The sequence below is a fragment of the Vulpes vulpes genome, chromosome 5 (genome assembly GCF_048418805.1).
Source record: "Vulpes vulpes isolate BD-2025 chromosome 5, VulVul3, whole genome shotgun sequence".
Taxonomy (NCBI): domain Eukaryota; kingdom Metazoa; phylum Chordata; class Mammalia; order Carnivora; family Canidae; genus Vulpes; species Vulpes vulpes.
The window spans coordinates 51,306,840-51,451,018 of record NC_132784.1 but is presented as its reverse complement, the minus strand read 5'-3'; the positions used below and the strand labels follow the sequence as shown (position 1 = coordinate 51,451,018).

At 39.1% G+C, this 144,179-nt stretch overlaps 1 pseudogene; it reads left to right on the top strand.

The window, feature by feature from the left end:
* The first annotated feature begins 54,332 nt into the window (after positions 1 to 54,332).
* LOC112919245 (growth factor receptor-bound protein 10-like) lies at positions 54,333 to 125,369 on the top strand (annotated as a pseudogene).
* Positions 125,370 to 144,179: the final 18,810 nt, after the last annotated feature.

Sequence of the window (144,179 nt, the reverse complement as noted above, 5' to 3'; positions counted from 1 at the left end):
GAGCCTGATTCACCTTCTGCCTGTGTCTCTGCCTCTCAAGAATGAAAAAATAAATCCTTAAAAAATAAATAAAAATACCATGTCTTACAATATTTCGACAAATTTTTTCAAGGTGAGAAAGTTTTATCCCCCAGCTCATAAAACAATTGTTTTTTTTTGTGTGTGTGTGTGTGTGTGGTTTTTTTTTGTTTTGTTTTTGTTTTTGTTTTTGGCTCTTACAGTGGTCTGTTTTTTGTTTTTAATTTGACAATAGGTCATGGAAGAGTCTGGCTTCAAATCAAAATCTTATGTGTGATCCTTCAGGACAACCCCAAAGAATTGTGAAGGCTTTCCCTGCCCTCCTCATGGCAGACATGGCACACAGAAATGCACTGCAGCCTCTGGAGAGAGTTTCAGTTAAGGATCCAGCCCTCAACCCTATCAGCCAGCCATGTTGGTAGGAATACCTACATTCCATGCCTAGGCCCTTGGCACCTCCGTTCACAGGTTGCCCTTGATCAAGATCTTTCTCAGGCATCTTTGCTTAGACCACTCCCCTTATGAGTAAAAGGTTAAAGATACCCTTATCCACAAAGGCACCATCCTCTGCCATTTTTCTTGTCTACTCCTTCCCCCACTCAACCTTTTCCTATTCTCTCAGGTCCATAAAATGGCAGAGTCCATGGCTCAGAGCAGTTGTGTTTGATGTTGAAGTGTCTTAATAGCATGTACATAAATTTTTCATTTTTACAGAACCTAAGCATCTTTCACAAAGGGTTTAAAAAAATGACATTTTTGACAGCTGAAAATTTCGATTATTACATTTACTCAATGTTGTTATCTTTTATGTTCCTTTCTCAGTTTATTTTTTCCAGTATTTAAGTATCAGAATTCTATTTTCCAATGTACCTAATTACATTAAAACTTTAATAGAAAAATAAAAGTTAAAATCATGTTGAGAAATTCAGTATTCATAATATTCAACTAATCAAAAAGAAATAAGCTCTTAGCACCACAGAAGTCTTATTAAAATCTAATTTTTATACCAGATTTTTTCTATTATGCTTTGACTGTTCTAAAAATCCTGTAGACTTCAAAAGCCACACAGTATCAACAATTACTTGGTGTGCCAGTTTCTTTTCCAAGTACTCTTTCTTACATCCCAGGATATCCTTGGTCTCATCCCTTTCAGGCTTGGTTGCATTCTTAGGACTTTTTTTGTTTGGGGGCAAAGTTGATAAATAAGAGGTAAAATGTCAGATTCAATGCATATTTCTATCCTCTCACACAATTTAAATGACAATTTGCCTGAGTACAGCAGGACAGATGGCCTATAAGCCTGATAAAAATTGGAGAACTGCACCATACAAAATGTAGGTGTATATGGATATGGGCAATAAGAACCCTCATGCATGCTCACTAGGAAGCAAACTAGGTAGCCATCCTGGAAAATGGTCTTAAACTAATCAAATTTTATGACTTATGACCTACTAATTCCATTTCTAGATTTGCATGACAAATATTTTGCTTTCATCCAAACTGAGGCATGCATGCATTCATAAGAACTCTACAGCATTACCTGTTGAAGTGAAAGGCAAATGAGGGGACACTGCTAGAGCAGATAGTTTAAATATAATAAATATGCACCATGTTAAAAATTAAATGTTTCCTGCTTGGTAAACTTGAAAAAAAGAGAAAGATCTAATACAAAGAAATTCATATAAGAATCCCTAGTAATATATAGGCTACCAAGACTAAGTCAGGAATAGGTGTTCTGTACAGTCCAATGATGAAAGATTCAATCAGTAATCAAAAACCTCCTAACAAGGAAAAGTCTAGGACCAGACAGCTTCACTAGTGAATTTTACCAAAAATTAAGGATTAATGACAATCCTTCTCAAACTATCAAAATTTATAAAGGGAACACACCAAACTCATTTTATGAGGCATTACCCAAACTCTCTAAGGCCAATTAAGTACGCTTCAAAAGTACAGACCAATATCCATGATGAATACAAATGCTCAAATTCAAGAAAATATTTGCAAACCAAATCCAGCTAGTCCATTAAAAGAATCCTACATCACAATCAAATGGGATCTGCAATGCAAAAGTGGTTCAAAATATACACACCAAGTCAATAAATTTGATACACTACATTAATAGAACATACAAGACTATTAATTACAGATACAGAAAATGCATCTGACAAAATTCAATGGCTGGTCAGGAGTAAAAACTCGCAAGTTGGATACAGAAGTAACATACCTCAACACAAAGGCTAAGACCAGACCACAGCTACCATCATATTCAATTGTACAAAGCTAAAAGCTTTTCCTCTAGGACCAGAAACAAAGGTGCCAACTCTTACTACTCCTAGTCAACATTAGTACTGGAAGTCCTAGCCAGAGCTATCAGGCAAGATAAATAAAAGGTCTCCAAAATGGAAATAAAATTGTCCTTATTTGCAGATACAATTATACATCTAAAAACCCTACAAAACTCCACCAAAACTGTTAGAACTAGTCAACAAATTCAGTAAAGTTGCAAGATATAAAACAATTTCTATACACAAATGACAAAATACCTTAAGGTAAACTACCTTTCACAAAGCATAAAAAGACTAAAATTCCTAGAATAAGTTTAATTAAGGCGATGAAAGATCTATACACTAAAAAGTACAAGACTTTAATGAAAGAAGCTGCAGAGGACACAAAAAGATTTTCCATTTTCAGGAATAAGAAGATTGTTAAAATGTCCACAGTACCCCCGAAGCCATCTACAAATTTAGTGTAATGCTTATCAAAACCAATGGCATATTTCACAAATACATAAATGATCCTGAAACTTAGGTAAAACCCCAAAAGACTCCAAATAAACAAAGCCATCTTAAAAGTTTACAAAGCTGGAGACAACACATTTCCTGATTTCAAGCTATATTAGGAAGCTTGAATAATCAACACAATATGATAGTGGCATAAAAATCAGACACACAGACCAACACAACAGAACTGAGCCCAGAAATCAACCCCTGATACATGGTCAAATAGTATTTGACAAGGGAACAAGAATACTCAATGTGAAAAGGATGACCTCTTCAGTAAAGGGTATGGGGAAAACTGGAGAACCACATGCAAAAAAATATGATTGAACTCCTATCTTATATTACTCACAAAAATTAACTCAGAATGGATCGAAGACTTAAACATAAGACCTGAAAACATAAAACTCCCAGAAAAAAACCTAGGAGAAAACTCCTTGACACTAGTCTTGGCAATAATTTTTGGATCTAACACCAAAAGCACAAGCCACAAAAGCAAAAATTAGCAAGTGAGACTACAAACTAGAAAGCTTCTGTACAAAAACAATCAAAAAGCCAGTCTATAGAATGGGAGAAAAATTTGCTAATCATTTAAGAGCTTAGTATCCAAAGTACAGGAAGAACCTGTTCTATTCAACTGCAAAAATGAGAATGAGCAAAGGAACTGAATAAACATTCCGAAGACTACAAAAATGGCTAACAGAAACAATGGTGGCCAACAGATACAACAAAAGAAGCTCAAGATCAGTAATTAGGGAAATACAATTCAAAAGCACAATGACATAGCAACTTCCACTTGTATAATGGCTATAGCCATCATCAGAAAGCCATGAAATAAGTATTGGCAAGGATGCTCAGAAAAGGGAAACTTGTTCTCTGTTGGTGGGAATGTCATTTATACAGCCACTGTGGAAAACAGTATGGAGGGTTCTCAAAAAGTTAAAAATAGATCTACCATACGATCCTGCAATTCCACTTCTGGGTATAAATACACAAAACCACTATGTTGAAGAGCAATATATGCACTATTGGTTTACTGCAGCATTATGCTTCATGACCAAGATACAGAAACAATCTAAGTGCCAGTCAATGGATGAATGGATAAAGATGTGGTGTATGAACACAGTGGAACATTATTCAGCAGTGAGAAAAATCCTGTCATTTGAGACAACGTATATTGACCTTGAGGGCATTATACTAAGGGAAGTCAGACAAACAAATACTGTATATTATTTATATAAGGAATCTAAAACCGAACTTATAAAAATATTAGAATTGTGGCTCCCAGAGGTCAGGGGAAGTGGGGAGATGTTAGACAAAGGGTACAAACTTCCAGTGAGTAGTTGAGGAGGTTCTGGGGATCTCACATACAGCATGACCATTACAGCAATGATACAGTACTGTATACTTGAAAGTTGCTAAGAGAATAGAACATAAATGGTCTTACCCCCCCCCACCCCATGATTATGTAATACCTGTGTTAACACTAGAATGGTAATCACTTCACAGTACATGTGTACTAAATCAAGTTGCACATCTTAAAGTTATGCCTTTTTATCTCAACTAGAAGAAGGAGATTTCAAAAAACAATTTCTTGGAGCACCTGGGTGGCTTCGATCAGTTAGCCTTCTGCCTTCAGCTCAGGTCAGGTCATGATCCCATGGTCGTCAGATCAGCCCCACATCAGGCAACCCGCTCCACGGGGAGCCTGCTTCTCCCTCTCCCTCTGCCTGCCACTCACTCTGCTTGTGCTCTGTCAAATAAATAAAATCTTAAAAAAAATTTCTTGGATATTTGTCAGTTCTACTTTTTAAAGGTTTTATTAATACACTGCATCTCATTAATTTGTTTCTCCTGCTTATAACCCCCTAAAGTCACTTATGATTCCAGAGCAATCCTCATAAGCTCACTTATAGAGGATTACACAAGTATAATCCTTCATTTTTAAATCTTTGTAAATTCTGGTGGGGTCCCTCCCCCCCATATTATGAGTTCTTAAAGCAGGCACAACACATTGGTGTTTCTTCATCCTTATTTTGTTTGTTTTTAATCCTATATTCCTGACATTTTGCCTAAATATTAGTAAATATCTTAAAGAAGCTACAGAGATGTAGAATAGAGATTATTTAGGCAAATACCTACAGAACTATAACATGCAAACAATGACAATAAACATTTATGCACTTGGTTATTTCCCTTTGAAGACCTCATTATAAACAGACATATGGAGAGAGTAAAGATAATTGTGACCAATTATTCGGGAATTAGTATGTGTGCTTAAAGAGAAAAAAATGCATAAATAATCCGGGAGATGAGCAGTTAGGGAAAATAGGACTACAATTCACCCCTATACTTTTAAAATAATGTTTATTCCTAGCTTTTTAATATAAATGGTATGCAGGTCTTCCTATCTGACAAGCATGGATGGATATAAGGCCAAACATGATTTCAAATATAACGTACCAGTTACAAATAATTTTAAGTCATTTAGAAAACATACAATATTAAGGGTGACAGAAATGTACTTTTCTGGGGTATGTGATCAAATAGCAAAAGAAAATCAGTCCCAACATCGGTTAGGAAATGATCGTGAAATATCTCAAAATGTTAAATCTAAGGAACAGTAAAGGCTAGAACTGGCTATATGGAACTCTCCAGTGCTCTATCACGATCTCTGCAGGATAACCATTCTCTATTAAGCCATTTTATCCAACATGGCAACCAAAAGTACCCTCCAGACTCTCCATTTTCACTACCATGTTTCATTTTTTCTCCACAAAACTTATCACAACTGACTATATATATATATATATATATATATATATATATATATAGCAATCCAACACAGTGATTGAGAACACCATGTAGAGCCTCGTGGATCATTTGGATGTGCTTTAGAACAGCTGGGTTTTCTGTGCAAGCAATACCCATTCCATTTATTTATTTACTTATTGATCATTTTTAGGTAAAGTAACTTTGATCATGATCCTTGGTACTCTCAAAAAGGGAGTTATTTTAGAAGGGGAGATCTGAACAGTAACCAAAATTCTCCAGGGTACAAGATCTTGCTAATGAGTTACCAAAATGTTTGAAATTCCCAAGGTACTACTTGTGTTAGACCAAAATCTATCAAACATAACAAAATGGTGTTTGAGCATGGAGAGAATGAGCAGCAGGTACACAGAGGAAGGGCAGAGGGAATATGTACTCAGAAGGAAAACTGGTGAGAAAAGTAAGAGGAGGATACAATTGCCTCTTGGAAACAAAGCAAAAGAAATCAAAGCTTCCCTCTGGGAAAATTGGAAAGGACAGACAATATTTGCTCACAGGTTTCAGAGAAAAACAGGAAAACCAAACACACAACTGCCTTGATTCTAATCCACACATGCAGCCTAAGACCCAGAAGCAGGCACTGGGCCTCGTGACAAGGATATAGGTGCTTTTTAAGGAGACTAGCCTTAATGCTCTACCCGTTGCCTTCAACCCAGGACTGCTGCTCGGTAAGTTTTTAAAGAGGCAAATGAAAACGTGACTAATTAGAAACACCAAGGAGGCCACAACCAGGAAGAGGGCCCACAGATAATCATGTGACTAAAAGGAGACAGAGAGAGAGAGAGAGAGAGAGAGAGAGAGAAATGGGGGGGGGGGGATCCTTCAGGCTCATCTTTGACAATTTTTAACAGGATAACACTAAGTAAAATGATTCTCATACCTTGCTCTTTGGTTTTAAAAATACGTTCCTCCAGGTTGATAAGAATATAGGAAGTTTGAAGGAGAAAGTGACACGGACTTTATCTCTGGGGAATGAACAATGTCACTTGAGGGTGGGATGCAAACATTACTGCTATGCCAAAGGCTTTCATCAGCCAAGGAGGACCACCAGGGTCTTGAAGTTAAAAAACACTACGAAAATGTGTGCTAGAAGAATGGGTAGAGTTGGTACAAATTTATAAATCAAATCTTGGCAAAAAAAAAAAAAAAGGTTCTATATAGGAAACACCTTTGGACTAGTTTTGACCACAATTGGCCATTCCTTTCTGTCTACTTTGTGACCAGCAAGCAGTACTGAGGATATGCCCACAACAAAAACAGATGAGAGCACACAGTTCCCTATGTCCCCTTGATTCCGTAGAGAGAAGGGTCAGAATTCCACACAGAACTCCACAGTCCTGTGTGGGAAAAACCAGAGGGGAAGCCAGAGCTGGGCTCCCTGCATCTCACACCATCAGCCACAGAAGAGGAGCCTCACCCTTCACGCCATCATCTCTAATACCAGGTAAGGAAGCTTTTGCTATGCTGTGTTTCCTATTTCCCCATTCATCTTTCTGGAACAAGGGTCTTACGGAGCATACCATGCCCATAATTACCACAGTTCATACAATACCCTTATGGTCAGCTCGTGTCTAGCAAGACCTTATGCTCTTTTATGGAGTAGAATTGCACAGAGAAGTAGAGTCTTAGGCAGAAACCAGATTTTGTCACTAGGTAGGACTACATGAATGGGCTGTGAAAGAAATGTGAATAGAAGTGGGATGAGCCACTTTCTGGTCTGGTCTTTAAAAAAAAAAAAAAAAAGGCTCCACGCAGTACTGCTCTCTGCTTCTCTTTTACTCTGTCTAGAACAGACACCTCCCAGGGGGACCGTGGAAGCCATTTGTTGAAGATGGCAGAGACCCCACACAGCAGTGCCAGGATGTCTGTGTGAAGAGGACAGTCCTGCTGAGCTGGTCAGCCCGCCCAATATTTTAAGTAAACTAGAAATTTCTACTGTGTTTCAGCCATCAATCATTTGGGGGTGAGTTTCCTATTGGAGTTAGACCCCCCCCAACTGATGGACACCTAGAACAGCAGGACATCCTAACACAGGCAGACTGCCTCTGTGCTTTGATGTAAGTGGGAAGACCACTGATCACATTATGGCTCCATTTCCACCTGCCCAGCTGCCAGCACAAGTAGAGAGGACAATGTGCTGAAGAAATTTAGAAATGCTCAGGGGGGTCATTTCAGAAAGATTAAAATAGCCTAACGGATGAGCAGGTATCCTGCTCCTCCACTACCATAAAGGACGGTTATTAAAGCCCACAATTATCATTAAGGACAGCTCTGACCCAGGAGAGCTGGTAAAAATCATCTGGGCTTCGCGTAACTATGGCTGCCTGCACCCCAGCGACTCTTCAGAATGACCAATTAGCTCTGTGGGAAATCTAACTGGAGATAAAGATAGAAGCATGACAGAAAAATTTGAGAGATACCTTTCATTTTCTTAAAGTTAAATGTCGCCTTTTGTTCTCAGAAATATGCCAGCCGTTCAGTCTCAAAGGGAGAGAGGTGATTTCATTGGCCCCTAAAAAATGCACTTAGCCACAGGCAGTGATGTATAATCACGCTGCCTGACAATGGCTTCTCTCTGTCATTTCCCAGCTCTTCCCTGTGTCCTTGTTCACCTCATTCAGTTTAATTTGCTTGTCCATACAAGCCCTCTAACCTCGTCCACAAATGAAAAAAATAAAGTAATCTCAGTGTGACAGCACATCACTGGACACCAGAGCTCTTGAACGGGTGTGTTTCAGCCTCCAACATCCCCGCTGCTACAGCTGCTGCTAATCACAAATTCTCTACTCCAGTCAAAGATGCTCTCCTTTCTGTGATCCCCATGCTTGGGTCATCAAAACACAGGATCCCCCTCTTTGAAATGTTCAGCATCTCCCCCAAAGAACTTTACTGTAGGCCGCCCTGTCACAAATCTCAGCTACTTCAAAGACTGACAACTTACTCAAGAGAGTTTTCTGCTTGATGAAATCCTGTCTGCCTCCGAGTGGGGGCTACGTGGGCGCTCCTTTCCTTGTTCTGTGCTGATAGAGCAGTGGCAGGATTGATTTTAGAATGGGAATTTTGGAACTTAAAGGATCTTATAAATCATATAGTACAACACTCTCTGGGGTCTAGAGGTTAAGTGACTTGCTTGAGGTCACCAGATTAAGTAGCGGGAAATCAGATACATTAACCCAAAGCTCCTGGCTTCCAGTTCTCCTTCCAGTGCTGTGCCAGGAGAATCAGTATTATGAAACCCCACACAGTCTAAAAGAGATCAGGTCAAAGATCAGTTCTTTGCCTGTGCTTCCCTATTCCCAAGATTAATTAGGGAGTTCCTCATGTAACTCTCATGTCACGGATGCTATAGCTCAGTTTATGCAGTTAGATGGGCAAATTTCTCTGAAAATCTGCTTCCAGCTAGAAATATAGACAAATATCAGCACTGGACATCCCAGTGTGCCAACAGCAATTTACTACCATACAGGCACATGATCAATAATGAATCAAGAGGAAAGGTTACCAGAAGATTTTTTTTAACATAGTGTATCTATTAAAACCGCTAAAAAGCCAAAAATAAAAAAATAAATGAAGCCACTAAAAATAAATATTATTTATTTATTATATGCTAAAAATGCAAAACACATACTATAAAATGCCAGAGAGAATGAAGAGCAACAGGATGCTCATTCATCGTTGGTGGGATTGCAAAATGGTACAGCCATTTTGAAAAACCATTTGGCAGGTTCTTAACAATGTTAAAAGTTACCATATGATCTTGCAGTCATACTCCTCTTGACCCAAATGAACAGAAAGCTTTTGTTCACACAAAAACCTGCACATGAATGTTTATAGTGTCTTTACTCAACCATCAAAAATGTAAGAAACCATGATGTTCAACCGGTTAACAGGTAAAATAGGGTATACTCAAATAGGTCATTCGATGATAAAGAAATGATCTGTCAAGCCAAAAGAAGATACGCAAGAACCAATATATTGCTAAGCGAAAGGAGCTAGTCTGAAAGGTTGCATACTCTACAATGCTAACTACATGAAATTCTGGAAAGAGTAAAATTATATAGAGAGTAAAAAGATTAGTGGTTGCCACAGGTTCAGGGGGAGAGGGGACAGGGCGGGAGTTGAGAAGCAATGGGTAGGTAAAACAAAGGTCATTCTTAGGGTGGTGACATTTGTATGCTAATGTAACCCTGGATACATGACAAATTTGTCAAAAGCCATAGAATGTCCAAAGAATGAACCTTAATGTAAACCATACCTTCAACATTAGGACATGTAAATAAATATTGGTTCAATTGTAATATACTACACTAATGCAAGATGCTAATGGGGAAACGAGGTGCTGAGAAGGGGGTAAATGAGAACTATTTCTGTTCAATTTTCCTATAAACACAAAAGGCTCTTAAAAATAAAGGCTCTTGTAAAAACACTTCATAGTCAACCAGAAGAGCACCACCATGTCGATATAGTTCTGGCTGACAATCTTTCAACTACAAATTCTCCTGTAGTTAATCCAAATTACATAGTTCAATCCCCAAGCTTCCTGAATCACTCATGATTCATTGGTTTAACAAATATTGAAACTCAGGTCCCTGTCCTTTGTGGATATCACATGGTAGTGATAACAGGATCATGTTTATATAGTGCTGACATACTTACCAGATACTGTTCAAAATCCTTCACAGTGTTCAGAGAGTTGACACAGCAAAACTACAAGGAGCAAGATTATTAGGACCATCCTGATACAGCTGTGAAAACTCAGGCTCAGCGAGACTGAGTAACTTGCCCACAGTTACAGACAGAAAGGTACCAAAATAACAACATCTGAGATCAGGCCACGGTTCCAAAGTTCTTGCTCCTAATGACTGCATCATAGCATATAAAACCAAAGTAAAATTTATTTTTTTAAAAGATTTATTTATTTATTCAGAGAGAGAGAGAGGCAGAGAGAGAAGCGGGCTCCATGCAGGGAGCCCGACGTGGGACTCGATCCCGGGTCTCCAGGATCACACCCTGGGCTGCAGGCGGCACTAAAACGCTGCGCCACCAGGGCTGCCCCAAAGTAAAATTTATTAATTTGATAAGGGATCACAATTCTTCCAAGAGAGCCAGAACTCAATGGCAGAAACCAAGGAAACAAAAAGCCAACAGAATAAAGTTGGGAGCCTCAAGGAACTCACCACCCACTAACAACAAACTGTGTTAAGGGCTGGGACCACTGGAGGAGACCTGAAAGGAGATCCTGAGAGGTCAGAGTCAGAGGACTTCAGCTAAAAGAGCCATAAAGGCAGAACCTGAAGCAGAGAGCACACATATTTGCTACCTGCAAAGAGTTTGATTAACCCACCGGAGTATGAGGAAGTGGCCCAAGATTAGGCTCACCTTGGTCACACCAGGGAGAACAGGCTCCGCTACTTGTTATCCACCTGCAGTCCCTGAATTAGCATCACCTGGGAACTTCTTAGATATGCAAAAGATCAGGTCCCACTTCAAATCTGCTGAATCAGGAACAGAGGATGGATCCAGCCATCTCCATGTTAAAAGCCGTCCATTCCCTGTATGGTCTATTGCAAAGATTTAGGACTTTTCAATTTATATGCCTAAAGAATTACAGGGAAATAGAAGCATTTATTTACTATAAAGTGATCCATGATAAAAATAAATCTATCACTTTATTTTATGTGATGTCTAGGGCCACTAGAACTGAATTTGCTTTCTCACTCATAAGTACCATGAACTTTCCACCTGTGCCTTCATGGCTGCATCTGTCCAGACATAACACATTCCAAGCACCTGAGAGTCATTTTTCAAGTCAGTTACTCAAAGTACAGTGAGCTTTAGAACAGATATTAATATTTGGTTCCCTTGCCTCTGACCTGCCTAGTAAAGAAACATCAATCCCACTTTCTCCTTTTCTACCTAGGGTTTTAAGAAAACTATATGCACACTTTACTGGTTTTCTATTTTAATAATTCATTTCCCATGTGAATAGCAAATAATCTACCATCAAAATAAATGAGGTGAATGATCTACAATAGAACTATTCTTAATCAACCATAAAATCAACTTGATATATTAATACAAAGCAAATATGATTTTCTCTAGAAAAAAAAATGGAACACTTCCCTGAAATCTTTCCTGAATAAAAATTCCATTAGGGGATCTCAAAAAAGCAATTCATAAATAACTTTAAACTACACTTATTGAGAGATAATTACATGGAAATAACTTTTTAGGACAAATTAACAATTCAAAACAGGTCTTCCCAAAATTATTTTTCCCTTTTCTCTGGTTATAGAAAATGCTAAACTAAAACCAATCTCATAATTTTTAATACCAATCTCTTGGAATAAACAATTTTAATAAAAATTAAATTAGTCCTTCAATTTTAGTCTTTCCACTTAGTTTTTAGTCCTTCAATTTTATGGCTTCAGACAAATTCAAGTGACTAGATTATTGAAATATAATTTTGCAGAACAGTGTTGTTTTTATCACTTATCCGATCAGTTATTTATGTTGCACAGACATGTGACTCCAACCTAGAATAACTTGTTATGTTTAAGTTGTAACATCATAGAACATAGTTTAAAAATTAAGTTTACCAACTTTAACATCTAATCAAAAACTCCATAGAATTTTCAAGCGACCAAAAATTCATAAGTGCTTATCGTACATTTTATATTTTGCTCTGCTTGGTTAGAAAGTTCTTCCTCATATTTGCCACAAATCATTTAAGTTTCAGGCTGTGTGGCTTCTAGTACTATCACCTGTGACTGATTGGCATGTTTCGTTTGTCAAAGGTTAGGTTTTCCCACAATGAGATACCACCTACCAGTCAGAATGGCTAAAATTAAGTCAAGAAATAACAAATATTGGCAAGGATGTGAAGAGGAACCCTTTTACACTGTTAGTGGGAATGCAAGCTGGTATAACCTTTCTAGAAAACAGTGTGGAGTTTCTTCAAGAGGTTAAAAATACAGCTACCCTGCAACCCAGCAATTGCACTACTAGATATTTACCCCAAAGATATAAATGTAGTGATCTGAAGAGGCACTTGTACCCCAATGTTTATAGCAGCAATGTCCACAATAGCAAACTGTGGAAAGAGCCAAGACGTCCATCAACAGATGAATGGGTAAAGAAAAAAATGGTCTATATATATACAATGGAATATTACTCAGCCATCAGAAAGAATGAAATCTTACCATTTACATGGATGAAACTGGAAGGTACTATCCTGAGTGAAATCAGAGAAACAATTATCATTTGGTTTCACTCATATGTGGAATATAAGAAATCGCACAGAGGATCATAGGGGAAAGGAGGGAAAACTGAATGGGAAGTCATCAGAGAGGAAGACAAACCATGAGAGACTCCTACTACAAAAACAGAGGGTTGCGGTAGGGGAGGGGGTAATGAGGGCAGGGTAATTGGGGGATGGGTTTGTACCGCAACTGATGAATTATTGAACTCTACACTCGAAACTAATGATATACCCTATGGGCTAATTGAATTTAAATTAAAAAGTTTGCAGAGAAAAGAAAACCTAGTTTTTTTTAATCGTTCTTAATGTATGAAGTTTTAAACGCTTTTGCATCCATGTCATTTACCTAAAAAGAAATCATTTTTAAAACAATACCATTGGGATCTGAAAGTACATGATTTTTTTACATAATAATAACTATTACAAACCATGCACTGAGCTTGATATACCAGGCATATTTTAACAAATTAAGGACTAAGACTACCAAAATTAATTCAATTCCTATTATTATTCGAAGACCAAGATCATATCTTTCTGCTAGCTTATAAGCACCATTCCTCACATTAGGTTTGAATTAAAGACTTTGTTTTTTAAATGTCAATAGTCGCTAAGCCTCCTCTCCTCCATTTTGTACTTTGGTAGCACAGGTCTGCTCAGTGAAAATGGCTTATAAATGTGAAATGAGAAGGCCACAAACAGGATGGGAGAGTGACAAGGATTGGAAAAAACTTGAAAATCAGTTTGTCAAAATGTAATATGAAGCATAAGTATTAATACCTCTTAATTTCAGGATTGAAATTTATATTTTGGGGAATTTGTCCTTAGGAAATATTGAAAGCAAATGCATAAAGATGTGTATAAAAGGAATATTTTAATATCATTCTTTTTGATGAAAATGAAACTTAAGTACTTTGTAAAAATGGGTAGTTACTAGTTACAACAGTCAAACACAGCCCAGACTTAAATTTCTCTTAACAGACGAAATCACTTTAGTCATACAAGAACTTAGTTTACCTTATTTTTCCAGGTAAGGGAGACTTGACCTGAGTCACTTATGCCTCTCTAAATCTTAAGCAAAATTTACCGCTATTCCCCAAAAGTGATACAAAGTAACCAGTAGCCAAGGGTATTCTAATATAACCAATCACTGAAGAATCAACAATCACTGCCTCCTCACTGTGTAAGAGGCTTGTGCCTGCAACCAACTTTTACTAATTACTATGTTGGTCATTCAGTGGTTTCACTTTTATTTCTGAACTTTCGACACAACAATGTAAAAACACATAAGCAAAATTCTGTGGATGGAAAAACAAGGACAACACTGATGCATTTAAAAAGTGTTTTTTAATTCCTCCAACATTTTGTAATGCTGTTACAACTTTGCCTCTGGAATCACAAGATTTTGGTAACCTGCAGCTCTTTTGTTCACCAAATGAGGCCAAGCAACTTACCTGTTTTAAACTTTATCTCTAAAATTGAGATAATGCATATTTCACAGTGTTCAGTAGGTAAATATTTCTCTAACGTCTAAAGTGCTGTATCAGCATTTCTTAAAACTATCAGCATGACTGAGATTGCCCTCTTGTTTTGCCCACCCCACCCCCCCATAAAGCTACTACATACAGTGACCCAAAGACCCAATGTCTATTTACCTTCTGTATCTCTTAAGGTCCTGCTGAAGAAGCAAAAAGCAAATATAAAGGGAAGCAGAAAATCATAAGGCTAGAAACATGAAACAGAATTAACGGTCCAGGAAAACAGAAAACAAACCGATAGAAAAATAGAAAACCTGGTGAAACACTCACCCAAGACAGCAGAGGAAACAGCACTCAACAAACTTGAGAAATAACAAATATAAGAGGCAGGTGTGAACCTCGGGACCAAGGGCAGGGTAATTACTGAGAACCCTTATTGACAACAGCTGGCCAGGCAGGGCAATTCCTCGGGACCACAGGCAGGGTAATTACTATAATTTTTACTCATAACATCTGGCCAGGTATATATTGGCTCTCCTCATTCCTGGGTTATGTATAGACAGAAACTAACTTTTTGAATTAAACTTGAGAACCACGCTCTAAAGAAAGTGGTTTGTCTGGATAGCAAACGAGAACAGGCTATAAAGCCCAAAATAGAAGAGCAAAGTTTGAATTCTGGACTTTCTATCAGAAGCTACAAAATAAATATATAACAAAGATGTAGAAGGCAGCTTTCCCCATGCATAAAATGCAAGTTAGAGTTCTCTCTGCAGATTGGAGAGACCTTTCCTTTGGTAGAATTGGGGACCCACACCCACTTTCAAAACACACCGAACTGGGTCCTTACATGCAAAGCAACAGAGTAGTAGGAGAACCTCAGCAAAGGAAAACCGCCCAAGCCAGCTCCACTCAACCTAAGTTTTCCCAGTAATAAATTTCAAGGGGCATTTGAAATAAGGTTTCTGAGGAAAATTAACAGTGTGTGTTCAAAACAAGACAACAGGCTCATTTCAGAGTGGCTTATGTAACTAAGCCCCACATCACCACACCAAGATTTGACTACACCTTGGGCTCTCCCAGAGATGGAATCCTGAGCCACTGGATCAAGAATCAGCTGACCCACACTAGTAAAATTACTTGCAACCCTAAGCCCCTGCCATCCCCTGAAGGAAAGAACTTTGCAATAACCAACCCACTTTTCTGCCCACAATAACTTCCTCATGCCCACTACCTTCTGTCTAAAAGGGTCCCCATCCTGGAATGCTCCTTGAAGCGCCTTTTATCTGCTGGGTGGCACCCTTGCCTCATTTGATTCAACTTTGCTCAATAAGTTGTTAAATTTTTAAATATTTCTCAGTTTATAACAGGTCTGGTATCAGGAGGAGGCCCCCGGTGGCCCCCAAGAGAAAGGAGCAACCCTCCACCCCAACCCCAGGTACCTGCCGAGCACCTGGAGCTCACTGCTCTTCCTGCTGCTGCTGGGCCTGGACAGGGTGGACAGCCCCTCTGGACCCCGGCTGTTTACCAGGAGCCACCACACATTGCACCTTTCCTGCCCCCATGGGCTCCCAAACTGGCCAGAGGCCACCAGCTTAGCCTGACAAACACCAGACTGGTCTGACCTGAAAACTGGACCCAATGCCACTTAAAAACCAGGCCTCCTGAGGTTGGATTGGTTCCAACTTAGAAACCGGGCTGGGTGCGGGGGGTGGGGGGTGGGGGTGAGGGAGGTGCGGGGGGGCAGGGGGTGGCCACCGCAGGACCTCAGATGACTAGAATTTTGTGATGAGGCTCAACAAACAGGTTTATTTACCAAAGATAATCCTGAATTACAGTGACGCAGCAGACAGCTTCTAACCACCTTAGATAAGTAAATCCACTCAGAAGATGCCCTAGAGAAAACAGGGCCCCAACAAAGCCCTCACTCACCACAGAGGATGGAGGGCAAGTTAGCCGTCCTCCTCTCCAGTGTCTGGTGACCAGGACAGGACCTGCTGGGACAGTGGACTGGCCCCAGAGCCTGCAGGCGGGGTGGAGAAAAGGGGCAGAAGCCTGAGAAGGGTAAGAACTTGTGTCAAAGTCAGCTCTCCTGGATCTCCATCCGTGGCACCTGGGGGGAGAGGAAGGTAATATTTCACACGTCCCTTCCTTTCCACATTGGCAGGAAAAAAAGAAAAAAAAAAAAAAAAACATTGTAAGAATTAAATCTTTGGATTGTGACTTGTGAATTTGTTTTCAGGTACCCATTGATGGTCTATCCTTTCTTTTCCAGGGATAGCTATCCTTCTTGTCTCATCCTTTGACCTGAGAATTTGGCTTGGTAACCATCAGCCTGGGGGGCCCCCAAAATGCCGCCACACAGAAATGTGGGCTGCACCCCATTTGTGGTTCTCATCCCATTGACTGTGCCAGCTCCTGGGGGAATTTTCTGAGTCTTTTTTTTTTTTTCTTTTAGTTATCTTTGGGAGTTATCTTTGGGATCCTTGTTTCCTCAAACAGGAATTACCAGGGGGCATTCATGATTCAAAATTAGTTTCCTTTGGCAGATCACTACTGAAGATGTTGTAGAACCTTCTTCTAAATCAATGACTGCCCAGCAAAAATCCCTACATCCTCTGGACAAAGTTGTTCTTGATAATAAGCTAGTTCTTGATTATCTTTTACCTGAGCAAGGAGTGTCTGTACTACGTCCAACACCACTTGTTGCACTCTGGATTCCTACTTCTAGAGGAGGTGAGACTAGCCTACATAAGATTACAGAACGAGCAGGTTGGCTTTAAAAAAAGTGGCTCCTTCAAGGGAGTCTTTCTTTGACTTAATTGATGCTGATTAGTTTGGGTCTTGGGGACCATGGCTCTGACGTGCACTCAAGACACTGGAAATCATCCTACTTATAATAATCATAGTAATCTCCCTGGTGCCCTGTGTTCTCACAAGAGCTTTAAATGCACGGTTGTAGCTAACTACCTAGAAATGATCTCCTTAAGTTTGGAACAACCAAGAAGGAAGAAGAGAAAAACCAGCTTGAAGAATATGAATTTCTTGTCACCACCTGTAAATACTACACAGTGATTCAGCAAAAAACTCTAGAGAGGTAGCTGGGAATAGCGCTAATGCCTTAAATTTTGATCACATTTTTCAGTCTTAGAGTCTGATCAAAAGGGAAAAACTCTTAAAAACGAGATAACATGTCCAACGTGGAGCTGCTTATGCTAAGCTCCATGTCACCAAACCAAGACTTAATCACATTTTCAGCTCTCCCAGAAATGGAATCTTAAACCAGTCAATCTGGAATCATCTGATCAACCCTAGTTAGACCCCAACCATCCCCTAAAAAAAAAAAAGAATTATTTTGTAACAATTAACCCACATTTTTGCCTAGTATAACTTCCTTTTTCCCACTCCCTTCTGCCTATAAAAGTCTTTCCTTTTTGCAAATTTTTTTAAAGATTTTATTTATTTATTCATAGAGACAGAGAGAGAGGCAGAGACACAGGCAGAGGGAGAAGCAGGCATCATACAGAGAGCCTGACGTGGGACTTGATCCAGGGTCTCCAGGATCACGCCCTGGGCTGCAGGCAGCGCTAAACCGCTGCACCACTGGGGCTGCCCCCTTTTATGCAAATCTTTTGAGCTCCCACCTATCTGTTAGATTGGATTTTTGCTCGAGTAAAACTCTTAATTTTTTTAAATATGCCTCAGTTTATCTTTTAACACATGAAGGATCAATATTCCATCCATTCTGAATCCAACAGCTATCTCTATAGCCATTTAGATTTTGAACACAGAGAAACTGAAATGTAGATTTCATTGTATACTTCTGTCCAACAAGATTCCTTGATCTATGCATTCAGTAACCTTGTCAAAAAAAGAAATTCAGTCTAATGTAAATTGTTCATAGTGAACTCCTGTCTGGATCTAATGTGCATTAATTTATACCTCCTATATATGGGAAATATTCCATTCCTTGAATAACATGCATAAAAATCTTGCCAAAGATCAATGTTAAACAAACTAATCTTTACTTTTCTAAATCTGGCATTGTCTTCCATAGGAAAATCAAAATAGTGTTGTCTTGATGTGTTTTCCACACATCTTCTCTCATTTTCCACATTTCAAAAATGACCCACCATATTCAGTGATTTCCGATTTCATTCACAAATGCCTTTGGTAAAGTAAGAAGTTTGTGCCAAAAAACTTGTGCCAAAAAACTCACTAGTTGTGGAACTGTAGGAAGTTTTTTTCATTGTAAAAAGATGAGAAGAGTCTTGCCATTAGGGTTTATGGTGAAATAAGGGTTTAACTGCTGTTTAACACATGATTGTGTGTATCTGTACAAGAGTTTTATTATTTCTTTATTGTCCATGACAAATCTTTGAATAAAATGTTTTTCTCCCCATTTTTAAGATCAGAAGAATAGAATAATGCTCAAAGGAGTAAGAAACTTCCTACAGTTCCACAACTAGTGAGTGACAGTGCTGAGTTCCAATCCATTTGGATTTGGGGAAGAACAACCTTCCTCTCCATAGTATTTTGGTTTTCATCTAAGTCCTTTCAACACCTTTCTTTGTGTGTGAAAATAACTTAGAAATAGAACAGCAGTTAAACCCTTATCATTTCACCATAAACCCTAATGGCAAGACTCTTCTCATCTTTTTACAATGAAAAAAAACTTACAGAAATAAACAAGTTAGTGAATGAGCTTGTGTTGTGGTTCACATTTTGGCCTCAGCTCATTTCAGGACACAACCTTCCTTATACCCTACAATTCTGTACCAGCATCTTCTCTTCAAACTTGAATACAAAATCCCATAAGCTCTTCTCAATCTTGTGCACATCCTTTCAGAAATCAGAGCTTGGAGAGCTCCTGCACAGACAAGCACATCAATATCTTTAGGTACCACCCCCTATTCATCATGTGGAATCTGAATAATTGCACACTGGAATGGCTGGCACGAAAAGCTCAACCATCTCAATCTGTTCTTCTCCAAAGACTCATGCTTTGAAATGGAGCTAACCTTTTACTTAAGCTTTTGGAATCTGCTGTCATATAGGAGAGCAAAACAGTCTGTTTATTCTCAATTTCTTCTTCCTTGCCTTCAGCTTCCAAAATTCCCTCACCAACTTCAGTTTGATTGCATTCAGAGGATCAAGTTCAGCCAATTGATACCTACGTTTTTGCTGTTCTCAAGCTTTATGCGTATGTAAGTAGCACCAAGTAGCACCTAGGATGCCTGGTTTTAAAAATCAGAAACGCCTCTATCACATGCACAGTTTATTAAATCTTTGGAATGCCCAAGGGCCTGAATTATAAAGTATATACTGTAAGATTTTGGTGTTGGTGTTGCATATTCATATTTTGAGAAACAATGGTCTACCTTATAGGAAATAAAATTTTCAAGATCTGTCAAGTTTCCCCCTGATTTTCTACATTTAGGCAAAGAAGTGATTCTAATGCCTAAAGAGTACAGTCTGAGAATTTTCCCTGCAGCCCTTGTGCACCTGTCATTAATGTTAGCAGTTTATTCATCTGACATGTAAGGTAAATAATTTTCCTAGAATAACATTTATTTTCATGTCTCTATTGAGTCTCCTGAAATATTAACTGAGATCTGTAATTTCCTGTTCAGTATAGACATTCTGGATATCTGAGATCACTCTGCCTTTTCCTTCACAGTTCTTTGCACAACGTATCCACGTCCATCTTGGTGGAGCCACAAAGCATAGGTCAGACCCTGTAAAGCAGTACTTCCTTGAGCTGAGTGACTGAATCACCGTTTGTAATTCTGAATTGCATCCCATGCAACTTCATTGATAGTAGTGAGAAAAATATCTGCTCTCCAGAATGAGAAACTCAAGGTCCTTTTTCAACTCACATTTTACATGTTGTAACTGGGTAACAAAGTACACATTATACAGAATGTTACTGAAATAAGGCTATAGCCAGAACTAGCAGAAACAGTAGTAAGTGTCTTTTTTCACAGTAAATATGTCCTGAAACTCTAGTAATTCTCTATTTTTCTTCCATGAACTCCATTCAGCTTGTGTCAGTAACTCACCCCAATTTTGGGTCAATAATCAACCTACAAAAGAAGGGGAATTTTGAGACTCTCACAGTCACTGGTTGTGCCCCAAGTTGTTTGAGAGTAGTATTTTAGCATCTGCTTTATAGAAATATAGAGCAAATTAAGGAATACTATTGAATACAATCAAAAGTGCAGGAGCTGTGTCCTTAGGTGAAAATCAACAAAAGCCCTATGTTTTTACACAGTGATTTCATTGAAACCTATCTTCCTGCCAGGAATGTTCTGCTTTCATCAATCATTTTATCCAAGAATCAAAATGACTGAAGTTCTAGTGACAATATGTTTGAATTTCTGAATCTTAATCTCATCCCATTTGACCTCCTCCATTATTCTGTGGGAATTCATAGAGTTGTGTGTGTAGAAAGGCTAGACAAATGTACATCCTTTTTGCTGGTAGGAAGCTTTTTTGCCTCACATCACTAGTTTGGTGACTCAATGTCAATAATCTCTATGAAGGCTAAAGGCTGAGGAGCAACATGGGCCTAGCAGCTTCCTTGGCCCCCTTCTCCTTGACCTTTACCCTCACCTCCAAGCATCTTCTATAGTATCAAAAATATCCTCCAAAGTGCCATGTTGGAACTTCCAGTTATCTTTTTTTTTTAATCTTTAACTTATGGGGAAAAATAAATTCTATTCATGATTGCTATATGGAATGAAAATGGAAGTCCCCACCGGCCCCTGCCACAGCTTTTCATGAATATATGACCATTTCTGCTGGCTCAAATTTGTAGAATCGTAGATTATATTTCCTAGTTTTAAATTAAGCCCCAAAAATGTGAAGTTCATTCTAAAAGATGTCTGCAAAGAAATCAAAATTGAAGATAGTATTAATAATGCAAGCACAATTTAAGATCCAAAAAGTACTAGATGTGATCATTCTGTTGTCCTAGTTCAAGCTCTTTGGTTTTTGTTTTGTTTTTAAAGACTTTATTTATTCATGAGAGACAGAGAGAGAGAGAGAGAGACAGAGACAGAGACAGAGACAGAGACAGAGACAGAGACACAGGTAGAGGGAGAAGCAGGCTCCACGTGGGGAGCCCTATGTGGGACTCAATCCCAGGTCCTCAGCATCTTGCCCCAGCCAATGACGGTGCTAAACCGCTAAGCCACCAGGCTGCCCACTCTTTGTTTTTTGAGTTTAAAAACACTGAAATAATTGGGTTTGATAAAAAAAACTGAACCAAAAAATTGTATCAAGAAAATCATTTATCATTTATAATATGCCTCTAAATGTATAGTGTGACTTATTTGCTAATAATCAGTAATTCATCTTAAGATTAAGTATTAAGGACATGAAAACACATTTTCCATTTTTTCAGTTAATGATAATACAGTATCTTATAAAACTTCACTGAGCTTTAGTGGTAAGTGATGAGAAGCCTTTTTGGGGTTCCTTACTTGAAAAGACAAAACCCTACAAATTTGGGAAACATTATTCTTTTAGATGCATTAAAAATGACTGAAATTATACACACAAGACAATAGCAAAATAAAAAGCACTCCTTTGTCAGCAAATATGCTAGAAGATTTGGAAAAACATTGAAAAATTATAAAAACAATGTCAGAAAAAAATGTAGTAAAACTCTTACACTGTTAGATGAAAATACAGATGTTGCTAATGCATCAAGCTTATGGCATTTTGGTATATTATAGATTCTATTTCAATAACAAAACACAATTGAAAAGCTACTTTTTTGTGAGCCAACAGAAAGAAAAACCAGGAAAGATATAGTCTCAATACTAAATTATTTCTTAGATAAAAAACAATGTTTATGGAAAAAAATATGTAAACAACCATTGATAGAACAGCTGCTCTGGCTGGAATAAAGAAAGAATTCCAGAATGAGTCTATGAGCTAGCACCACAAGTGAATTTTCTTCACTGCATTATTCATAGCAAGCAAATGGCAGAAAAAAGTATAATGTGTTGCAGGATGTCATGGATGTAGTTAATTTTATACAAATGGCACCTTTAAAGTGTATTAGAATCATTGCAACATGTGTAGTGAGATGGAAGAAAATTAGGAAACCCTTTTGTACCAGAAGTGCACTAGTTATCTTGGAATAAATTACTTAACTAGTTGTTAAACTTCAGTCTTCTGAATTTACTAATCCTGTTTGTGAAGACAAGTGGCTCTATGGCTACTCTTCCAGTCAATGTTTAAACGTACACATCCCATACTCCTCCCTTTCGATGCACAGTTGACATTTTAATGGGTGTGAAAATTAACCGTTTGCCTAAAGAAACTTATGCTATACAGGTGATATTTTGAAAACAGTTGTTTAAAAACCACCTGGGTTCCAGTCATGGCTTTGCCACTTGTTAGCTGCATGCAATTTGGCAAATTCTGGAATCTCCCTGTGTCTCAGGCTCTTATCTGTAAGGGAGATAATAGAACCTACTTCACAGGATTGTAGTGAAGAACTGATGAAATAATCATAAGAAAAGCTTAGCCCAGTGCCTAATAAATGGAAGGCATTCATTCAATAAATGTCAGCTGCTGTCAATATCACTCTCACCACCTCCTTCATCAGATTTTACAAGTGTTGTTACCCTGCAACATGCCAGCTTGCCTAGGTGTAACTACAATCCCCAGAATTCCCCTTTTTATATGTTCCTGGGCCACAGGAGAGTTTCTGAGAGCCACTGGAGGTTGGGAGGGAGGCAACGCCCTTTGTAGCATATGTGTATTGTTTTTGATCTACTGAATCACCCCCTTTGTTGAAAGCAGCGGCTGAGCCAAATGTGTGTCAGCTCCATGAAGAAGGGTGCTAGTTTTTGCAGGTTACTTTTGTCACCACCATCAGAGGCAGCAAGAACAAGCATGATTTTCAACCAATTCAGTCCCTGCTGCTTCAGCTTGTGCTCATGGGATTCTAGACTCTTCCATCCCTTCCCTCCTGACTTCTCTGAACTTCTCTCCAACCCCCGATATGGTGATAGACTACCAAGGGCTACATACCCAACCCCCATCATCATGTAAGCCAATTCTGCATACACAGATGTGTGAGTACATACACACGCACATACTAATAGACCCATCAAATGACTAGCAAAATAACTTTTAAAAATTGCTCTAATACTTTGAACTCAATTGGCCAAAACAACCCATCACAGATTTTCTGGGAACTGAGACACAGAGACCTCTCAGGTTGGAGGCAACCAAGCATATGCATACTACACCAGCAGAAAGATAGGTATGTAGTTAGTCAGATGTGAGGAGTTAGTAGTTAGACAGTCATCCCAAAAATCAAGCCGAGCAGAGAGACAAGACCTATTAAGCACAGTGAAAGCATGGATACTTGAACTCATCACACCAAATAACCTTTCATCTTTACACCACAACTGATGTTGCCGTAGATTTTATCCATTCTTCAATAAGGAAGGCAGGGGAAACTCCTGGCTTTCCCTATTGCCAAAAAATCAAAATCAACTTTTCTAGTTGGTGTTTTATTTTTAACTGCAAAGAGAATACACAAAAAAATTTAGCCTTTTTGTTGAATTCCATCGAATATAGCATTGCCCTTTCCTGATCATTGCTCAGCTATTGTAAGAGACCCACACGGCTCCTAGAACCAACCTCACATATATTCCATACCAATTTTCAGAATATGTTGCCACTGCTCAAAATCATGGGCTCCAGGGAAAGCTGCTGGCGGGATTGTTCACACTCTTGTTTGGTCTTGATGTCAGTGCTCAGATTTTTAATTCTCCTATCTTGCCCAACTATATCTTTATCATTCCTCCTATCCACATTTCTCTACATTAACCACTTCTTCCTTTTAAATTATTTCATCAAGATGCCCAGCATGCTTCATAGTTAGTACTAGACACATTCCTGTTAGCTCATAGGCAATACTTGATTGGTGATAGGCAGATAGACAGACACAGACAGACTTTTGAGGTGTACCTTTCTTGTGTGGAAGATTTCTGGTGACCATAAAGGAAATGATAAAAGGAGAGGGGAATAGATATTTTATCAAGGAAATATGCTACAAACTATTAAGCCAGATGGAGGAAATGAATGCTTTGTTCCATAGAGAGATCACAAAATTGTCATGAGGTAAAGATTTAGTAGTTTGTTGCTTTTAACTATAACAATTTTAAAAAGTAATAACTCTGCTTCATTATAGTTAAGAACATGAAAGATTTGGTCAGTACTGTTGCAGGCTTTCTCTTCTTGCTTCCCACCCTTAGGACTATCCTACTGCCTATAATTCACTTCTAAAACTTTGATAGCATCCTCATAATGGTCTGCTCAACACAATACCATTAGAGTTTATTCAAAAAGTCAGATTGGCAGAAACTCTGCAAGAATAAGAACATTCTCTCAAGCATCGTAAGCACCCCTGGAAAAGATCTGCAATGTCTAGCAAACAATTAAAGCCCCTAAAACAGACTGTGCAGCTATTTATTCTCGTTAAGAGATGGGAAAACACAGGTTGAATTACCTTATAGCAAATTAGATGGGAAAGTAGAGAGCATAATCATATAATAAAAGACCTCATTAACTCCTCCCATTTTTCAAAGCACACTACCAATTGTCATTCCGGCTTCCAGAACAGACTAATACTCCAGAGCCAAGGCAGAGATGATTGCAGAATGAAAAGCAGCATTTTCCTTTTAAATCAACCCTAGATGCTTCGATAAAAGTCCAGCTTCAAACATCCAGAATGAGGCATAAGGGATAACCACTCTTAGATTTTTTTTATACTTAATAAAATATTTCTCAATTTTATAAAGTGCATCAGGAGAGTTTCCTCTGTTTTCTTACCCTGGTTGAATTTCATATCCAGACATTCCATGTTCAGTATATGAATAGGAATTTAAGAGGAAATAATTTTCTGTTCAAAATGCTTGAAACACTTAACTGCAATACAGCAACCTCATTGCTGATTACTATATGTCACAATAAAGTACAATATAACTTATTCATCTTTTAAAGTTCAATAATTTATTTTGCATAATCCTTTGTGGAGTTTATTTGAATAGTCCAATTTTAAGGTCATGTCCACTCTTGAGAACTACATTTTAAAGACTTTTTGATTAAATTTTAAAGAATATATTGATATTTATATGTTAAACTAACCCTATGATAAAATGGGTATATGAGATGTGTACTTTGATAAAGACTTCCTGTAATTTACTATTTTAGAGGTTATTTCATTTTCTTTCTTAAGCTCTCATGGCTGTTGGTGGCTCTGAGCTGTGGAGCACACACTTCCCCCCTTGCTAGTGGTTCTATCAGTTAGATTTCAGCCATGCACACCATCACAGCAACATGTACTCCATTGCTCTGGTCTATAGTTCAGTGTGTTTGGGAATTATGTAGCAAACAATAAAATGCGAGCATGTATCAGAATGGTTTGCCCACTCTCCAGAAAGAGTGTGCTCAAATGCTCATGTTCATGCAACAGTTGAGGGTGACTGTCCTGTCTCTTCAAATTGCTCTCAGATGGATGTTTTGGCTCACCTCATTTCAAAATCTTTAAGCATAAGAAATGGGTCCATTTGAATCAATCAGTAATAAATGGGGTGCCTAGCTGGCTCAGTTGGTTAAGCATCTGACTCTTGGTTTTGGCTCTGGCCGTGATCTCAGGGTCATTAGATCAATCCCCATGTTGGACTCCATGCTCAGCATAGAGTGTGCTAGAGACTCTCTCCTCTGCTCCCTTTGCCTCTCCTCTGCTCATGCATGCTTATGTACTAATGCTCTCTCTCTCTCTCTCTCTCTCTCTCTCTCTCTCTCTCAAATAAATTAATCTTTAAAAAAGAATTAATCACTAACCAATCAAATGAAATCTGTTAAAGTCAAGTAATATTTATAATTCAAAAATTAAACAGAAATAATGAATTACAAATAAGGTCAGTTGATATATGAAGCGAGGAAAAAAAAAACTAAAAGGGACCTTCTGGGTTTTTTAAAATATTAAACATTTTACACCTTTTATGAAATGGTGCAGGAACTACACAAATGGTAAAGCTGGTGTCAGTTGATCTGGATGGGACAAATTATAAAATAAGAGTTTATTATTTCATTTTCATTTGAGGCCCAAAGACTTAAAACAACAAATGATAAAACTTTCTACCCACATTCCAAAATGAAGAGCTAAACTATGTAAGTAAGGCCTGCATGTATAGACATAGAAGCCAATTGTATAATCTTTAAAGGACCACGTACTCTCCCCCTATGAAGGAAGTTAGAGATTAAATAAAGAGTTTCATAAGAATCATCAGTGTATAGTTCATGCCATTCCACTCACCAACAAATCTTCAACAGTAGCCTGACATCCACTTTTCCCATGCTGGTCTGAGGTTGTCTAAGAGGACCAGCTGAAGGACAGGCAAAATCTCAGAGATCAAAGGAAAACTCAAAAGTGAGCCAAAGGAGAGGCATTTAAGCCACAACACATCATGAGAGCATCTAAACAACCTTCTCTGTCCCTTCCTCTCATCTCTGCCATCAAACTTCCTCTCTCCTTTGGATCCCAGAGGAGTCAGAGAGCCCAGATAGCCAGCTGGTAAGAAGAGAAAGAAGTAAAAGAGAACCCAAAAGAAATTGATCACACTCTCATTTCAGACTACGGATCTTCCTCAACTAGTGATGGTGCTTGGTCCCCACAAAATCATCTTGAGTTGAAAATGTCATAAATTGAAAGTGTATTTAACATGAAACCTACATATTACCCTAGCCCAAGCCAGCCTACCTTAAATGTGCTCAGAACACTTATATTAGCCTACAGTTGGGCAGAGCCATGTAGCACAAAGCCTCTTTGATAATAAAGTGTTGAATATCTCATGTTTAGTGAGAAATAAATGGTTGTCTGTGTGCAAAATGGGTGTCAGTGTATCGGCTTTTGACGCTCTCGATCATTTGGCTGAGAGCTGCAGCTGCTGCCCAGTGTCGCAAGAGAGGATCATACCACATATCCCTAACCCAGGAAGAGATCCAAATTCCAAATCCCAAGTACAGTTTCTACTGAATGTCTATCATTTTCACATCATCAGAAAGTGAACCATTGCAAGTTGGGAACCTTCTGTATTGGCTTCCCAGCTGGAGTTGGCCCACTCTGGAAGTGGCCTTGGGAAGACAGATAATATAATCTTCTTTTTAAATCCCATTGGAAAATGCAGTGCCTTCCCCGACCAAAGAAGAGATTCCATAAAGGGCCCAGGACTACCTAATGGCAGAGCCCGAAGCAGGCCTCTGGCTGCCTAGTTCATTCTTGCTCTCCTACTGTCCCTATGACACACATGTGAGCATCTGCCCAAGAGGACAGTAATCAAGAATGGAAGGATTTGGGGTACCTGGGTGGTTCAGTCAATTAAGTGTCTAACTCTTGATTTTGGCTTAGGATGTGATCTGGGGTCATGGGATTGAGTCCAATGTGGGGCTCTGTGCTGGATGGGAAGTCTGCTTTGGAATTCTTGCTCTCCTTCTGCCCCTCCCCCACATTCGCAGCCACTCTCTCTCTTTCTCTCTAAAATAAATAAATAAATCTCTCTTTAAAAAAAAAAAGAATGTGAGGATTTGTGATCTGAGAGTGAAATGAACTTAAATTGTTGAGGAGTGCAAGTAATATTTCATTTTAATAACATAAACATATTTTATGAAGAGCAAATTATACTAAAATGTCCAAAGAACATTCCCATAGAAGTAGTAGCTACCATTTATTCAGCTCCTGCTATGAAGATAAAATTAACTTCCCATGGATACATAGGTAATAGTGTGTATCAAATGATTTATTACCAAGCAATAGTATGTGCCAAATATGTGCCAAATGTGCCATACATTTACTCATTTGTCTCCCTTCAGCTACATGAGGAAAGTGTTATTAGCCCTGTTTTTTTCAGATGAGAAAAACGGTATTCAAAGAAAGTAAGTAATTTTTCCAAGGTTACTCAACAGGTATGGGGTCTCAGCAGGATTCAACTCAGGGGGAATCTCCAAGCCTGTCCTCTTTTCACTATGCTCCAGTGAAGACAACAAAGAAAGGAAGGAAAGAGAGGAGGAGGGAGGGAGGGAGAGGGAAAGGGAAACAGAGATAGCAAGGGAAGAAGAAGGAAGAAGAAAAGAAGGGATTGAGGAAAGCAGGAAGAGAGATGAGCAAAGAAGGAACAGCTGCCAGTAAGAAATGCTGAAAAAGAGGAACCCTCAGGCAGCTCTAAAACACTTTTCACTCCAGGGACGGCCATTATCATTATGTTCAAGAGCAGACAGTGCATAACTTGGAGGAAAAAAACCCAGGCCCTCCCCCTCCTACGTTAAAACAAGGAAAGGGAAATATATGAGCTAGGAGATTTTAGGGATAATCAAGGTAACTTTGTGTCACCCTGCATTCAAATGGAATTACCTAGAAAAGGGGGTCTTACTGTGTCTATGGAGAGAATATAACCAGGTATAACTAAGAAAATCACCAGACCCCTTCCTCTTTCATGAATGACACCTTCATTATCTTCAGACATCAGTGAACAGTAAACCCAAAAATGTTTAAATTGTAGTCATAAAAACAAAAGCAATTTTGCTTGGGGCCTACACCCTGGTCTGTTTTGTGCAAGCATAAACATTTCTTAATTTTCAAACATTGAAAGACAATAGCATTACATGATTTAGGGCCTGAAGTGGCATGCCATTAATAGATATGTTAAGTAGCATAACCAATTAATCTGTTTTACATAACATAAGAAGTTGAAAGTACCTCTGAAATTCCTTCCAGCACTAATGAGTCTTGGAGAGGCCAACTCAAAACCAAATTGAACAGAACTTCTGATTATTCACCCAATACTGCCATCTAGAGTCAAAAATCCCAAACAACAGGCAAAGCCACCTAGCGGTATAGAAATTAGTCTCAACTGCTGATGGGGAGGCACACACAAGCACTACCATGATTGCATATATGAAGGCAAACCACAAGAATTAAGTTTTGTTAAGTTGTAACCAAATCAGTAATTTCTGAAATCAAAAAGTTAGCCATTTGTAGACAACTGAATATTAATTATTTCCTGCATAGCACAGATTTTTTCTTTTGCAGGTTCAGCATCCACCTAATGCAGTGTTCTGCTATTTGAACCGGTGACAACCTCTGTGTGATAACTTGGAAGTGAGGTCCTGGCATGGGTTTGGTATCCAGAGAGCTATAAGCTCCCTACAACACACACCAACTCAAGCACATAGTGTCTTCACAAAGCAATGCTAACTAGGTCATTCTAGAGACACACATGAGATTTTTTTAAAGGAGGAGGCAGTGTTATTTGAAAATAAAGAGCAAGATTTAGTCATTCTTATTCTGTTTTTTTTCAAGCCAAATACCACCAAACCACATTATTCTGATAAATGGTGATAGCCGTCTTGATAGAGTCACTAACAAGATGCTCTTTGATTTCATTACAATAAAACAACTTGCCTCATCTTGATTCCTGAAGTAATTAATCCTTAAATTACCCTCTGATAAGCTGAAAAGATGTTTAGCCTAGCAGGAGAAATATGTTACTAACATAAGGTCAAGATTGCTATTGAAAAGTGCAGCCCATCTGTATTTCTGAAAGTTAAGATCTTCAGGTTTAATTACATAAGTGATTTCATTTTAATCTATGTAGAAAAGATGCCTTTTATTAAAAAGGTGATGATAGCTAATGAAAACTAACATAGGGGTTGCTTGATGCCAATACCAGAGGAAGTATGATTGTGCAAAAAAGCATTGAAAATTACCACTTTACATAAACAAGTTGGTTTGTGTTTTTAAAGATTTTACTTATTTATTTGAGAGACAATGTGTGTGTGAGACAGAGAGAGCATGAGGAGAGGGAGAGGGAAAGAGAGAGGCAGACTCCCTACTGAGCACAGAGCCTGTTCCCAAGATCATGATCTCAGCCCAAGTCAGAAGCTTAACCAACTGAGCCACTCAGAGGCCTTGACAAGTTGGTACCTTTTAATTTGTATTATTTACTTGGAGTTTTAATCCACAGATTTGCATTTCTCTTTATCAATGCTATTTTCTAATATACACAACATTTCAGCAAGTACTACCATCACTTGGAATCAAAACATAAGCAAAGTACTTGAACACATATGTAAAAGAAAGCATGAAAAAATGTGTAAAGTAAAAATATGTGGAATATTTGCAAATACATACATAGTTGTTAAGTTTGGTTTTTAAAGTAAAATGTATCCCTAAGTTGTCCTGTATTGTATTTTGTGATCAAAAAGCCTATTTAATAAAAATACAGAACTATTGCAACTATAGACCTCCCACCTAGAGTTAATCTATACCCACACAGGCACTATATATTGAGTCATACTGCACATAGTCTATTACAACCTAGTCTGTTCTTTTAAAATTCTCTCTTTTCATTTATGATTTTCTAAAATATAAGCATTAATCAGCAAAACAATTAGAACATAATAATGTGTCTTTCTTCAGGAATTTAAAGCAAGAGATGATGGAAATAAAACTAGAAAGTGCTGATTGCTTTATTCATCATTCCATTTGATCTCTTAGTTATGTTTATGAATCTCATTCCATTAGCCATGTAAAGGATAAATGGCAAGGATGGAAGTGGAGAAATTGGTTTAAATGATATCTAGGACTGATAAGGTACCATCAGAGGATGCAGGTAAAAGGTGTCTGCTCTTTTCTGTACAGAACTGAGTTTAAGTCTCTACTCAATATGTGTGCATCTTAAGTCTGGCTTCCCTTAGAATCACCCTGAGAGGACCCTGTACCTGGGTGGCTAAGTTGGCTAGGCGTCTGACTCTTGATTTTGACTCAGGTCATGATCTCAGGGGCATGAGATCAAGTCCATGGGGCTCAGCACTAAGCAGGGAGTCTGCTAGAGATTCTCCCTCTCCAAGCAATAGTGAGGATTGACATGCCATGATGAACATTAGCAAGGATTGATAACTATTGGTCTACATGATGTCTAAACCATGACATTAAACGAGATAATCAAGAGATCAGTTGTAAATGGGGACGAGAAGAGAGCTGAAGAATGAGCCCTGGGACATTTCAGCATTTAGAGAGGTGGAGAGATCACAGTAAAACAGGAGTTCCAAAGAAGTTCCAGGAAAACGAGGAAAGGATGGCTTTCTAATAGCCAAGTGGAAGAAGTGTTGGAAGGAGGGAGGGAATGGCTACCCATGGCAAGCAAGAAGTCAGAAAATAGAAGGATTGAGAGTTGACCATTAAATTCAGCAAAGAGAGGACACCAGTAACCTTGACAAGAGCAGTTTTGGAAAACTGATGGGAACAAAATTCATTAGAGTCTGTTTATGCAAAAATGGGAGAAAGGGGATGTTTAAAAATCTTTTAAGGATTCTTGTTATAAATAGAGCAGAGAAATGAGTTGGGAACTGAAGAGCTAGAGCGTCAAGGGAAAGACATTTTTAAGGTAGAAATGACAACAAGTCACTTGATCCAGTAAAGAGGAAAAAATGATGATGCAGAAGATTGCAGAGACGATGGTTGGGGTAACATCCTTGAGTATATATGGCTCTGGATGACTCAGTGAGAGCTCATCTGTAGGAGGAGGAATGGCAGAGGAATGGTGTAGATGCATGTAGGTCAGGAGACTGAGGTGGGTGCTTTGGGAAATGCTTCTCACTGCTTCTGTTTCTCTGGGCAGAAAGAAACAAGATCATCACCTTACAGGGAGGATGACAGTGGTGCTAATGGAGCTCTGTGTAGAGAGAATATGTAAAAGGCTAACATTCAATGACCCAGAGAAATGGACATCTTTTACCAGTACTCCCATAGTGTTTCGTACAAAGAACACGATAAATATTTAGGTTAAAAAGTGAATGTTTCTTCATGAAATATTGGTCCAGTATAAGCTAAACAAACAAACGAACACCTTGGAGAATCTAAGTTTTATCTTTCTATCCGCCAAAAATCATCAGAAAGATACCTATATAAACAGTATTACCTTGCTACGCCTGAATAGCAATGTATTATTATTTCCTTGGTTTTTATGGAGGGGCAATAAAAGAAACAGTCCCTTCCTCATTAGGGGTTTTGATGTTGTTTTTGTTTTTGAGGACATTATCCTAAGTTGCTTAGTGACCTCTCTATGAAACCCCAAGTGAAGTGTTTATTCTGGAGATGTCAGAAAAAGCTACTTATATCTCATACTCAAACAAGCACAGTGTACCTCATTAAACAATAAGATATATATAAATGAGTAACTTCCTTTTTTGTTATGTCTGCAAGAAACTCGGAGCCAAATTTATACCTCAGCTATAACCATTATTGGGCACATGTGGCCTGCACAATTGGGATCCAATTTTTCCCTGAAATCTACTTCCTATTTTAATTTACATTTTTCTGAAGTCTAATTTTATTCGAATTTACATTTTACCATTTTCTTCTAAACCACCATGAATTTATTTATGGCACAAAGCAGTGTGTAAATAGAGGTAAATTAGTACAAAAACATATAAAGTTGGAATTGCAAACCTGATTTGTCTACAAAATATTGGCGCAATACTACATTTACACAGTTCTTGATACATTTGTGTTTATGATCCCATTCAGATGTTCCTTTTAATCCTTTAAGTACCCTTAATCTTAAAGTACCTTAATTCCTTAAGTTCCTTTAAGAAAAATTAAGATTGCCTGAGTTTCCCAGCTAATGAACTAAGATTCATATCTGAATTAGCATCTTGCCTACCACACAGTCAGCGTGTGCTGAAATTTCCATGGAACCAAGATAACCATACCAAATTCTTCAAGCTATACTCAACATCCCCAGATCTCCACAAGCAAAAAAGCCTAGAAATTTGTTCTAAAATTAAAGTTGGATTGTAGTTTTTCAAAAAGTTTCCTTATTTCAATTTTTTCCTTTCCAATATAAAGCAATAAACAGCTATCTGTTGCCCAAATCTATCAGCGTAGATTTTCTTCTTTCTATTTCTTTCTTTTATACTAAGAGCTAGTTTTTCCCCCCACCTATATTTTAAATGCTTTTGTATTTCTGGCACTTTCTTTCTTTCTTTTTTTTTAAGATTATATTTATTTATTCATGAGAGACACAGAGAGAGAGAGGCAGAGACATAGAGAAACAGGCACCATGCAGGGAGCCCGATGAGGACCTCGATCCCAAGACTCTGGGATCATGAACTGAGCCAAAGGCAGACGCTCAACCTCTGAGCCACTCAGGCGTCACTGGCACTTGCTTTTATTTGTGGTATTTGCATCAATATCATACAATTAGATCTATAAACATGCTCCCCATCCTCCAACATCTTTGCTTATTTTTACAGAAAGATCTCGAAGAAGAATGGGAGGAGTAAAAAGATAAAATCTCCCCCAAGTGCAGGTAGACATCAAAATACCAATAGAAAGTGACAGTGACCTTTCATTCTGTTGACATTTCAAGGGCTGTATTTCTTTTGGTGACCCCCTAAAGGCTTCCAACCCTCAGTTTCATGGACCTCCATCAAAAGATGTTATCATGTTGTGTCAAACCAACAAAAATAGCATGATCGCATATAAAATCAAGCTGTACAAAACTCGCTCAGCCTCGAAGGCACAATAAATCTGGAGCATTTTTAATATTTAAAATTCTAAACAATATTTTCGTTCTAGGCTCTAAGCATATATTTTTATAGTTACTAGTTTAGCACTTCTTTTTACAGCTCGCACAAACAGTGCTGTCTTTGTAAATTCCCAAAGGGACAATTGAGACAGTGATATCAAACTGAACCATGGTTGTTAATTCTTAACGTCTGCAGGAAAAGTGTTGGCTTCAGGGTGGGTTCTTAGACTTGACCATGGAAAATGGTAAGGAAAGGATTAGGAAACAGGGGACACAGGAGACCAAAGAGAAAGCAAAGCAAACACAAACATTAGGACCAGAAATGTAAAGCTGGAAGGAGGGTAAATTCTTTTATTAGACAGTTGAATACACTGAGGTCTGCATGGTCCTCAAGACTGATGCAAAGTCTCAGGGCTAATCTGTGTTAAAGCCAGGCCTGGTCTGTAATTTTCAGGCCAACCATATCACATCATGTTGTCACAACAGAAAAGAGTTAACTCACCGATGGGATTCAAACTGAAAATTCAAGTGTTGCCATCATTATGATAATCGAAGTTTCAGGGTGTAATTAACATTTCATCCAAAACTCTGTTGTCGAGTGATAAGTCATTACAAGACTGCACTAAACAGACTAGGTTTTTAAATGAAGAGAAATTTTATTCGCAATGAGAAAGGTCTCAATAATGGAAAACTATTGAGAACTACAGCATAAATATCTCCAAGAGCGAGGACACGACATAAAACACTGAACATCAGCCAAGGAAATATCAAGATTATTAGAAATACCACAAAAGAAAAAAAAGGCAATTCCCAAGATAGGGAAAGTTATAATAAAAGTGCATTGTAATTAAAATGCTCTGCCAGGTGTAATATCTCGATTCCAGCATTCTGAATTTATTTAGTTCATTCTGATACACATTTCTCTCCATACTATGAATGCTGGTGTATGTGTCAAATTCTCATCATCTCTAGCAAAAAAAGAAAAAAAAATCATATAAGAGTGAAGGGAAAGCAGAAGTGCCTTTCTTGTTGTGACAAAATACTTTCCAAAATGAGAACTAAATCCCATGTGGCAATATGGTAATGAGATGACATGTAATATTTGTGTAAATTTTCATAAGGTTGAAGTATAAGAAATCTTTAGTCACAAGAGGCTTTCTTTAAGCTCATCCACTTTAGAACGTGTATGACAACAAAAGCTCAAAAATTGAAAATTAAGTAATAAATGAATAGTGTTGCATTGTGGGGAAAACATTATTATCCATGAAAATGAAAATTTGTAATGAAAATCCAATATTACATTGAGTTTAATAAAGCCAGCAATCACCACAACTTAACAATAAAGGAATCCCTTGAAACGATGAGCTGACATGATATGGTAGGGGTTTATAACTGCTTACATAAATATGCAACAAAAATATTCAGGAACTAAGATTTTTGTATTCTTTGATGTCCTTAATAATAATAAAAAACATTTAGCTTTTGCTTAGCATAGATCCTGCTTAAAAATTTCACATGTGCATAGTTGCATTCACATAGCAACATTGCATGCTTACTGGGCTCACAATAATGTAGACAGAAAGATAAGGGGGACTTGTTCCCGGCCATGAAGTTTGTGGTGCAGGGAAGGCACTGGAAAAATGATACATTATGAGAGTTTTCTCATCCTCTTTCCTGGAGTTAGCAGGCTTCCCTGTTCATTAGAATGATGAGAATAAATGAAATTATACCATCGGTGCGCATGACACCAATTAGCTCTTGTGGAAACTAGGAAATATCCCGACATTATTCTAATACGCTGATTCTCAAAGTAACTGTATGTTCTCTAAATAGAGAGACTACAGTAAGTTTACCTTCTTTAACTATAAAGTCCCGAAGAACCCAGCGTTAAACAGGCATTTGTATGCAATGCAAATCATAAATGACCTTGACAGTGCTCTTCCCTTTTTATTCTATTCCTTCTTCCTGAGCAAGCTCATCTCCTCCCATCATGTTGACTGCAAACAATATGCAGATGATGCCCACTTGGTTTCCCCCGACCTTGTCCCTGAGCTTCTCTAGGCTCTGGGGGCCCAGGTACCTCTGGAAATGTCTACCTCAACACCACATAGGCACCTCCAGCTTTGTATGTTCTTTTTTTTTTTTTTTTTAATTTTTATTTATTTATGATAGGAACACAGTGAGAGAGAGAGGCAGAGACACAGGAAGAGGGAGAAGCAGGCTCCATGCACCGGGAGCCCGACGTGGGATTCGATCCCGGATCTCCAGGATCGCGCCCTGGGCCAAAGGCAGGCGCCAAACCGCTGCGCCACCCAGGGATCCCACTTTGTATGTTTAAAACAGAGTTGTCATCACATGCGTCTGAACCTGTTCCTTCTCCTGCAGGCACCCCGTGCCAGAGCACACCCATCTAACCTGTCATTCAAGCCAGAGAAACCTTGTCCTGGCCTTTGACTCTGGTCTCTGCCTCGAGCTCTATACCCAACCAAAGAGCAAGTCCTAAAAGCTTTTCCTCCTAAATATTTCTCAAAAGCATTCCTTCTGCTGCACACCTAGCACCATTTTCCTGCTGCACACCCTCAGTATTTCTCATGTAAGTTCTTCAAATGGCTTCTTCACCAGGCTGCCTGCTTCCCCTCAAAATAGCACCCGGAAAGTCTCCATCTGTTCTATCTGCAATTCTGGGCATGTCTCTCTGCTGCAAAGGCCCTACAGTGTTCCCTCTCACTGCAGCGAGATCCCATAGAATGGCCCATGCTTTTCATGATCTGTTCCCCATCCCACAGGATTACCTTTGTTTCTTGTCACTTCCAGTGACACTATCCTTCACACAGTTATTATTATCATTATTATTAGCATTATTATTATTTCTTCATGCTCCTTTTATCTACCTGTGCCCTCCTGGACTAATCAACCTGTGCTCACACTATGGGATTTGGCTCTTCCAAAAGCCTTTTCTGAAACCACAGACTCACACAGATGCCTGAGAAAATACATAGGGTCATGTGGTCATTTCAGACTCAAAGGAACCAGGGATGTTATCCATTAACATGTTTCAGTCATAATTTCAAAGATACAGACAATCAAGTGGCTCAAATTAAATAAGGAGATGTCTGAGGCTGTGAGGTAGTTCCCATGTTCTTCCTTTCCAAAGTAGACAAGAGCCCATGGTAGGCAAAGTACTCAAAAGCTCTTTCCTCTCAGTGGGGATGTTTAGTTTATGAAACATATCCATTTTATGTCACCCAGCTTACGTGACATTATTTCAGCAAACCTATTGACTACAGGCAAGCCTTCAACAGAGCCATGTTGTAAAGAACATTCCACAGATACGGATATTCTAACAAATATCATTTACTTATTTACTAGGAGACCCAGTTATCATATTGATAAAGCTACCCAGGTCACCTGTTTTTGTTTTTGTTTTTCTTTCTGCCAGGGGTGTAGAAAAAGTGGAAATAAAAATAGTAGGGCAGCTGATTTAACTCTCCTCTCCACTCCCCCCTCCAATCTTGTATTTCAATAGGAATACCTGAAATTTTGCCAGAGCTATTTTGATGTGGCTATACTCACTGAGTCTTCACATTGGGAGAGCAGATGTTTTCACACCATCTATAAAAAAATTTTAAAAACAAAACAAAAAACTCTTAGTCTTTTTAAAAACTCATTACCTCATAAATGTGTATATCTGACACCTAAATCCCATCCCACATTTCAATGCAATATACTTCAATAATCATATTTCTGGATGGGATGAGGCTTGGGGAAAAGGAAAGAGTCAGAACTGATATGGTCAGAGATGTTCGTTGTGCTCAATGACAATTAAGAAAAAGTCATAAAGTAAATTTCAAAACAGTATAATTGAATTCTTTTTTATTCAAATACAGTATTTCCATGTCACTTTCTTTAACAATCTGTATTAAAATTTTCTAATAATATGTATATTCACAATTAACTTATAAGTTTCTGAATTTGAGATATTTCCAGACATTCTAAACTTCTTCAATGACATTTCCTCTCTTTCCCTTAATTAAAATAGAACTTTCTTCTATTGGCAGTTTGCTTGCTGCTCAAAAAAAGCCATTCATGTGTTTACACCTCAGAGCCCTCAAATTCCAGAGAGGGCATTACAGTCTTGCCTACTCCATGACGCTAGTCACCTTCATTCGTGCAAGAAACAACTCATTCTTTGGGTCCCAAGCTTCTCAACTGTAACATCTTATGCCCCTTCAACTGACTGTAATCTACTGACCTTCTAGACATTTCCTCTTTTCATTTACATTAGATTAGTTTACTTAAATACAGAATTATTTGAACTCTCATCATTTTTTTAAAGATTTTATTCATTTATTTATGAGGGACACAGAAAGACAGACAGACACAGGCAGCAGAAGAAGCAAGCTCCTCAAGGGGAGCCTGATGTGGGATTCAATCCCGGATCCCGGGATCATGCCCTGAGCCCAAGGCAGACATTCAACCACTGAGCCACTCAAGCCTCTGAAACTCTTATCAGTTTTGATAAAATTCATTCTTCTTGATGTTTCTATATTTCATCTCAATTAAAATGTTGTTATTATAGAACTGTTTGGAATTTCTTCTTACGTTATTTGCAATTTCTATAAGATTTATAGAAATAATCACTTTTTGGTTCCCAATTTTAGTCATTTGTACTTTCACCTTTTTTCTATTAGTCTTGTTATGGGCCAATTAATTTTGTTAGTCTGTTTAAAAAACAGCATTTTATCTGTTGGTATTAGCTTTTGCAATTTTGTTCTCTAGTTCATCAAATGTTTACCTTACTTTTATTATTTTCTTCTGTATACTTGCTTGGAACTTAATTTGTTGCTCTTTTCCTAACTTCTTGGGACAAATATGTAGGTCACTGATTTTCAACTTCTCCTTTATTCTAATATATTTAAGGAAATAAACTCCCTCCAAGTGCAGTTCTAGCTCTATATCATAAGTTTTGATGGGTCATAATTTTGATGATCCTTTAGTTCTAAATATTTTCTAATTGTCAATTCATTTTCATTGTGTGGTTTTTTGTTTTTTTGTTTTTTTTTAGGGATGAACTGTCTAATTTAAAAGACATCTGATATTCCTATTTGGCTTTTTTTTTTTTTTTAATGTCTAGCTTATTTCAGCTGTGGTCAAGGAACACTCTGCAGATATTATGTGTCTAAAATCTCTCTGTTTGCTTTATGGCCCTAAATATTATAAATAATCCATGGGGACCAGAAGGGAGCATCCATTCTAGTTGCTGTGTGCAGTGTTTTATATATGATAATCAAGTTACTAATCAAGACATTGAGTTTTGTTATATCCTTTCAATATTTTATCTGCTTATGTTATCACTCAAATGTGGGTTTCTATATGTTCCCTTTTATTTTGGCCAATTTGGGCTTCATATAAGTTTCTTTATATATTTCTATTCTTTGAGATATGTAATTGGGTTTATTTTAATAAGGAACTGTTAGATCATCTGATTGTTTTACCCTTTAATCATGATGAAATGACAACCTTTATGCTTTTGGCATAGCCACACCAGGTATCTCTTACATTTCTCTGAAGATGTTTTTCTATCCTTTCATTTTTAACTTTTCTGGTTTCTTCTATTTAAGATATCGCTGTAGTAAACAATATATAGTCAGATTTGCTTTTTTATTGAGATTAACATTTTTAATTGGTTTATAAAGTAATTCATCGATAAGTAGGTTTAAATTCACATTCTTACTATTTGTTTTATATTTGTATCAATTTCTCCTTCATTTAATAGCCATGCCATTTAGAATATAGGACCTCCTTGGTCAATGCTCCAGGGGAAGAATGGCATAGAGAATCATAAAGGACTCAAATTCTTTCACCTGGAAGTGTTGTGTCACTCCTGATTACCTGTCACTGGACAAAGAGACTCATGTGGCCATGGTGAAATGGAAGGTAGCTGGACCACGTACTTTTCTATTTTCCCAGGAAGAGAGATCAACTAGATCCATCAGGAACACTATAATATCTGACATATTCTACATAAATTTTTTAAACTTCCATATGTCAGAGAACATAAAATAAATAGTACTAAAATTCAGGTAACACCTGGGTAGAAACCACTTCAAACATGTATTATAAAAAAAGATTACTATCCAGAATATATAATGAGATCCCTCTTTTCACTTTTATAATTTCAATTACTTAGATATAGAATTAGACTTTCTTGTGTCAGCTTTGGTGAGTTACATTCCTCTTTAATTTTCTCCATTATATCTAAAATGGAAATGTATTGTCATAGATTTCAGACACTTGAGTACTCAAAATATTTATTTCCTGGGGTGCCTAAGTGGTCAAGTGGTTAGTCAAGTTGGTTAAGTTGGTTGAGTGTCCAGCTCTTGATTTCGGCTCAGGTCATGATCTCAGGGTGATGAGATGAAGCTCCTCATTGCGCTCCATGCTCAGTGTGGAGTCTGCCCCTTCCCCCACTCTCTCCCATTATCTTTCACTCTCTCTAATAAATAAAACTTAAAAAAAACACATTCATTTCCCTCCATATCTTTGCTCAGAAAGTCACTTAAGTACTCCCAGAAAATGAGAAATCATATCCCACAAAACAAAATATAGCAAAGAATTTAAAATTAAATAGTAATTATAGTCATAATACCCTGATGTAGTATTATAATACATTAATTTCTCCCTTTGTAGGTGAAGATCTGAGGAATCAGGCATTTTCAAATACTCTATGAGAGAATGCAAACCTAAAGTTTAGAATGCATGTCTCCCATTGCCCAGAAAGTCTGCTCCTAGATATGAGAAAATGAGAGCACAAAAAAGAATGCATTATGAAGCAAATCTATACACACTGACCTGAAAAATCTCTCTCAGACATATTGGTAGTTTTTTTAAAAAGTTACATATCAATATTTAGAGTGGTCTATTTATGTTAAAATTATGCACAAAAATAAAACAGAATTATAGGAGCTGCTCTTTGTGTGTACATGTGTGTGTGTGTGTGTGTGTGTGTGTAATATAAGTATATAGAAAATGTTCTTATAGGACCAACCACAGAAGATTATCATGTGAATAAGACTGGATGAGGGTTAAGAGGAACTTTTATTTTATCAAAATTGTTTGAATATTTCACATTAATAATTCAGTACTTATGTATGTGTAATCACATGCTAAAAAATACTAAAAATACACTAAATAAGATACATTCTAAAGAATAACCAGGTTGTTTCCATGTTTATAGAAACATTTACACTCTAAGTGTAATTTAAGTGTAGTTTCAAGTGATTTTTCATGTTTGATTTTAAAGTAATATATGCACTTAATGAATCAAATGGAAGGAAAAGTCCATAATAAAAAAAGCATGGTCCTTTTCCCGATTCTTCTCCAGATCTCACCATCCCAACACCATTCATTAGAGACAAACTCTTAACACTTTGTTTAAAACCTTATAGTTTGCACAAAACAGTAATAAATTTATACCTTCATTTCCAAATTTTAATAACATCTTACATCCCACTATAAACATTAAATATATTGCTCATTATACTGATTCATACTCTCTCTTGTCTATACAGTTGCATAGTTATAGTGATATAAACTTTTCTGTTAATTACCAGAGTAGCTTTGAATAATATATTTAAATATTTCTCATTCCACTGATTTTTGACATCATTCAAATTCCACTCTGTATGGTGAGAATATTAGCACCCTTACCATTATATCCACTTTCCATGCAATTCCCCCTCCCCCCTGCTTTCTGCACAACTGGACTTCTTATACTTTCAAAGCTGAAAACATGGATATTTTGTTCTGCCACCACAATCAAGCCTCTATGCTTAGTTTATAGGTTGATACTAAAAGTTGAAAGACCAATAAACAGAATTACATTATTATGATTATGTAAATATTCACTATTTGGGCTATTCATGATGTGAGGATTACACTTCCCTTTCCATATTCAAATGCCATGACACTGAGATGTATGAAAAACAAAGTACTAGTACTTTGTCAAATGAATTTTTCTTTTGTTATCCTCTATCAGTGACATAATTACGACACAATTTAGTTTGCACTGTACTTGGACCATAGCTTTGGGTTGGCCATTTGTTTTTTCCTGGAGTTTTTGTGTGCTTTAATTTCTCTGACCAAACTCTGGTACTGCTATGAACTACTATACTAGGAATTCCCAAGTAGGATGGACCCATTCTTTCCTAATCTCATGCCCACATTTTAATTTACTTTTCATTTTTAGTGGAATTAATTGACTTTCTAAGCAAAGACATGAAGTAATAAGTGTTTTAAGTACTCAGATGTCTAAAATTATGTTTTCTCTGGCCTCAGCCTTGATTGATACTTAGCTGTGTTTGAAACCTCGGTTCCTCAGAATTTTGAAGGTATTGTTCTATTACCTTCTTTCACTGAATTTTGGAGATAAAAAGTCTGTTGTGAGTCTCATTCTTCTCACTCTTTTATTGGTAACCAAATTTGTTTTTGGTTTATTTTTCTTCCTAACATTTTAGAAAATTCTCTATATCCTTATTATTTTAAAAACCTTGAGGACAAGTTTAATCTGGGTTTATCTTCACTTTCTTCATTCTTTATACTCTTTCAGTATGATTTGAGCCCTTCCATAGTAATACTAAGAAATTATTACTTTTTAATTCTTTAAATATGTGTTCTTATCCATATTCTCTTCCTTCTCTCATTATGGAATTGTTATAGTCAGATACTGTATCTCCAAATCACCAATGTCTCTGAGAAAAGACTATCTAGATGACTACAGAGGTCCATATCCTCTCTGCTTTGTTAGCTTGGTAGAAAACAGGCTAAGGATGTCACAGTGAGTTCAACAGAGACATAGGATGACAACAGCTGGTGCGCTACTGAGAACCCTCCTTCCTGGTAAGACTACTTACGTGATGAAGGAACTTCCACTCTTAGATTAATTTTCAAACAGATGTTCTCTTGCTGCACTTAAAAATATATGGGACATTAGGGGACAGCCCTTCTTCACCACAGCACTGACCATCATCAGGCAGACCACCTACATCTGGCCTAGATATGGGACAATGAGAGGCAGGGGGTTACATACACTCTATTACCTCTCTCATGGTAAAATTCCCCCTATCTCCAATAAAATCTGTTTTACATCTGCACTGCATAATGGTCTAATACTTTCATTTTTCATCTCACTGCTCTACAGTCTGGGAAGTTACTCAAATTTATTTTTTAATTTCTATGAACTCTTTCTTTTTGATTTGGTATGGAAAATGATTAATTTTATCCTTTGTGTCCTTTTTACAATGATTGTAATGTCTTCTTACATCTCTCTGGATATATTAATGAAAGAAATGTTTTAAGTTGATTTATTTTATTTTAGTTCTTTTTAGTTTCTGTATTACTTCTGTCTCTGCAGAACCAGCTTTGTTGTTTGTTTGTCTTCATTTTTCTCTTTCATGCTTTTGGGTCCCCTCATATATCTGGTGATTCTTACGAGCTGGCATAGATGTCCTCTGCTGATTTGTAGATATGTCTGTTTCCATTTGAGATCTTTCTTCTGAACGAAGATTCTTCTTTTTAAGATTTAATACACACACACACACACACACACACACACATATATATATATATATATATATTAGAGAGTGAAAGAGAGCACACGTGAATGGGGGGATGGGCAGAGGGAGAGAATCTCAAGGAGATTCCACACTGAGCACAAGGTCCAACTTGGGGCTCAATCTCACGACCCTGAGGTCATGATCCTGAGGTCCAAAACCAAGAATTAGACACTTTACAAATGAGCCAACTAAGTGCCCCACAACAAGGGAGGATTCTAATGACAGCTGTGTGTAGAAATATAGACAGCTGACTAACAAGCTGCAGGTCTGACATAACTTTTTTTTTTAAGAGTAAGGAGGTAGGTAGAGGGTCAGGAAAGAATCAGAAGGTTCGCAGCAACATAGGAGAATGGGCATAATAATATAAACTCAAGGCACTCCTGACCAGCCAGGGATGGCCCAAAGGCATTAATGCAGAAGACCATACTGAAGGGTGAGCAGTGCTGAAACCAATAGAAAGCCATTCACACTGCTTTGGGAGTGCTGTCTTTTCACAAAGGCACCAGGCTCTGTACCTGCAGAGTTGCGGCCACCCAGAGAAAGAACTTGTTCTAATTTATTCAAAGACATCTTATAGCCCAGGTGTGGACCTGCAGGCTTGCTGGAGTCTTAGGGGAATCAATGACAGAGATGGGAATTAAAGCCTCAAATCTCAAATGCAGCTAAAAGATAAAGTGGGTCTCAAATCAGATTAAGTAAATTTATATCACCTATTTCTTCTCTTTATTTTGCATATGAATAATATTTTTTTCTTTCCCATGTAAAATGAGACCTTAGAATTTTAAATGAGATTTTTATAAAACCTGAGGAATTGTAGTGATTCTTTTTAGCCCTCCTTAGTTGATGATAGCTCCATGAAAATTGAAATCTACTTTTTAGTCTCTCCTCTGGCACTAACATGATAAAGCTTTTAAAGTGATTTTTTTCTATAAAACTGTCCATTTGAAATCTTCATTTTTTAAAGAAGACCTTTTTTATCCACAACACATTTTTTTTTAATTTTTATTTATTTATGATAGTCACACAGAGAGAGAGAGAGAGGCAGAGACACAGGCAGAGGGAGAAGCAGGCTCCATGCACCGGGAGCCCGATGTGGGATTCGATCCCGGGTCTCCAGGATCGCGCCCTGGGCCAAAGGCAGGCGCCAAACCGCTGCGCCACCCAGGGATCCCCTCACAACACATTTTTTTAAGGTACAAACTGAAATCTAAAAAGGACAAGGGAAGTTTAATTAGCCACTATATTTTCCTCTTCTTAACAGTCTTAAAAACCTATTTGCTGGGCATGCATTAATAATCCACAAGTAATGAATTAATTCTCATATCAGTGGGATATCTACAAAACCTCCTTTATATAGCTCCAAATATATTAATTTGCCACCACATGGCGAAGCAAAGGGAGCTCCTTCCTCCTTTGCTCAGCAGCCCCCTTGCCTGACTTCTGGGGCCCTCCATAAGTCTGTGAAGATAGGGATAGTGCACAGCTAGTCACAGATCATTGGATGGGCATCTCTTAATTCGGAGGCTGGGACTCCAGGGCAAGCCTCCACAGCTCTCAAAGACCAGTCTTAAGCTTGACAAAAAAGACAAATTCATAACTCTGTAAACTAAGCACAGAGTGTATTTACCTGCCATCTAATATGGATACTTTCCGTTGATATCATCAAAACCAATCACACAGAAATGGAGTCTTTTTACAAAAAGAATGCAGTTTCCCTGTAATGATTTAGACCCAACTGGAGATTTCTTTAAAAATTAATCAGTAATCAATGCACTTAAAAGGACTGTGTTCCATCCTTTCTTGTAAAAGGCTAAACATTGAAAACAGATGACACTAAAGGAATACTCTTAAAATGCAATACTGGGCCACATGTACCCATTCTCACATGTGCACACACAAACGAGAGGGCTTTGTTAACAATCTACAATACAGAGACGTGAACATCAGACCAACTTCCTGACATAAAAGGTGTTCTGTGTGCTTCAAAAGACATGTCTCAGGTTTACGGCATAAGTGATATACATTAAGGCACTGAGGAAATGCAAAAGGTTCAACTGTAAGTGTGTGGGTTAGTGGCTTGAAAATAACAGCCGATTTGACAGAGAGGTAAGAGGAAAATGGACAATTACTGGGCTCAGAATACAAGGCAAAAAATGTAAAATGTTAGAAGCATTTAAAAATCAATATGGAAAAATAAACAAGGTACAGGAATTAAGAGAAAGCAATCACTTTGAAAAGCCTCTAAATAAAAAATGTTTTTAAAGCCCTGAAATTACTATTTCTGTTTGTAAGAAATACAGGTTTCTACCTATGTGAAATTTGATTTCCTAAATAAAATTAAATGCTGTGTACAACAGTGGCGGGGTGGGGGGGGGGCTTTCCTATTCATACACAGTCTATCTGAAAACATGACAGATTCACCTAAAGAGGAGTCCTCATTCTTGGTAACCTATAATCATTGCATACAAAAATTTCATACCATCTTTGATATCCCTTGAAATGTCAAATGAAATTCATGCTGCCTTTTAATCTATAGAAGTAATGATAATAATAGAAGATAAAATTTTGACCTTAGAGGACATGTGATTGTTATGTTAAATCACATGATATCCAGGGATCCCCAAAGCTGCTGGATTTTCTGTCTCAGATGACACATAAAATGGAGCACCATTCACCAACTTGAGCATGTAGAACTTTTCTGTGGCTTTGGGATCATTACATTTATATGAAAAGCCCGAATAACTCAAATAACCTCCCCCATTTAAAGGTTCACAACCTTAACTGCATTTACAGAGCCCCTTCTGCCATGTGACACAGCAGAGTCACAGATCTGGGCATTAGTCTGTGGACACTGCTGGGAGGCCTTCTGCCTACCACACATGTACTGGGGCAAGTGGATAACTGGGTTTAAAAAAATGTGCATTTGTTTTCTAGGACTGCCATAACAAAGCAAAACATCACAAACTGGGTGGATTTACTAAGACATTTCGTGTCTCATAGTTCTGGGGGCTGGAAGTTTGAAACCAAGGTTCTAGCAGGGTTAGTTCCTTGACGAGTCCGATTGAGGTCTGTCTCCTTGGCTTGTAGATGGCTGTCTTCAGGTTCACATGATATTCTCTCTGTGTGCTTGCGTGTGTCCGAATTTCCTCTCTTATGCAGACACCATCAGGTTGTATTAAGGATTCATCCTGTTCCAGTATGACCTCATTTTAATTAATTATATTTGCAACGATTGTATTTTCAAAGAAGGTCACATTAGGAGGAGCCTGGGAGTTTAGAAACTTCCACATAAGAATTTTGAAAGGACACAATTCAGCCCGTAACACACTGAGAAGTGATATTTCATTCAAATCTTAAGAATTAATTATAAAATATTTTCATAATGTAATTCTTTTCAGATACAGCTTCTTAAGCATTCTGGGTCATGAAAAAGATCCATAAATAAAGAATACAGAAGACAGAAGGTAATTTTTATATAATCATCTCAGGGAAACTCTTTTACTCTTTGAAGAAAGTGGCTCTGGTGAAGTTAAAAAGTCAAATTTCACAGTTATTCTTCCCAGAATATTAGAACCCCAGCCTCAAATTTTTTCAAAAGAAATATCTATTTTTTAAAATCAAAAACCTTGATGTATTGTGTATATTCTAAAAATTAAACTATTTCTGGCTAGCTCTCCAGCTGGTAGGATTCTTTGGTTTTACAGATAGCACACTGGGGCATACCTTAAGTATTAGATGACCTACAAGCACAGCCCAGTGTAAGTCCCCCATTTGCCCTGAGTGATGACACATTGCTGCACCACTCCATGGCCTGCAGAAATGATGACGGCTCAAAGAGTCACTGCCCTTTCAGCTTTAGGCTAAACTCCACACTTCAGAGGTCTTTGTATTATTTGCAGAGTAAGAGCAGATACAGGTTTCTATAGACAAGAAATACAGGACACCCTCCTTCCTGTGATGTACAGACACAGTACTCAAAATTATGATATATTACATATAGTGAGCCAGCACAGTGCAATGCTATTACAAATTTATGGAAAAAATTTTTGCATAAAAATTGGACTTCAGCACTCAGTGATATTCAGCACTCAGTGATATAGCCCCTGAAAACTTGCAATAAATGACTACTCATATCATCATTCACACGTTCTACAAACCTTTACTGAACATTCTTAGTGCAAAGGACCACAACAGGAGGAGTTAGAAATCACAAGTGATGCCCACCTTGATTCTATAGGCACTAAATTCAGTCCTGTGGGATTACAGGGAAATCAAGCAAAGGAATCACTTTCTTCTCTACACCTCCCTTTTAAATTAAAAGGACCAATTCAAAAAAACAAAATCCTTTTTGTCAACAGCCTGCCTCTTTTTAAACTTCCACTGAACAAAATGTTCAAGGGCAAAAGCCATTGCGGAGATAATAAGGAAGAAGGACTCTCTGCAGCAGCAGGTGTGAGATGAACGGAAGCATGACAGGGTTACCTATGGCGTCCAATTTTCCAGAGAGGGCTTTTCTGCCTGGTTGGGCAAGACAAAGAAAGTAAAGGCAAAAGATGGAAGGACACGTTTGTGCCAAGTTTAAAACTGTCTCAGAATATGTTCCTTCAAGATTTTCAATAGAGTTCAAAGCTTTTAGCTTCTCAGGTTGGCTTTTTTTTTTCTGCTGAGAAATTGGAACATTTCATAGAAAATGAACCCTTGAAACTAAAATATATGTGGATAGATATTTTCCATAAAATATTTTACACATTGATCCATTTCATCAGACTCTCGGTTCATTAAATCTTAAAATTCAAGATTATTGTGTGCTTAATTAATCCAGGAGGACATCAGACTGAGTGGGTGTGATGCCCTGCAGCCTACATAAGCAAATCCAAGTCTAAGCCTGTGAATGCCTCCAGGTTATGAAGTCAAAATGCTGACAACCAATCACAAAGAGCTGGTGAGGTTTGGTGCTGTAGCTAGTCAATAACTTCCTTTCCTGCTTCTGCACTTCACCTGTATCAGTCTCTCCCCTGGCTCCTGTCCACCTGGGTGCTATGAACCATAAAGCCCAGTACATAATGGCGCAGCTCAATCCTCTGCTGGAGGCTCACTAGGCCAAAATCAAGGTGTGAGCAATGCTGTGTGGAAGCTCTGGGAACACCCCAGTTCAAACTCCTTCAAGTTGTTGGCTGGATTCAGCTATGGGCAGTGCTGTGGCTGAGCTCCTCCTTTGCTGGCTGGTGGCCAGGCCAGGAATCTCCCGTGATACAGAAGGCTTCCTGTATCCCTCATCCTGTCATCCCTTTTATCTCCAAACCAGCAACAGTAGGGGTCCAGTCCTTCTCATACTTCAAATGTCTCTCCACGTCTCTACTACCTTCTCCTATCTTTTGAGTCCAGGTAGGGAAAATCCTGTGCTTTTTTTAAAGGCTCATGGGATTAGATTGGGCCCATCCAAACAGTCCAAGAAAATTTTTCTATTTTAAGGTCCATTAACTTAATTGCATAAGTTAAGTCTCTTTTACTACGTAACATAACATATTCACATGTTCTGAAATTAGGTTGTGGACATCTCTGACAGGCCATTCTGCTTATGACACCTACAGTTATTGAGGCAAGTTGAAAAGTCATATTTCCTTCAAAATTGAAAAATTAGGTATAAAATAATTCTGTAAAGCAATATTTTTCAGATATACACTCTCAAACATTCTGCATCATAAGTAAAGCCAACAATCTCACATTGGAATTATTTTCATTCACTATAACTCAAAAAAATTACTCATTAGCTGCCTTTATGTGAGTTATTACAGTCTAATGAAGGCTGGAGAATGTGTCATTAGCCTTATTCTTGAAGCCTGATAGTGGTTAAGTCACTCATCAATGACCTTCAAGTCTTTACGATGTAATAGATAAGTTCATATTGACTAATGTGATAATAAACTCATGTCATTTTTCTTCGTAATCTAAGATAGAAAATGTTAAAAGCAGTGAAAATAGCTTCCATTAATTAAAGGTTGTCCATAGGAAAACAGCGGATGACAGCAGTGTTGTGATGAGGTTTAATTTTACAGATAAGACATTTGCTGAAGACTAGTGAAAGCAGATTCTCTATCTCGATATTTGTTTTCCCACCTCTGGGCTTAGCATGTAATGCTATTATAGAAGGCTCTATTTCCAGACCTTTCGTTCCAGGAATGATATAATCAAGTAATATGTGACAATGTGTTACCTCACTGTTAGTAAGTGTGGTATTGGCAGTAAATTACCAGCACCCCATGGGTTATAAATGTGTGCGTTTTGTGGGTGTTGCCTGAGGCCATAAAAACAGGCTTAAACATATTTGCATATTGTCAGAAAAATTCATTAACCTTTTTATTTTCAGAGAGAACTGTGTGAAGTATTCCTACATACTAGAAACCATGGGAACAAACATAAATTGAATCACTTGGATATTTAGGTTTCTAGCTTCTTGTCACATTGAAAAATAAGTAGCACCACAGGATTTCCAATATCCACCTCTCTCTACTTGATGCAGAAGGCATTTTGATCCATAATTAAATTTGTGCTCTTTCTTGCTAAAAGAATTGAAATGTCCTACAGTGCTTTATAAGAAGTTTTGACATTATCTTTCCATTTAGAGCCATGTTACGACAGCTCACAATTTTCCCTCTAAAAGGGCATAGAAAACACATCACACACTAATTGAGGCCCTGCCGAATCGGGCAAAACTCAGATCTCTTTCAGCCAAACTGTAACTTAGGATAACTCTAAGTGTATAATAAACTAAGTCAAATTACCTCCAAAAATAATACAATAAGGAAATATATTTTGTTCTACTCTAAACAGTTCTTATTATGAACGTTGCTCCTTCTCCCCCTCATCCTCTTTCCCTGTCTCTTCTATCTCTTCCTCCTTCACTAATAAAATAGTCTGAGCTCTCAGAGCAACAAGATGTGATGGTTATCTGATTATATATATTAACAAATCGAAACAGAGAATGCTGTCCCATGAGAAGAAATGAAGTAAATCATGAAACAAAACAGGATGGAGTCACCTCTGATAAAGAGATAAGGCAGAAATGTATACTTTAGGCATCTGAGATCTACTGGCTCCATAGATTAAATAATTCCTGCCCACTGTTCTGAAGGAATCAATTCATATACTTTGTTCATTCCATTCTTTTAACCTTTTAACAAACATTTGACCAAGAAGCTACTACACACCAAGCATTGTGCTTAGTGGCTGGGAAGACAATGGTTCCAAACCCAATCCAGTCCATGCCCTTGTGAATGTTAAGAGTTTATTAGGGAAGAAAGATAATAATCAAATAATCACACCGAAAGATTACCTGCAAATTAGTATCTTTTCCTGTGTCATAAGGAAAAGAGCATGTAACAAGGCCAAGAGCTTTACCAAAAGCATGGCCTTTGCAACCCTGACATTTGCAGAATGAGTAGGAGTTAGTTAGGCAAAGTTAAGTGGAGGTGGCTAAGAGAGCCTTTCAAGCAGACCCTGGGTGGTTGGGGTGGGAGGGTACGTTTTGCTTTAAGGAAGAAAGAAAGAGATATAGAACTTTGAAAGAAATTTGTTTCAGTTTGTTTCAGAAGCTAGTTTATCAAAGATCGGACCCAGCAGAAGGAAGAATGATTCTTGTGGTTTAAGAGTCTTCAGTTGAGCAGCTCATCGACATGTGTAGGCACTACGTTCATGCAGGACCTGTCAGGAGAGCTGAGGAGGAATGGTCACAGGATCCCGAGCCACACAAGGCTCAGAGGGGAAGAGTTCAGGCACTCAGAGTTTCTCTCTCTCCTGTTGGTCCATTGGGATTTCAAGTCTCATCATTTAACCATATCTTGTTTTCGTTTTTGTTTTCAGGATACTTGTCTATACCACTGGTCAACAGCAGCAGTCTTGGCCTCTTTGCTGATGACTGCCATCAGAACTTCTTGTGACTTCATAGTTGAATTTCAGTCATTTGATGAGTGGGTGATTGCATAAAAGCATTACAGCCTCTGGAGAAAACACCACCATAACTATGGAGAAAAGCATTAACATGAGATTACTAGTAAGCCTTGGACAATGCCTCTTAACGAAGATCCAGTCTGATCCAGTCTGATCAGAGAAATCTCATCTCTAGCCAGGTATGCAGAAAGGAAGGCCTGATATGAATAGATTTGCATATAATATGGAATGACCCAAAATGACATGAATAGGGGAAGAATGTCAGAGAAGGAAAATAATAGGAAAAGGAAAAAAAAAGGAAAAAGATAAAGAAGGAGCCAGTAATCAATTGCTCCCAATGGGTTTGGATCTGAAGTTCTGGAGAAAGATGTCTCCTTTAAGATGTCATGTGTTCTTGGAGAGCCCTAGAGATTCTCAGTGTTTGATCTTACATTGGCATGAATGTCTAGGAAGTAGGTGTGGGTTGTTCCCTTTCAAAAAAAGAGACATGAATCCAAGGCGCAGTTCCCAGGAGTTTCACTGCAGTGTTGGTGGCTCAGAGCCCCTCCTCTAACGTTTAAGAGCACTTTAATATCACTTTCATTTTCAGTAGAGCATCTCCAAGCTGAATGTCATGCAGTGTTTAGAGTAATTTATCCTTGGGTAAAACCAAATGAGCTTAATGAAAATAAACTTGGCCTTAAAGTTCTACAGCATTGGGGCACCTGAGTGGCTCAGTTGGTTGAGCCTCTGACTCTTGATTTGGCTCAGTTCATGATCTCAGAGTGGTGAGATCGAGCCCTATGTCTGGCTCTGTGCTGAGCAGGGAGTCTGCTTGAGATCTTCTCTCTCCTTCCCCCTCCTACTCACCCCCCCCCCCACGCTTGCTCTTTCTCTAAATAAATAAATAAAATCTTTTTTAAAAAAGTTTTATAACATTAGCCTGTATCAGGCTGTGAACAGAGTCAAGGATGAGGCCAATATCCCCATACACATGGGCATCTAGTGGCCAGCTCACATGGGGATAGTCTATGAATTCCTGTTACAATCTGCATAGTCGAGGAGCTAAGAGTGAAACCTTCGGCCACAGCAACTGTAGTTGCCCAGAGAATTTTGCAAGTTTCCATTTTAATGTGTCATTCATGGTTCCTGATTTCTCTGAGGACTGGTCATGGTTGGACCCATGAAGCTTGTGGGTGACAGGCAAAGCCACACAAAGTCTCTTACGTTCCATTCTGGCCACATGAGAACCCCTAAAAGAAGACAAATAGATGTGTTACTCCAGTGGGAATCCATTTGCAAATGTTCTAAATGACTAAAAGTTTTGGTCCATGTCCTTGCCCCACTTTTACAGTTTTTCAAAGAGTTTGGGGTTTGGCAACTGGAACATGCAGCAAAGATGTGCTCTGTAATCTCACTAAGGTTTCCCTGTTAATACTTAGGACATTTTTGAATTTTCTTTTCCATGGATGGTTATGGCTTGGCTTTTTAGACACTTTATCTCAGCCTTTCAGTGCAGACCAAATAACCATCTTGGTGCCACCAGATGCCATCTGGGTGAAGCAAACAATCCGATCTTTCCAAATGTGTTATTTCAGAATCAGGTGGTGGAATCTGGAATCAACTCAAGATCTGATGCCAATAGTCAGAAATTCACTTTGGCTTTGAATTTTGGACTTATTGGGTATCCTGAATGTGTTCACATAGCTTGTTTAGTATATTAATCTGCTAAAAGATGAACCTTAGCTTCTTGAGAACTGCTTATATGTGGTTGCCTTGTTTAATTGGAGTACATCAGCTGCAGTCAGGAAGTGGTGTTTCTTCCAAAGCAGATCCAAGTCTTGAATCACTCCAAAACCATTTCTGTATAGACATTTGCTCTTTTATCTCAGCGAACTGGCAGGCCATTTCTGTATAGACATTTGTTCTTTTGTCTTAGTTAACTGGTAAGGGCTTAGTAAGGGCTACAATTTTGGCAACTTGCGCAGATTTCATGTCTTGGAGAGGGTTAGATTTAAACAAGTCTCAGTGGGTTGATTGCATATCCAGCTTGATAGCTTTATTGTTCAGTTCTCAAACAGGATTCATCTACACATAATTCACAATCTAGGATATCTAGAGGGGTTTCAAGAAGGGTCAGATAAAACCAAGGAAAATTTCCAAATAAGTTCATAGCAGTCAGGAGTCCCTACTCCAGGAGAAGAATGGCAGGTTTTAGGGTATTTCAGCAATGGATAGAAATGTGTGCTGGTAAAAGCAAAAGGATTTCAAAAGAAACATTCTAGAAACAGAAAAATGTCCTGTGTTTTCAGTCAAAAGGAAGATCTGAATGGTATGAGGGATCATGGGGTTAAGTGGAGATCTTAAGTCTAAGTCAGCAGGGCCCTCTGTTGACCTTGAGCTGCTGCCACTGTGTGCAAACAAGGAGGGCAGGTTTTGTTATGATATAAATGTGAAGATATAATAAGCAATGGATCTTGGATGTCCATTTTCTTGTTAAGTTAGAATCCACAGAACTTGTCTCAATGTACAAATAGAAAGAAAGAAAGATTTATGATTATCGGAGAATCCTTTAAGTTGTAAAAACCATTCTTTAGTGACTCTGTATAATACAAGGGCTCAAGAGTGTCAGCTTTCATTAGCTTATAGGAAGGAGAAGCTGGTCCAAAAAATGTTAGGAATCCAAAGTCTACAATATCCTATGGGACCAAGAAACCTCTAAGATGTCTTTTGTTAATTGGCCAAGAAAGTCATGAACAGGTTCCAATCTTTAAGGGGAGAGAGACTCTTAATTTTTATTTGACGTCATGGCCAAGAAAATGTACTTGGGTCTGGTAAAATTGGAGTTTATCCTTAGAGACTTTGTGTCCCCATACACTTATAATGTCACCAAGTGGAAGAAATTGATTCTGTAAGACTCTCAATCTTAAGAACAAGCAGAAGAACATCCATATATTGTATAAAAGTGGAGTCCTTGGGAAATTGGATGTCTCTAATAGTTCAGGTATAGTTGAATATTGGCAAGAAGGAAGAGGATGCTTCTGTAAACCCTTGGGCACAAATGTCCATCTGTATTATTGATTTTCCAAAGTGAATCCAAATGGGTACAGTGAGTCTAGGAGAAAGGATATAGTAAAAAATGCTGATCATAGTTCTATAGCTAGAAAGTAAGCAGTAGTCTCAGGGGATCGAGAAGATGATGATATTAGAGATAACAGAAGCAGGGAAGTGAAATCTCCCTAATGGCCCTCAAATCTTGTGCAAAGTGGTAGTCACACCAATTTGTCTTTGAGATGGACTGGACAGAGGTATTACAAGGCTAGTATGAAAATAATAAGCCCTTGCTGGAGGTGCATGGATATAATGGGCCCTAGTCCTTCAATAGATTCCTTTCTTCAGTGAGTATTTAGGCATTTTCAGCAAGAATATAGCAAGATTTATTGAAATATTTACAAGTTCAGCCTCTTTTATATGTCCCAAATCTTAACCATCTTTGGTCAAGAGGCTATTAGGGACACATTCAAAGTCTAGGGTGTCCATACAGGGGGCATGGGGGAGTGGTAATCAAGCTGTGCTATTATCAGGTTGTAAGCCAGCGATTCTTCTCCCTCTAAGAGTTCTAGAAATACTCTATCTGGTCCACATTTAATAATAGCACACCATTTACAAAGTAAATCTCATCACAACAGATTCACCACCTGGCTTCTATTACTCCATCATCCTGATGGGTGATACTGACCCATTACCAGTGCTACCACTCCTCCCACCAGCCCTGGCCTGCAGAAGAGAGCCACCACTGAGCTTCTTACTGATGCTGTGCCCCAACTGCCAGTGAGTGATTAATGTCTCTGGTGAATGCTGTATCCTCTGGGCCTTCTCAAGGTCTTCTGGCTTTACCTGAAATACCCACAACTGCTCTCTACTTCCCCCCTCAGCCTCTTGATTTCTTCCTCTGCCATCTGCCAGAGTAACTCAGGCATTTCCTCCTCATGGAGAACAGCCCATCTTTTTTTTTTTTTTTCCAGAATTATAAGATCTATGCTAGCAACAAAACTCCCATCATGTGGGTTCCTTGCCAGAGTGTTAAATTCCAAGGCCTGAGAAAGTGCTCTTAAGTTAATGAATTCCTGCTCATCCAACTTTACATTCCTACTCCTCTGATCAAACAACTTTAAAATCCAATCCTAGGCATGCTCCCCTGGTTTTCAGCTCACACCAACTAAGCCAAGTCTTACAGCTTCTTCAGGGTAGAGTGTCCTTCCTCACTTATCAGGCCTGATATGTCTCTAGCTAGGTCATGCTGGGTTTTAGTTATTGGGCTAGCACTAATTTAACATATGGTGTATTAATGGGAGATTTCAGGTATAACAAGACCAACAGGTTGGGAAAGGATGGCCATTGAAAAGATAGCTTAATACTCACCCTTCCCAAGAGAAGAGGGTATGTCATGCCATAGAGGGGCCACATGGGGAAGCCCTGGGATTTTTCAGGAGGCAGAGGGAGATGGGGAACAGTCAGCAAGAGCTTTTACTGTGGTTTCTACAGGAAAGAACAAGCAAAACCAGGTAAGTGGCTTATGATTGGCTGGCTTGAATAATTTCAGGGGTCTCTGGGACATGGAGCTGTCCCTTGTTGTCTGGCACCTGGACCTGGAGTGATTAGGGCAGCTCCTGATGGTTATCTGTTTCCTTGCAGGAGAGAAATTTCTGCAACATTTTCCCTGCACCTCCTAGTAGGGAGGGGTGGACCCTCTGTGAGCTCTGAGGTTCATGGCTCTGTAGAGCCAAAATCTTCAGAGGCGTTTTCCAGATGTCCCTACCTCATATTTCAAGGCCTCTCATTTTCCCAGTCTTACACCTTCCCTAGTATCATAGACCTACCTTGGTTGAGCATTTAAACGTCTCTGAAGCCCTGGGACTCTATAAAATCCTTAGTCATCTGCTCTTCCACTGCAAGGGGAAATGGCATCTTTGTAAGCCACTACAGAGGCTCTCTGGCTCTTACAAAGTAACAAGTCTTTGCCTGCTAGTTAATGGCTCTCGATTCTTTGTTATCCTTCATCAGGGCATATCCATATAAGTTAGCCTAAACCAACTGATTCCACTGTCTTTGTAAGCATTGTCACTCTCCTTCCCTCCCCATGTCTTTCAAATTCATGAGTCGCGGTACCTGTAAGGCATCCCTGCAACTGGGCCGCTCCCTGGTTCCAGGGATCACCCAGGCGCCACACACCACTCAGCATAATGTGTTCTTCACCCATTGGGTGGTGAGTGAGCCAGTCCAAAACCCCTATCTTCCTGCCAGGCTTTTGGACCATTCTTGGTACCATTTCTATTACTCGGCCAAGAAGCAGATGCCAAGATGGGATCAGATACACAAGAAACGTATTGTAGGAAGAGGCAGGAGAAGGCAAGAAGATAATTCAGATCACAATGCAAGTCTGAGGCTTGAAGAAGGAGAGGGAAGAAGGGAACATACAATAGAAAGACTATTGGACTGCAGGGCAATTCAAGAAATGTTCAGCCAAGTCCTCAACTGAAAGTCACCCTCAGGATGAGTCCTGCATCTCAGAATGATCCTACCCTAGTATTCCTGCCACACTGGATCACAGGCGTGGAGTGGCCAACAGAAGCATGGCCCTGATGTGAACGTGATGGAGGATCCAGAAGGTGCCAGCTGGGGCCATCCTTCAGTGACTTATCTCTTACATTCTCTCAAATGCAGAAATATAACATTCAACTACATTGGCTTAGCCAACTTCAAATTAACCTGTACCAAACAGGTGTGTAAAACAATTCTTGAATATGTTATATGGTGGTACCTTCCTATCTAATTATATTTATTACTCTTTTAAAAAAATACTTTTTGGGGCTTATTACCCTATCTGCGCGTGTAGCTGAATAGATGGGCGTGTCAGCAGAGGCTCCCTCCAGATGCCTTCCTCTCTGTCTTCTGTTCATTGAATTGTTTCTTGGTTTCTATCCAAATATCCTCAGACACCTGGCCTCCCTAAGCCTTCACTTGGAAAGAGTAGGCATTTTACAAAAATATATGAGCTACAGTGCTATGAAGTTTCCCTCATTCATTCATTCATTCATTCATTCATTCATTCTGCCATGTTTTCATTAATTCAATGCCACTATTAATCATCCTCTATGTACCAGACACTCGGAAGCTCTGAGAGCCCATAAAGCTGACAACATGCAATTATTCAAAACACACGATGAGCACCTGCTTCTTAGCAGTCTTCTCCCCATCCACAGGTTACCAATGATAGGACGGTATCCTTTACAAATTATGTAAGCTATCCTATCCTAACAAGCACATCAGACACAATCAGAAGGAAACAATCTCCAGCTGTTTTCCCTACAAAGAATACATATGTAGATTTTGCCATCAAAATCCTAACTACATGAATGAAAACCTCTATTTTCCTCGGGAAAGATTTTCTAAACCACTTACTGAGACAACTTTGGATGCAGTCACAGCATATTGCAAATCAAGAAGAGAAGGTTTCAGATCAGAATAACCTTAGGGCAAGTAAGAAGGTAAAAAAAAAAGATATTTCTGAAATTATCCAATGGATATTCAAAGAAACTGGCTACAATTAAACCTCACCTCCAACAGGGCCGTGCTGAAAACCACAGACTATAGGTCCCACTTTAGTTTAACAGACCTGCAAGGTAGCTGATGTTTTGACATTAATTGAAAAGAACCTTGTATTTGCTAGAGTTGAAATTTCTGAGACTGTCAATGCACTTACTGAAAATTCATTTGAGAATCCCCTTCTGATGTCTGTTTAACCTGAGTTTCAAACCCCCAGGAAAATCATGATCTCTTCATCTATGTCTTATAGAGCAGGAGGCAAGACACTTAATAAACTGAACAAGACTTTAGAAAGATGGAAGCCTTAAATTTGAATTCAATCCATGGCTTCTTTGCTACAGATGCTCTTTTTCCTGGAGAAACCTCAGGCTGTTACAAATGAGAAGCAGAGGTGGGATAGCCTACCCTATCACATACAAATGTTTCCTATCTGAGGGCTGCAGCTGATTGATTTGTTTCTCCTAAGGCAGACCAAGAGGAGTATCTCTCCATGAAAACAATTGGATGTAAAGTAGTGGCAGGTCAGAGTGATGACAACAACAACGAAGCAAGAGTACCAATTAGCAGAAGAAACAATTAATATAAAATAAATGAGTGATTCCAAAGGCTTTCATTTTTGTAATAATTGGCTAAACATTACAGGAGAGGGGTTCTTAAATGTAGGGGCCATCATGAGACAAGGTTTTGTCTAACTCATGATCATTACTGTCACAGTCCCTCAAACCCCGACACAGAGGAGTCACTTCATGCATGCACACAGTCATTCATTCACTCATTGTGTTCTTGAATGTTGTTGTCCTTATTGTCATGAAGAATGGTATTGTTGCACGACTGCTGCCTTTTAATGCTGAGAAGGCAATGGGTTTTGTAGCTGTCCTTCAAATGTAAGAATACAGGCAGATGCTAAAATAAGTCTTTAAAACAATGGGGCTGAAATCAGCCTATTTTGCTTCCCATAGTTCTGTTGACAACATAAATCTATGTAGTGATTTCAGGTCAGATATTTTGGCTTTACAAAATTACATGGAAATGGAAATGCTTACCAAGAATTCGATTGAGCCAGCGGTCTACAAACAACCCATAAAATTTGGTATCTGTAAACAACGTGTGAACACGAACATTTAATGCCCTAGCTCTGCTATATGAAGACTGTAAAACTGTCCTTCATTCTATACCGTCAAGGTCAAAAGAATAAATCAAATCCAAATAAATTTTTTTTCTAAAATCCATATGCACCAAGAAACTCTAAAAGTCCCTGGGGTAAAAAGAACTCTTTCTAGTCTGGCTTTGTATTTCCTCTCTGTTCCTAACTGTTCAGAAACATACCCAAGTGATTCAGTATCATCACAGGCTACTCACCTCCACATCTTTCCCTTTCAAATAGTTTATACTGTGAAATCACAAAGGCACTGATTGTCATTCTCAAAAGACAGAATCACTCTACTATCACATCAAAAGCATTTGAATAGTTCCTCTAGTTATGGAGAAGGTTAAAGCTAAAATGTTGAAACTGTTGCATTATTATTTTGAAATGGAATAGCAAGCCACATGAGACAGCTCAATTGGCACAGAATTGTGCATGCTTGGAAAACTAAAGACAAATGCCTAGACTATGCTCAGTATCTCTTTTTTTTTTTTTTTATGCTCAGTATCTCTTATATTTGATTTATGTTTATTTTCCATGTGCAAGTCTCCATATGTTCTAGTTTTCCATTAAGAAACAATGGGGGTTCCTTCTGAAGCTAATTGAACACCTGTGAATTCCCATAGGCTGTAACTGGGGACAGTAATATGTTTGATTAAGTGACTGCCTTAAATTTCAAACGTACTAAGTTCAACTTCTGTGTTGGGATTCTATTTTCATGAGAAGTTTATTTTAATTTTAGTGATTATATGCAATGGACAGAATTACAGTAGCTAACAGGTGTATGATTTCAACTTTCTGATAATAGAAGTAGGAAAAGTTCCTCAACTTTGAGTTTCTGAAATTCACATATCACCACAAGGGCAGAACAACCAAGCAATACTTAGATCAAAGATTAAAACATCATCTATCCTAGACTTCTTTGTATGTCCCTCAGATTCCGAGCACCTTGTCTGCATGGATTATACATAAAATATAGCAAACTCCGTTTTCTGGACTCATCGTCCAGCTAAGTAAGAGCTGTATGTTTTCCTCAAGCTTCTAACAAATTCCAATGACTGGCTTCTAGAATAAACTCCCAAGTAAGACAGGCCACTGTGATCCTCTTTTTCTGAAGATATGGATTACCTTGTGGATACCATGAAAACTCTATCGATTTTTCTCCAGGTAATTCAGCACCAAGCCAGGCTGTATTGGCTGCTGCGGAGGAACTTTCTCTTAAGGAATTTACACAATTGCGGTAAAATATCAATGTTTCCAACAGCACAACTCTCCCAAGGGGGCGCTCATTTGTTTAGGATTTCTTTATGAAATGAGACTAAAAGAATAGCTGTCTGGGGGGTGGGGGGAGGTTTCTCGGCCTTTTAATCTACTGCCCCTTCTGCAAAACGAATCATCACTCCATATCTAGTTTTGCAATTAATTCACTCAGACTTAGCAATAAATTAGAGCTTCGTGCTGTGAGGATATGCATTCTTCACCTTACACACATCCCCTCCACCTGGAGCCCGCTTCTTCTCCCACTTCCCTTTGTGAACCATTGTCTCAGAAAGTCAAACCTAGAGAGAAATCTGCAAGCTGCCATCTAAGGAATTTTTTATCAACATAATCTAAGCTGACAATATGGGTCCCCAAAATGACTAATAAAACCACAAAATACAGACTCGTGAGAAAGTGTTAAAAAGCATTCTAGCTAAGGTACAGTCCTGATCTTTTAAAGTAAACCATATAAAGCTAATCTTCTGAGAAAATTCATTCTGCAGATCGTGGCAAGACGTCTTTCTTTCCTCTGTCTCGTTTCTTGTTCAAATGTCACATCGTCAGGCCTGAATACAGCGTCACACGTAATGCATCCCCTGACCACATGGCTCACCATGCCTGGGTTTTTCCTCCTAGCACTCATTAGCGTCTAACTTTATATTATGAAAGTACTTGCTTTCTGATTATTTCTCTCTTCCGGTAGAATGCAAGCCCCATGTGGGCTTGGTCTGTTATATTCGTGTCTATTCCCCAGCACATAGAAGAGCAGTACTTGGTAGTCACTCAATAAACGTGTATTAAATGAGTAAATGAGTATGTGTGTCCTGAATTCCAGATGTAAAGTCACTCAAACACAAAGGGAGGGAAATAAAGTAGGATGAAAGGTCCTAACACAGGACTTCTTCCCTAAAAAACAAATATGATCACAAGGCTTATGCCTTGAAACCTAGAGAAGTAAATACAATTAGATTTGGCAGCTTCTAAAACATACATATAGATACATTATCATATTTTTCCACAAGGATGGAAATCCATAGTTTCCAAACCACTAACATCGTTTTAAATTGTATAATTATTCTAGAAACAATACTTAAAGCATATGAATAAGCTCATTGCCAACAATTAACACTCAGGAACTTAGAGCCTCTCGCTCAAAGTATGCATCTGGGCCAGTTTTGTCACATTGATTATTACATTGATTGTAGGCTTTTAGGAAAAGAAAAGTGGGAATCTGGGAATGATGCCTCCTTAACGCCAGGGACAAGCCTAGCGCAATCCCCAGCTGTCAAAGTTTTGAGAGTAAAGGCACTGGGGTCATTCTCTGTAACAAACTTGCTGAGGCTTTCAGGCTTACAAGTATGAGTGCCAGCGATGAATCTCCTTTGGCTAATCAGAAGCTAATCAGAAGGTATGCCCTCTGACAGGGTCCCCTGAATAGCACCCCCCAGAGTTCTCCTGGGCCAGAGAACCCATCAGTCTCCCAACTCCATGGCTTCTTGTATGAGCACTTCCAGCTTTTATTGTTGGGCAGGAACATTATCAGGACAGATATGGACAGAAGCTTTTGTCCCTTTTATTTGCCCTCTCCTATGCAAAACCTGGAATGCCAGTGCACTTCATATGGTCCTGTACATGTCACTGTTACCCAGAGCCTCAGGGTCACCGAGCAAATAAAATCATCAGTGGCAATTGTAGGTTATTTCTCAGTCTCTGGTTTGAGGCATCATAAAAGAGACATCTTTTCATAGTGTCATTGAAATATTCTAAAAGAAGCATCCTGTCCCAGCCCTTATGAAGAAGTTTTCTTACCCCCTCCCCATTTATGTCTCACACTGAACACTCAATTTGCACACAGTCCTATAATTGTGCTGTCTTGTGGTTATTCTTGTCCTAATTTTTCTTCATCAGTCGGTCAGGTTAACCTTTACCGAGAGTCTTATCTCATCTGGAGTGCTCCTCCATCATTCCCCAAGTGCTGTCTCCTCTAATATTTCCACTTTTATCACCTAATTTTATTATTTGGTGTTAAATGTAACCCTGCCTGACAATACCTGGTAAGTCGTTCCTCTGATGACCGCCTCTCACACCATGCCTCAAACAGAGCAGGGCAGGCAGCCCCCCCTGGAGACAGCCTGGGGCCTCACTTGCAGAACATTCCACCTGTAGGCCACTCACCCCTTCATATCCTGCAGGGGCGCTAACGGTAGGGGGCAGTGGAACCTTTAACTGCTACAGCGTAAGTAGGGGCAGCCCTCAATCCTCCAGAACAAATCCTTGAGAGAAGGAGCCACTGACCAATTTTTTATGAAGGAGAAGGAGCGTGGTGTGAAACGAGCAGTGGAGGCAGTTTCACCTACGAGTAACCTGCTTCCATTGTTTAATTAAAAATACACATTTTTACAGGCTCCATAAATGAGATGGCTATACAGGCACAATAAAATCTTCATGAAAAGATTCTAATTATACAGCAGAATCACCGGGGATTTCTACAGGCAGAATGAATGCATCTGCATCTTTCCAGTACTGTAGAGGCAAAATTGGCTTCTTGCTTTACAGTATCCCTTCACATTCTTTGTTACCTGAGCAGCGAAAGCCAAGCCTGCCTGCTGTATAAGCATCCATCCTTGTTTCCAAGTCTCTCGTTTTACAGTCCAGAAGGGCATCATTAATGAAATAAAACACCATTCACACAAAGAAGGCAAAGCAGCAACAAGCATGTGGCAAATGACTCCTGACAAACAGACAAATCATTAATCACTGATTACCAACAAGGTACAATTATCTGGAGCAGTGCAATGATTATAAGTCATGCCGACGAGCAAGGCTTTTTTTTTTTTTTCTTGACCCCTGAGCAAGTACACAAAGGCACATGGGGAGGGGAGGAGAAAAAGCATATTTAACATGATTTCCCTCCATCTGCCCATCACGGCATTTCCAACTGTCACGCCTCGTCAGTGCTCAGGGGAACAGCTTCATGGAAGCAATGCAAGGTTTCTAAATAATACATCAAAACTGGGCTCATCGTTTACCTTCATCATTATTTCTCGGTGTCACCTAGCTGGAACTCTATTTTCATGTTCATTTCAAATTTCCATAGCCGTCCCGGGCTGCAAGGTACAGGGGAATAAAGAACCCTTTGAGAGAGTGTGAATGTCATGAGCAAAAGAATTGTTTGGGATCAACAGGCAAACAAAGAACCGTGGTGAAAATTGCAGGTGGAAAGAAGGATGCTCATTACCCCCTGACACAAAAAATGTATGTCTTTCCTGTCTGCTCGCCTATGTGGTCCACAGGGACCTGGAGACCATTGGTTGAGTGTGACACCGTGTTCTGTCATAGCTGGAGAGAAATGGCTGTAATATGGGAACCACACAGGGAACGGCATCTGATAGATGGAAATGAAAAATCCTATGAAAGAACCATTGGAAAGCCAAGCCCCATCCGTTATGCCATTGAGCATCATTTGCATGCCAAACCCTGTATTAGTCTTTTACAACAGTTATTTTTAACTATGTCATGAAATATTTACTTGACAAAAAAATAATTTGACTATCTTTGGAACAAAGTTCTTGATAAATCATGGAAATCACACCGTTCTTCTTATATATGGCATTTTCTTGACAATAGTCATAGTATCAGGAAGTTGGGAATCTAATGAAATGCTCAAAATAATAATTTTCATTCTTTTTAACATATGAAATACTTTCAAGTAATTGTGTTTTCTCATCAGGAAATCTGGCATATAATCAAAGTAATGATTTATTTCCCACAAAGATTTACTTTAGCACTCTATAATGCTCAACTTGTTTTCTGCTAAATGAGCTTAAATAACATTTATCAATATTAATCCTCACTTGGATGTAGGGAAGAGAAAATGAGAAAAATCGGCCATTCTTTGACACATCTAATATTTTGTTAATCGTTCCTTTTTGCTTTTCTTAGAAAACATCACACACTCTGGCTCTGACGGTTGCATAAATCCAACAATTAATTTTGACCAACATTAACTGAAAAGGGTACAAAATCCCTCAATAACAAAATTATAGTAAAAACTGAGCTGGAGTCGTTTGAAAATTTCCACATTTTTAAGCTGTTTCTCCATCAGAACAACCCTTTACTCTCTGTAACATCGAAACCAGAAGCAATGTCCTAGAAAAGTCTTCAAAAAAGTAAAGGAATTTTGCTAGTCTAAGTAAATCTCAGTTTTGGTGGCTTTCACCCTCTTATCCTCTCAAATACTTCATGTCTTTGATGCCTAGAGTCCTTCAGGGTACAAACACGCCAGTTTCAACCTACCAAAAACACCAGCACTTCTGCTCTTGCTCAGCCATCCAAACGTCTAGCTTTGATGGCTCACCTAGTTAAATTCAGCTAAAACTAAATAGGAAATCCAAATTTAAGTACCAGGCTACTCGATCTGAATTTACTATTCCAAGTTAGAATAAGATCAGTAGATAATTACTTTCTGTGATGACCCGGTATTTTAATATTATTATATACTAGACTATAATTTCCTCAGTGGAGATCATGTCTTGCAAAGTTATAAAGCAAATGCATGTATCATTTCATTAACATAATGCAAAACTACATTATGCATGCCAGACTCTAAGGTCTGTAGGAACCCTAAGGGGTAAATGCATATATTAAGATTCTTTTTTTGTCCCCCTCCCCCATTCTGAGGGCAAATGGGAATTTCCAGAGCCTTGAGGAAAACATCTCATCAATATTTCCTGAATTGATTTATGTTGGATTGATTCATGTTTAGTTCTCAGATGGGTCAAAGACAGAGTCAGACACAGTCTGGATTGAAAACCTGGTGTTGGTTACCCTGTGTGCCATCTAGGAAGCTCTCCCACCTTCTGTATACCTCCTTTTCACTTCTGTAAAATTTGCCCAATCCCAGAGTTGAGTCTGTTTAGCAGGTGTGACGATAAAATGACATCACTAGCAAACTGTACAGGGAGAGAGGCCTGGTCACCAAATGTGGCCTCCAGTTCCTGGTCCATGGGACACACGGACTTTTATCTTAAATGGGATATTATTATATCTAGCTGTTACTATGCTGCATAAATGTACTTCATGCTAATCTTGCTCTGACATTTTCCTTTAAAAACAAGAATCTCTCTGCCTTATCACGTATCATAAAGATAAATACTGCAACATCACAAAAAATAAGTGATAATGTTTAAGAGGCTTCAAATTTCATCACGAACATAATAAATATTATTTGAAGCGGTTTTAGGTTCGCATAATTTCCCCTACTGAGGGCGTACTAAGTTTTCTATGAAATACTGCATCCGTCTAGACAAATAATAAAAAGCGGACACTGCATTTTCCACATCTATCGAGTAGATCGAAGCAGACAGTTTAGTATCTTGCCTAAAGCCACATAGCTAGTTAGAGCTAGATCCAGTATTAAAACCCAGGCCACCTGACCCTTGATGTCGCGCTCTCAACCATTATCCTTCCTGGTTATGTTTATTTTTCACGGTGTCTCAGACACTGCCATCTAAAAATGTCCTGTTGTAAATTAACTATAAATCCATCTGGTCCCAGTTGCTGCAAAGAGAATTAGAGAACCTTCAGACATATGATATCATGAAACATCATTCCCAGGGGGAAAAAATGCAACTTTTCCGAAAAAGTTGCATTAAAATTCTGAGAAGTTTTTAATTATCCAGTCTCTTTGGAAAATTTTAAACACAAAAATAAATTTGCACACATAGTAACATAAATGTATCATTATGGCTTAACAATAAGAAATAATCTTGAGGAGGAAAATAGTTGCTGACATCAGAAAAAAATATCAAATTTAAAACCTACTATTATCGTAATCAGTACTAATAGTTGTGTTATGAAAAATATTCTCTTTCCAGTTCTTCCAAGGAAAAATGGAAATGTCAGAAAGGTAGCTAGCTTTGATTAGGGGAAAGTTTTTTTTTTAGCTATGGAAATATAAGGTCACTATGTCAGCAGCCCCCAAATGTGGAGGATTTCCTTCTCCTGACTTAGTTCTCTGTTAATCCAGAGCATATAGATCAACTCACTTTACTGTCATATTAAAATTAAAATTTTAAACTCACCTAGAAGAAAAAACTCAAATTTGTACTTCCCCTGGAAATATAATTTAGGCCCTTTCACATACACATGGCATTTCAGGTGAGCACAGATTTCTCAGTGGTGTTGGGATGACTGGATGTGATATAACAGTTATTAGAAAGAGAGAGTGGCAGAGAGTGAAAGCCAGGGAGCCTCTAGGATTCTATTTTTTTTTTCAATTGTCATTTTTACTTCAAAGTAAACTGGTTTTTAACAATACTATGAAATAAAGAGACAAAATGAAATGCCTGAGCTTGGTCTGGTTCCCTGCTCAAGGAGACAGAAAGTACACACATTGTGCATATACTCTTTTACACGTTCAACTGTCATATCTATGTACACAAGAAAATAATTTTTTTATCAAAGTGCCTTGAAAAGATTTGAGGCAGCCTTTAGCATCAATTCTATATAACTGTGGTATTTTTACTTACTTTTTAATTTAAATTTGATTTAATTAACATATAATGTATTATTAGTTTCAGGGGTAGAATTTAGAGATTTAACAGTTGTATATAACACCCAGTGCTCATTACATCACATGCCCTCCTTAATGCCTGCCACCTAGTTACCCCATTCCCCCACCTACCTCCCCTCCAGTGACCCTCAGTCTGTTTATTATGATTTAGAATCTCTTATGGTTTGTCTTCCTCTCTGATTTTGTCTTGTTTTATAATTTTTCCTCTCTTTCCCTATGTTCTCAGTCTTGTTTCTTAAATTCTACAAATGAATGAAATCATATGATATTTGTCTTTCTCTGACTGACTTACTTTGCTTAATCTAATACCTTCTAGTTTCATCCACATCGTTACAAATGGCAAAATTTCATCCTTTTTGATGGATGAGTAATATTCCATTGCATAGCTATAATCTTCTTTATCCATTCATCTGTCAGTGGACATCTGGGCTCCTTCTATATTTTGGCTATTATGGATATTGCTGCTATAAACATTGGGTTGCAGATGTCCCTTTGAATGCCTATATTTGTATCATTTGGATAAATACCTAGTAGTGCAACTGCTGGGTTATAGAGTAGCTCTATTTTTAACTTTTTGAGGAACCTCTATCCTGTTTTCCAGGGTGGTTATATATTCCAGTCTGCATTCCCACCAACAGTGTAAGAGGGTTCCCCTTTCTCCACATCCTCACCAAAGTCCATTGTTTCCTGAATTAGGACCATGGCATTTTAATAGGCTCATTCTTTTTTTTTTTTTTTTTTTTTTTTTTTATTTATTTATGGTAGAGAGAGAGAGAGAGAGAGAGGCAGAGACACAGGCAGAGGGAGAAGCAGGCTCCATGCACCGGGAGCCCGATGTGGGATTCGATCCCGGGTCTCCAGGATCGCGCCCTGGGCCAAAGGCAGGCGCCAAACCGCTGCGCCACCCAGGGATCCCCTAATAGGCTCATTCTTATTTAGATATAGCAAGACCAGCAGTAGGCAACTGCCATTGAAATGATTATTTTGAGAATGATGTCAGCAAGATGGCAGAGAAGAGCACACAAGTTTTTGTCCTCTACAGAAACTAACAATGAGACAGCTATCCACAATGAAAATAGCCCTAGGAGTGTTCCAGAGTCCAATTAAGAAGCTGTAGCAACACAAGTATAGCCAAAAAAAAAAAAAAAAAAAAAACCAGTGGAGAATGGCTGCACACAAAGTATTGCTGTGTGTGTGTGTGTGTGTGTGTGTAAATGTCACACTGTACACCTTACATATATGTGATTTTTACTTATTAATTACATCTAATAAAACCTATGGGGGAAAAAGAGATAAAAAAGAGAGGGGGCACATGTCATGTCAGAAGGGGCCACACAGGGAATTAAGAGAGGCACAGAAGGTGCTGTGGGGAAACATCTTCACCGTGGTTTCCTTGGGAAGGAATACGTAAGGCAGTGAACAGGCTCAGGGTCAGCCTGGGGACATGGGCTGTCCCTATGTGCTGGTGCCTGGCCCCAGAATGATTATAGCCAAGTTATGAGCCAGGAGGTGGGGGCCTGGTAAGGGAGGTAGGTTGGGGAAGAGTTGGCTAAGAAGGGTAATGCCTGACCTCTACCCAGGGCCTCAAGCATGGGTCAAGAGCATTTTAAAAACCATATCACACATGGTTTAACGAATTCAAGAACAGGCAGTCTAATTCACTGTGGTCCCTGAGAACACCAGAAATACCTTTAAAAACGGGGAGAAAAGTATTTTAGCAACCAGCCTATAGATTCCCTCTTAACTCACACCAAATGTGGCAACTTCCCACCTCTTCCCAAAACTCATATGCTCTGATGAGCTATGAATGCCATTGAATTTCTTTTCTGTTTTGCTGAAGGTTTCACTAGACACATGATAAAAATTTATATTTAATCAACACTTCTGCAATGAACATTTTACAGTATAAGAAAATTCAGTCATCCTAACAGGATGGTATTAAAATAATAGTGATGTTTTGTTATTGACTTCCATGGGTCACATGCTGTGCTGGGTGCCTTAGAAACATCAGATCTAATCCATTATTGTCTCCATTTTACAGATGAGGAACTAGCACTCAGAGATGTCAAGCGGCATAATCACTGCTCCTCAGCGGCCACGAATCAGAACTGGGATTCAAAACTGGATGTACCTGGCTCCAAGGTAATTCACTTCTAATTACACCAAATTATCTCTCAGTTCCACTTAATGACCTCAGAACACTTGCCTGAATACATGGCTACCTGAATGGGTCCACACAGAATGATTTTTGGTTTTCTGTTTGTTTCTGCTTTCACATTTTCAGCAATTTTATCCCTCGAAGATTTTAAAGCAATTAATCACCATTTTACAGATAAATCAATTTAATCCTAAAGAGAAAATAGAGATGTAGTCTATCTCCATAGTAATAAATCAGCTCAGCTCAAAACTTAAATCAGGGTTTTTTTGCTTTGTGCAAATACATCTTAGATTTGTACACTAGGGACTCTGGACATGACCCAGACCAACAAGGAGGCTACTCTGCTGAAGTGGATGGATAACTAATAGGCCATTCAATCTTTCTAACTCCCTGGAGAGTGAGGGCTGGAAGTTAAGCACTTTGCTCTTGGGTATCTGTGTACCTAATGAGCAACAGGCCTCCCTGGGTGCACAACCCATGTGCTTTCCACTAAACTGGCATGCATTCAGAAAAAGGAAATTCTTTTGAATACCAGCAATGCCTAATTATCCCAAATTTGAGTTTTAACTGGGTCAAACTGTAGATTAACAAATGTAATTTGAGAGACAGATCCCCTTCTGGCAGTGCAACAAGATGTTCTCCAGGGGACAGAGGAAGATGCCCACCCCCATCCAGTTCTCCCAAGGTCATCCAAGATCACCAGGCTAGATTACTCCCTCCCCAGAGAATTGAGCTGTGCCATCACATCCACCAGAGAGTGAAGAGGTATGGCGAATGGAATGGCTGCACTCCCAACAGACTAACCTCGTACATTCCAGGCACCTTTTGCTTTGAGGGTGCCAACATACCCTCAAGATGTGTTGAGTTTAGAGAGCCAAAAACTCAAGAAGATAAACTGTGAGAAGGATGGGGTAGTGGAGTGGAGGGGGAGTGAAAACAAAACGGAAGCTTACGGTATGTTTTTGTATTTCTCAAAAGAGAAGGCAGTATGAATGCTGCCATATCAGAGGACTATCAGGATCCATGTGCCTCTTATGTGCTAATATTTGTAAATAAAAGCATACATAAATTTTAGCTTATTTTCCTCAAAAATTTATCCATACCTTAAAATAGGTATTAAACTGTCCATGTGGCTATTTTACCAATATTTTAGAGCCAATGGTTAAAATATTTAACTCTTACAAATTATTGTTTGACAAAATAAGAGGATGGAAAATTTCAATAGATGGGTAGAAAAAGCACAGAGAAAATAAAAACTGAAAGCTAATAACTTGGAAAAGCATTTCAATTATTAACAGATATTGTTCTCTCCACAAGCATCATATTTTAAAGATTGCAGCCAACTGTCTAGTTGCTAAATGTCATACTTAGTGGGTAATTGCAAAAACTGTGTCTATTTGTCATAAAACATCTGGCCAGCCCGGTAAAAAGAAGAAACTAGCCAAACCTTTTCCAGGTATAATATGGGCACGAACACCAAGTAAACTATAGGTGACCATAAATTTTAACAGCAGTTTGCCTTTGACAAAAGAGGCAGGGTTGGAGGCGTGAGTGAGATGTTGTCTGGTATTTATTTAGTAATATTAATAGACATCATGAAATCACAATATTGAAAACTAGAATCTTTCTTAAGTAAAAATAAAATAAAATAAAATAAGGCTCCTACATTTTTTTTCTCTTCCTTCTTTCTTTTTGGACCAGCATGGGTGTGTCTTATCATTTTAATTCTCACCTTCATCAAATGAGAACATGCTTTCATTGTGCTGCTGTTTGACAACCTAGTTAGTTTTTCAGAGGCCAGAAACCACTCAGCACCATCAAGACTTACTGTTCACCCAGGTGCTCATCGCTTGGATCCCTAAAAGGCTTCTTCCCATCCCCATTTCTCCTTCATGGGATCTTTCCAGACTCCACCTTGCAGAACAACTTTCTCTAAATTGCTATCTGTTTTCTCTCCACAGCCATGACCTTTCTTACCAGCTCCTCGGACACCCAAGACAGGCCCAGGGCCCCTACCATGTGGGGACAAGAACTCTCCCTCTCAGATCAGAACCGCCTCTGTCATCAACCTGACCCTGGAAACCCAGCTTCAAACACAAATCCTCTCATTGCTCCCTCCTGGGATTGGTGTTCAACCACAAGTTTTAAGACAGAATTGCTCATTTAGGAGAAAAAGTACAATTCAAATTTATGTAGAGAAGTTACTTAAAGTTACTCCTACTTGGATAGTATCACGAAACAAGAAATTCTCCCTTGTGATAAAGAGGGGTCTGGAATCCTTAGGCCAAGTGATGGTTTCACTGACTCTATGGAACATGCATTCACTTATTCACTGACACACTCGTCCAGTTGACAAGCACTTATTGAGTCCCTGCTGTGTGTAAGGTATTATGCTGAGCACTGAGGATACAACAGTAACCAAATAATCAAATAACAGCAACCAAATAACTGGCTTTTTTGGAAGTGACATTCTACTTGAGCAGATACCTTAGAGCCTAAAATATGGACGGGAATTTCTTGGAGGGTTTTCAGTAGGGAAGTGACATGATGTGCCCATAAAAGCGTGATGTATGATCACCAAGATGAGACTGTCAGTAGGACATGGAAAAGCATGAGAATAGAAGCAGAGAGACCTATTAGAAGGTAGCTTCATTAGATGATGGTGTCTTAAGCCAGGCTGGTGGCTGTGGCTGTAGTGAGAAGGTATTGATTTCAGGATGTACCATGAGGGAGAGTCAGAGTCACCAGGGTCTGATTTTGGACTGAATGTGAAACGAGAAAACAAGAAAATCAAGAGATAGAGGATTACAGACAAACGTAACACAAGAATTCAGTTTGGCACATGCTTCAGATACCCACCAAATCTGAAGACAGCCAGGATGCTGACCAGAAAGAACTCAGGAGAAGTTCTCTTTTTTTGCTACCAGTAATTACTTACCACAGTAAGTAATGTGAGGCTGGTCAAGAGGACTGTTTTTGAGGAAGCCTAACAGGAAATTTAACAATGTGTAAAGTGACAAATACGTAAGGTCAAAATGTAGCTATGTATCTACAGTGAGATATCTCCTCACACCTGTCAGAATGGCCGAAATTAACAAAAGGAAACAACAGATGTTGGTAAGGATGTGGAGAAAGAGGAACCCTCTTACACTGTTGGGAATGCAAACTAGTGCAGCCACCCTGGACAGCAGTATGGAAGTTCCTCAAAAAAGTTAAAAATAGAGTTACCCTATGGCCCAGCAACTGCACCACAAAGTATTTACCCAAAGGGTATAAGTATACCAATTTGAAGGAATCCATGTACCTCAATGTTGATAGCAGCATTATCAACAATAGCCAAACTGTGGAGAAAGCCTAAATGTCCATTAACTGATGAATGGATAGAGAAGATATGGAGTGTACACATACACACACACACTCACACACACACACACTGGAATATTACTCACCCATCAAAAAGAATGAAATCTTGCCATTTGCCATGACATGGATGGAGCTAGAGGGTATTATGCTAAGTGAAATAACTCAGTCAGAGAATGACAAATACCATGTGATCTCACTCTTATGTAGAATTTAACAAAGAAAACAGATGAACATATGGGGAGGGGGAAATGAAAAAAGAGAGAGAGAAAAACAAACCATAAAAGACTCTTAATGATAGAGAACAAACTGAAGGTTAATGGAGGGAGGTGGGTGGGTGATGGGCTAGAAGGAGGATGGGGATGAAAGAGGGCACTTGTGATAAGCACTAGGTATTGTGTGTAAGTGATGAATCACTAAATTCTACCCTTGAAACTACTATTATTACATTCTATGTTAACTAACTGGAATTCAAATAAAAATTTGAAGAAAGGAAAAAATGTAGCTATGTATCAATTATAAAGCTATTTCTCAAAATTCTGAACTTGGAGTTTAACTGCAATAATTTTTAACAATTTAGAACCCTGACTTCTCAGAATAGACTAACACATCAACTATGAAGCAAGATGCATATGATTTGGATCCATAACAGAATTCTCTTGATAATATTAATTCATTTCAGACCCAATACTGGATCTTCTTCAATTTAAAATATTCTTGGGGTGACGCCTGGATGGCTCAGTGGTTGAGCTTCTGCCTTTGGCTCCGGTCCTGATGCCAGGATCCGGGATCAAGTCCCGCATTGGGTTCCTCAAAGGGAGCCTGCTTCTCCCTCTTTCTATGTCTGCCTCTCTGTGTCTTTCATGAATAAATAAATAAAATCTTTTTAAAAAATAAAAAATGAATAAAATATTCTCGGGGTGCCTGGGTGGTTCAGTTGGTTAAGCATTTGACTCCTGGTTTCAGTTCAGGTTGTGATCTCCTGGTCATAGGATTGAGCCTGGGTCAGGCTCCACACTGAGCATGTACAGTCTGCTTCAGATTCTCTCTCCCTCGGCCTCTCCCCTGCTCATGCCCTCTCCCTCTCTAAAATAAATAAATGAAATCTTTAAAAATAAAATAAAATAAAAAGTTCTACTGTTTTGTTCTATTTCATCTAATTCATTGGAAATTTCACCTTGGATATTAGAAAGATTCACTTCTTACTGAAAAACATACAGTAAAATATTTTAGACGATGAACCTATATTAAACAACCTCTCCCAAGTGAAATTAGCCTTTTAATTTATCCGCCCATCCATCTTTCTGCCCATTTACTTCTCAAAGAGTGTTGAGGGAATGAATTGAGGCAGAATGTAAGAATCTTTAAACATTTACATTTTGGATATATTTAGTTTAGAATATCAAAGCGATGCAAAATTAAAAAGAAATGCATGCTAACAGTATTTGTACTTGGGATTCTCCTCTCAAATGGTGTTTACTACCCTCCTCCCAGTGCTCGGCTTATTGTGTTGGGTCCTACTTGGTAAAGATCCTACTTTTACCAAGCCTACTAGCTTTAATTAAACACAGAACTAGTCAGGAGGCATTTGGAGATATGGACCTTGACCTCCTTCATCGGCACTTTATAGGACCTAAAGCCTCTGCTAACTTATAACCCTGGTCTTTGGGGTAATTGAAAAACAAGGAGAACCCAGTGTCCTATTTAACACTGTTAGTATAAAACACCATTAGCTTACAAAAGGCAAATCAGAATCATTACAATACTCAGATGATGCTAAATGCACTTAATTAAAAGAGGTAAAATAATTCTTAGTGATGTTTTCACAATAGAAAAACTAACATGTAGGGGATATTCATCTTTTTTTTTTAATAGACCTATAAAGCATCCGAATGTTGGTATGCCTGGGTGGCTTAGCTAGTCAGTTAAGTGTCCAACTCTTGATTTTGGCTCAGATCATGATCTTAAGTTTCTGGGATTGAGCCCTGCATCAGGCTCCATGCTGGGTGGGGAGTCCACTTGAGAATTCTCTCCCTCTGCCCCTCCTCCCACTCGTTTTCTCTCTCTCTCTCTCTCTCTCTCTCTCTCAAATAAATAAATAAATAAAGCTTTAAAAAAATAAAGTATCTGAATGTTGAACTTATCACTTGAATTCTTATGACTAAATTTTTTAATACCACCAAGAACCAGGCCTCCTCAACACTCTGGTCAACAACTTCCTCCTGAAAAGAGAAAACGTATGCATGTTTCTATACCAAAAACTAGTAAAAAAACAGCCCACCCCATGAAAGGACTGCTTTGTGGGTGTCTTCTGTCCCCCAGAGAGATGCTAATAAATTCACATCTGAAGAATATTATGTTCTCTTCTAGTTCTCTGAAGTCTACTTTCAGTGTGTAGTCTGCCCCAAGGAGAAATGTGACAAGCGATACAAAAATTTGAAATATTGACATTCTCACCTGCTAGTTTACTTCAACTTCTATAGAAACATTCGTATATCCTTAAAAGATAAGAAAGTTGTTTTAGGGCAGTGTTGTTGAAAATAGTACCTGGGACAAATGAGTGCTCTTAGTAATTCACAGGGTGTGAAAACTCTTTACTGGAACCTCCGGCTTTACCCTTGTACCCTAAGAGATCACTATTTTAAGCAATCTATTGCATACATTTAAAAATACTGAAGACTAATGGACAAATGGTAATATATCATGAGTCAGGTACAGCATCAGAGGTCAGGAGTCAATAGAGCACAGTTCTAGGCTTGCCACCGAGAAGCTTTATAACCTCTAACACACGTTTTTATACATATCACGTCCTTCGCTTTTTTCTAGTTGCTGCCACCCAGGGCTCACACCCACCATCTCTCAGCTGTATTACTACAATCACTGCTCACCCAGCCTCCCCATCTCACCATCCCCACCTTATAACATCATGCCCCTCCCTGCTTGAACCTCCTCAGTGGATTCTCACTGCTATTAGGATAACATCCAACATAAGGTCCCGGGTTTACTGTATGGTCTGTGCCTCTAGTTTCATTTCCAGACTCATTTCTGGATACCCTATCACATATTTTATTCGCAAAATGTATCAGAATTCTTTCACTTCCTGCATCTTGCTAAGCTGTTTGTGCTCTTTGCCAGTGATCTTCTTTCTGCCAAGAACACTCCTCTTCCTTCACCTTCTTCTGGCAAATTTCACTGTTCCTCTAGGTCGGAACTTAAACCTGGGTTTCTCAGGGAGAATGTAACTAGCTTATTGATTAGCATAGGTTCCTTGCTGTATGCCTGCCTGCCGCCCTGCACACCCCCATTATAACACATGTCCCAGGTCATCATCAATTCTTATGTAGCATCTGTTTCCTCCCTCTCACAGAACTTCCAGGGGAAAAGGGACTACGGCTACCTTTCCACTGTAGGTCACCCAAAACCCATCACCATGCCTGACACAAAGCAGGCATCCAAAACATGTTAATAAATGATTTAATAAACATGGCAAATAGCCTAAGTCTGTCTTGCTTTTTATTCATTAAACAAAGCATAGACAGGACCCATGTTATCAATGAATTATACTGAGGAAAGGTGTTGGCATAAAATCACATGGCATATCACCTGAGATTCTGGTTTGCTGGGGGTGGGGGCTGCTGGAATCCCATTTCCTTCCTGTCAGAATTAGAGTTTGATGTTTATTTGCTGTTCCAGCGACTTTACTTGTCTTATCTGACCAGTGCAATATTTAACTAGCCAACATTAATCATTTTGAAAGTCTTTGGAAATCAGAGAACTGGGCTTATATACAAATGCTTTTTGTTTAAATTGCTTCTAGATGATCGTGCTAAAAAACAACCTATTTTAAGGAGAATCAACTATGAATAATGTGAGAATTACAGTGAGGAAATGGAGTCTTCAGCTAAACCGAGGGGAGGGATTGAAGAGGAAGTGAAGGTAAGATGCATTAGTCTGAGACAAGAACTATTTTTTCCTAGTGACTTTAATGGCAGCCTGATAATAAACATTTTTAAATAGCTCTAAGTACCTCACTGAGGACAGTAGTGCTATTTATCCCATTTCTGTAACCACTGTCTGAGCAGTTTCCCAAATAGGGAGGCTCTAATGGATTTAAATAGTTATACCTGAAACTGACTTATACGATTTCTGGTCCCACCCATTATGCTCTCCTTCTCCACACTACAGAATGTTCAAAGAGCCAGGGAGTTATTGATTGCTCGTTTCCTCTTGATCTATCTGTGGTTTCGTATTTCCTGCATCCTGTGCCACCTGCCCCTGTGTATGGCCAACTCTTTTGACATCCCCCACCCCCACCTCTATTCAACCTCATGACCTTATAAAACAATTGATGATCTCAGGAAGAATCAATGTCCTGCTTTGACCGCAATTTCTTCTACTGGTCAGGGAAGCTCTCCCAAATACCACCCTATCCCATGCTATATAGTCATGCCTCCTTGTCACCCTTCTTGCAAGCACTTAGTTACAACTGTAATTATGTAATTATTCATGTAATGTCTTTCCTTCCCATCAGGCTGATACCACGGTGAGTAAAAGGACCATTACAAATGCTGGTCAAGCAACCCTAGTTCTGAAGAATACACATCCATCCTTTCATAAAAATAATTAGGCAAATCCTTAGTCGTGTGGAGAGGTCATTCAAACTGCTTGTTTCTGCCTTTTAATTTTTATTTACAAAATAGAAGTAAATCCTCAGGATTTAAATCTTATTAATTGAAAAGCAAGAGTTATCTTCAAAGCTAGAAAAGCCATTTAGTTCATGTTGGCCTCAAACTATGTTCACAGTATTAATCTTCTTAGAATATTACTTTATTATGTCAATATGCACAATGCTTAGCTTTTTCCATATACATATACTGCCAAACTCATCAAATCAAAATATTTATCCAGACATTAAAGGCCTTTCACAATCTAGCTCAATCCTATCATCCAGTCATGCTTTGAGCTATTCTTAAAAATCTTCCTTTTTTGCTCAAATTGATTTGCTCACAAATGTCTCCTTGATTTTAGCTTTATCTTGTCATATACCTTGAATATCCACCCTGACCTCCACTGATGAAAATCCCACCCCATCTTTCAATATCCAGTCAAAATCCACATCTTCCAAAACATATAATTGAGAATATACAGACTGAAATAAACTCTTATGTTTTTAGTTTTAATTAATTTTTGTAGGATATTAATCAGGTAAGCTATTGGCTATCACAATGTTAATGGCTTAAGCACAAAGTTTGCTTCTTGCTCACAATGGGAGGCAGGCCTCCTCAGTACTGTCATTCAGAGACCAGGAAGACAAAGGGTCTCCAGCACATTGCTTCCAAGGTGACTGTGGCAGTGGTTTCCATTCCAGCCCGCCAAAAGGGTACAGATGGTCTCAATAGAAGATCTAGCCAGAACTTGAGGTAGGGATCATATTTACCCACAATTCGACTGTTTAGAACTCCGTCACATGCCATTCCTAACTTCCTGGGAAACCACAAAATGTAGTCTAGCCATGTGGCCAGAAAGAAGGTGATGTGGATTTTTCTAATAGCTAGGTTTCTCTGCCACAGAAATAGTATAATGGTGCATCTTCAGATACTTATAACATTTCTCCCTCAATCATTATTTATATCATTCCTATTATTTAACACTTTACATGTGCATTACTGACTGACTTAAAGATATAGTTCTTTGCAAATATTAGAGATCTGAGGTAAGATTTTTCCAGATCCTGGCTTGTCATCAATCCTTTCTAAATTCACTAACAGGGGCTCCGAAGAGCAGATATTTTGGGATGTGGTAAAGAGCCAGAACTATATGTTTTATGCACCAGATGTAAGGAGACAGAGTTGCCATGATGTTGTGAAAGTTGAAAGAGGGAATCGTGTTCTCAGCCAAACATAAGGCTTACCCACTCCAGCAGACAGGAGGAATTTAAGAGAAAAGGGAGGCAGGGTTATACTATAGTTCTTCCAAAGCACTCAAGCCATCTCTTTCATGTTAGAGAAAAATAACATTCAACATCCCCCCAGAGCAGTGAGTTTTAAGGAAAATAATATATCCCTACATCACACCAGTATGTCAACAGCTCTGAATAATTGTGTGAGTAGGGCAACATGATGGGGGAATTTCTTTAGACTGGTAGAAATATAATTGATGATGATCTGTTACTTATCCTGAGCATGAGTTCATTTAGATCAGGGATGACTGATCATGAGGAGCCAGACTGGAAAGCAAGAAAGGACCACCAGAGTTAAACAGGAGAATGGGCTAAGCAGGAAGCAATTACAAGATGTTTAAAAAGGCAATTGAAGGGGCACCTGGGTGGCACAATTGATTGAATGTCCGACTCTTGGTTTTTGGCTCAGCTCATGATCTCAGGGTGGTAAGATCAAGCCCCAAGTTGGGCTCTATGCTCAGCGAGGAGTCTGCTTGAGACTCTCTCTTCCTCTCCCTTTGCTCCTCCCCATCATGTGCGGGCTCTCTCTCTGTCTCTGTCTCTCTCTCATTCTCTCTGTCTCTTTCTCTCTCTTTCTTTCTCTCTCTCTCTCTCAAATATATAAATAAATCTTTTTTTAAAAGGCAAGTGAAACATAATTGAAAACTGATAAGTGATAATATGTGGAGAGCTAAGCACACATGATAGTTGATTTCAAGAGAAACCTGGAAATAAATCACAAAATTCCTGAAATGGACACATGTTCAGAGGCAAAATTCCCTCCCCCCCACCCCCAAATATTAGAAAAACCAATGCTAAGGGCCACTGGGGTTACAGACATGGGTCCCAAGGTAGGAAAAGAGGCAACTATTGCAGATATAAAATTAATCAAAATAAATCCTCTCCCCATATTCACACAAATTTGTACCATAGGTTCTATCTCTCAAATTGGCCCATGCCACAATCCTAGTCTAACCCGCCACTGCCATTCACCTGGACTACTTTCCTGTCACCTAAGGCAGCTGTCAGGCAGAAATACAGAGATGAAGATGCTAGAGATTTGGAAGCTGTCAGCATGATGGGTGAAATACTGTGCTACAGATGAATGAAGGTATGAGGGATCTGGGACAGCACATCAGCAATATCTGCCCTACCTCTCCCCTTGCATGACACAAAACCACTCATGCCCTAGGTAACCAAAACCTATGGAGAACAACCACCACTGAGTTTCTCAGTGTTTCCAATAACTCACTCACATGAGTACTCCTCACTCCTCTAATGAAAGGAGAGTCTTCTGAATATTCCCAGGAAATACTACTAATTGGCATTTCTCAACCCATGTAATAAATCCATTCTTGTCCTGAGCCTTTCAACCCACTCCGTAATGATTTTCTAAGACATGTCTATAACTGTAGACCATTATTATATAAAAACCTTGAAAGGGCCATCCACATGGTATTTCAGGAAGTCTTCAAGAGATCTTTGCCAAGGCGTCTGGGTGGCTCAGTGGTTGAGTGTCTGCCTTTGGCTCAGGACGTGATCCCACGGTCCTGCATCAGGCTCCCCATGGGGAGCCTCCTTCTCCCTCTGTCTGTGTCTCTGCCTCTCTCTGTGTGTCTCTCATGAATAAATAAATAAGTAATATTTATTAAAAAACAAGAGGTCTTTGCCATTGTGTTCAACATTGGGAGGCCCCTCCCTTTTAACAAGCATGAGAGAGCCACATCTACCTGTCTGGAAGGTTCATGAGAACTTGGGGGTTCAAGGTTATCATGAGTCCACCAAAAGGCCCCACCCCATGTGTCAGGCTCCTTTTACTTTATCATTAGGACTTTTACTTGTGCATTAGAGACCTACCAGGCTGTACATTCTATCTCCTTTAGATTTTCATCTCCTGTTCAATTTTTAATACAGTCTGTCCTATGGATATAGAAGCCTTCCAGTTTTCCATGTGTGCCCTAAGTGATAGCTGTTGAACTGAGCCTATTATTTGCTTTCTTTATTGTTCTAAAGAAATTAACAAATGCTAGTCAATTCCACAGTCTATATAATTACCATTGCCCTCACATTGTGCTGAAGCATAAGAGTTACTGCATAAGTGAGCAGTTCTATTCCAACCTTTACCTCACCCCAATCCACAGAGGGGAACTGAATAATTGTGATGCTAGGGATTAACATCACCCCACTCACCACTGGAAGCAGCAATAATTCTTGATGCCATACAACCAGTGAATGGTTCAATCGCTGGAGCTCTCGGAGTCTGCATTTTGGTATGACTTCTAGTCCTAACCCTTTTCATTTGAGTTCCTCAAGTAGAAAACATTGAGATAAAGATGTTCATGCAGGCAGTTTATTTAGAATATGATCCTGGAATTACAGCAGCAGAGAAAGTGTTGCCAGAGAAAGGAGAAAGCTAATAAATAGGTTACTCTGAGGAGCGACTGCCACTCAGTCCCTCTAGGGCTTTCTGAAGACTCGTGTAGAGATTCCTCATTATTTTTTCACTGAGGGATGAAAAATTTCACTAACTCCCTCCTTTGTGGAGGATTGATGGCCAAGGCATGAAATGCTCACATGCCAGCTGAACAAGATCCTGGGGTACTGAATAAAGCAGACCCACGTATAAGGGCATCCAAGATTGGGAGGCAACAATAAGCATGGGAACTGTCCATCACAGACAACAGCATGGGAACTTAGAGCAAGGGTCCCCACTATGCCTCATTGATCAGATCTCTTCTGTCCTTAAGAGCCTTCAATAACTTCCCACTGGCACGTCAGAAACCATGTTCTGACTTAGAAACCCTCTGCCCTGTGATCCCTTTGCCTCGGCCTTTTAATCACACGAGTCTTCTTCCTGTTCCTTGAGCTTGCTGTCCAACATCAGGACCTCTCTGCACACTGCCCTGGCTGAAGCACTCTTGCCCTTCTCCTTGCTCTGTTTCCTACACACCCTTCAGAGTTTATGGATGCCATTCCCCCTCAGGACTGCTTCTCTAAAACTTAAGATGAGGTGAGCTCGGTGGCATCGTGCACATCCACCTTCACAACGCTTGTCATCCTTATTATTATACATTCAATGTCTGACCTGGCTCACCCGACTGGGCCACAAGAAGGCAAAGTGTATTTGTTTCTCATCTTGAGTATCGAGTCAGAATGTGTCACCCAGTAAACCCTTGGCTAATACGTGTTGACTGAATAAAGAAAGAACGGAGAGCTGAGGTGCAAGATTTGAAAAGGACAAATAGCAGAACCAATCTGATGGGAAACACTGAACTAGTGGCTAGTGACATAGTGACCACTCTCTACATATCCTGGCATCTTCACTTGGCTTTTAGCCCTAACAGGCACTACACTGCTACTTCTTTGAATGCATGCAGGTGCCTATGAATGCCTTCAGATTTGTGTCTGTGGAGTAGAAAAACTGATTCTCATGAAAAAAAATATAGTTTGGACAACTCAACCTTACTTTTTATGTATAGGAAGAAAACATGTAACTAATATTGGAAGAAACTGAAACAGGATAGAACACCTATTGATTCTTTCCTGGAGGGAAATATATCTACAAAGATAATTGGACCAAAGAGTGTAGAAAAGATTTAGAAGCATCACTCAGAACAGAATCTCAACAATTTTCATTACACGCTTCTTTTTCCCCCAATTTTGTGTGTTTCAGAACACACACAACAGTGAATGAAGAAAATGAATCACAACTGAGATCTGGCCCATAAGAGCTCAATGACACTTCTCCCCTATGTCAAAGCACAGCCTGCAGTGACGCACGCACATCTGCAGCCTTGCTCAATTCAGGGACAGAAAGTGGCATGTGGCTGCAATTCCACCATTACCTTGTCTGAGCCTGTGGACAGGTGATTTTAGTGGTGTGAATGGTGGATGCCCTCCACCACCATAATATGTCTACCCAGAAGATCTGATTTAATTTTTCTGGGGTTAGGATTCAGGCATTGATGTTTTTATGAAATTTTCCCCAGCTGATTCCTATTTGCAGTTGGGACTGAGAAGCATCGTAAATGAGAAAGCCTCACAGAAGCAAAGTCAATTCTGGCACGAAAGTCTGGCAAAATCTTATGCCAGTTGATGATGATGATAATTGCATGGTAACTGTGGTGGTGGTGACAGCAGGTGACAAGTGGTAGTAATAGAGGAGTAAGAATAGGAGGGGAGTAGGAGTGGCAGCAATTGTAGGAGCAGCAGGAGGAAGAGGAGTGGCAGAAAGTGGGGGTTAGAGAGGAATAGGAGAGGCAGGGGGAATAGTAGCAACCGTAGTAGAGTAGTAGTAGCAATAGTGGAAGCACAGTTGCAGTAGTAGATGCTGATACTTACTGAACTCCTACTAATATGCGAGGCATTCTATTAAACTCTTTAAAATCTATTAGTATCAGGGCACCTGGGTGGCTCAGTCAATTAAGTATCTGACTTTTGACTTCAGCTCAGGCCATGACATCAGAATTGTGAGATCAAGCCCTGGTCAGGCTGTGTGTACTGGGCATGAAGCCTAATTGGGATCCTCTCTCTGTCTCTCCCTCCACCCCTCAAAAAAAAAAAAAAAAAAAAAAAAAAAACAATTTAAAATCAATCAGATCCAACGGTTATTTTGCAGTTGAAGACATTGAAGGCACAAAGATTATTAGGTCTCCCAAGGCCATACAGCTAGTGAGTACAGAACATGAACACAGACATCTGACTTTAGAACTGCAGAACTGCTGCTTTTAACCATTATACCACGTTTGACAACTGAACACTCAAGACTGGCTTCCTTGAAGACACTTTTGAGGTGGTTGGGCAATTCAGCATTGGGAAAACAGACTGGTCTTCTGAGGAAGCTCCAGCTCACCACATATAAAATGACGTATGTGAAGGAATAACCCTGTGAGTTTACCATATAAAGAATTCACTTGGGAACTGTTACATGACATCAAGATTCAAAGTTCCAGAACGTCCAGAAGTCAACAGAATCTTAAGGATTTCTGTGGATTCTTTTTAAAAAGTGAGTCTTCCCAAGCAGAATTCTCAGAAAGGACTGAGTATAAATTGGGAGCCATTGAAGATGAAATTCCTTTTAGTCTTTCGTTGTACAACACGAAGTGCTTGGCTCCGCGAGAAAACCACCCTCACATTCTATACAGGAGAAGGGGAGGAGACAAAACAAAATTAGTTTAGAGAATTTCAGCTGCAATCTGCTTCTTACAAATACCACTCTACTAAAGAATACCTGGAATTAATGCCCTCCACCACATTAACCCCTTTATCATGATTGTGTCAGTGACTTCATTATTAAATGTGGAGTTCCATTTATGAGGGGGGCACAAATATTCTAGCTATCCTTCCTTCAACAAAAACTTATTTGAATTACATAGAATCAGATGTGTATGTATATTATGTATTCATTATATGTCATATATCTTATCTAATAATTAGATATACTTACATATATGTGTTTAATATACACACATGTATTTATATTTATAGATATATACACATATATGTATGTATTTAATGAGGGGTAGAGATGTGTTGCAAATACAGAGGTTAACCTCATTTAGCTGGCATAAGTTCAAAGGATTTTTTAGACACTATTTATCTAGAAGCAAAGTTTTTCAAAGAAAACTTTAAAACTAGATCTACATTTTAAAATCGATGAAGAGGGCAGCCCTGGTGGTGCAGCGGTTTAGCGCCACCTGCAGCCCGGGGTGTGATCCTGGGGACCCGGGATCGAGTCCCACATCAGGCTTGTTGCGTGGAGCCTGCTTCTCCCTCTGCCTGTGTCTCTGCCTCTCTCTCTCTCTGTGTCTCTATGAATAAATAAATAAATTTAATAAATAAATAAATAAAATCAATGAAGAGGGGATCCCTGCGTGGCTCAGTGGTTTGGCGCCTGCCTTCGGCTCTGGGCCGATCCTGGAGACCTGGGATCGAGTCCCACATCAGGATCCCTGCATGGAGCCTGCTTCTCCCTCTGCCTGTGTCTCTGCCTCTCTCTCTCTCTCTCTCTCTCTCTCTCTGCCTCTCATGAATAAATAAAATCTTTAAAAAAATAAAATAAAATCGCTGAAGAAAACCAGAGAAGATAAATATGAATAAGAAATAAGAGCATAGATGTCTATGAATATATACATGCTTTTCTGGTGGTTCTCATCTTGTAGCTTCTATTTTTCACCTTTATACCCCTTACACACTCCAAGCAAACATATTTTCTTATATGGACTTTGGCTTATTTTTATTTTCCAAGAAATACATAATTGTTCATTACACAATAAAGTCAGGAAAGTATACAGGTTGAATAACAGGAGCCTGGGTTTTGATTAAGCAGTAAGACTTGTATCTAAGGACAGTATGACAGCCATGCACCTAGTCTTAGTTGTCATAATAACTATCTCATTGTCTAAACTAGTCAATTTAGTATAGTATATTTGATTTCACTAGAGGTTGAAAAATAGGAAATGATATTCTCATGTTTCATGGCTAGTTCAGTTACACCTTACATAAGTCAACTTGGCATTCCATTCCATCATTCAGCTACTTTGTTTAGGCTGAAATAACCCTCTATTATCCAAAAGAAAGCACTGTATCAGAATATGACAATTTGTCTTGGTAATGACGCTAATTATGTCATCAATTACAATCACATTGCTTGAATATGGTGATTCTAAGGCTGAGCAACAATTCAGTCCTTGCCATGAAAATTAGACAAATTATGTAAGACATTAATGAAATTTATTTTGTCTTCCTGACTTCCAACCACCTACTGATTCAACAATTATGTTGCCTGTAAGAATGGATTAAATATATATACTGAAGTTTATGATTTTTCTTTAATTTCAGAATCATTACAACTGATTTCCTGGATAAATACTAATGCTGAATGGAAACATCTATTAAAATAATCTATTAGTCACCACTAAGTTTATTTTAATTTAGAAACCCATGTTCATATTTTCTTGTATTTTTTTTCAAGGAACCATCTCTCACCTAATTCAAGTGTGTTTAATGCAACTTTGCATATAATACAGCAAAATAATAATGCTAATCAAAATGTTCACAAGCATTAGAACTGGCATATTCTATCCTTACTTTAAATTCTGTTTCTGATGATAAAAAGTCATCTGTAATCTCACATGTGGGTACATTTGTTAATTTATTCAGCAAAGAATTATTCAATTAATCACATCCTAGGTACACTGCTGCTCATTAAGGAAACATTAAATAAGACACATGTTTCATATCCTCCTGGAGCTTTAATTCACAAACCTGCTGGTGTTAGAAGAGTTGTCTTAGCAGTAGTACCAACTTGCTGAATTCACCAATTCACCATTTTGCCAAGAATATACAGAAGTGTGTTCTACACTTAGCAAATAAATCAAAATCCCTCATTAAAGTTGTTAAAACATCGTTTCCAAGTTGATAACAATCCCGTCAAAACTATTAAAAATAACAGAGTGTTAAGTCTGTACGTTTTATAAATTTGGCGATTTGGTCATTTGCAAGTTCATCATGCAGTGAGTTGAGTTTGGAAAGGTGTGTTACAGGCCTAAAGATGCTCTCTTCCTTACCCTTGCTGATGTCCAAGTCCATGGGCAAGCTTGCTAATGCATCTCACTGATTCTCACCAGAGAGTGTGTGCACCTGTGCTGCAGGGGGAGCTTGGATCTGCCACATAGATGATGACACCATGTCTCAAGTATCTGACAAAATTCCTAAAGTTAACATCACACATGGCTGAGCACTGTCTCCTTCAACTTAGTGCCCAGTTCATTTTAACTCCCAGAGTCTTTGCCATGTTTTTTATGCACAACTGCAGGAGCAGCATATTTTTTTCTGGGTGTTTACAACTGACATGTGTGGATTAATCATGCTGGTACTTTCTAGTATCTACAAGCAAGTAGCAGGCCACCTCCGGGAGTTCCCACACCCAGCCCATATGGTTGAAAATTCAGCGCTGAAACCTGACACCATTTTGGTAATTAGGCCATGCTTGGATTCACAAATCAGCAACAGGGTGAAGCAAGTGCAGGAGGTTCTTTGGAAGCATGACCCAGGCTGGCAAAAATCAAGTGTAAAGTTTACACAGCAAAGCTCACGGACTTTATATAAAGTTTTGAGGATGGAACTGCTATCAGAAAACATACCTGGCTTGGATTTTTCATTTATCCAGCAAATATTTGAGCTGCACGGTTTAATTATTAAACCCTACAGGACACAGTCTCTGCCTTCAAATTTCAACTGTAGTAGAGAAAGAATGTGACAGGACCCTAGGCAAGTCTTAAACTTCTGTGCCTCGGTGTCCTCAACGACATGATGGAAATTATAGTGAAAAAGATGCCATCCAGCAGTGAAGAGGACAAAATGAGATAATAAAGATTAAAAGCTTAGAAGCTCCTTCTCAGAGCTGACACTGGGCTGCATCTGGAGCAGGAAAAAAAGGGACCAGATATTGAGAATTGCATACACACAGGTCACAAGCATATCTAGGGGGTCTTCACAGCTCTGGGATATCTGGGTCCCTACAGACAAAAGACAGGAATGTCCAGCAAGAATCAGAACAAAAGCCTTTTAGACATCAAGGGCTCTGAGTTTTATCCTCTAGACTTTGAAGAGACACCTGAGTGGTTTGAAGGAGGGATGTGTCATAATGAAATGTACATTTTTAAATGGAGAGTCAAAAATCCAGAAATAGCAAAATTAAAATCATCAGATCAATAAAATAGTAATTACTATGAGCTTATTGTGCACCTAAGGCCAGTTCATGAACTAGGAACTTTCAAATCCAAAAGAGATATGAAGCTCAGAAGAATAAGATCACAGGATGGCTTATAAATGAGAATGAGGATTGCTTAACCTTTACAATGATTGGTTATCATAATGGAAGTTTCCAGATGGCAGGGTACTGGTTAGAAGTGATTATCTTATACCATTTTCAGGAAGATAATTTTGGGGTTTTTTCTTATGATTGCCAGAGGTATTTACAAGAAATAAGCTAAGTTTCATGTATGTTCATGAAGTAAGCTAGATTTGGAATAAGTCTGCATGACTTAAATGGTTTTTATCTGCTTGGAGGATTTTCAAGTCTGGTCTCCATTATGTTTCAACAAGATCATTCTACTAATGGTACGAATGATTGGATATAGATATGGATAGATAGCAATATAAATACGAGTACAGGTATAGGTAACATATAGATGTCAATGCTAAAGATGTAAATGCACATATGATATTTAACCAGTGAAAGAAGTTTCTTCCTATACCAGGCTGTGTGCTAGGGGCCTCACACATATTATTTTGCAAATCAACAAGACAGCCTATTAGCCCTCATGGAGTTTAAACTCAGGAAATGAGAGAGTTTCTTGCCACAAGACATTTCAGAAGAGACATAGGATTGAAATTCAGCCTGCGGGGTGCAATAAAGGAACAAGTGTTACCATGCAGAAACAGCATGGGCAAGGATCTAGAGGCAAAGTAGCACACACTGCAGTGTTGTGGCGAGGGGGCTGGGGCACTTTTATTACTTGACAGGCACTAGATCCATTATCTAAAAGATTGGCCACCCTAAATATGCAGGACATCATCTATTACTATTCTCATTTTACAGATGAGAAAACCACAATCCATGGAAGGCACTTCATGAACTCAAGTTAGAGAATCATATATTCTGATATCAAAAAAAAAAAAAAAATACCTGTGGCAAGAGTAGGGCAGCCCCAGTGGTGCAGCGGTTTAGCGCCACCTTCCTGCCGGGGTGTGATCCTCGAGACCCGGGATGGAGACCCGCATCGGGCTTCTTGCATGGAGCCTGCTTCTCCCTCTGCCTGTGTCTCTGCCTCTCTCTCTCTCTGTCTCTAATAAATAAATAAATATTCTTTTAAAAAAATACCTGTGGCAAGAGTAATCAGAGTAACCCTTCATTCCTTTTTCTCTAAAATGAGTAGTGGACAGATCATAGGAATATGAACTTGAAAGCAAGGAGACCAAACTGGAAAGTACGAGTTGCTCTTCAATGCCAAATGTTAGGGGTCCTGACGTCAGCCAGTTGACATGACAAAGGTCAATGGGACCAGTAGGGTAAAAAAAGGAGGGAGAAGGTGAGAATGGAGAATCTAAAATCCAGAGCGACTCCCACACAACCCTTCATAGCCTGGTACAAAGGTAAATATGGAGTTTAGAAGAAAGAGTGGGTCTGGCAGAGGTCACAGTAGACTTGATTTCAGTTTTTAATGCTGTAAGAACAAGGCTTCTCTGATGATCTAAGGGAAATGCCATTTGGAGAAATGCATCTGGAGCACAGGCATGAGACCTGTAAATTATCATCATCATCATATAGCTGGTAGTTGAAGCTGCAGTGGGGGTTCCCTTAGGGAAACCCACTGGAAAGTAAGTAAGTGGTTGGAAAGATGTTCACTGGGCAGCCCGGGAGGCTCAGCGGTTTAGCACCTGCCTTTGGCCCAGGGCATGATCCTGGGGTCCCGGGATCGAGTCCCGTATCAGGCTCCCTGCATGGAGCCTGCTTCTCCTTCTGCCTGTGTCTCTGCCTCTTTCTGTGTGTGTGTGTGTGTGTGTGTGTGTGTGTGTGTGTGTGTGTCTCATGAATAAATAAATAAAATGTTGTGTTTAACAAAAAAAAGAAAGATGTTCTCTATTGACTCACCAGCCATGCCACCTCTCCCGTGAAGCACTCTCATGATGACCTAGCTTGGCAGGACCGGACAGATTTAAGGAGGGAAAGACTACCTGGTGTGCAAGCATCACCTAATCTAATGCCTTTTAGGAAGGCGAGCTCTTGCAAGTTGTCCTGACAGGCAGCTTCAAACAGTTCCTGACATTGGGTACCAACAGAAAGTATTCTAACTGCCATTAGACTCATATCTACGTGAGGAATTTATTATACTAAAGAAATGCTTCAAGGGTCCTGAGTGGAAGAGGTTGCTTTGGCACAGCCATGAAGTCTTTTCAGAGGTCACTCACATAACCAGCAGCTCAGGTCAGTGAAACAGAACTGCCGTGAAGGAGGCAATGCTGTCCAGCTGGTCTTCCCACACTCACCCTTGGTAAGCAGCATGGGCAACGACGGCTTTTAAAATAAAGGTTGATTGTTTTACATGACATTCTATTGCTCTGTCTTCTCTGAATGATCAAAAAGAGTATCCTTTACTAAGATTGATCATGCTTCACTTTGCCTTATTCTAAACAGCGTCTGCGTCCTGAATATTCTGCATTTAAAAATCATTACATTAAAAATATTCTAAAGCCTTCGTAATAAAGTCTGCTAAGTCAAGACAAACTATGCTCAGATGGGAACAGCAGTTGATGACCACTTTTATTTAAGAAGCTAACATTTTTTTTCCTTTGAGTTTAAAACACTTGGAAAACAAAACCAGCATGCTGTCTATAACAGAATAGGATCCTCCTGGTGCAGAGTGTATTAAGAACTTCTGAGAGTAGATTATTACTATGGTTTGGATCCTTAATTCAAAGCATGTCTAAATGCTTTGAGGCTTACAGGCAGATTTTCATGATTATGTGGAGAATGCTTATAAAAGATTAAAAAAAATATGAAATAAACAAAACCACCTCTGTGAGTGAAGGGTAATACAGAACAATGACCCTCAGGAAGAGAGTCAGGGACAACAGGGATGACAGATAAATGGCCTAAAGTCTAGTAAAAAAGAAAAATGGTTTTAATTCCTCCTGCTATGCAAATCCAAATTCCATTTTAGTTACTAGTCGTTAATGCCATTTAGAATTTTGCTTAAACGTTAAAAAAAATTATTAATTTAGCTATCTTTTCAATATGTTTCCTTAATATTTTTGTACGTATCATTATTGTATTATATTTAAAGCTGAGAGGACATTTTAATAATATCAATCTATATCCCACTAACACTCATTTTCTATTTCTAAAGCTATTTCTTATACACCATACATTTCTCTAGCCAAATGCTCCATTCTGACACACACAAAAATGCAAATACACAAACACACATACACACAAACAATATTTTATGATTTCATAATTGCTCCTGGCTGAATCTTCCAAATCTGATAAAAATATAATTGAGAGTACCACAAAGAGTAATATTGATTCTAGTCCACATATGTTGCCTGGTATGATTTGGTAGCATTAGAAAGGTATCTTCAAAAGAAAGGGGTGTTTGTGGCATAGAAACAACCGTGGAGCACACCAAGTATAGGACTGCTCTTTCGGTCTTGTAATTTGATCCCTTCTCCTAGGCGGTATAGTTGGTATAATAAAATTTTTTAAATTAAAATTTTAAGGTGCTCACAAGCCACATTCACAAGACCAGTACTTACCCAAGACGTGGTTTGGTACCTCTCTGAAACAATGTCAACCTAAAGTCGAGAATTCTAGAAGCTGACAATCTTTTATTTAGATCTAAAGGTGGCTATGATTTCTTCAGGTTTCCATATTTGAGTTGGTTATTTGGTGTTCATTGAGTTTTTTAGGAAAAAATGTGTTTAAATTCTACTACTCAGTGCTAGATGACAGGTAAATATGGAAAAAAATAAATATTTTCTTTATATAAATACCAACCTCAGTGCAAATAAATTCTTCTAATACTAGTTGTGAGATCTTATAAGGGCTTGTAAAGAAAAATGTAATTACTTATTACCATTGATCTGAGTTCTTAAAGGAATTATAGATGTTATAACCAGGTTGTATCATATCTGTTCATTCATGCCAACAAATCAACAGATATAAGTAAACAATATATATGTTAAGAAACAACAGAATAACATTTAATGGCAATATATGCCAGGAAGTGATCTTTAAACACACACAAATTACACTGAAAAAAAATTTAAATACTGATTCTATTTAAAAATACAATAAAACTGGAAAGTTCAACAAAAACGTATTCACTTGCACATATACATGCACACACATATGTAACTATGCATTTAAAGTATACATTTATGTAACTAAGCATATATTTATATGATCAAGCATATGTAACTAGATATAAATAAAATGTTCAAGTTATACTCATAGTTATTAGGCATTTTGTAAACAAAACAAAGAGAAGCAAGTAGGTTTGGGACCTGGTGAAGGTCAGTTATAATGCCCGTGAGAAACTGTGACCCCTTTATTTTCTCCCTCCTTGTATTAATCTGTTCGGGTTGCTGTAACAAAATACCATAGACTGAGTGAGTGGCAAAAACAATAGGCATCTATTTCTCACAGTTCTGAGATTGAAAAGTACACAAATAAACTGGACTTGTGCCTATATATTCTGTTCCTGTTGAGAACTCTCTTACTGGCTTGCAATGGTCATGTCTCCTTTGAGTCTTCACAGAGCAGAGAGAGAGCCAGGTCTCTCTTTCCCTCTTCCCATGAAGCCACTAATCACAGCATTGGGGTTCCATCCTCCTGACTTCATGTAAACCTTAATTACCTCCCAAAGACTTCATCTCCAAATACCATCCCATTGCAGATCAGGCCTTCAATATATTAGTTTAGTAGGTATACAAGTCATCCCTGGTTCTTCTTATCTCTGCTTCACTCATTATTTCTTTTATCATCAAAAGGAAATGATATGGGAGGGACGCCTGGGTGGCTCAGCAGTTGAGATCTGCCTTCGGCTCAGTGCATGATCCTGGGGTCTGGGGATCAAGTCCCGTATCAGGCTCCCTGCAAGGAGTCTGCTTCTCCTTCTGCCCATGTTTCTGCCTCTCTCTGTGTGTCTCTCATGAATAAATAAATTAAAATCTTTTTTTTTTAAGAAAATTATATGGGAGATAGGAACACACTGGGCAGCTAGAGGCCCAGTGATGTCATCATTAAGTATACGTATTAGGTAGAAAGATATAAGATCCTGTGGGTAAAAGATATTATGAATTAATAGCAAATATCTGTGAAAATTTCAGTTAAAGTGATTTTGGCAAAACAAATACTTCTATATGCTCCATGGTATGTTATATATTAAATCAGTAAAACTATATGCACAAAATGTGTAAAATACACATATTAAATGAACACTACTGATAGCAGGGATGAGCATAGTCTTCAGAGCTCGACAGTTTTGAACTCCTGGTCTGGAACTTACAAGCTAGCTTACAAGTTAGTTGGGCAAGTTAGTTGGCCTGTCTGTGCCTCAACTTCCTCATCTGTAATACAGAAATAACAATAATATCCATCTTATGATGGTTGTGAAGACTGAATGAGCTCATCTATATAAAGCATGCATATATATTATATAAAGAACAATGTCTGATAAATAGCAAGTACTAGAAGTTTATTATAGCAATGAATGAAAGGATTGCTAAGTATGAAGATGAAACAGAACACATGCTCCAAAGGAGTTGCAGTTATAAAAAAAAGACTGGAAAGAGATACGGAGTTCACTGCTAAGGCATGGAATAATAACTCTGAAAAGGCAGGAAATTTCTGAATTGGTCATATTTCATGTCATTGCATAACAAGGCTCAAATTTATCATGGGAACCACAGTATTCATCAAATCAAATATAAGAGGACACCTGAGTGGCTCAGTGGTTGAGCATCTGGCTTTGGCTCAGGGCATGATCCTGAAGTCCCAGGATCTAGTCCCCCACTGGGCTTCCTGCATAGAGCCTGCTTCTCCCTCTGCCTATGTCTCTGCCTCTCTCTCTCTCTCTCTTATAAATAAATAAATAAAATCGTATTTAACAAAGAAAAAAACCCAAATCAAATGTAAGGACATGTTTGGTTCATTAATGAATCCCCAGAACTCAACTCAACTTTGTTGAATGCATGAATGAAGAAATAAAAGTCCGTGTGGGAATGATGTATGGATGAGGAATACTCAACATAAATGGTGTCAAAAAATTAGGCCATTTGGAATTTCAGAAAAGCATATCAGACATCCAATAAAAAGTTAAGAAGAAGGGAAATACTACAGTCTTCTCATTTGGGAAGTCTGAATTGTTAGCCTTAAAGAGAGTAACAAATCAAAAGAGTATAACAACTAAATGCTTTGAATTCACCTACATAGAACCACCTATGAGCCTGTTGTAGAAGACATTGTGAGAAGTCTAGTAACAGACAATAATTAATCGCTCACTCCAACCGTGTAGGCAAGAGAGCTGTTACACATATGCCTTCCGCTTGTTCGACATCGGAGCCACTTCTTTTAGTAACACCACATGACTCATCTCTGAATAAAACAGTACTCCAAAATAAGAGAATCACAGCTTGCAAAGATATCAGCCAAAAGTTGGACCTGTGCTGGAAGCTCTATAGAAAGACAGCTTTGCTCTATTAAGAACGAGCCCTGTCTTTCATTGCTACATATCACAATCTAATGACTTGCAGCCTCACATCTGGCATGCATAGGGTTTTGTCACAGTGCGACTCCAATGTATAAATAGCTAAAATTTCAAAATCTACAGATGCTTGAGGATGTTATTAAAGTCTCCCATAGCTATTTATTTATTTATTTATTCATTTATTTATAGTGTACAAGCAGGGAGGGAGGAGAAGAGAGAGAGGGATAATCTCAAGCAGGCTCCACACCCACCATGGAGCCCAACAAGGGGCTCAATCTCACCACCCTGAGATCATGACTTGAGCTGAAATCAAGAGTCAGATGCTTAACCAACTGAGCCAACCAGGCTTCCCTCTCCATAGACTTTTAAAGTTCTATTTCTATAGAAGTCAAGTGACAGAAAGTTTAGTAAACATGTATGTACTGTTGTTTGTGTACATGTATCTGGCTATTTCAAAGTGTTCCAAATATGTCTTTCAAGGTTTCAAATTTTAATGTATTTTTAAATTTGTCAAATAACATGACAAATGGCTAAAAATAAATTCCTGTTAAATAGCCAGAAAAGCTGCTTAATTCCTAAACAGAGACATGAGTTTGATGAGTAGCTGAGCCAAGGAATGAATGAATGAGTGAATGAATGAATGAAAGTTGAGATTTTAAAAGGTGAAAGCTGATCTGTGTGTGTGTGTATTAGTTGCATTTAGAATCACAATGTATCTCAATAAAAGGAAGGTTACTAATTCTTATGGAATATCTACAAAATCTGAATTATCTGAATTTCTAATAATAAAGTTGGAGAAAATATATTTTGACAAGTCTTCCCAGATGGTCCTGGTGTGCAGCTCAGTTTGCAAAACACTGATGTAGACAACTCTGAGAATGTTAAGGAAGGAAAGGTCTGCTGTTTGGAAAGAGCAAGTTGATGGAGAAATAATGGGGAAGGGAGAGGAAGGGATAATCACTGCAAACAAGTTCTCTGTCGAGACATGGTGGGACCGGATGATGGGTGCAGGGAGAGCTATAAGACTTTGCCAGGAGAAGGAACCCAGTGTGCACTGAAGCTGAAGGCTCAGAGGAAAGGGGAAGTGGAGATACAATTCAGTCCACAGAGTGGCAGAAAGTTGGTATTTCCAGACTGTTCTCAAAGCCAAACCAACTCCTTGCAAAAAGCCTGAAGTGACTGCTTGCTTTGTAAACTAAGATACTGCATGTTATTTGTGCTAGAGTTGGTCAATGAAGAGAAATTCACTAGAAATTTCACTGTAGTATTTCTTATGTGCCTTAAACTATTATAACTACCATCAATTTAAATATGAACTCTAGGAGAGATAAATTGGGCTAGACAATCAGGACAGCTAAAAATCCACACCGAAAGAACTTTATCAAGTTCCACCAAGGCAGGGCTGGTTGCGACAGCATTTCTTAGTTGTGGGTGTGATAGCATCTATGATTACCACCATCAATAATAAATAATCCATGATTCCACATCACACCTCATTTTTAAACCATTCATTCTTGATGAAGGCAGATGAAAAATTATTGTCTCTCTTTATATAAAGAATGTATTTCACTTGAATTAATCCAGCTCTTCTTCTTCCCTAGGAGAATTTTAGTAAGAAGAAGATGAACAACCCAAATGAAGAATGCCAAAAAGAGGGGGAGGAGTGGAGGAGAGGAGGGAGTGGGAGAGGGAGGAAGGGAGAGAGGGGGGTAAGAGGAGAGAGGGAGAGAGACACATCATTCCCCACAATTTTCATAAGATGTGCTTACTGTTCATTTATGTTGGCTGAAAGACACTGATGAGTACAAACTGATTCGTGAGTCAGACATATCTATAAACCACAGGATATTGTATATTCGAGTCTAAACCTCCACTAAAATCAAAATATAGAACTTCCTCAAACCGCCCCCCCCAAACAAAACATTGATCTGTTTCTGTCACTGTAGGTTTGATTTGTCCTCTCTAGAGTTTTGTGCCTACAACACGTACTCTTTTGTGCCCACCTTCTTCAGCATAGTTTTTGAAATTAATCCATGTTGTGTGTGGTTTGTTCCTTTTTACTGCTAAGTGGTGTTTCATTGAACAGATGTACCACGATTTCTTTATCCACTCAGTAGTTGATAGACGCTGGATAGTTTAAAATTCCAAACAACAATAAATGAGAGTTCCATTTGCTTCACATCCTCACCAACAACTTGGACTGTCAGTGTGAAAATCTAAGCTATTCCAGTGAGTGAGTAGAGAGTTATCTCAAATTGTTTTCTATTTTCACTTCCCTGACAAGCAAAGGACAGTAAAGTGCCTTTCCATGTACTTCCTGGCCACTTACATAGCTTATTTTGTGAATTTTCTGTTCAGCTTTTTTGCTCATTTTCAACTGGCACGTTTTTCATCTTATTGAATTATAAAAGTTGACACGGACATAGAATAGGTATATTCTAGACTCAAGTCCTTTACAGAAAAATGTAATGTATATATTTTCTCCCAGTCTGCAACTTATTTTTCTATCACCTTAATGATCTTTTAAAAAGTAATTTTTAAAGGGATGCACTATTGATGGGAATGCAAACTGGTTTAGTGACTGTGGAAACAGTATGACGTTTCCTCAAAAACTTAAAAATAGAACTATCCTATCATCCAGCAATTGCACTATTAAGTACTTACCAAAAGAATACAAAAATACTAATTCAAAAGGATATATGTACCCTGATGTTTATAGCAGCATTATCTACAATAGCTGAATTATGGAAACAGCCCAAATGTCCATCAACAGATGCATACACAAAGAAGATATGGTATAAATAAATAAACATATATAAATATAAATATATTTATATATATATTCAAATATTACACAGCCATTAAAAAGAATGAAATCTTGCCATTTGCAATGACCTGGACGGAGCTAGAGTATATTATGCTAAGTGAGATAAGTCAGTCAGAAAGGTAAATACCATATGATTTCACTCATAAGTGGAATTTAAGAAACAAAACAAATGAGCAAAGGGGAAAAGAGGGAGAGAGAGGCAAAACAGGAAACAGACTCTTAATTACAGGGAACAAATTGATGGTGACCAGTGGGGAGGTAGTGGGGGATGGGTGAAATAGGTGATGAGGATTAAGGAGGGCACTTGTGATGAGTACCAGGTGCGGTAGGGAAGTGTTGAATCACTAAATTGTGTACCTGAAACTAATATTTCACTGTATGTTAACTGGAATTTAAATTAAAACTTTAAAAAATAGTTTTTAATTTTAATGAAGACCAACTGTATTAGTTTACTTTGGTGCTATAACAAATTACTCCAAACTTAGTCACTTAAAACAACGTAAATTTATCATATTACAGCTTTGTATGTAAATCTGACATGACCTCACTACTCTAAAAGCAAGGGGTTGGCAGAGTTCTGTTCCTTTCTGGAAAGGGAAGGATGACTTTTCTGGCCTTTCCCAGCTTCCAGAAGCTGCCCACATTCCTTGGCACATGGTCCCAGTCTTCTATGTTCAAAGCCAAGAACACTGTAACTCTCTGGCAACTCTTCCTTACTCATCTCTCTCTCTCTAGATTAAATGGAAACCACTCTAATAATCCAAGATAATCTCCCCCATCTCCAAGTTCTTAATATAATCACATCTCAAAGTCCCTTTTACCATGTAAGCTAACATATTTAGCGGGTCAGAGGATTAAGATATGGACAGCTTTGGGAGGGGACCATTATGTTGTCCACCACACTTAATTATCATTTCTTCTTTTTTTATGGGAAGTGCTTTTAGAACACTAAGAAATTATTACATAATCCAAGCTTGCAAAGATTTTATCTTCTGTTTTCTAGTAGATGCTTTATAGTTTTATCTTTCATATTTAGATCTATAGCCTATTTCAAGTTAAATCTTGTCTGTGGTGAGATAAGGATTGATGTTTATTTGTCTCATGTATAATTAGTTGTTACAACACCATTTGTAAAAATGGTTATTATTGCCTATTTGAATTACTTTAGCAATCTTGCCAAAAACCAATTGATCATATTGTCTGGGTATATTTCTGTATTCTCTATTCTGTTCTATTGATTTGTGTGCCTATTCTTATGATGATTACATAATTTTAATTACTGTAACATTTTAGCAAATCTTGAAATCTCTGGGGCTTTCTGTGAAACCACTGCATGAATATAATAATATTCTTTTGTTATTTAAAAATTAATGACAGAATTGATTAAGTAATGGGAATAGTGAATTTCTGCAAATTTGACACTTTATCTCCACTTACATAAAAACTGTGATTCTTTTTATCAGGATCTAGTTGAGAACATATTCCCCAGCTATGACCAGATGCAACAATTATTCATTAGAATATCATAGCACTTACTATCTGTACCAACCACGACATGTATTTTATATACTACCTTGTATTGTTTTTAAGTAATATGGGTAACATTTCCCATTCAAAATGGTAATATCCACAAGTGGATTAAACATATATTTGTATCTCTAGTGTCTTGCACTTAACAGATGTTCAATAAATAAATATCAATAATATGAAAGGATATTGTTAACAAAAAAAAAGTACTCTTTCTGGGAAGTAGTACAGCAACATTTGCTGTTAATAAAAGACTGCTTCCTGTAAACGATATTCTATTGCACTCACCAAAGAGGAGTTGAACAAGAATAAAAGAAAGACATTAGCAGAATGCTGCTTAAATGCTGGAGCACTAGTTAAGAAGATCTAAAAACTGTCACAGTGGGCCTGAGGAACTCAGTCTGACTCATCTAAGTTATTGACCTCTGCTCTTTGACTCATCACATTATAGTAACTATCCTCATTCCTTTCTCACTAAGTGAGATAGATTTTTTGGATAGATTTTTTTTTCAAATTCCTTGAAATATATCTAACAAAATTATCTATGCTGCCAAAACCTCTCCATATTAACTAAAAGGATTTTAGGTCAACATTTCAAAAATGTACAGAATGGGCCCACTCTGAGCCCAAATGCAGTGCATGAAAACACAGGGCTGTGTGTGCATTCTGGTCAAAAGAAGGACACACAGGGCAGCCTGGGTGGTTCAGAGATTTAGTGCCACCTTTAGCCCAGGGCATGATCCTTAAGACCCAGGATCGAGTCCCATGTCAGGCTCCCTGCATGGAGCCTGCTTCTCTCTCTGCCTGTGTCTCTGCCTCTATCTCTCTCTGTGTCTCATAAATAAATAAAGAAAATCTTAAAAAAAAAGAAAAAGGACACACATAGTAACACAGCCGGATTACTGCTGCAGTGGACTTTTGCATCAAGCCCAATTTTCCAGCAGAAGTGAGTCCTCCTGCCCATCAGAGATAAGCCAAAAGCTGAGTGACTTCAAAGACAAATAGGATTTCCCAGTATAAATCCAAGAGCATCAGATAACATCTGAGATGTGAGTTCTGGAACCTACCTTTGGAATACAGATACAGTTTTTCATATCCATCCCTATTAAATTTAACGTCACTTGTTTTTGATGATTTTCCAGCACATGCAGTGCCTTCTGAAGATTCTTAATGTATTACCTTACACAAATTAGTATGAGATCGTTTGTAAAGGTTATAGTCACTTTTGTTGTGTCAAACTGGACAAGCCAAAGGCAAGCAGGAGGCATGCCTTGGTTAAAGTGTGGCCCCAGGAACCAAAGGTACTGAGTGGGTGCTGCTTAGGTACTGGTAACTCCTGAGAGTGTTGGCCAAACAACAGCTGAAACAAGTCTCCATGTTCTGGGAGTGCTAGTTGTCATCCATGTATAGCGGAAAAGATGACATGAAGGGATCAAAGACTCTGATGTCATGACCTTGCCATAAGCTATGTTAGTTTCCTAGGGCTAGTGTAACATAGTAAGAAAAATTGGGTAGCCAAAAACAATATAAACATATGGCTTCCCAGTTCTGGAGGGTAAAAGTCCAAAATGAAGGTGTCAGGAAGATTATGCTCCTGACAACTCTAGAGGAGACTCATTCCTTGCTTCTTCTAGCTTCTGGTGTTTGCAGGGAATGCATGGCCTTCCTTGGCTTTTTAATACAATGCTACGATCACATGACCCTCTTCTCCTTGCCTGTCTTCACATCATCTTCCCTGTGTGCGTGTCTGTTTCTGCATCCAAATTTCCCCCTTTCTAGAAGGACACAAAAATATTTTTGATTAGGGTCCACCCTAATGATCTCATTTTAACTGGATTACTTCTGTAAAGGCTCTACTTCCAAAGAAGGTCACCTGCTAAGGTACACAGGTTTGAACTTCCTATCTCTTTGCAGGGGAGAGCACAATTCAGTCCACAACGCACACCTTACTAAAATCTGGACACAGGTAATGTTCATGAGAGTTTACTAATCTATATAGGAAATGAGCTTAATTTGGAGTGACTAATACTTAATTGCTCCAACATGATTCAAGGTAGTCATCTTTCCTTCAGTAAGCATGCAGAAATCCTATGTTTAATAGGATGCCTGGAATTATATTTACATCTCTGTGGTTAATCATTACTCATATTCTACTAGTTAGTGTATAAATATGTGACGGTTTCCAGATATAGTGGGCCCTTGAATTCCTCATTGCCCCTTCGTGATAATGCTCTAAATTATATCCTCTGTATTTTGTGGTTTTATAAAGAAGTTTTAACCTTTTCTCATTCCAGTTCAAATTCCATTTCAGGTTCTCTTGATAAGGATTGTACCTCTTTGTTCCTAAATCAGTGTTTGGAATGTTTATGGTTTATGCTTTTTTAAAAATCCCTGAATATAATAAATGGTGTTTTTAAACCGTGTAAAATGGGCTTATTTACTCTAAAACACGTCAGTCTTTGGTATAGTAATATGTACTGGAAAGTCTGAATAGAAGAATATAATGCACAATGTTTGCAATATATGTCAGCCAATGGAATGCTTCTATCATATTATATCACATGGAAAACACACTTTAGGAATTACTGCCTTAAGCCTCGCAACTACTACAAACAATTTTTTTAAAATCCTACTCCTTAAAATCATCCATCTAATCAGGTATTCAGTTTTCATATTGTCCTTTCTCTTCAGCATTATGACCTTTGATATGTAAGAAGAGATTAAAAGATTATCTTTGTTTTCTGTTCATTCCATCTTCCACCTACTAAAAAATTCACTCGTTTTCCAATTTTTTTTTTTTTCCTGAATAGTCAACCACACTTTGGGGAACATAAGAAGGCATGTATGTGTCCACCTAGAATTAGCTCATTTAGGAAATCCACTTCTCTTATTCCAAAAAAATACTGCCCAGCATGCTGAGTCTGGTTGGGACCAACCCTGCCCAGGGATGAAAAAGACAGGAGTACTCTACCTACCTTCAGTGAGGGTTGCACACATGAAGCAAAGCAAAATAGATTTATCTCTGAAGTTCTGTAGTCAGGAAAAAAAGAAAGAAGGAAGGAAGGAAAAGAAAAGAATCTTGGTTTGCTTGCAAACTGCAAGCTATGAAAACAAGGCAGTTATTTCATTTTCAGCAGTCATCATGTTCATATTCTTTTTTTGCCTAGGAAAGTTTGAGTTAATTTTTATCTCAGGCAACTGAAAAAGTCATAACACATGCATTATAGTTATTAGCAAAGCATTAAGGATTACTAGAGTTCACACTTACCCAAACAATACCCAACATGATTACATATTTCTCCATTTTAGAGGTCTTAAATTCCTATAGAAACAGTGATAACTAGCTTTCCTGTCTTGTTCCACTTCTCTCTCCTCCAGAAACTGCATTTGCAAATACAAGGCATTTTCTTCAGAGGGTAAGTCACTTAAGAGCAGAGACAATATGTTGCCTTATTTGTTTGTTTATAAATCTTAGCAGAGTGCTCAATAAGTATTTGTTAAATTATTTCTTTGATATCTTAGTAGATAATGCATCATTGAGTTTTGATTATAATTAATTGCTCCATCTCCAATTAAAATTCATTCACTGTAACTCAAAAGCATGCCCATCTTAAGATGTTTTCATAAATTGTGTTCCAAATTGACGATCATGTGAAGGGATTTCCTTTGCCCTTGTTTCTGGCAGCCTGTTTTCCCTTAGTTTGAAATATTAGTCTCTGAAGACTAGTTTCCTTTGAGTAGATTATCAAGATTAACAATCATTCTGCACTTTCTATTCCACAAGGAAAGCTTTTACTCAATTTCTCCAGGGAAACAAATGTACTCTCTACTCTTCCTGATTTGTTGGGTTAACATATATTATTTATTGTTGGGGTTGCTGCTGCTGCTATTATTATAATGTTTAATTTGGGGAGTTAGGTTTTCCAAATAGCACTAAGAATATCCCCCAAAAGTTTTGTTTTTTTCTTGAGATACTAGGAGCAGTATTCTGACAGGAACTATAGGAATACGATGGCCTTTCAATCCCTCTATATTTCCACTATGTGGGAATGGTAAGATCCTCTTAATTCACCTACAGGTTTATCTTAACAAAAGCTTTAGCAAATATTATTCAAGCCCCTACTTTCTACCTCCGGCATTGCGGAAACACAGTTGAACAAGACACCTTGCTTAGGGAATATAGTCAATGGTATAGTAATAGTGTTGTATGGGGACACATGGTAAACTACACTTGCAGTGAGCACAGCATAATGTCTAGAGTTACTGAATCACTATGTTTTACACTTGAAACTAATGGAACATTGGGCACCAACTATACTTCAATAAAAAAAAAAAAAGAAAGAAAAACATATCTTGCTTTTCTTTCACCAAATGTATTTTTTTTTACTGAATGTCAACCTTTACAGTCTAATTCTCTATTTCATTATGTTTCTGCTACTTATTTTTGCTTGAATCTTTTTTGTAAAATTAGATACGGCTGATAGAGAATTGGAATAACAATGGTTTAAACATGATCGAATCTTTTTCTTCCCTCACCTAATACTCTGGTTGAAAGGAGTCCACAGCTGGTATGGTCATTTCACAATGCCAGGGACATGAGCACCTTATTTGGGCTTGTTGTTCAGCCATCCTTAGAGGGTTGGCTTCATCTCTGGTCCAAGGAAGCTCACCCCCTCATCTGCAGTCCTGCTGGTCAGAAGTCCAAGCTGGCCAGAATATGGCTCCCCTTCTTTGCCAGAGAGTACAGGAAACATAATTCTTAACCTTGGCAACTAGGAACCAGCAGTTATATAATTATGGGAAGAATAAGAAAAGTTATCAGGAATAATTAGTGGCTCAGCACTTAACAGAGTTTACTTTCTCTTTCTTGGCTTTGCTTCCTAACACAATTCACCAGGTGCACAGTTAACAAGACTCTGAAATATAAAGTATTACACCTATAAGAGAAGTTTATCCTTGGTTACAGAGTAGATCATTAGTTGTTAAGGACCATAAATTATGATAAGGTTTCATAGTTGAATGTTCTTTAATCACCAGCAAATAGCTTCTACTGAAGCCAAAACTCTTTACTACACTTCTCTTAACAAATTGCCCAGGCACTCCCAGAAGGTAAGGATTTTAGGTATTTTTCTCACCAATTGAGCAGATCATCATGTGGTAAGTACTCCTAGTCTTTGAAACCAGAGACTAAAGCAGATTCCTGTATATTCATTATAAGGTTTTTTTTTTTTTTGCTTCCCACAAATAATGATACATGCCTTAATGGTAAAATAAGAAAAAAATGCAATTGTGTGATAATATAATTGTAGCATAGTTGGTTCTGCTCGTTTCAATACTGCCTTTATTATTAATATCCTCTCATTATTTTTCGTTTAACACATGATAAGAAAAAAGGAAAAGAAATTAGTGTGTGATATGGTTGAGATGATTTTCACGTACTCATACAAAGGTGATATCATAGAGGGACCACTTGCTCAAAAGACATTAGCGTTGACTTTAGGGAGAGAGACCGAAATAATTATCAGCCCTGAGAAAAAAGAAAGCGAGGAACTGTTTAATGTTCATAGGCTATCCCAAAGAGCAATGAAAAATCAGGATGTAAAAACTGGTTTTGCATAGTAAATGTGTTTTATGGTACAAAAGCACAGCTTTGAAATGAAGGTACAAGGTACATCAACTCTAAGTGCCCTATTCATCACACGCAAGGCTTCCACAGCCGGCTAGCATTAATTCCATGGTTTTGTATTGCAAGTCAGGCCACAGGATACATATTATTTTACAAGAAAATATTGGAAATGGTTGGAGGCGCTGGCAAACATATACTTGAGATAGAATAATGATACATAGCACAGTTACTATACACCCAGAATTTAGATAAGTAGAAGGAGAATCCTCATTTGTCCTAAGGAACCTGCCCACCAGTCTTTACGTAAGGGTTATGCACTGGTTCAACACATTGACATTATGTAGGAGGAAAGAGATGTGCACAAAACAATTAATTTAAAACCTTGAGGAGCATAAACATCCCATTCATGGCCTATAAACAAGAAGGCCTTCTCTCACCATGGTAACCAGCAAGCGCTGTCAGAGTCTTCACAGTTCAGGTTTCTGTCACTGCTCAAGGGGATCCTGTGGATGCCTTAATTTCCTCTGCTTCTAGACATGTTTTCCGAAGGTTAAGGCACTTTTTTGAGGGTCATGTTTAAGGTGCTTTTTAAGTATCGGGAATAAAATCAAATAAAGCAGACCTAACTGAAAACTGTGCAACACATTTAGCATTTACTACACAACGTTGGCTTCTGCATTCTATAACTCTGGCAAAAAGGCACAGGGAAAATGGCCTGGTGCCCTGGAAGGCAAGAATGGGTCAGAATCCATGGGTGAGGGGGACTTTGGGAGGCCCACAGTTGAACTTGCTCTACAGGTATGCTTTTTCTCTCTCTCTGAGTAAAAACACATCTAAGAATGGAAAGTGCTTTATGATCCCAATGGAGAAGTCATTTCAAAAAGGCTGTGCATATGTTCAATCACAGCCAAAATGGATGGTGGATCATCACTGTCCAGTAGAGAAAAGTTAGGTCATGGAGAGGCATGGCATCTGTCTGGACCAGAGTGAAATGCCATGGAGATGCTTGATCCCACAATCTAGTTATAAATAAATTTTCTTCCTTGACACAAGCTGCATTCCTTCACACTCCTGCTTTTCCTGCTGTGTGCACTCAACCCTGCTCATGGACTCCTTGAGTTTATCATCCCAGTTACCAAGCCTTTCAGCTTTACGTGTTATGTTACAGGTTTCCTGCTTGGGCTAGTGATATTCTCAAATGTCCACCACAGTGACAATCGCAGCCAGTGGTCTTCTAACTAAAGGGCCTATGCATAGCAATACACTCTAGATTCAAATAAGGAGAGACCCTGGTCCCCTAGGGAGGAAAGGTCTTCCAGAGCCCCATTATCTCAGAGTCCTGTTTTTACTATTTCTATGATAACTAAGCTTGTAGGTTCAAGATTTAAAATGCAGTATTATAGGCATGCCATGTCTTGATTTCAATAGGACACTTAAAATAGTGTTTTTGGGAATGTATTGATAAACACAAACTAGAAATAATATAATAATATAGATATACAGATGGGTATACAGCCTACCCTAAAAATCTTGGTCAATGGGTTGATATACAATTTTTTTAAAGAGAGAAAATGTTTTTAAAGTATTATAGAGCTCCACCCTTGGCTTTTGCTACTTAATATAGATATAAAAGGTTATTTTTTTCTAGAATTTGATTGTAACATAGATTTTTGTAGCTAATTTGATCAGATGATATAATTATCATCCAACATTATTCTTTTAATCTAGAACAACAGCTTGAAGTTTGTAACATTAACCTGCTGAAACAGAGGGAGAGACAAATTTGATATACAGAAAGGGCCAACATAAGTCACCAGAGGAATATGACATCCAAGCAATAAATGTGAAATAAGGCTAGATGAATGGAAACAAAGCACTGAAATTAAAAAAAAAAAAAAAAGATGATTTATTCACTCAAATTCAAGGAACATTTTAGTTACCCAATCACTTTGAACATGATTGGGATTTAAAGTGTGAGCAAGGCCCAGACATCAGAGAACTTCAGTATGACAAGTGTCGTAGGGGAGACAGCTTTGCAAACACAAATGTCAAAGAGTGTGATACTCAGAGCTGACATCCAACCATGCTGCCCAGCAGCATACAGGCTCATGTCAGCTCTGCCTAGTGACAGATACCCATGCCACACCGACTAACAAATACTTTGAATACCACCTGAACCTGGTGATAGGTTCTGTAACACTGATGTGCCTCAAGATAGGCAGGATCTCTAACAACACAGGAGCCATGAAACAGCACTGAAGACTGAAGGGCCCATTGGGAACAAAGCCTAGAGACATAAAAATGGTGGACAATCCACAGAGCAGGTGGATATGACGTGTCCATGGAAGGGCTCGGATGGAAGGAAGGCCTGGAAGGGTCTGATGTGAGGCCAGGCATGGATTCGGGAATCACTCAAATGGGCAATGACAAGAGTGACTACAACCTCCAAGGAAGAGAATGCATATGGTGAAGCACTGATGACCCTATCAGATAAAAATAAGATTTCTATTTTAAGAAAAGTAGTAAAAAATTTAAAAATCACTAAAGATCAGTAATGTAGAACAAATTGCTTTTTTAGGAAAGCTGAGGACAGCACAGTCCTCTGTGTCTTACACCTCTGGGTCCTGGAACATGCCTCTCAAGGATGCTATGACATCAAATAGAACAAAATAGAGAGTCGTAAGAGGCCTGAATTTTATTTGTGCTACTGTAGTTGTCAATTCCTGTTCACATGACCCCAAATATTCTACTGAAAAATTTAAAACTTCAGTTCGCTAGTAACAGGTCTCCAAATCATCATAAGTTAGCCAAACTTATTCTTTCCAAGGGCTCTTTGGATTTATAGTAAAGACAACCTGAATATGCAGATTTTCTTGCTCTTTGGTCTCACCTACCTTCTTATCCCAATATCTCCCTTGGTAACCACAACATTTGAGAAGAGAGGAAAAAAAGAAATGAAGAGAAATCTTTTATAGGATTTAGCTCAAGGTGCCCAGAATTACAAATTACGATTTTCATAGGCATTCACAACAGTTGTCTGATTGGAGCTCCATGCTTGGAAAATGAAAAGGTTCATTTCTGATTCTCTCCCAGGCCGTCCCGCAGCACTCGCTGACATCCTACCTTTTGGCTCCTCTGGCAGCACTGTCACCTAATTTAATGTCACACCTCAGACGATCCAGGTCTGCCTTCCACAGACAGAACGTCAACAACAAGGGAAACACAGCTCTGGTAGGGGGGTCACAGCCAGGCAATTTCACTGTTATTACTGAAGACTGATCAGAAGCTCAGCAGTGACCGCCACCCTTGACAGAGCCGGTCCTGAACAACCAGAATTTCATTTCATGGCTCCACTTAAAAAAAAAAAAAAAAAAAAAAAAAAGCTGGATATACTTATGAAATCACCCTTACGAAGTTCGGTGCACGATCTTGATTAAACGCTTCTGTATTGTTGCATGCCAGGGTTTCGTGGCAGAAGCTGAGAGCATCCTGAAATCAAAAGTAGTGATGCCAGTTGCAATTTTTCAGTTGAAAGAGAAGAAACGTTCCCCAAGAATAATCCCTTATGCCAAACCAACTGTTAGAGCAGAGATTACTACCCTTGCCGCAGTTTCCTTAAGCTCAGAGTCGGTTGCAAGTAAAAGTAACAGCTGTCAGGCCTCACAGTGGCTGGCGGGGCCGGGGCCGGGGCCGGGGGGCTGGGGGCAGGGCCGGGCCCGGACATCTGGGCCTGCCCGCTCGGGTCTTACCAGGCTCCCAGAGAGAGAACGGGAGGGCGGTGCAGGTGCCGGGCCCGGCCGGGAGCACCGAAGAGGAGGCCCGGTGACACCTGCGGGGCGGCCCTGTTTGCACGCGGTTCATTCTAAAAGGATTTTTGTCTCCTCTAAACGGATTGCTCTGCCGTTATGTAAAGTCAGAATGTTCTTCGATTCCTGGGCACAGAACCCTGAGGCTACAGAAATACACAAAAACTCTCATCAAAAACAATCCCCAGGGCAGCCCGGGTTAGCTCTGCCTTCAGCCCAGGGTGTGATCCTGGAGACCTGGGATCGAGTCCCACGTGGGGCTCCCTGCAGGGAGCCTGCTTCTCCCTCTGCCTGTGTCTCTGCCTGTGTGTGTGTGTGTGTGTGTGTGTGTGTGTGTGTGTGTGTGTCTCATGAATAAATAAATACAATCTTAAAAAAAAAAAAACAATCCCCAATTCTCGCTTTATTAAACAGATCACCTGCTATAGCTTTTGACAATTATTTATTGGCTTTCCGGTGGTTAAACCTCAAGTTGTATATCTTCTTCCCGATGGTCCTTCCACATACCTCTCACTACAGCCTGAATTGCTGCCGTCGAACTGAGAAGGGTACGATTGTAGAAATGTTTCACAGAGAAGCTGATCCAACATACTCCATTTAAAGGTGAAAATGGAATGACTGGTTTACTATTTTTGTTTACATCTTGATTCAACCCATTGATTTTTTTTCCAAAACCTCATCTTTTTCTGGCTCCCTGTTTCCCCAGAACACCTTGGTCTCTGTAAGATTTCAAAAAATAAGTCAGCCTTGTTCTCATGGATAGTCTTACTCTGTTGTTCTTCCTGTATCTACTCTGTAATCTGAGAAAGGGCATAAATGAAAGGTTAACTCTTCTTTCTCTCATACACCAAGCCATTTTAAATTAGAGAAACGACAGGCAATATCACAGTATCACAGTGTGAAATACATATATATGTATATATATGGTATAAAATATATACATAATGTAAAGTAATAGTATACAATGTAAAATAGAAAAATAATATATCATGTAGAAAATAACTTCTGCTTTACATTATATGCAGAAAGTATATTTTCTACTTTACATTATATACTATTACTTTACGTTATATATACTATATGTATTATATATTATATACTCTGTATATTATTTACTATTACCTACCTGCCAGGAGGTAATGTAAAAAGTAGTATATAATGTAAAGTAGAAAATATATTTATATACATATATATAATTATAGAAAATATTTGTAGACATATATATATATATATATTCTACTTTACATTACCCATCAGAGGGAACTATAAACTGTAGGATTTATGGACAAATTTTAGAAGCACTGGGTCCTCCAGATTACTATTTTAAATTAGAGATTTTTTAAATCTCTCATTCACATGTAAGTCTAAGCAATACTAAAGATATGACCTAACTGGAAATAAACTTCTTAGTTGAAAATGTTTTAATATAAAGAATTGCTGGGATACCTAGGTGGCTCAGCAGTTAAGCATCTGCCTTTGGCTCAGGGCCTGATCCAGGTTCTGGGGATCGAGTCCCATATCGGGCTCCCTGCGAAGAGTCTGCTTCTCCCTCTGCCTATGTCTCTGCCTCTCTCTGTGTCTCTCATGAATAAATATTCTTTTAAAATACATATATGTATAAGCCATTGAACTTGGTACTAGGTCTGAATGAAAAACCTAACTTGTTAGAAGCCAGGGTAGATTGAGTAGATTGAGTAGATTCTGCTATGACCTGCACTTCATCTCAGAGAATCAAGTTAACAAGATGGATCATTTTTTTTATTTTTTTATCAGAGTTCAATTTGCCAACATATAGCGTAAGACCCAGTGCTCATCCCATCAAGTGCCCATCACCCAATCACCCCCAATCCCCCACCCACCTCCCCTTCCACTACCCCTTGTTCGTTTCCCAGACAGAGTTAGATGTCTCTCATGTTCTGTTATCCTCACTGATATTTTCACTTCTTTTCTCTTCTTTCCCCTTTATTCCCTTTCACCATATTTATATTCCCTAAATGAATCAGACCATATAATGATTGTCCTTCTCTGATTGACTTACTTCACTCAGCATAATACCCTCCAGTTCCATGCACGTTGAAGCAAATGGTGGTTATTTGTCATTTCTAATGGCTGAGGAATATTCAAGATGGATCATTTAACTATGTGAACCACACTTCACTTTTAAACACATAGAATGGTACCTGGTAATTCAAAATGGCATCTGGGAGACTCACAATCACTAATGTAGCAAGGCCTCAGCTGGCACCTGACAAGGCTGAGTTCCAAGATGATTCTAAATACTCTTCTTGATTGAGCTGCACAGTGATGGACATGGGCATTGTTTACTTGAAAACTGTGTTGACAGCACCTGCAACTTTAAATTCATAATGCTCTTTGAGGATTCTGCTGTCGTTCAAATTCTGTACCTCTAGAACACTTGTTCAGAGAGAGCATTACCTAGTGCAGGAGGAGGGGAGGGGCATCATGCTCAAGGCACTGTTTCCATCACAGAAAATCTCCCTCCATGGAATGAGCTCTAGGAGTGTGATCACTGACCTGAGCAGTAACCTGGATCTTGTTTGTTCTCTGTCTTCAAAAATATTGCAGGTTATGTAGATGTCGACACTGTCTTAGCCTGGTTCCAGCGAAGGCCATTATTTTCATCCTATTTTCTTTGCAGAGCAATAGAGACAACAAAACAATAGACACAGCAAAGCTTTGATCGCCAGGCATTTTTTAAGAGTGATTAACGGAACAGCAATGCATGTGTGCATCCCAACTTGGTTGGATAAAAACCAAGTATTTGTCAAAGTTGTATCAATGAATTTAGTCACTGTCTCAGATAGAGGTCTAGTAGATGGATAAAGGCAGATGTAAAGGAGTACAAATGGCTGCTTCCTCCATGCCAGGCCCCCTGCCAAGGATTTCACCAACATGATTTTACTTATTTAATTCTGAAAGCATTTCTTGGGATAAGCAAAGCTGTAAAAAAAGCAACTAATAGTCCCCAAGCCACAAACCTAGTAAAATGCAAACTTAAAAATTCTAACTCAAATTTTTCTCACTTAAAACCTTATCATCTTTTCATTATACCATACTTCGAAATGTGTATTTTTTAAAGACGTAATTTATTTATTCATGAGAGACACAAAGAGAGAGAGGTAGAGACACAGGCAGAGGGAAAAGCAGGCTCCATGAAGGAAGCCTGATGTGGGATTCAATCCCAGGACTCCAGGATCACGTCTTGAGCCGAAGGCAGATGCTAAACTGCTGAGCCACACAGGTGCCCCTAAAATTCTGTTAACTACTTACTAAACTCATAAGAGATTTCATATTTTCCTACAGACTACATTATATACTTGTGAAAGTGTACAGAAAAAATTAATAGAAGTAATAGTAAATAATTATGAGAAAACATTTTGAGGGAAATAGACTAGAGTACCTAATGATGTTAAAGTAATCGCCAACACTTTAAAAATTGCATGATTCACTGTTTGGGATGATATTGAAGCAGCACTAATTTCATGAAGTAGACAAAAGAGAAGTCTTGTTTATTCAAGAGATATTTGTTAGAAGATCACTATGTGGAAGGTGCACTATTAAGTATTGGGTACATAGCCATGAATAAAGTAGCTAAAGCACCGAGTTATGGCTGCATGGATGAAGTGGTCAAAATGCTGGTCTTCCCTTAATTCATTCCTCACTTTAAGAGAAGTGGGATTTTAGGAAATAATTTAAAATTTTTTTCACCTCAGCTTCCTAAACTTAACTCTTGTATGGTATTCTCAACCTTGTATCTTACCTATAGAACTATATCTTCCACGTTTCCTTGAGATATTGACAGGTGGACGTATGGAATCAGTGAACAAGATAAGCATTTCAGGAAGGAAGGAAGGAAAGAAAGAGAGAGAGAGAGAAAGAGAGAAAGGGAGGGAGGGGAGAGAGGGAAGGAGGAATGGAAAGACAGACAGACAGACAAACCTCTCATGCACAGCCATTGAAACTAAGTCCTGGGAAAACAATAATAAAGTGTAGACTCTAATGTCCTTCAGTTGTACTACAATTCCCTTACTATAAAAGTCTCAAAATAAATAAAACCGATTTATAGGGTAATAGGAAAATGAGTAAAAATTGATAATTTTTTACTCTGATGCATATATTGAAATACATTGCATCTTTTCTGCTAGAATGAAGTAACCTATAAGTACTTGCATGTCTCTCTATAGTAGTAATTAGAGGGAAATATTGATGGGCTCACAGAATGAATGAATAAATATTAAAGAGTGTCAAGGGGTGCCTGGATGGCTCAGTGGATTAAGCAGCTGACTCTTGATTTTGGCTCAGGTCATGATCTCAGGAAGATCGAGCCCCATGTCAGGCTCCATGCTCAGCATGGAATCTGCTTCAGATTCTGTCTCCCTCTGCCCCACCACCCCCACCCCCACCACATGCTCAATCTCTCTCTCTCTAAAATAAATTAATAAATCTTTTAAAAAATAAAAATGAAAAGAGTGCTGATCTGATCATTGGGAGGCCCAAGCTCTAGTCCTCTCCACCACAGGTTGGTTCACTACTGAACTGTGCAAGTAATGCATCTCAGGTCTCAGTTTTCTGATGAGGAGGATGGTTACCTTCAAATCCTAAAATTCTGAGATGATGATTACTTTAACTATAAATTTTAAATATATACTGGGTCTATGTACACCTTAAGGTATCGCCCAAAGAGAAAGTTTTAGATCCAGTTAAGTGTCCTCCTAAAATGCAGAGGCAACAAATTTAGATATTTGCTCCCTATTCTGGGATTATACAACATTAAGAAAGAAAGATAACACAAATCTGTCATCTGTGCCAAAACGGATAAAAATCATCCCTTCTCAAGCTGAAAATATTGATGCTTTTGCTATAATTAAGTCCACAGGAGAACTAACCCATCCAAATAGCAACAAATTCTTCTGTGAATTGTCACATATTCCTAAGCACTAACAAAGGCCCATTCCCCGTATTAAAGGAAATGCTGAACAAGCTAGACAAGCAGAAATTTTTATTTTTTCACATATTTATTTTCTACTCATTTTCCCCATTACATTAAAAAAAAAAGAAGTCTTCTGCAATTCAGAAGAAAACTTTTGAAATAAAATGACATACACCCTCAAGGTTGACATCCTACGCTTTTCAAAGCACTAGCATTGTTAAAGCTTAAAATAACCCTGTGGAGAAGTTATAACCAGTTATCGTTTCATTATTTTGCAGATGGGGAAACGGAAGCCTAAAAACTGGAGTCCCTTGCTCAAAGTCAGAGGGCTAGAAAAAGGCACAACCAGTGTTAATTGTAGGGTACATATCTTCTCCCAACCACGACAAGGTGAGTGGGGATCTATTTTTACTCTGTCATAATTAAAATCATTTCAGCAAAGATTTTGTGTTTGATAGATTAATAGTGATTAAGTTGTTAGTATCACAATGGCTGATTAATACTCTAAGCCTTAGTTGATGTATTGTCAGAAACTATATATTAACTTTAATCTTAATGTCAAATATTCTAAAAATACCTAACATAAGTGTCATAAAGTCAAATAAATATTTAAGATTATACTTATAACTGCTCTCTGTTACTGAATACTTAAGTTTTAAATCACCTGTAAGATAGAGATGAGTTTAGAAGGAAGATTTTTTAAAAACTCTTTGTTTCTTGGGTTTCAGTAATTTGGGTGTATTTGTTTTTCATGATCAAATTTAATGTATATGACTAAAATCACCAGAATACAGAATAACAAATGGATTACATTGAGGAATACTTGTTATAAATATAGGCTATTACATGATCCATTTGAGTATAAAAATTACTCTATTCCAAGAAGACAATTGAAGTGATTGCATCAATCTATCACATCCATCTTGGCAACCACATACAAAATTATCAGAGCTCTTCCATTTTTCTACCAGTCCTGGTTTTGTGTTGTTTTTGGTTTTAATGACTGACTCCTTGCTATGAAATGTCACAGAAGGAGAGTTCTCATTAAATTTCCAAACTTTCCAGAAATAAATAAATCTATCCAACTTCACTGGGATCTCAGAAAACAGACTTTTCCGCAGTTCAACTCTGTACCAGACTTGAGAACCATTCGTTCATTCTGGAACCGCTAGCAAGGTACATTTACTGCCCTGGTTATGATGTCTGCAGAGTGTAAGGAGAGGGTAGCAGAGTCAACCCACCCTTCCTCTCGATGGGTCAGGGACCATCAGAAAGACAGGGCACGGAAAACGGTCACAGGTAACACAGGAGAGTTCCACAAAAGGGATATTTATAAAGTAGGGGGACCCAATAAGCAAGAATAGGGCATCTGCCAACAGAAGGAGACCTCACGGCAAGAGAGGGAGCCCTGATGTTCCCTACTTAAGGAAGACACTCAAGTGAAACGGACTTGTTTATCACTTTGTCATCAAGCCATATCATCTTAATTAGGAAACTATTTTGAAAGAAAATGGACAAAGCTGGTCTTTTGTAGTAACTGTGATGGAAGCATCACTCTGAAAACTTTCTCCTCTAACCCATGAGGAAGATCACCTCTATAAATTCCAGTACGTATGTCACCTGCCTAGAGATTACACATATTATATATCTTTTTGGCCATTATTCAGTCCTAAATTTTGGTTTGATTCCTTTAGTCATGAAGGACAATATGGATACTTATCAGGCAATAGGTATTAAAATAGTATGTCACCAGATCCCTGGGGGAAAGGCTGACCAGGAGCCCTTTTGTTCCTGGGATAACAGAATTCTTCTCAGCTCAGCTCTACCAACGCCATACATTGGCCAAGCCTGACAAGAGGCCAGGGGAAACAGCATCCCTCCATGCAGCCAGAGAAGGATGGATTGATGAGACAGTGCAGGGTAGAGAACGGTGGAGACTGAGTAGATTCTGAGGAACACCCAGACAATACCCAAGACAACCGCCAGCAAAAGCACACAACAGTCAGAGACTTTTCCCTTAAACAGGTTTGGGAAAGGTGTGAGAACAAAAGGAGAGCCAAGAATGACCCCCACACGAATATGGGAATGAGGCTGGGTTATGCTTTACCTAACTGGACTTTACCTGACTGGACATCATGCTTTACCATCTGTGGAGAAACTATTAGTCCAATTTTACAGATGAGTAAACTGACGTGCAGAAAAATTCAATAAATTGCCCAAATTCATACAACTGGCAAAGGGCCTGCTTGAAGCAAAAGCTTTCTGACTTCAAATCACACACTTTCCCTGTAGGGACCCCACATCCTGAGGAATACGTGAGGAGTGGCGCGATTTCCCGCTGGCCTGAGACGTAGCCCCACTAGGGAAGATCAGATTTTACCTGACCCTGTTTGTATCACGATTAGCCATAGCAGAAGATCCTTGAGACTTGGTATTCCAAAAAATCCATTAAACATGAACAGAACCAGCCATCAAGAGTTTGTTTTTTGCCTTTGCATCTACTGGAGACACATACTGGAAGAAGAAAATGTGCCATCCAGGCAATTTTCCTCTTTGCCAGAGGCATGTATACCCCCTGAGAGAAGACATTGTCATTTCTATAATACTGGAACGGTTAATATTTATGCTTAGTTGTCTGCTACTATCCACCCCAGGACAACTTGAACTAATTTTCAGAGTATAACTAGCAACATGCTTTGTAAAAACAAAAGAAGAAATGCATGTAACCAAGCTGTTTTTGATTTGGCCTCTGTAAACTTCTCTTCCATTAACTCCCTTCAATAATCCAACAATAATTTCTCTTATGTTCCTTAAATTAAACACTCACATGAAATAGACTTGTTTATCACTTTGTGACCAGCTTATACAATCTTTTTTTATTGAAATAAATTTGACATATAATATTGTGTAAATTTAAAACATATAACACATTAGGGAGCCTGGGTGGCTCAGTTGGTTAGGCATCCAAATCTTGGTTTGGGCTCAGGTCATGATCTCAGGGTCAATCGAGCCCCACAATTGAACTTACTTAGGATTCTCTCTCTCCCTCTCCCTCTGCCCCAACTTGCCACCCCCAACCTGCTCACGCTTTGTCTCTCTCCGGAAAAAATATAACATGTTAATTTGATACATATTGTAATACAATTGCCATTGTAAAGATAATTAGCGCCTTTATTATATTATGTAATTAGCATTTCTTTTACATGGTTGCAATAATTAAGCTCTGGATTCTGAGCAAATCTGATGATATTCTGGTCTATATTCCCTAAACCATGCATTAGGTCCCTAGGATTTATTCACTACTCACTGCAAGTTTGTCTCTTGAAACAACATCTGTCCTATCCCGCCACCTACCAGCCCCTAGTAACTACCACTTTACCCTTTGTTTTAATATGTTTGGCTTTTTTAGATTCTACATGTAAGTGACATCATGCAGTATTCATCTTTTCCTGCGTCAAGATTGTCACAAATGACAGGACGTCCTTCTTTCTCATGGCTGGACAATATTCCTCTCTCTATATAACAATATTCCATAATATATATAAAATCTTCTTTATCCATTCATCTGTTGATGGGCACTTATGTTGTTTCCATATCTTGACTATTGTGAATAATGTTGCAATAAACATATACCCAGAAGCATAACTGCTGGAATATGGCAGATTTAGTTTTAATTTTTAAAGATTAGATTTTTTATTTTTTTATTGTCTATAAAAAAATCATGAAAGAGCAACATGGATACTTAATAGGCAACAGACATATATTAAAATACTATGTAATGATCATTGTCTAAGCACTATTGAGAGGACTGCAAGGAAGGTCCAAGGGATAAAATGACACACACATACACACTCATCATCATCATCATCATCATCATCATCATCTTTAGACCAAAGGACTTTGCCATCTGATGGGATGGGTGAAATTCTCCTACAAGCTGAGACAGATATGCAAAGAAATCACCAATTTGCAGAACACCACAAGCATTGTTATAACTGCCGATTTTTGCAATTCACATAAAAGACAGTACTATCTATTTTATATAAAGACATGTATACAGGGATCCCTGGGTGGCGCAGCGGTTTGGCGCCTGCCTTTGGCCCAGGGCGCGATCCTGGAGACCCGGGATCGAATCCCACATCGGGCTCCCGGTGCATGGAGCCTGCTTCTCCCTCTGCCTGTGTCTCTGCCTCTCTCTCTCTCTGTGACTATCATAAATAAATAAAAATTAAAAAAAAAAAAAGACATGTATACACATATACATGGAAATGGCCTGGTATAATATTTCCCACTCTGAGAATAGGGATTCCATCTAAGGAGTGTAGGAGGAGGAACTGAAGACAATGGTCAAAGGAGGATTTACCTTCACCTGTAATGCTCCAACTTTTATAAGATGAATATATTTTTGCACATGTTATGTATTTTTCAAAGTCTTTACAATAACACAAATAGTATTATATACAAAGTTGTACTAGCATGGATGAAGGAAATGTTAAATGTGCCAGTGTAATCATGAAAGCCATCTTAGAGGAGGTACCACCTGAATTTAGTCTCAGGGATAAATAGGAATACTCTGAGTAGAAATATGAGAGTGGTGCATATCAAGAGAAAAGCAACAGAGTATGAGAAAACAAAGAAATAGGACAAAATATGGTGAGACCTGGAGAGGGAACAGTCATAGAAAAGGGTTCCTGTGTTTCTAACAGGCTTGCTTCCAAGACTAAAGAGTTTAGAATCAGGGTTATCAACTTTTAACCCATGGCCCCTTAGATAAACAGAAACATCTTCTGCCTGCCTTTAATGTTAATTGAGTTTTATTTATTTATTTATCTATTTATTTGGAAAGAAAGAGAGAGAGAGAGGGAGAGAGAAGAGCATGAGCAAGAGAGTGAGCACAGGGGGAGGGGCAGAGGGAGAAAATCTCAGACTCCTCGCTGAGCAGAGTCTGACTCGGGGCTCCATCTCATGACCATGCGACCATGACCTGAACCAAAATCAAGAGTTGAACGCTTAACTGACTGAGCTGCCCCAGGCACCCCTGAAATTTCAAAAATAAATTAAATATTGAAACTAAAAATAAAACAAAGGAATAACTTTAGAATTATATCCATAAACATACACACAACACACGCACAATTTAGTCATATGATCTGGCTACAAGTTTTATATTCTGTGGGTCATGAAAGAGAGAAAACACAGCTCATGTTCAATATCGATGCAGTTATAGACAACAATACACATAAGGCAAGTACTTCTCCATCACATACAGATTAAAAGATGAGAGCATGTCCAAAGCCAGCAAGGGAGCATCAATTTGCCTCGTGATCAAATCCTAAAAGCTACTTTCTAGAAGTTAATTATGCCAAATCTGTCAAATGTTAACTTTAAAAACTAAAACTTTTCTGGATCATTTGATGAAACTGAACATCTCCGAGGAGGGTTTTGTGCAAGCTCCCTTCTATGCCAGGGCATAGGAGGCCATGCACTCATTCTCCAGATTGGTTCTTCCCCAGATAAGGTGTGCTTTCCTTCCTTTCAATCACTATCAAGACCAGGGCCCTTTGAGATCTTCATTAAAAGGATGAGGCATTCAGTGCCACAATGTCTCATATCTGTGGCTGGAACTTATTTACAGATGCTGTAGGTTTTTTCCTCAGTTGCAAGTTCAACATTTTTGAAGTTCAGTTATTTGCCAAATATGCTAAGCTCTCTTGAAAATTACCATTTTTGGAAGATTGAAGCATTTAGTGTTTTTCCCTGGTGTTCCAAAACCAGAGCAACTTCAGGTTATAGATCTGGACAAGCATATTTCCCTTTGACAAGATTGCAACATGTTTTCTGTAGCCTAATTACAATAATTTATAAGCAGCCAATTTCAGGTCTCTTGAGCCAACCTTTGTGGTACATCCAATTAAGTCTTTTTTTTTTCTTTTTAACATTGGATGTTTACTAAAGAAAAGAAGTCAGTCCATTGGATGAATGGACAAAAAAGAAAGATTTTGGAATGATGCCTATCACCTGGCACCATCTGATCCATGCTCGGGGTGCTCATAAGCCTGGGGTGGGCACTACTTTGGGGGGAATCCATGTTAATGGCTCCTCCTGGACCTAAGACCCAACTGTTTGAGCAACATCTTATCAAGCACAAGCAAATCTTGTGGGGGGTGTATCCCAATACATCATGCTAATGGGAAAAGTTGTCATATCAACCACAGTGGAATGTGGCAAAGCTATATATTTTTTTAATAGTGCCTACTCTTGCCTTAAAAAAAAGCAAAACCAGATTCTCACTGAACCATTAAAGTTGCCAGGAAGGGAGCACTGAGAGACTCAGTTGGTTAGTGGCTGACTCTTGATTCTGGCTCAGGTCATGATCTCAGGGTCCTGGGACAGAACCCACATCAGGCTCTGTGCCTAGCAAGGAGCCTGCTTGAGATTCTCTCACTCCCTCTGCCCCTCTCTCTACTGTCTCTCACTCTCTCTCCTTCTAAAAATAATAAATCTTTTTTTTTCAAAGCTTCCAGAAAGAGGGTACAGATTGCATTGATGATTTTCTTCTAAGACCCTAATAGAGTACAGAGTTCTAAGGATCATTGGATGAACTATGATCTTTCTTAGTAGTCTTCTTACAAAGTTATCTTTTGATTTGTAATACATTAGGACAAAATATATTCACTACATCAACTCTAAAAATAAGTAAGCCCTTGGTTTCATCTTTTTCCCCTCCCTTGAGTAATGAAAGCATCTTCAAAAGAAATTCCCAAACACAGGGGGAAAATGGGAAAATAGCTTTGTTTTTTTAAAACTTCAAGTCCAATGAAAAGATACTGTAATCTGAATCTCAAAAATTCTGATAGACTTTCAAATGATGTCACTGTGGAAAATAAGCAAATTCTAGTGTTTACAATCTTCACACTGCAACGTGAACAATCTGCTATTCAACATTGGTTGGTAAGTAACCACATTAATAGCAAGAACGAAGTCTTCCCTTGGATCACAGGGCGGGGTTTTCAAAGTTAATATTTGCTTGTGAACAATCTAATGCATTCCAGAGAGAAGAGCGTGTGTCTCTTCTTGATCTTCCCACCGAAAATCTCTATTACAACACCAGCATCGCTGGCACTTCATCAGTTAATGCTTCAATCATTTTTCCCCAGATTATTTCATTATATCAAAAAATTTTATTCACTGGCAATGGCTATCATAAGCTTTACTGTAATCCTCAGGGCTTGAGACAAATTTGGATTTTTTTTTCCATAGGACTTTTTTAGCCACATATGTATAAATTAGAAGTTGGAAAAAAATTTTTTGCTGTAAAATTCATTGCAATGAATAGCATAAGAGTAATGACATCATTCTTGGCACATTTTACAGTTTGACACACTAAATTATTTTTTTTGACACACTAAATTATTAATTCAATCCTTGACTACTATGACAGTTGATTTCATGTGTCAACTTAACTGGGCCATGGTACCCAGATATTTGTCAAACATTATCTTAGATATTTCTATGAAGGCACTTCTTTAGATGACATTAACATTTAAATCAGTAGACTTGGATTAAAGCAGATTGCCTCCACAATGTGGGTGGGCCTCACCCAATCAGTTGAAGACCTTAATAGTACAAAGACTGACCTCTCTCTAAGAAGAAAGAATTCTGCCTTCAGATCCACATGGCAGCATCAGCTCTCCCCTGGTTGTTCAGCCTGCTGGCCTACACTGTAGAATTAGGACTTGCTGCTTCCACACTCATGTGAGCCAATATTTTTTATATGTTCATGTTTGATGCATAAGAAATGTATATATAGGGGGATCCCTAGGTGGCTCAGTGGTTTAGCACCTGCCTTTGGCCCAGGGTGTGATCCTGGAGTCCCGGGTTCGAGTCCCACATCGGGCTCTCTGCATGGGTCCTGCTTCTCCCTCTGCCTGTGTCTCTGTCTCTCTCTTTCTCTCTGTGTCTCTCATGAATGAATAAATAAAATCTTTAAAAAGAAAAAAAAGACATGTATACACAGGGATGCCCAGGTGGCTCAGTAGTTAACCATCTGCCCTCAGCTCAGGGTGTGACCCTGGTGTCCTGGGATTGAGTCCTGGATCAGGCTCCCTGCATGGAGCCTGCTTCTCCCTCTGCCTGTGTCTCTGCCTCTGTGTGTGTGTGTGTCTCTCATGAATAAATAAAAAATAAAACCTTAAAAAAGTAAAAAGAAATGAAGAAATGTATACACACTCACACACATACAAACACACACACGCTATTGATTCTGTTTCTCTGGAGAACCCTAATACAACTATACATCTAAACAAATTCATAGGGATCCCTGGGTGGTGCAGCGGTTTGGCACCTGCCTTTGGCCCGGGTCGCGATCCTGGAGACCCGAGATTGAATCCCACGTCGGGGTCCCTGTGTGGAACCTGCTTCTCCCTCTGTCTGTGTCTCTGCCTCTCTGTCTCTCTCTGTGTGACTATCATGAATAAATAAATAAAATCTTTTAAAAAAAAATAAACAAATTCGTATTAAATTTCTTCCTCATTCCAGGTACAGTTTGTAAGCCCTTGTAATGAACTTTTCCATCAGGTTTCCTCAAAGATAAGACATTTAAAAAATATCTATTTTTAATTGGAACTGTAAGTTCTCAGATTTTAACTTTTTCTTACATAAAATCTGCATGAGGATGACTTGAATTTTTTCAAAGTAGTCGAGAGGGGCCATGTGAAATTCTTGCTCAGAACTTTTAGACATGAAATACTCTGTCCCCATCTACAGTTCCACTCTTTTCAATATATGTGAATCAATCCTAGATATAAGCCTTGTAAATTTTTCGATTTTATATTTCCATCATTAGCTACCTCAAAGAAGAGGAAAACAAAGAGTACTGACCCATCATTCTTGCAGAGAAAGAAACGATGCTGGTTGCTTTTGATAGAAAGCAGATAGAAGTCTTCCAAGCATGTGTTCTTTCATGAATGATGAAAAAGAAACTTTGTGTTTATTTTCAGTATGAACCTATATTCAGTCTATCACTAGTCAGTAATTGGTGATGCCCACAATAAATTATTTTACATTGATAGTCTTTTGATACTTGGCTGATAAAGCCAATATTAAAACTAACTCCTAAAAAAATAAAATAAATAAATAAAAATTAAAAAAAAAACTAACTCCTGCTGAAGACAAAATAAGAGACAGAATGCTTCTAGGGGTTCAAAAATGGCTTTTATGTACTAAATTATAGTATAAAAACTATTTGATTTTAACAAGAGTAATCAAAAACTTGATTAATGGTGGCTATGTGCATAAGCGTATTTATGATTTACTAAAAAGTAGTCATTTGAGAGGTAATCACAGAGTTGTTTCAATGGTTCAAGAAGGCCATTAAGCCCAAACTCCCTCAACCTCGTTTCAGGGTCTTGGCCTTGTCCTCAGGCTTAAATCTTCATTGTCACAAGATGGCTGCCACAGCGCAGGCATCATGCCAAACACAGAAAGCAAGGGACAGCAAAAATAAGATCTCATTACAGATCTCTCGCTTATCAAGGAGGAAAATTTTCCCACAGAAGCCTATCAGACTTCCTGTCATAGGTTATGTCCTAGAACTGGGTCTCATGGCCCCTTACAACATTCACCTTCAAAGAAACACAGATTTGGGGCACCTGGGTGGCTCAATCGGTTAACCATTTGCCTTTAGCTCCGGTCATGTTCTCAGCCCACGTTGGGCTCCCCGCTCAGTAGAGGAGTCTCCTTCTTCCTCTGCCCTCTCCCCTGCTCATGCGTGCTCTCTCTCTCTCTCTCTCTCTCAAATAAATAAATAAAGTCTTTTTAAAAAAGAACACAGAATTGCTATGATTCTGAGACCAACTATGATTTGTCCACCAAAACTAAATACTTTGCCATCTATACAAAACTGTAACTTTTGTTAGCCAGAATGAATAGAAGCATAAACACTGAATGAGCGGCCCTAGGCCAACAGTATCTGTCCACCTAAATCACATGAGAATATTATCTATAATTAACAAATATGCCACACTTTTCATAATAGTGGGATTTACATAAAATGCTTTATTATTCCATAGTCAGCATAGTTCCACTTGCCAAGAAATTTTTGCCAAGGGTTACTTTTCCATTTTAATTTAACATTTATTATTTTATTTTATTTACATTATGAAATAATGTAAGCTTTTCCACGTACCCAAGTACATTTGCATTCCAAATACAAACTTATTCTAATTGAGTGAAATTTCTCAAACCACCTCACACTTTTATTCAGACTTGTTTTCTTCATACCAGGAAAAGAATCTTTGTTTGTTTGTTGGTTTGTTGGTTTGTTTGTTTTGGGGGTGGTGGGGAGGGATAGATGGAGAGGGAGAGAAAGAGAATCTTGAGCAGGCTCCACACCCATCACAACCCTGAGATCATGACCTGAGCCAAAATCAAGAGTCAGATGCTGAACTGACTGAGCCCCCCAAGTGCCCCAAGAATCATTAGTTTAGACTGTATCCTGTTATAAATGTATCCTACCTACTGGTGTTAAGTGGGAAACAGCAAGGGTTGAATGACAGATGTGTAGGGCAAACAGAGACTGGAGGCCAGTTAGGAAAGGAGTAAAATCTTCCATCAAGGTATAGATGTGAGAAAGGACGTAGCACTGTCACGGTCCACAGGAGCTGTCATTCCTGAAAGCATTTGAAGCAGGAGACCAAACACTCCCAAGCAAGTAAAGAGCTAAAAGTGATCGCCAAGTTAATAATAATGATCCACATTCTGCTAATTTCAAGGTCCGAAAAACTTAGAGAACATCCTAATAATGCACAGTTGTGGATGCTTACCCTAGCTCATTTACCTTCTGGAATATTAAATGATAATTCAGTACAGCTGCACACAGAACATCTAAAGCAAAAGTTACTGAGAATGAAGCTTTACAATGGCCTCGTAGTGATATGCCTGCTCATGATATGCCCCACTTACCAGTCAATATACTATCAAGAGAAAATCTGAATTGCTTGGGTAAACAAGACATTTATACGCCATTTGCAGGATTCTGATACAATTTCTTCTAAATACAGAGAAAATAATGCTTCGGCTTTAAACTTAATCAGTGATCTATACCCAATTTGTTCTCAGAATTGTCATCTCCTTAGACATTGATATGAGGAACCTAGCTCAGAAACATGGTGTCTGTAACCTACAGCAATGTGGTCGGCTACCTCACCCTACCTCATTCCACCCTCATAATGACAGTATGGTGGTGCTATTATCTCAGGCAGTCAAAGTTATGTGCCTCTTAATTTTCTAAAGCTGATCTGTGACTGCAACATTTCACAGACAGCAATACAGAAAGTACAGGATATTGAGCCCTGCCTATGGGCTCTTCCATAAATTGGGGTGTTCAAGGACAGATACATCCAGCCTTGGCAACTGGAGTTTGGGGGAAGAATTCCAGCATGTCTCCAATTATTTGAAAATAAAATACTCCCAAATAATGAGAGAAGAGTGAGTCCCAGCCTAAAAGCTCTACCTTGGACAAATGCTTTTGAGACATAATTCAGGCCATAATGTGCTCTTTAGCATATAATTCAACTTCAGATTTGAGAGGGGGATTCCCTTTTACATGGATGTACTGAGCAAAAGGCTAACCCAACCCACACTCTCAGTCATTTGAAAACATGAAATCCCAAGGGGCCAAATCTGCCCTCTCCTCCTTCCCTCGCACCAGTTAAACCGGGCGCCTCACGAATATCTCTACCCAGCCCAGATCTCTCTCCCAAGGTCAGACAAATGTTACACTGTTCACAGGACAGTGTGTTTCCAAAATCAAACTTAAGATCTTTCCCCAGCCTCATCTTGTCCCAGTGCTTCCCACTCCATAAGTGCCATGAGTGCCAACCCCTGAAATCCAGGGGGTTTTGCACGTGAAGGAGCTGGGGAGGAAGTCGTGGAGAAAGCTGTACGTGTGTTTGCGGAGATCGGGCCTTCATTGCCCCACGAAGGGAGCGTCAAAGGAGCCCAGGCACCTGCAGCTGCTGGCGGGCTTGGAAGAGAGCAGCGTCTTCTCCCGGACCGCCCAGGAGGCAGTAGGCGCGCGCACAGCCCAGGGCTTCTGCGTAAAGCCAAAGGAAGTCAGGAAGGAGACGGAAGAGCTGCGGCTGCTGCGTGCCGAAGACAGCAGGGGAGGACGTGCTGGATGACGGCGTGCAGGCTGCTCACGGGCCAAGGGCCGGCTGCTGCTGTACCGGCGCCACCGGACCCCCGCAGAGGAAGGCCTTGCCCCGTCCTTCTCCACGCCCGCGCGCAGCGTGTCGGAGACTCCCTCGTGGCCTTGGATTTTTCTGGGCAAACGGGAGGAGTGATAGAGAACCCGGCAGAAGCCCAGGGCGCGGCCCTGGAGGAAGGCCACGCGTGAGGAAACAAGCAGCCGGGTGGACATCCGAGGCAGCCAAAGTCCCCTGCCGCCGTCCGCCCTGCGTGCAGTGAGCCACGACGCAGCGCCGGTTTCAGGGCAGCATCTCCAGGGAGGAGTCGCACCGCATCAAGCGGCAGGGCCTGGGGGACGGGCTTCTCCTCCTCCGAGACAGCCAGAGCAATCCAAAGGCCTTTGTGCTCACGCTGTGTCATCATCAGAAAATTAAAAATTTCCAGATCTCACCTTGCGAGGACGACGGGCAGATGTTCTTCAGCCTTGACGACGGCAACACCAAAATCTCGGACCTGATCCAGCTCGTTGACTTTTACCAGCTCAACAAGGGAGTCCTGCCCTGCAAGCTCAAGCACCACTGCATCCTCCGCGTGGCCTTATGACCCACGGGCCGGGGCCGCCGCCGCCGCCGGAGGAAGCTGACACTGGAGCGGGAGGGGCGGGCGCGGGGCCCGGGGGCCGGGGGGCGGAGGGGGGGAGTGCCCGGCCTGGGGTCCCTCCCGCCGCGCTCCAGGGACTCGCCGCCCCGCCGCCCACCCCCCCTCCCGCCCCGCCCCGCCGGGAGGCGAACCAGCGAACCCGCGACGACCACGGTCGCCTTGGCCGGGCCGCGAGGGCCGAGAGCCAGAGACGAGGGATTGGAAACGAACTCTTCCCTGGAATAATCTTGACGATTAAAACTGATATGTTTAAAAGAAAAAAAAAAAAAAGGTAGCCCATCTGGACACCCAGGGGTCATCTGGTGCCTCAGGTTACACATCCCAGCTATTACCAGTCCTGTTTTGTCTCTCAAATGACTCTCAGATCTGCCCTCTTCTCCATGGTGGTCTGACCTAAGGTCATCCTTCTCCTGCAACCTGCAGGCACTGCCTTGCGCATCAGCCAACAGTGCAGCCCTGCTTCCATCTACTCTCCCCAACAGAGCCAGAGCGCTCTTTACAAATTCAAATGGGACTTTACTACCCCATCCCATCCCACCTCTTTCCGGCCAAAAACCCAATAGTGGATTGCTATTGCTCTTGGGATCAGGACAAAACTGCTTCCTGTGGTCTACACTGCCCTCAATGTCCTTGCCCACCACCCTCACCCACCCCAGTTTACATCAGGCATCTCTCCTCTTTCTCTCTCCACATTTGCCAACCCTTTTTAACCTACCATGCTCCCCAACCCGCAAAACTTTAGACATCCTTTGTCTCCCCTCTGACACACGTTAACCCCCTCTTCACCTGGCTAACTCTGCCTGAGCTCCTGTTCTCCAGGAAGCCAGGTCCGAGGCAATGACTACATAAATGCTGATGCTGTATTTAAGGAGATGCAAGTCCATGGTAGGAGGGAAGGCAAAGAAGCAATGCAATGTGGCATATTACCATCCTGGCTGCAGCTTCACGAGGAGGGTCCTTTGTGTGGGGGGGAGGTGCACCCATCTGGCCACAAGGGGCCTCTCAGGCAGGCAGTTCAAGACCTCCTGTCTGAGAAGAGTCCCTCAGAGGGATGGAGTGGGGAGAACCATTCTGCCCAGGTCTCTCACCAAGGTCTTTTCCTCTCATTAGCCAAAATTCTTTCCATGGGGAGTGAGCTCACTCAGGGCTCCAGGTTGTAGCTCCAATTTTATTCGTTGAGAAGACAGACCTCAACCCATTATGCATTGCTTTATCAAGTTCTTTTTTTTTTAATATTTTATTGAATCATGAGAGACACACACAGAGAGAGAAGCAGAGACACAGGCAAAGGGAGAAGCAGGCTCCATGCAGGGAGCCTGATGTGGGACTGGATCCCTGGTCTCCAGGATCACGCACCGGGGCTGAAGGCAGCGCTAAACTGCTGAGCCACCCAGGCTGCCCGCTTTATCAAGTTCTAAACTGACTAGGGAAAAACAGACTCAGGGTTGCTGAGTGTAGGAGGCTGCAAGGGGAGCAGAGTCTGGCCAAAAGCAAAGGCTGCTCACCCTATGGCAGCAAGTACATCACCCCAATGTGGCAATATCCTGGGCTATCAAACCAACGGTGGGACACACCCAAGATGTGGCTGTGTCTCTTACAACCCTAATAATGGTATTTACAAGTTTTAATGACCCAGAAAATTTGCCAATTATACAAAACTAAGGGAAAGTAGTCTAAAAAACTGTGTATAAACTTTGTTCCTATGACACTCCTTGGTTCTGTAGGAATTTTTTTCCAAGAGTATATATTGCCTTTATAACTTTATAAAATGGAAGCAAACAGAAGAGGGTGTAACAGGTTCCACAGTCATCCCTCAGGGAAGTACAAGATGGAGAGACCAGGAACATCCAGGGACAACCCAATCCCAAGGTGAAGATAGGACTTTAAGACCCTTTTCTGAGGAATCTCATATGCTCAGGAAAAGGCTGCCCTACCTATAAATCTCAAATGAGGTCTTCACTTGGCCATAAAGAAGGGAAAGTGAAGACATGCATTTGAGAGTTGGCTTTGAAACCCTGATGTTACATTTCCATTCTAACTGCTGCAACATGGCAAGAACTCCCCATGTCACTTTCCAACTCGGTGACTATGGTCTTTACCCAATTTATCTTTTTCTCTGAAACTTCTTCCTAACTAACTTTATTTGACATTGCAATAGTAAATAATAGATGTGAAACTTTTCACATCTGTACTGAAAAAAAAGTTACAAAATAAAGTTATATAATGCCTCCAGCTATCATTATAACTGAACAGCAGAGAATATTTCAAAATATTTTGAAAAAAGATTGTTATGAAACATCATCACATTTCACCAGTGATTCTCTAGTAGAGTGGTGACTGTTCTGTAGTTTCCATATTTTCTGCTATCAGCATAAATGTCTGTATATTATTCAAATACATATTTCATATATCAAGAAATACATATTCTTCCAATGTTTTTAATAAAATATCAATTGAAGATATATTTTTAAAGGATGGCATGTAATGCTGATAGTTTAAGAATGGCAAATATATTCAATCTACCTGAAAACAAATGGCATATCACATTTAAATGACTACACTCATTGATGCAGTAATATGACACGTGCAAATCTCTCCCAAGGAAAGAAATTTAGATGTGGATGAAATTTCATGCACAAAGAAATGTTGGGGAAAAAATGTTGACTGTTGTATCATATATGATCATGAAAAATCAGATAAATCAGGAAATGTGCCCAAATAATAAATGATTAAATAAATTAAAATATATCCATATTGTGAACATCATAAAGATTTAAGAAATTAGATTTGTAAAAAATTTTAACTTTTTATCATGGAACTGCTTAAATGCAGTTCCCCCTGTACTCCCCCTAACTCTACCCCCCAAACATATTTTGAAGCAAAATCCTCACATTCATATCATTCCATCCATAAATTATGGAGTATGTCATTCCAAGATAAGGAGTCTTAAAATATTGTACTATTTCACTATTACACTTAAAACATAAATGGTAAGGAGTTGCTTAATATAATCAAATCCATACTTGATGTTATAAGGAATTTTAATTCTTCTAATGACATGGGCAATACTTTGATAATTTAAGGGGAAAAGCAGGATACATATCTGTATATAGTGCATTATTCAAATACATAAAAACAAGCACGGAAAGAGATTATAAGGAATACGTGGGCATTCTTAAATTTAATATACATAATCTCAGCTCTCCACAAATGAAGGGCCTTGACTTGTCATATTTCTGGTGCCCTCCCTGTAACCACACCCCTGTGCATGGTCTTGTGGGTATATGAACATGGGTGTGGCTGTTAGGGGGTGAGCCATGCCCACCTCTGATACTCCATGCCTCCCAAATGAGCTTTGCTATCATCAGCAGACCACTGTGCTTGTATTTTATGGGAAGATGTATGTGCAAATTTGGGATTCCCAAAATCCTTCTGAGATTTTCTTCCCAAATGTCATGGATCTATTACAGCAAAATGTTTCATAGAATTTATTTCTATTGGAGATATGCTTTTGGATTTATTTATTGAATACTTTTTTTTCTTCCATTTAAAAAACCAGGGTGAACATATTCACCAGGTTGTTGCGAAAATTAAATTAGCCAATGCTCACCAGGCACCTATCACAGTACTGGGAGTTCTGTGAGCCCCTTAGAAGCACTGCATTTACCTCTGAGTATAAAAAAAGAACATGTAACACCAGTCTTCCATTAGGAAGAAAATACTAAGTAAATTTCACTTCTTTTTTCTATTTTACCATAAAACTAAACATTACTTTTTACAAACTACATGATCTAATTACAAGCAGCAAGTAAATAACCTGTATTTTTTTAATGCAAGCTGTGGACTCCTGTATCATTTTGAGTTTAACTCTCTTAAATCCTCTATATTCTTCAACTACTGAAAGGCTATTATTTCATCATTCCACATTACATCCAAGTAGAAAATCTCCATCATACTATGTATTTTCAACGTTGAATTAAAAAGGCAGTAGTATAACTAAAGCAAATTTGTAATGAGTGATAAGAACCCTCATCAAGCTACTATGCGGTTTCTCCAATACAAACCTAAGGAAAAATCGATTGCTTGATAATAATTAGCTTAGATGAAAATATTCTGAGGATCTATAGTTACCTGTATCTGGCCATAATATACTGTATTAATGAATATAAAATGGAGAAAGACAACTTTAGATTTTGAGTTTGAAGCTTTTAAAAATCCATGATTATAAAAGAAGTAAGAAATCGATGATTGTGTCCCAGCTTTTTCTTTCCTGGTATGAGACACACTTCCCATGAGTCATTCCTTCCCTTTGGAGTGTATGACTCAACAGTGATTGTATAAGACATTGCTACCTATTAAGCAGACTATATTTGGATCATGAAGCAAGTGGTGTAATCTGTCAAATACACTCAGAAAATGCTGATGGTTTGTAAATACGACTTTTTAAATTAGTGCAAAATAAGTATATTCTTAACAATGCTTATAAATGGAAAAAAATTCTAGCCTGCTATCCTTAGAAAGCATATGCATCACAGACAATTCAATAAGAATCAGCCCCCAAAGCAGTAAAATGTACAAGGAATCTCTACAGGTGATATGAATGCGTGCATAAGTGAAGTGTTTGCACACACATATGTGCGCATGCGTGTGTGTTGTGGGGGTGAGGGAATATTTAGCAGAATTACCTGACAAAATTTCAAAATATGCATTCCTTCTTTTAATAAAGCCCTCATTCAACAAATATTTGTCAAGTGTCTGTTAGGTGCCAGGCACCATTTTTGGTATATACAACAACCCAACTTTAATTTCAGTCTCCAACAAAACACATACTTCAGAATTTGTTGGCTTTCTCTGAAGGTGAGGGGTAGGGTATACAGTGCTTAATCTGTTTATCTCCCCAAAATTCTCCATTATCTTCAACCAATTAAAGGCTCTTCCACACAACATCCAAGGAGGCAATCTATTCTATTATGTACTTTCAAACTAGAAAGACAAAACAAAGTGAGACACCCCAAATTTAAGAAATGTCCCCAAGATCACATAGGTAGTCATTAGCAGAAGTAAGATTTGAACTTCAGCCAATTGGCTCCAGATGAGAACACATCCTTTAGATGGATAGCTAATCCAGGGCAGGTGTGGGAGTAAAAACAGGAAGCCAACAGGGCTGAGCCAAGCTTGTCTGATTCCTTCATTTTACCAACCAGAGAAGTGTCACGTTCCCCTCTACTGGGAAGAAGTGATTGAGGGGGCAGAGGGATGCAGAAGTGTTACCCAAATACACAGCCCTCCAGATGGAAACATGACCCTGAGTTCTGAGATTGCCCCTGCGAGCAAACACCTGTTCTGACATGAAACCAGTGCCTGGATGTGCATTCAGGCATGTTGAGAAGCAAGGTTCAGTTTTGTGCATTCTTCTTTAAAGAAGGAATGCATATATTTTCTAGTTTCCCTATTTAATCATGCCTGATTATGCCAAGTCACTTGATAACTTTAGAGAAAGATTTAGGTAACTCAAATTAACATATTGTGTACATCACATCTAAGGAAGGAAACTCAGCATGCCTGGGTGACTGGTTTCCCAAGTCCTGCCCTATTGTACTTGGTAAAAGTGTCATTTCTCCCTCCTTAGTCTCATGCCAATGCCAGCAAAGAACTGTGACTCCAAATTCATGTCTAGATCACCATTCCTTCTTCTGAAAGGCTGCTTGTAAAATGTGTGCACAAGTGTGCATGTGTGTGTATGCCTACATGTGATCTACTCTAAAATCTACATTATCTCCTTTGTTTTCTTTTCCCAATTTCCTCCCATAATTACTATCATCTCATACGCTAGATTTCATACAAGTCTGAAAGGTTTTTTTTAAAGATTTAATTTATTCATGAGAGACAGAGAGAAGAGAGAGAGAGAGAGAGAGAGAGGCAGAGACACAGGCAGAGGGAGAAGCAGGCACCATGCAGGGAGCCCGATGTGGGACTCAATCGGGACTCCAGGATCACACCCTGGGCTGAAGACAGGCACCAAACTGCTGAGCCACCCAGGGATCCCCACAAGTCTGAAAGTTTTAAGCGTCTCTTTAAAAAACACAAACAAATATGTTCAGGGATTCAAAAAACTGAAATCTTTCACAAAGGAGAAAAAAAATAAAGTGTTTTGGGATGTAAAAAGTATGGGGATATGCCACTATTATTGCATTTCTTCTTCATGGCAGTTAGTTCAAGAAGTCTGGAACTGGCTTCACCTGGATTGCTTCTAGGCTAATCAGGAAGCCAACAAAGGAGAAGAAGGAAGGGAAGGAGGAGGGGAGGAAGGAAGGAAGGAAGGAAGGAAGGAAGGAAGGAAGGAAGGAAGGAAGGAAGGAAGGAAGGGAGGGAGGGAGGATCTTGTCCACTCACAAAAGAAGAGTTCCAAAGATTCCAAAGCCCCACTCACTAGCATTAATCTCCATAAAATGCACTTAATGAATGACTTAACTGAAAACGTAATAATTACACAATTAGAAAATAATCAGCGGAGATTACATACAAATCCTTCTCTAGCTCTTGGCCCCACATTCCAGGCTCAACTGAAATTACATTTAAACCCCACTGATTTGCCCTCCATTGAGACAAAGTACAATGGCACAGAATGAATGCAGGGTGCAGAACATCACACACAGAAATCATGGTGTCTGGAGGGTTTTCAGGCCACAACTGGTGTCATAAAACTCAGCAAAAACACCAAAGTACCATGAGTCCCCCCACTTCGACCCCCTCCCCCGATTCATCCATCCTATGTGACTAGAGAAAATGGAACCCTTGCAAAGCATTGATTGATTAGGTTTCTATGCTGATTCTCATTTCATTAGTGGCCTGTGGGCATACGCGAATACTTTTTAGCTTAATCAGTACACAACACATCCGGCACATAAAACAAGCCAATCATCCATCCCTAAATAATTATATTATAACAAGTAAAAAGAAGTCAAAACCAAAGATGGTCAAGGAAAACAAATGTATTGTTATAATTAGGCAACACTTATTTTAACAATTCCATTTAGGAATTGTCCATAAACCAAAAGTAGTTTAGATCCCAAGGTGAGATCCCTATTTCTCCCAAATTAATGATGCATAGGTGTAGCTGGAGCCTGAGAGAGGGCATTAATGCTGATGCAGCCAACCTCCCTGTAGTCCACACCACACTCAATGCCAGGGCTTCTTCCACACTATGCCCAGAAATCCTCAGCTTCCCTTGGAAAAAGATCTTTCCAGGGAAAATTAGAGCCAAACAATTAAAATTGGAAGACAGCAAGTTTCTCTTTGTTTTACTGCAATTTGAGTAAAAATTATCAAATTGTCCACTCAAAGTTTTTATGTTTGCATTCCTGTTTCATCATCAGTTCTACTATAATCATTAGTAGGGTACTTGTAGGACTGTATCAGAACATATCAAGGAAGCATAAGATCAAGTATGTATCTCTTCTAAAATGTTTTTTAAAATCTTGCACAATTTTCTTCCACACAAATTGTACCTCTTATAAGTGAAGAGTAGATAATAAATTAAATGCTAAACTGGCAATTAATCAACTCAGTTCACAGTCCTCATTTCACTGTATCTGGTCAGGATGACCTAGCACCACAGAGAGAGAGAAGAAAGAAGGAAAGAGAGACAGAGAGAGAGAGAAGGGAGGAGGGATGGAGGAGGGAAATGAAAGAAATTATAGAAAGGTGAAGAATCACCATCTGCCATTTGCTTGCAAGTGTTTTTGCTTCTCTATTGTTCCTGTGTATGAGTGTGTCTACACGTATATATTGAGTAGACTGGAATTTAATTTTCTATATAGAATCACCTACATCTCACAAAGGATTTGAAGTAGATGCCCTTCACCTGTAAGGAAAGTGTATAAGTCTCTCCTTCAACCTAAGGACTTTCTAAACACACCTGAAAAAAGGCAGCTAGTTGACACCGTTGCAATGGTGTGCTAAGCAATGGTTGCCAAGTGAGAATCATAGTAGCTCAGAAGAGAGCTTATTCTCGCTTATTTTCTAGGTTGAGGAGCCTTAAGAGGGAGGAGTGACCTGAGAAGAGCTTGAAATGATGTTAGGATAGATGAGAAAAGGTGTGAAAAGAAGATAAAAGACAAAGGCCCGGAAGACAAAAAAAAAGTCATAAGATTCGAACACTTGAGTGTGGTTTCCATCACTTTCACTACTTCTAATACCACTACAGCCGCTACTGTCAGCATCATTATGGCACACATTGGGAAACGTACTGGTACCCCTTCTAATCAAAATCTTAAAACAGAAACTTAAAAAAGCTAGTGTCATTGGAGCTAATGGATCGTGGAATGGAGCACTAACAGAAAATAAAACTACAACCAGAAACTGGATCTAAACTGTCAAAGCTTAGAAAGCCTGAAAAAAAAAAAAATCATGTGTTTAGATTTTAACCTGTAGATACCCGGAGTTCAAGAGGGTCTCTGGCCACAACAGACAAGCTGAAAGATGTATTTCAGAAACATCAAATTGGTAGTGATGTTAGGATGAATCCGGGAGGCAAAAGGAGGCGACCTCAATCCAATAAGTGAGGTGTGTTTGTTCTAACGCAAGACAAATGAAATTTTTATGAAATTCTCTAGTTCGGTTTTGAAAAAGACAAATCAATGTTGACAAATCGAGGCATGAAAGAAAGGATGCGGCACCAGGGTCAGAAAGTGCGTCTGTGGTGTTTCTTTTAATCAAACAGTTCAGAGGCAGGCCCTGTTCAATAATTAAACGTTGATTCTCAATGCATCATTCCACTGTGTCATTCAGGAATACCCAGGAAGCAGCCAGGATGAGTGCAGGTCGTTTGACTTCAGTTGGAAGAATTCTGATCAATGAAGTAATAAGCACACGAGGCATTCCTCCCAGACACAGCCAGTCGCCAGAGTGGCTGCTGTGTGCGCAGCCGAGACCAGAAAGTCACACGGCCACAGCAGCACGTGAGCTGCAAGCAGGTGCTTGGAAGACAGACTCGCGGCCTACGTGCTTCTGCAGCCCAGCATTCCAGATCCGCACATTTTGGAAGGCGCTGACAATTCATAGGGTTTCTCTCCCAGGACCCTGACCAGATGGCACAACCAGTCGGGGTGGGAGCTGAGATTTCCACTGAGGTCCATCAGGCCAGGAAGGCGAGTGTCTGAAAGAGGCATGTGCTCACTGAGCTTTGCCTGGCATCTCCCAGCCTCCAAAAGGACTCGCCAACATTCCTCCCCATGGCCCATCCATGTTGTCACCCCCACTTCCATCTGGCTGGCTTCCTCCGGTGTTGGAAGGGGAGCAACCTATTCATTTTCAAGTTTATACCATCATCTCATTGAGTAAAGGACCTGGGCCAGCTTGCAGAACTGTGCAGAAGAAGACAGAATAATGAATAAGAAGTTGACGATGTGAAGAGAAGAAAAATGAAGGGAGGAAAACAAGGTGGTGGGAATAAAGGCCATAAAAAGGAGCAATATCCGAGTGTGTGCTGGGGATCGCATGTGTGGGGCTCACTGCACGAGACTGAGTTTTCAGCCACAGAAATGGGAGAAGACGTGTGGTGGAGGGACACGGCCTATGGATCTGCCTTCACTATGGGTGTTTGGAAGATCTGAACCAAAACAAGGGCAAAAGTCAGTAAGATGCCCAGTACAGAAAGAGGTAAGTAGTTGAAATAAATGAGAAAACTAAGGCAGGGCCTGATGCCAGGGCCACAGAGAAAGGGAGCGTAAAGCTGGGGGGAGGGAGGGCAGCGGGCAGTGGGAGCCCTGTGCACAGCTCGCAAAGGCAGCAAGGCCCAGCGGATGGGAGGCTTCACCACGCTTCTCTGGCCACCTTGGCCAGGCCAGAGATGGGAAATTGAAGGTTAGGAATTTGCAGATTTTACCCCGAGCCTCCTGTCAACCAAAACAGAGAGGAAAGTCATGAGAGTGTAACAGTATTCCTCAAACTGGCATCTATTTAATGCTCTTCTAATAGGTCACAACTGCAGTGTCACACAGACACACACTCAGTGTGAGAAATATTGGCAAATGCGGGATTAAAACAAATCTACATTTGTCTCTTGGCCATCGGTGTGCTGACATCCTGAGAGGTCAGCCTGGTAGGAGACCTGGGAAACTTCTCTTCATGCTCCAGTGAGGGGCCTTCCTATGACAAGGGCTTTGCAGAATATAGTCTGGGAAAAATGGCTTCACTAACAATGGTCAAGAGAAAAAAAGGTTCACAAGTTCAGTTTTTCTCTGGTACCCAGACCTGTGAGATGTCTGGGCCATGGGTTCCCACGAAGGACACACTGCATCATAAGTGGAGGTCAACATTCTCCACATCAGCCCTCCCATAAATGTCCAAATAACAGTTCTCTGACAACATACATGGGCCATGTATATAAAACAAAGGAAAAACTGTACATGTAAATTTTGTTTTAAAGGCCAAAGCTGTCATCTGTTTGCCTAACATGGTTCTCTAGTGATCTGACTTGGTCTAAGACTAAAATTTAGAAGAGCAAGAATAGATGATTGCATGTACTTCACGTAATCTCAAAGAAATGTTCTAAACTGACGCCTATGCTGAGTTTCTACAGCTTAAGAGTTAAAGGTCTTTGGAAGAACTTGCAGATAATCTACGCTGCCAATTAAGGACAGGTTGATTTATTTCATGCATAAACAAAGAAAAGGACTGGGGTTTTAATCCTCTAATAAAAACTAAGGATTTATGCTTAAATAGAAAATTCCATGACTGATTCTTGGAGACAGGCAAAGGGAAAGTTGACAGAAATGGTCATGTGTTCTCACCAACACGTCCATGCAAGTCTGCTCAAACAAAAGGTATCAAAGTTCTGCACTATACAGTTTGTAAATAAGTCTTTTATCCTGTAGGGTTTTTAAAGCAGATATTGCAAATTACCCATTTAAACAATTTAAAAGTTTTCAGTATTGTACCCATAGGACAACAAATTTTAATGACAGTAACTTTTTGGGGCACTTCCAAGATAAATTGGATAAAAAATTTAATACAAGTAACTAAATGAGTTAAATAGGATTTCTGCTATATGCCAATTATATTTAAAGAATGTCTGCCAAAAATAATGACTAGGTTTTCAGAGTAATTGATCTTAAGTCACTCTTGGACAGCGAAGGACCACTCACCAATTGAGACCACATCCATTTTTGATGGGAATGCCTTGTCTCCTTTTTATCCTCAAGAGCAATAGGGCATCCAGCGCAGTTTCATGTTGAGAAAGAAAGAGAGGCCAAATATAGTTTCATTTGTCCATTTTTTGAAATTGTTCTTATCAGAGAGGTAAATCTTACTCTGCTAGATGCTAGTGGAGGTCCCCCTATGAGCATAAACATCAGATAAGGGCCCAGACTGTCCTGGTCCCAGGAGCAGAGGGCAGGGCAGGTGGCAAACATCCAACCAGCTGCAAAGAGCAGCCCTATCTATCTTAGAACACCCGTGCTCACACTCTGTGCAGTGTGTAGAGTAGACACTGGGGTCCTCCACAGAGGAGGGAGCCCACATTAAGGGTGGAGTCAGAATCCACTCCCCTAGGTAACCCAGCCAGAATCAGGGTCAGTGTGGGCTCCCCTTATTTCTATCCATGTTTCCTAAAACTACGCCCATACCTCTCAGTGTCCTGTGAGTTGGTAAAGTATCATTTGCTCCTTCTGAGGGAGGAGAACCGAATCTCCCACTCTTCTACAACTGTCAGGCTTTGAGCCTCCCGTCTATGTTTCAGAGCCCCTGTTATTTATCACATGAAGAACCAAAGACAAGAAGAAAATAACTAAAAATCTATGTTTTTCTTTTAAAAAAAATAACAATAAACTTCGGTAGCCAAGGACCGTAGACAATGATACTGACTTTCTGAAATGTCTTTGCAAATTGATAAACCCAAAATATCCCCTGAGGGTTTTTCTTAGATAAGGTCCATATACTGCTTTCTGACCAAGATGCTGCTTCTCACTGCAGGTGATACAAAGGTCTAGCTGCCAGTTTTCCAAGACATTTGCATAACAACTGCCCATCAGGAAGCACTTTGGGATCCTCTTAGCTTTAGAAGCTACTGAAAAAGAGACCTGTTTGCTAAGACTTTATGGAAAGTGACTATGCCACCCCTAACATGCTATCTTTAGCTTTTACTTGCTCAGGCCTTCAGTAGGACATGGGCCATCCAAACCATAAATACACACAGGCCGAGCCCCTATTAAATTCAAGGGTCTCTGCTGAAGGAGACTGAACAGAAGTATGAGCCATTCTTCCCAGACTCAACGAGACAGATGGCAAAACTGGGGTAAGGAAATAAATGTATATATTAGATACATAAACGTGTTAGGTTGGCCTTCAGCCTTGAGCTCGAATTCAGGCCACATCACATACTGCCCTGGTCACTTTGCTTACCTATATAGCATGTAAGGTGCTCTGCACAGCGTCTGTCCCAAAGTAATTTCTTAACAAACTAATTATTATTATCTCTATAAGACCCAGAAACCAAGAGAATTTAAATGATCATTGTTGGCCTAATATACATTAGTCACTCTATCTATCTATATTTATCTATCTATCTAATGTATATAAATGATATCAGTATATTCATTAATTCTCATACTCCCCTCAAACACTATTATTAATTGCACTGATTTGGCAAAATTCCAGTAACCTATAAACAGCAGGTCTGGATTCAAACTCTATCTGATTCCAAGCCTGTGCTCTTTCCACTAAAGAACTCTTAGGCTACAATTTACAACTACACTGTCCAGTGTGGCTATTTAAATTTAAATTCTAACCAGTTTGGGGGCACATGGGGTGTTCAGTTGGTTAAGTGTCTGCCTTTGGCTCCAGTCAGGATCCCAGGGTTCTGGGATGGAGCCCCACATAGGGCTCCCTGCTCAGCAGGGAGCCTGCTTCTCACCCCCCTACCTCTATTTGTGCTCTCTCGCTCTCTCTCTCTCAAATAAATATTTTTTTAAAATTCTAACTAATTCAAGTAAATCAATTAGAAATTTAGTTCTTTGGTTGCACTAGGGCTCAAAAGCCACATGTAGCTTGTGGCCACGATACTAGACAGCAGACATCCACTGGGCAGCACTGATCAACATAAAGACCAACAGAGAAAACTATTTTTCACAGACCAGGAAAATGGTATCTTTTCAGTTAAAGCATGATGAACTGAAGGGAAGTGATACATTCTACAGTCTTGTGTGAAGCTGCCCAAAGCATCATGAGCATAGTTGAGTAAAACACCTGTGTCTTCAACCTTTAGGTCTATATTATATAATACTTAGGAAGAAACATTTAAATTCCTAGAAGCTGCTGTAAAACAAAATTCCATGGAACACAGTAAAGTGGGGCATTAGGAATCGCTCTTGGACTCAAGCCAATGTTAACTAGTCTGTAGGCCTACTTAGGCTTTTTCTTAGGTGCTTGCTTAGATGCTTGCCTGGGCTTTTTGCTGCCTAAAACAAGAGTCAAAATGACCAAACATTTGAATTAGCCTCCTATCCAAGAACTCTGTTTAACCAGCCTTATTAAAAAAACAAAAAAAAATCAAAAAAAAAAAAAAACTATTTGTAGAATAGCATCTTATTTCCATTTTCATTCACTCCTTTAATCGAGAAATATTTATTCATCACCTACTGTGTACCTGGCACTGGTTAGGATGCCAAAGACACAGCAATAAACCAAAGCAAATGGAGTCACTGGAATCAGAGCATTTATACTCTGAAATCTTCTCTCTTCACAAAACAGTAAGGTTTTACTATGAAAGATGATATTCATGTTCAGGAAATAATTTTGCTGACATAATTCAACAAATAATGACATATCCCCAGTCCAACCAATAACTTAATTCCCTCTAGTATATAGATTTCTTTCTGCTCTGTCTTACTACTTCTCTGTTTTATACTTAATACTCTGTGTTTAAAAGAAAACCATAGATGGCATCTCTAAGACTGAGTCCCCAAACTGGGCTTAAGCTAAGCTAATTGCAGTTGCAACCTTCCCCAGAAATATAGTCTTAACAAACCAAGAATTTCTTATCAGTTAAAATGAGCCTGCCATATGGGCCCTCCCCAGCCCCCAAAGGAAGACGAGGCAGTCTGCTGATAAGACCCCCTCTTCTTCCCCTAAGAGTAAACCACCTTGTCTGGAACAATCCTTTTCTTTTGCTAATAACTTTCTCACCCCAACCTTCTCCTACAAAAACCTCCCATTTTGTACAACTTCTTGGAGCTGCCCTCTGTTAGCTGGATGGGATGTTGCCCCATTCATGAATGTTTCCATAAAACCAATTAGATCTTTAAATTTATTAGGTTGAATTTTGTTCATTAACGTCTATACATATTACACTTATTCTCAGTGAAACTTAAAATACTTAATTTCTCCTCAAAGATGGGAAGAAATTGTACAAAAGACCCACTGTATGTCCAAGCTCATACACAAAGTAGAGACCCTAGAGTCTCTATTATTAGCACCTCTAAGAATCGCTGTTCAGATTTTGAAAGTCTGCTTTTTATGTCTATGCATTTAAATTAGGAAAGCCAAAGAGATGGGGGCAATGCAGGATGCTAAAGCAGATCAAATTGGATAGGAAGACGAAAGAATTTTTTTCTTTTATTCATTTCTGTTAATAATTCCTAAAATAGTGAGTCTACAGAAGCCAATGTGATTGAATATTGTTTTGTGGTCTGTGAAATGAATTTGCACACCTTCTAATCTCTTCTCAGTGGCCTGAGGCTGAGTGGTCATGAACAATAGCCATTTTTGACTGGATTCTAAGAAACTGTACTATTTTTAAACTCAGTATAGTGGAAAATTCCACAGGAACAGAAAACAGTAAGACAACATAAAACAGGAACATAAAAGGATAAAGAGAAGGGATAATGTCAGTAATTTCATTTTTATGTAACACAACTCTATAGCCTGAAAAAGCAAATTTTCTTGGTATTGTCTGAAAAACTTGGGAGAATGAGAGGGACACATGAGAAGAGTTAGTTCCATTAAGGACAGTCAGAATGAAAGCTGTAATTCTAAAGCATTTGGTCTTTTTAAGGTCCGCATTATTTTTACTTTGGTTAGAAGAGGTAAGAAAACAAGTAGAAGGAGACTTTCATTTAAATATGAAAGAAAATAAAGCTGCCATCCTGCATTCCTCTCATTCCCAGGACCTCACACAGTCCCTTCAAAAATGCAGCCATCTGAAAAAGGAGAACATTCTGATGTGGGAAGAAGGTTCCTTCCTAGAGAAAGATCAGTATGTGGTTTGCAGGAGACAAGATTCTCTTGGGTTTTTCTGCATGAGAAATACAACCATTACATTACATTGAACACAGATGGCAAGGTGACTGAAAGACCCCCACCAGACACCTCTTAGCCTAATTTCTCCCTTGATTTGTCTCTTTCTAAATATAAAAGTTATATTTCTTCTTTTTACTTTACAATCTCTTGGTCCTATACCAATGGCTTCCAGTCAATCCTTTGCTTCCTTGATCCCAAATTCACCAAACTTTAAATTGATTTTCAAAACATTTTTCCATCAAATAAATGTGTTTGTGAACTCTTTCTGACCAATTGATTTTTTTTTCTCAAGTAGTTCCTACTAGAGATGCTCTTCTTACTCATCTGACCATCCCTGTCACCATCAATTCCCAGTATCATATTCTAACAGTTGTAGTACAATGAATATTTCTGCCTACAAAGAATTTACAATTCACTTCGGGAGGTAAGTCACAGACGATGTGGGAAACAAAGGCAAAAGAGAAAACTTAGATTTCCTTGCTGCTTAGAGCCCACTAACAAGTCCTTGAAACAGGTAGAGTGACCTTCCTCTAGGTCAGCTGCCTAGACGTCAACACTTTGCTAAGGCCAAGAGGAAATCTCAGCTTAACATTATCCCAATCCCCAGGATACTGTAGGTCTTCTTTAACATATAAAAATTCATTCCAAAACTTCCTTTCTGTCCCCCAAGATACATGTTGGCAATCATCCCCAAAGCATATCTGAAGATGTACCACCAACGTACATCTGAAGGGTCTCATGACTAAGGTTTTATTAGACAGTAATAAACGACCTTTTCCTAACAATCGCTAGCTCTTTCAAGGTCCTGGACACCTCGCTTCCAAAATTCCTTAGAGACCTATGCTCTCTCTAACCTCCTCCCAACTTGAAAGTATACAATAGGCCACCCTCATAACCCCAGTACAGCTCTTGCTACCCACAGATCCTGTCCTCGTGCTTTAATAAAACCACCTTTTTTGCACCGAAGACATCTCAAGAATTCTTTCTTGGCTATCAGCTCCAAACCCCACTACTTCAAATCACATCAATATATACATGGTATGAAGGATAACAGTACAAACTGTTAGGTTTTTTTTGGTAACTAAATGGAAATGAGACCGCCAAGGCAAGCGAGGGTCCAAGAACAGATTTTATTGCAGGCACCCTCGGGCGAGGTTCCACGACTCACGGAGGGAAAGAGTGAGTCGGGGAAGTCGCGCCAAGACAAGGTGACAGGGGGTTTACATAACGTTGTAAGGCAGAACGGTTTCCTATTGGTTGGCTCATATGCAAAGGAAGGATCGCAATTCGGTCAGTCAAAGGTGACTTCCTCCTCTGGGGTTTGAAGGGCATTGGGTCCGGTTGGGTAAGTCCAAAGGAGAGGTCTAAGGGTCTGCGTCAAGCTGTCAGCAGGTCATTGGTCCATTGACGTCCCAGGTGGAGGTGGTGACAGGAACCTCAGCCATTTGGGGTATCCGCCATCTTGAGGAGTTTCTCTTCCCGCCTGGCCCCAACACAAACCAGGAGATTACACTTTCTCTAGAGACCTTTTAAGGGTAGTGTTTACTGTACAACTGAAGAAAGATCTTTTTTTCATAAAAAGTAGTACTTAATTAGGGTCGTTAAATTAATTGAGGAGCCATGAGACTGATGTGGCCCTATTGCCAAGGTAGCCTAAGTAACTGAACCAAAATCTAAGCCTGTATATATCCTCGGGTTGTGAAATTGGAACCTAAGGACAACCAACTACACAGAGCCAACTAGGCTTTAAGTGATAGCCAATCAATAATAATTTCCTTTCTTTGCTTCTGCATCTTCTATACATAAGGCTGCCCATCCCCCTCCACCCCGCCCCCTGCTCCTGTCAAGGAAGCACTCCTGTCCACTTGCCTGTCCACTTGCCAGTTTGGCACTCTCCAATACAAAATAAATTCTAAAAATTGTTCATGTGCCTCAGTTTACATTTTAACAAGGTTTAAGATAAAAGGAAGACTGTTAGAGAGAGGCGTGGGAACAAATTGACAGGAGCAATCGTACTGTCTCTGAATTCCAGAAACAGAAACGGCATGCATTCGTTACATTTTGGAAGACAACACATGACCAAATTTGACTACAGGAAAAGATTTTGTAGCTTTTGTTAATCATTGAGTTTTACTGACCCTCTTTCCAGAATATTCAGGGCTGGGAATGGTCACCTTACCCAATGTGAGCTTTGCCCCATCTATCATCACCAATGAGGATGAGAAATGAACCAGGCTAGAGAAACATCACTACTATCTCTAATGTGGGGAGTGTTACTGACAAATTGATTAAAATAACTACCTTTACATGGTGCCCTCCAGTTACACAGCTGCCTCACATCCCTGTCTCATCCTCATAAGCACTGAATTTTAGTGCAAGTCACAAATTAGTATCTGTACTAAAAAAAAAAAAAAAAAATCTGCAGTTAGGTGACACCGTTGGTCACCCTGTTGTAAATGGTAGAGATGAGATTTTCACACCTGGTCTTCAGACCCCACGGCGCTCTCCCTGCCAGCCCGCCATCCCCAGTGAAGAACCCACACCTGTTTAGCACTAGCTGACGAGGTCACGTTGTTCTTTCCTGCAGGTTCTTCCCTAACTGATAACTCCCACGACTACAATGCAGAGCTGAGTTAATCATCCTAATCTACAGCACAGACAATTAAGTAGAAATATGAGAATCCCATGCTTGGCTGTTATATACTCCACACTGTCACCTGATGCCTTCTCCGTGATCAATTTTATGGCACATCTACCACATTTTTCCCAAGAGCCTGAATCACTGTAATTCCTCACCAAAGCAGGGAAATATGTTTCCTTGACTTATAATCAGTAGAGTTTTTTTTTTTAAAGATTTTTATTTATTTATTTGAGAAAGAGAGGGAGAGGGCATGGTCAGGGGAGGGGTAGAGGGAGAAGCAGACTCTGTGCTGAGTGGGGAGGCCAATGCACCAATGCAGGCCTCAATCCCGAGACCCCAGGATCATGACCTGAGCTGAGGGCAGACACTTAATTGACCGAGCCACCCTGGCACCCCATCAGTAGAGTTTTTTTTAATATCTGAAGATGTAGGGGATCCCTGGGTGGCTCAGTTTGGCCCTGCCTTCTGCCCAGGGCATGATTCTGGAGACCAGGGATCGAGTCCTACATCAGGCTCCCTGCATGGAGCCTGCTTCTCCCTCAGCCTGTGTCTCTGCCTCTCTCTCTCTTTATCTCCCATGAATAAATAAATAAAATCTTAAAAATAAATAAATATCTGAAGATGTAAATGTAAATACATACATGTCTGCCTAACAATCTGCTCAGTTATGATCTAGTATGCCTACAAAAGACATGTTGCCTATTCAATAAGCTATGCTTCACAGAAAGAGTGGTTAGAGGACCACTCAAATTGCCACTGTTTTACAAAAGGATTAAACAACCTCCTGTTTCTGCGAGACTCAGCAGACGCTAGAT